General features: G+C 41.0%; 2 protein-coding genes across 2 annotated transcripts; both read left to right on the forward strand.

Moving 5' to 3' along the window:
• Window positions 1-28364: 28364 nt before the first annotated feature.
• si:dkey-65j6.2 (uncharacterized protein KIAA1755 homolog) lies at window positions 28365-70320 on the forward strand. The gene is made up of 24 exons (XM_049462964.1): window positions 28365-28377; window positions 29025-29086; window positions 34120-34317; window positions 37014-38358; window positions 39127-39318; window positions 41741-41864; window positions 42434-42527; window positions 44208-44294; window positions 44409-44522; window positions 46461-46559; window positions 46717-46868; window positions 47025-47163; window positions 52247-52369; window positions 54076-54267; window positions 55064-56076; window positions 59463-59712; window positions 59846-59929; window positions 61635-61859; window positions 63369-63539; window positions 65549-65726; window positions 65822-65938; window positions 67619-67870; window positions 68224-68418; window positions 69764-70320. The coding sequence occupies exons 1-23, from the start codon at window positions 28365-28367 to the stop codon at window positions 68376-68378; spliced, it is 5379 nt and encodes a 1792-aa protein (XP_049318921.1). The 3' UTR covers window positions 68379-68418; window positions 69764-70320.
• A 3995-nt stretch (window positions 70321-74315) lies between these two features.
• Window positions 74316-95531, forward strand: LOC103022793 (protein-glutamine gamma-glutamyltransferase 2). The gene is made up of 14 exons (XM_049463233.1): window positions 74316-74459; window positions 77738-77914; window positions 78799-78974; window positions 79867-79921; window positions 81456-81574; window positions 81914-82042; window positions 84467-84644; window positions 86565-86691; window positions 87640-87743; window positions 89830-90069; window positions 91225-91473; window positions 91834-91994; window positions 93954-94090; window positions 94926-95531. The coding sequence occupies exons 1-14, from the start codon at window positions 74447-74449 to the stop codon at window positions 95071-95073; spliced, it is 2013 nt and encodes a 670-aa protein (XP_049319190.1). The 5' UTR covers window positions 74316-74446; the 3' UTR covers window positions 95074-95531.
• The last annotated feature ends 22174 nt before the right edge of the window (window positions 95532-117705 follow it).

The following is a 117705-nucleotide window of genomic DNA, read 5'->3' on the forward strand; positions in this document are numbered from 1 at the left end:
CCAACGTTCGCGAGAACTGCGACCTGCTTTCCGACCTTTAGTTCTAACAGTTCTACAAGGACTACTGGTTTATTCTTTACAAACAGACAATCTGGCAGAAGCTGGAAAGAGACCGAATATGTCTGTGAAAGCCAGGAAACGAGAAAGAGAAACTAATCCACGTAAAAGATTTATTACACTCTACAACTGTAGGGGGAGCCCGCGAAATCTCAGTCCTACCTAGTGGAGCTTTAAGAAACAAAAAGACAAGATAATATTCCCTAAAAGGCTATGGTAACTTATGTAAACAGGCTGATCTTCTTCTAAATTATTTTGAACTCTTTTCAGTTTTAAATAAGCATGACTAAAGTAAAAAAAATAGGATTTTGACAAATGTTAAATGTTTAATTATTTTAGAAGCTATAGGAACCCTGAAAAAAATGTAGTGCCATTTTTTGCATTGTAAAGTACAGGTGTATCTCAAAAAATTAGAATATAATTGAAAAGTTACTTTATTTCAGTAATTCAGTTAAAAATGTGAAGCTAATATATTCTATAGATGTATTACACACAGAGTGATCTATTTTAAGCATTTATTTCTTTTATTGTTGATGATTATGGCTTAGTCCAAAGTGTATACTGCCTTCGCCCTATGCCAGCTGGGATAGACTTCAGAATTACTGAAATAAAGTAACTTTTCAATGATATTCTAAGTATATATGTATGTAGATGAGTGTTGTATCTGAAAAAGAGACTCACTGTGTGCTGTTTTCCTCATATGACATCTCTCTACCCTGGGGAGCGGGAGGTGGGGGGTGGGAGCGGGAGGTGGGGGGTGGGAGCGGGGTGTTTTAATAGTATGTGGGGCAGAAATACGCAGTGAAACGTGAATGGCATGGAGAAGGACACAGCTGAATGAGACATCACCGCTGTGAGACTCAATTAATTTAGACTGGAACCTGCCAGCCGTGCAGCCTCACACACCAGACTCACTGCAAGCTGTGGATTTCTCTGTCTCATGTAAACAAGTTTAGTACAACAGTGCAAAAAAGCAACAAATCCTGCAAATGCAGAAGTCAGGTGTTTTTTTTTTAATTCAGGTACCAATAAATTAGCATTTAGACATTTTTGTCCACTCTTTCTTTGCAGAATTGTTTTAAATCAGAAACATGGGATTGTTTTCAAGCATGAACCACCTGTTTAAGATCATGCCTCAGCATCTTAATCAGACTTTGAATAGGCCACTCAAAACCTTCATTTATTTTTTTTAAGCCATTCAGAGGAGGACTTGTTTGTGTGCTTTGGGTCATTGTCCTGCTGCAGAACCCAAGTATACCTGAGCTTGAGGTCCCAAACAGATGGCCAGATATTCTCCTTCTGGATTGTCTGGTAAGCAGCAGAATTCCTGATTCCATCTATTACAACAAGTTGTCTGGACCCTGAAGCAGCAAAGCAGCTCCAGACCATCACACTACAACCACCATGTGTTTCGTTCAGTACGATGTTCTTTTTCTGAAATTCTGTGTTAGTTTTTCCAATATTCCAAAGTTCCAATATTTACCCATTTAAGTCCTGGGGATCATCAAGAATTTTTTTGGTAAATGTGAAAAGGACTGTTGTTTTCTTTTTGGTCAGCAGTGTTGTTTTGCATTGGAACTGTGGATATCACTTTTTGACCAGTCTCTATCTTATTATTAAATCATTAACATTGACTTTAACTGAGGCAAGTGAGACCTGCAGTTACTTAAATGTTGTTCTGGGTTATTTTGTGATCTCCTGGATGAGTTGTTCATGCCCTTTTGGAGTAATTTAGGTTCAACCTTGGTTGAATGGTTCACCAGTGTTGCATGTTTTCTCCGTTTGGGAATAATAGCTCACACTGTGGTCCGCTGGAGTCCCAAAGCTTTAGAAATGACTTTGTAACCTTTTCCAGATTAATAGATGATCATTTTTTTTTTCTTATCTGTTTTGAACTTCTTCAGATTGGGGCATAATGTGTTGCTTTTTTACATATTTTAGCTGCTTCATGTTGTCAGGGGTTCTATTAAAATGATCTATTGATTCTACAGACCTGGCAGTAATCAGGCCTGGTTGTGGTTAGTAATGAAACAAAAACTTTCTAAAAAGTGTGATTAATTACAGTTACATTTTGGGAGGGGCAAATACTTTTTTTTTCACAAATTGCTAGATTGGTTTGGATAGTTTTTTTTTTCCTTAATAAATCATCATCAAAAGTGCTTTTTATATTTACTCAGGTTATACTAGTCTGATGATAATGTTTGTTTAATAATCTAAAAAAAAGTAAGTATGACAGAAATGCAAAAACAAAATAAATCTTTTGTGGAAGGACTAATGGCTGAAAATCATTTCCAACAGTAGCACTGTTTAGTTTAGTCCAATTCTAGTCTTAATCTATGTATGGACCTATACTACAGTCATAAACTCATAAAACTCAACTCGTAAATCTCCCCAGCGAGCCCTTGAGACGCAGCATGTAAACAACATGAATGCAATCAAGCGGAGGCATGTCAGACAGACAGGTGTGGAGGTTTTTAAAAGGTCTCGCTGCCAGGCCGGATTTGAAGCCGCAGCAGCAGAAGCTGCGCGAGTGGACAGTCACACACAACGATGCGCGACAGGCATCAGAGCAGCAACCCTCGGTCAAAATAGCCCTGGAGGAGTATATTTAACAAGCGCATTGCAAAGCCATTGCATGATGCAGATGCATAACAGTCACATTCCTCGCTCGGATTACGTTACTGTGTGCATTATTAATATCCCTCAGCCCACAGAACTATGTTAATGATGAAGTTTTGAAATTACAGTAAGATAGTAATCTTGTTTCGGGGTGTGGTGGATACAGTTGGGTATTAGGCTTCTGTTCATAAAGTGGGGTTTGCACTGTACATTCTGTACACGGATTTGTTAGGTAGTGTGATAAAAAAAATAAACATTTAATTAGGGCTGTCAACAATAAAGCATTAAAGGAGAACTCCAGTGTAAAATGGACTTTTGTTGTAGTGAAACATGATAAAAAGTACTTAACTTTAATGAATAGCACACCTCCGTTCTCCCTCAGCTTTCTGAGATCCAGAAATTGGATCTGGGTGACACAGGGCATAATTTGCCCCGATAAATCTAAACTTTTTCCTCCGTTATCCAGACTCAAAGTAGCTTCACACCTCCTTGCTAGAATCCGGAGAGCCCTGACATTTAAAACGAGGCATTAATAACTTAAAAAGTGAACAAAAAGCTTAATAAAAACCACTGTTTACATTCTATAACACGAGCTTCAGCTCTGAGCGCCGCCGTTACTACTGGCATCGGCTGCTACGCTATGCTGAGTCTACGTTGAGTCTGGATAACGGTGGAAAAAGCGATTTATCGGGGTGAAATTATGCCACGAGTCACCCAGTCTTTGACCAAAGGGGCTTTGGTCAAACTGTTCAAATTTCAAAAGTCTATAAAAATAAAAGTCTATAATGCAAATTAATTATGCCACCAAGTTTGACCCCACCCAATGCTCGGAAATTTGTTCTCGCTCCAGACCCAAACAAAGTCTGGAGTGGTTTGTTTGTGGTGAGAATGTGATCTTTTTAACCGCTGTTAAAACGTAGTTTAATCTGATATATTAGCCAGATAATATACTGCTATGAACAAACACGTCTCTGCTGCTCCATACTGTTTACACACTGAGCGCAGTATGTGCTGTGTTCACAGCTCGCAGCCACGCAGACATCTGCACTGCACCTCCTATTGAAAACACTGTGACGTGTTAGAAGTGTAGTGTCAATAGTATCAGGTGTTTTCATTAAAGGGCTCCTTAATTGACAGTGTACACATAACTCATGTCCCCATTGTGTAGTACCAAACACTTTCTGAGATTTGTATTATTTTACCCAGTAAATTAAGTTCTCAATCAGAAATCATTACAATCAAGCTGAGATGTTTAAAATAAAGTACAAAAAAAATAATTTTTTCCTCTATGCTTTTTTCCAGCACCCCACATTGTTCTAATCCCCCCCTTAAACACATATTGTATATACGCATATATTCTAGTATTTTAATTGACACTACTAACATAAATATAATTGCATTTTGCATTTCTTACATTCATTCTTTTAATCACATTTAAATATCCACCATAAAAACTTGCATCTTAACAAGAACAAGTGCAATTAATCGCAGTTAATCCAGTAAACATGCCCTCTTCATTCACAGCCCCTGCCTTTGTAATCTCTGCAGCATGTATTTTTAAAATGCCTGGAAATTGTCTTAAAGGCAGTGTGTGTTGCTTTAGATCTTAATGTATTTTTCTACATTAATGCTGCATCCCAGAAGTCTACTATCATGCCTCCCAAGTCCGGCAGACCCTGGCTTTTGGACTCATTACTGATAACAGTCTGGATGGTCCTTTTCATCTTTGGTACAAAGGTCATGGCATCCATTCCTCCCCCCACACCCAACCCCCCCCCCCCCAAAAAAAAAAGATCTGGAATATTCATTTTTCTGACCATAATACACGTTTCCACTATGTGATGGTTTATCTGACTGACAGTATTACCTGATGGACACATTTCTAGGTGTTTTATTTTAGATGCCATTTTCTATTGAATATTTTGTCAAATTAAAGGCACAATATTTGGGGGTCTACTAGACCATCGTCTTAGGTTACGTACTAGTCGTTTTAACATTAGTTTATATCTTCTATTTAAGCATTTTTACTCTTTGTTACTGTGGCTTTAGGTTAGGTTTCAGGTTTAGTAAATGGGCTCTGTGACAAGATGCTGTTCTCTATTTGACAGGCCAAAAAAAAGGTCACACACACTAATATTTCGTTGGAGCACCTTTAGCTTTGATTGGGTCACGCATTAACTGTGGCATTTTTTGATAAACTTCTGCAATGTCACAAGATTTATTTCAATCTTGCAGCATTGTTGATGGTAGAGTCTGACCACTGCACAAATCCTTCTTCAGCACATCCCAAAGATTCTCAATGAGGTTAAGATTTGGACTCTGTGGTGAACTCTCTCAATCCATGTGTGAAAATGATGATCTCATGCTCCCTGAATCACTCTTTCACAATTCCAGCCCCATGAATCCTGACAATGTCATCTTGGAATATGCTCGTGTCATCAGGGAAGAAAAAATCCATTGATGGAGTAACCTGGTCTATATATTCAGTATATTCAGGCGGTCAGCTGACCTCATTCTTTCAGCACATACTGTTGCTGAACCTAGACCTGAACAACTGCACGCAAACAGGCAAGCATCTCTGGCAAAATCATGGGACACAGTAATGCTTCCTGAATTTGAATTTGTTTATCATATGAGCTCTTTTTTTAAATCTTCCCCACATGGTGTTTTCCATGCTATCTTTTATCAATTTTCCATGTCTTCCATAAAAATCCACAGATTGCGTAGCATTTTGTGTAAATACATTTTTCTTCAACTTAAAAATAATTTATAGATCCTAGGACTGTGTATTGGCTAGAACTTGGCAATATGATGCACATCACAATACTACAAATTAATCAGTGCTTTTTCACCAAAATAACTCTTATAGTTATTTTGTAATAGTTCTAATAGTTCTTGAACCAGTTCCATTCGGGCTTATAAGAACCACATTGCTTTATAGCAAACCAGCCCGCGTTTCCACCAGTTTTAGTGGAACCATCAAAATGTCACATCATACATCCATTGCACAGCAATGGAGCTCCTGTACAAACTAATTGATGGTGACAGGTCTATATATAAATATATATATATATTGTGGCGTGAGGAGGCGGGGGAGTTGTGGGTCCGCCCCACGCCAGAGCGCAAAGCCATGCCTGTCTCAGCTGGCCCGCATGAGGGCTGATTGAGCCGCCAGTTGAGACAGGCATATATACCCAGCCTCCGCCATCATTTGGAGGACTCTCACTGAGGAGCTGGGGGCTGAGGCTGCGCGGACTCGCGTAATTCTACGGACTCTAGAGCCCCATTGGGCTGAGTTATGTTTTAAGTTTATTTTGGGTGTGGTGGAGGGCGTTAAAAGCCAATAAAGGTATGATTTGAGTTCATTTAATCCCCGTGTGTGTGTATCTCTGTGAGCTTCCTCCTTCCGGGTCACAGTGGTCACGCCCCTAACCCCAGGGGCCTACCACAACAGCTCTGAAAAAAATATGAGACCACTTAAAAATAATGAGTTTCTTTCATTTTACCAAATTGAAAACCTCTGGAATATAATCAAGAGAAAGATGGATGATCACAAGGCAGGAGCGGCATAAAATTATCCAAAAGCAGTGTGTAAGACTGGTGGTGGTTCATGCCAAGATGCATGAAAACTGTGATTAAAAACCAGGGTTATTCCACCAAATATTGATTTCTGACTCTTAAACCTTTATGAATATGAACTTGTTTTTCTTTGCATTATTAGGTCTGAAAGCTCTGCATCTGTTTTACTCAAACATATTCCTATAAATAGCAAAATCAGAGAAACTGATTCAGAACGTGAAGTGGTCTCTTTATTTTTTCCAGAGCTGTATATGATGCATAGTTTATATAATATTCGATTCCCAGGGTGAAGGACAGAGAAAACGTGGAATGAAGTATCAGCAGAAGCTCCTGTGGGTGTGTATCACACAGTCCAGTCCAGTCTAGTCAGAGGTCTCTGATCCCTTCCTGCAGGGGCTCATGGGATTGTTAGAGATTAAGTGTGTGTGTGTGTGTGTGTGTGTGTGTGTGTGTGTATTTGTAAATGCTGGATCTTCAGGGGGGTAAACCATACACCCTACATCCCCCACTTCACTGAACTGTTAGGGTCCGTGGTGCTTAGAGCGATGATCCCACAGGAAACCAGCAGATTATTCCCTTTATCTGCCCTGATCTCTTATTCAATCCAAACATAATCAAGACAATTCACATAGTTAAAGCTGATGTTTTGGGATGTAGGGCCCTCTCTGGTGAGAATGGGTAATTGCACAGAGCATGCGGAAGAGTCATTTTAAACTGCGGTCTCCTTTCAGAGTGGATGAATCCGATTCCAGGTTATGTTCAGTCAGAAAGAGAGAGAGACCGCGCTCAGTCAGAAACTTCACATTTCTTTGTTTTTACTACGGGTGAATAAGATACTGAGCTCTGAGTTTCCTCTTCTGAAGTCTCCATTGCTCCACCAGCCGCTCGCGTTCAGTAAAACTGAGCTGGATCCTGTTTCAGAGGCTGTACGTGTGACTTAAGTACGTAAAGACGTGGCGTGACATGGCCAGAAGAACTATTGTGAAGAGCAACCCGACACCCCAGTTTTCACTTACACTCACCATCAGTGTGTAGTTGTTTCCCATGAGCTAAACATGAACATCCTATGAAATTAATGGCTGTTGGCCTTGTTTCTCTGCTTCTCAGTGTGGCTTTATGTTGGTTGAAGGCCAAAGTGAACACTTATGCATTAATGTAGAATAATGCTATTAAAAAAAGTTAAACAAAAAAAGTTATTAAAAAAGTTGACAAAAAAAGTGGTTAATGTTTGAGTCATTATCTTACATTACCATCATCTTACATAACCTTAATGCACACTATATAAGTGGCAAAAAGTTGTACACATTACGCTGAACAGCTGAAAACCCTTTGTTTTTTAATAAATGCAAACTTATTGTAAAAAAAATATATATATATATTTCGTAAACAGCTGGCAAGCCAGCTCAGTCAATATTTTACTTTATGTATTAATTATAAAACTATATTTTAAACCCTTCTGTCAGTATTTTCTATATTTTATATATATACATTAAAATTCACCATATTTAAATGTTTTTAAATAAATGTAAGAAATTGTAAAAAAAAAAAAAAAAAAAGGGGGGGGGGGGGGATGGGAACCCTGCTATTAGCATTATACTGTTTTTATTCAAATACAGCATATTTTAACAGGTGAAAATAAAAAAAATAAAAAAAGACATTATGGTAAACAAGCTGAAAATCTAGGCAATCATATATTTTTTTTTATTCATAATATGTTTGTTTTCAAATAAACAGTAAGAAATTTGGAAAGAAATGCTAAGCAGCTGGAAACACTGCTGTCAGCATGTTACTGTTTTTTTTATTTAAAATTAATTAAAAGTTTACAATATGTTTGTTTTTTAGTTAATGGTAAGAAATTGTAAAAAAAAAAAATATTGTAATGTTCTTTCTTCTTTTGCTGTAAGTATTTGATTTATTAGAAATCACTATATTTTTATATATTTTTTTATAAACAGTGAAAAATTTTATTAAATTATTTGTATTTGTATTATTGCTAAAATTCGGGATCAATAAAGTATCTATCTATCTATCTATCTATCTATCTATCTATCTATCTATCTATCTATCTATCTATCTATCTATCTATCTATCTATCTATCTATCTATCTATCTATCTATCTATCTAAATTATTTGTATTAAACAGCTGGAAAGCCTGCTGCTAGTATTTAAATATATTGATTACCATTCACAGACTTTGAAAGGTTTAAATTAATAGTAAGAATTTGTAAAACAAATAAACAAATAAAAAACATGGTATATGTGCTATGTGGTATATGTGCTCAATTAAGCACATTATTAGAATATTAGAATGATTGTTAATTAAAAGTCAACAAATTTGAATGTTTTAAAGTAATAGTAAAATTTCGTAAAAAAAAATAATAATAACAAAATTGTAAAAATAAAAGAATATATATATTTTTTATATATATATTTTTACAGTGTAGCTCAGTGTAGAACATGCAGTTGAGCTTCTGAGTCTAATCTGAGACACTGTGATTTATTTGGATGCCACTAGCTTTGATAAGAGTCTCTTGAAAAGCAGTCTAAACTGAAGGCTCATAAAGACTGTGTAAAAGTGGGAGGAAGGAAGACCCCTCAGAGCAGGACAGAGCGACAGGGCGGCTAATCGCTGCTATCTTTGACTGCTGTTGCTCTAATGAGTCTACAGAGATCAGTCATTTCTCACTCAGCACACAGAGGAATTAGACACGGGGCATCTCGGGTTAAAGGCATTTCACGACCCCTCTCTGCACTCTTTCTATCCGGCTCATTTTCTCTCTCACTCCTTCTCTGCTTAGCTGCTAATTGTGTGCTAATTATGTGTCGCTAGCTGTTACAAAAGGTCTAGCAGGAATTAAATGTTCACAGTTTCCTTCTTACCTCAAAATATGTTGTTTAGAAAAAGTCACATCTGGTGTCTGAAGTAGATTTTTGTAGGTTTACAGTGGAGATCTTATCGTTAGCAATTTACTGCTAACTGCATACCAAAACACATTGCATACAGGCCATTCCACCGAATCTGTGCCATTTCTGTACCCAGGAAATTACATATACATATAAATGTGCACACAAAATAAGTATAAGATACATTTTATTATTAAACATAGTGTCTTGTACATTGAACTAATTGCAAAAGTAAGATTTGTAATTAAAAAAAGAATATGAACTACTTAAACCACAGAAAAAATAGCATTAGTTACCTGTCCCAACTCTCTAACTATAAACTTTACCATGAAATATAATTATTTAAATCCTTTAGAGTCCAAATTCCATAATAATTTTCCATAGTAAATCTATACTATTTAAGTTAAAATACACATTTTAGTTGTGTCCCTGAGTTTCACTTATTCCTGTTATTGTAACACATTATCCCATCTAAGACATCTGCAACACTCTACAATATATTGTATACTGTATATTTGATCCTATTGTAACTAAACCTAGGGAGGTCAATCTCAACACTCATTCCTGTTACCTAAATTAATTCTTAGATTTTTTTTTTTTTAAATACAAATTTTAAGAAAATCACTAGAATGTGCTCAGTGTCCCTATGCTATTAGCATAGCCACCATTGAGCTATATTTTATGTTTTTGCTAATTCTATGCTTAAAACTCATTTCTGTTACTTTCAGTCCTGTTACTCATAGCATAAAAAGTAACAGGAGTGAGTTCCAGTAACAGGAATGAGTGGCATTAACAGGAGTGTTTTTTTTTTATTGTCATAAATATTAATTATTTGAACATGCAGTCAACCATTTCTTTAAAATAAAGACTTTCTTGAAAGAAAATCAAAGGAATTAGTGGACTTGCTTTTAAACATGCTTTTTAAATGTCACATAAGTTTTATAACCAATTTGCACTTTGGACTTCATGTTGCTGCTACTTCCCTACTCCTTATATTATTCTGTGTATTTATTTTATCTATTTTATTATTATGTTTTTTAATCTATTTTGTTTTGTCTTATATTTATCTATTTTAAATTGATCTTGGGTGTAAACCGGACTGTGAGAATACAATGTCTTTCCACCTTATGTACCACATGTGATGTGAATGACAATAAAGTCTCCTTAAATCCTTGAACCAACTTCGGATTAGAAACCTTGTAAAAAATTAAGTAAATTTATAAATTGATTTTGACCAGTAACTGTTTTAAATAATTAAACATTTTATTAGGTGAAAAAAAGATTAAAAAACAAGATTAATTTGGAAGAGTTACCAACAAACAAATGTCACCCATTCAGGGGAATAACCCAGCAACAAATAGTCTTGAATCAAGAAGTCTTTTGTCAGTATATCATATAATGTAAGAAACCACAACAGCTATTAGCGATGGCTAAAAGCAAATTTTATAAGTTTAGGCAGGTGTGTGATGATTTATTTAAGCTTAGGTTAGGCTACCACAATGCTAACCTAACATCAGTGACATAAAAGAAGTTACATTTGGTGTAGGCAACATGTTTAAGGTTTTCTTTGGTGAAGGCTGTTTGCAGTCAACTTAGATTAACTTCCTTTCATTCACATTCTTTTAATAGTGAAATAGGTGAAATTTTAATAGGTAAAATGGTACAATCTTGATACATTATCTCTATGTGCTCTTTTGGATTAGCCATGATAGCAAATTAACAACTAAGCAAAGCAGCAGAAATGGGCAAATTTAGTCTTTTCAAAACCACAGTCCAAATTCTGCTTTACATTAGAACATTTTAAGGTGTAGGTTTGTTTCCTGATGGAAAAAAAGATTAATTAAGTTTATGTCTTAAGCTTTCTTTATATAGTAATTAAACTGTTAAGAAATAAACTTGTGGCTCCGAGTGGTCCAGTGGATAAAGGTGCTGCCACTATGCCAGGGAGATCGCTGTTCGAATCCCGGTCATGCAGCTCGCTATCAGCTGCTGGAGAGCACAATTGGCATGGCTCTCTCTGAGTGGGTAGACGGCACTCTTTCCTCTCATTACTCCAAAGGGTGATGGCGATCAGCACAAAGCTGCGTCTGTGAGCTGATGTATCGAAACCGAGTCGCTGCACTTTCCTCCGAGTGCACTGTGATAATTTTGCAGTAGCCCTGAATTGTTTTGCTCGGCTCAGCTGTATTATTAATGAAGGGACCACTGTGTGCATGGAAAATCTATTAACGCTAATCACGGTGCCGGATCAAGGATAAAGTTCCGCCTTTCCGAAGAAACAGCCAATCAGCTTGCTGGTTTTCCGGGGCCTGGTGGGCTAGTAGGGAAGGCCACATGTATCAGAGGAGGAGAAGGAGGAGGCGTGTGCTAGTCTTCACCTTCCTGGTGTTGGGGCATCACTAGTCATATGGAGAGTACAACTGAGTGGTTGGGTGCAATCAGCATAGCTTAATTGGCTCGTAGAAGCAGAATAAAAAAAAGATTTAAACTAGTTAAGTAGCTTAAAATATAATGCTTAGAAACATTTACATTAAATAGCTGTCTTCATGTTGTAGCCATGGTGTCACCTATCTCCATTCACCCACACTGTAAAGAAATCCAAGTGAGCAAATTTCTCTACAGTAAACTGCAATTTAACACCAAACCCCCACTCTGAATGATATTGTTTACATTTTAAACACTAAATTAAGCTGTCACACTGAGCACAGTATGCGCTGCGCTCACCGCTCACGTCCGCACAAGCTGCTGTCAGCAGCGGTGTGCGGTATGTGCGGCGCTTGCTGGTCGGGCATAAAAGTGAGAGGCACTCTTTGTAGCGTGGCAGTGTCGGCATATATGTATGGGCTAGTTATAGACAGCAAGTTAGCATGTAATTTTAGCTGGAGTAAGTGCTGCTACCTACAGACCTGCAAGACCAACTAGGGCTGAGAAACGTGTTTATGCTCAACATTTTCTTTATAGGTCACCATGGCAGAATTACCGTATTTTATCGTATTTTCAGGTGCTATGTTAATGTATAAGGTGCACCGTATTATAAGTCGCAATTTAAGTGGCACTTATTAGGAACAGGGGTGTGGCCATGCTTCCCTTCTAATTTGGTAAAGCTAAGATAAATTAAGTAAACAAAACAGTAATTCTTAAAAAAATCTTTTCAGATGAATCAGACAAGTCAAACCACTGCTGGATGTTAAATTTACACAGATTTCTCTCCTGAAAACGGTTTATTTGGGTGAGTGAAGTGCGTCCGTTTATTTACAGTAAGCTTAGATTTCCAGATTTCCACTATGGCTGGAGCATTAGTGGCTAACTGCAAAATGGACCAGTCTGGATATATGATGCATGATATTTACCCCTCATTTGGTAGATAGATTATCACAATAGAATATAGCCAGAATACCAACAGAGATATGCCACCATCATCAAAACCGAAGTTAGGAATGTAAGGCTCTTGCAATGTCCTGTTATTAAATACGATAAACAGGGAATCTGAATAGGTCTGCATTTTCCTTATCCTGTTATTATTACAGATTACAGTGTGTAGCCAACTAGCCATATTATCAGCCTATCAGCCTGTGCTGACCAACATCACACTGGAACTGATGCAGTTAGTAGCGTCATGTACCCATCCAGAGAGAGAAAATGTCCAATTGCGCTCTCTCTCTGACTCTGGCTGCTGAGTGTAAAAACTGCATGAATTTAAACAATTTGGCTTTAATACAGATCTACACCTTCAAATGTACACCTTCAAAGAAATCAGCCAGTAGGGGTGTCCAATTATATCCACACAGGGCTGGTGTGGCTGCATGTTTTCATTCTCAAAAACCAGCAGCACATCTGATTCCACTTGTTTAATCAATTAGTGACCAATGGTGGCTTAGTGGTTAGGGCACCAGGCCATCGACAACAAGGTTCTGGATTCAATACATGGGTTTGGTAACCCTAGCTATTCTGTGGGCACTGCAGCACTGGGTGCCCACCATTCAGGGCACGTGTGCTCAATGCTTCACTTTTGTGATGTCTGAGTGTACTTACTAGTGTGTATATGTGTGTGTGTTCACTGCATGGCCAAATTTCATATTCCCAGTACAAGTATGGTATATAACAGAGGTCTCTAATAGGCGGACCACGTTGTCCAATCCGGACTCAAACCAATAAACTACTGAGAAGGATTTAATTCTGACAAAGTTCATTTAAAGTAGTGGAGCTTTTCTTGTCTTCACAGTATACATGCTTTGCTGCGCAGTGAACTCACAGACCAATCACATGTACTGTAAGATCACCAATTGCTCTCATCAGCCAATCAGATCTGTGCAGATGCAGAAGCGGAGCCACACAGGCAAAGCAGGCAGTGAGAAGCAGCAGTCGGACAATAAAGCGAGAAAAGCTAATACAGATGGTGCGCACCAGAAAAATAAATTAAAATACTACATTTATAAAACATACTAATAATAATAATCTTAAATATAAATAAAACTGCTGTTTTTAAACAAAGCTGATATTCAGGTCAAGTTCAGTAAACATTTCTCTATACATTGTATATAGAGATTTGTCACGACAGACAGGTCTAAATCTAATATAAATACAATCAAATAGAATAAATATAGCATTTAGAAACAAATTTGACATACAGATTCACTTTAATAGACTCAATAAGTTAAATTATTGAGGGTGTTTCTATTTATTGTATGAGAAGTTGATCATAAGTTGATCAGGCCTATTATATACTAGAAATATACTGAATAGTATTAGTGATTTGTTTTGTCTTTCAGTTGTTGATGACATAAAACACTGACAGAACTACTAGGCTTCTTCAGTAAACAGGATACAGCACTGAATCATAACACAAGTTAAAAATGATGACGGTCTGGACCTTGGCCTGACAAAATTTTCTCTAACTGGACCCTCCTGAATTCTTTTTAAATACCACTAGTATATATGATGAATTATCCAACAGTTGTGGCATAAGATGTATTTTCCCCATAAACGTTCTTCTCTCTTTATATGCCCCCCCCTTTATTCTGTCTTTCACATGATTGGTCAGTTCATGTTAGCCTCTTGCAAAGTCAGGGCAGACAAACGTAGCTGTAGAGACTGAGTGTGTGAGAGAGACAGAGAGTAAGAGAGACAGAGCGAGTGTGTGTGTGAGTGTGAGTGTGTGAGAAAGAGAGAGAGAGTGCAGTGAGCAGAATGAGGCAGTGTAGACGTGGGAGAGGAGAGAGGACTGGTGGGAAATGGTGCTGCAGACGGATTTTTATATGAACTTGAGCTCTGAAGACAGACAGTTCACTCACTCTGGTCAAAATGGTAAAGCTCATTTTTTTTGTTTCTCTCCTGCTGTTCTGCTGTTTGGATGATGTTAAATCTAAAGGACTATTGTGTGTGTTTTGTCTGCAGACATTAGCAGTGATCTGAAATATATATACAAGTATTATATTGATGTAATTGCAAAGTTCATTATGGGAGGTATGTACACATTAGAATGCAGTATAGAATTGTATAGTTTCTAGTGATTTTGCATGGAAGTCTTTGGTAGTTTCTTGCCCTTTTATTCTTGAGAAGACCTTTGCTTTTCTTGATCACTTTAATTCTTGAACTCTTGAAGTTTGGGGCAGTTTCCCAGGCAGGATTAAACCTAGTCTTGGACTACACAGCATTTTGAATGGGTATTTAATTTCCAGGAAACTGACCCTTTATTTCTTGAAGACTTAAATCTTGATCAAGTTAATTCTTTAATGATTTAATTCTTTAATTCTTGAACTTTGGGACAGTTTCCCTGACAGGGCTTAAACCTGTTTCAATTGGTATTTCCAGGAAACTGAGCATATAAATTCTTTAATTATTTAATTCTTGAGCACTTTTTAAAATAACAAAAAAATTAAAACTTCACTTTGGAACACTCGATTCTTGAACACTTGAACAATTTTTTCAAGATTTGAATTCCTGAAAAGTTTTTTTTCTTGAATACTTTAATTATTTAATTATTTTAGTTTTATTCATTTCTTTTCATACGCATAAATGTTTTAACGTTTGATTCTTGCACGCTTCAGTTGAATTGAATTCTTTCATTCTTGAGCACAATTTTCTGAAAACCTCTTAACAGAAATTTTTTATCACTTTATTTATTTATTTATTTTTTTGAACACCTGTCTGGAACTATTGAACACTAGATACAGGTGTTTTTTTGTTGACAATGTCTTAAATAAGGTTAAGACATCACTTACAGTGCAGAGGGCCTGTGAGAGAATGAGTGGGAGAGAGAGAGAGAGAGAGAGAGAGAGAGAGAGAGAGAGAGAGAGAGAGAGAGAGAGAGAGAGAGAGAGAAATATTTATTGGAATTTAAAACACAAACACACACACACACACACACAAACACACACTGCAAGGCATCCCTCATAGACACTCCCAGGGGAAGGTCTAGCCTCTTAGCTTGTACAGTTCTGTATCATCAGTCACTGCAAGTATTTCTCTCTCTCTCTTAAGCACACACACACACACACACACATCACACACACACACACTCACATAAACACTAATGCTACTTTCCCATGATGTCAAGCTGCATCTTCTTAAGGAAGACACTGCAGACAATGACACTATCACCCCTCACACACAAATAATACTTTAGTTTCACATGTATTTTAACCCTAATCAGGACAAAATAGTGTCAGATGTGTGTTTATTGTGTATATTAAATTTGTTGTTATCTCTGATGTTATTTGTTTGGGCAGGTGTAAAAACAGTATTTGCATTCAAATTTGGAGACCAAGGCTCAGAGTGGACCAGCGGACTAAGGTCGCTGGCAGCCATCAGCTGCCAGAGCCCTGAGAGAGCACAATTGGCCTTGTTCCCTCTGGGTGGGTAGATGGCGCTCTTGTCTCACATCACTCCAAAGGGTGATGCCGATCAGCACAAGGCTGCGTCTGTGAGCTGATGTATCAGAACCGCGTCGCTGCGCTTTCCTCTGAGTGTGCTGTGATGCTACTCAGCAATTCTTCATCAGCAGCAGTTGGAAAAGAGACGGTGGATGACTTGTGTAGCACATGTATCAGAGAAGGCATGTGTTAGTCTTCACTCTTCTGGTGTTGGGGCATCACTAGTGATAATAGGAGTCCTAATGTGTGGGTTGGGTAAATGGCCTTGTAAATTGGTATATTACCCAGATAATTACTAAAACTATGAACAAATGCCATCTCTCTCCAATGAAAAGCATCTCCATTTTTATATTTGAACCCTGTAGCTCCTCTGAACACTGTAATTTTGGATAAGTATAGCAATACAAATACTCTTGATTTAGACAAATAGGAATAACTTGGAATGAATTCTTAGTTTACATTGACTTTTAACTGACAATATGTGCTTAACCTCAATTAATTTTACCGACTTCAATGGTAACCCTTCAGTTTACTGTGTAAATGTGTTATTATGCTGTAATATTAAAATCATATCAGTGGCAAAAAAATGGTCAATAATATATGACAAAAATAATATAGTTGATCAAAATAATACTGTCCAAAAAAGCACTACCGCCATTTATTTAAATTGTACAGAAATATGCACTAGTCCAGAACAGAGAACCTTTTCCTGTATTTATTTTCTTTATGTTTCTGTCCCAGAGAGCTCTGGTGTGTTTAGATTTTCCCCTGTGTGAACAAAGTCCAAACCAAGAGGAGAAAACCACAAAATACCCACTTAAGCATCTCATCTGGGTTTGTCGTTCTCTAGAGGAAGCTTCTGAATCCAAAATGAATGAGTTTATATGGAGCAACTGACCAAAAGAAATATTTGCTCATTTTTATATTTAAAAATTCTCCAAAAAAAAAAAAAAAACATCAAATGTTTTAGCACTAAAGGCTTTTACACTACATCTATAAACCTTTTAAACATAATCTGACTGTAATTCTAGCATTGACTCACCAACCAATCAGTTCACAGTAGCAGTAATGCTAGCATCTTTACTGTCTAAAACCTGTTTACTGTAGAAAAAAGGAAATATACCTATATTTCTCTTTGAACAAAATTGTTCCTTCTACCTTAAAAAATGAAAAGACTATCCTGCACAAAAAATTAACCCCATAATCACCCCATTTACTGAGAACTCACTCGCAGGCTCCCTCTAGCAATTCGCAGTGATTATGTAATAGAATGTTTTAGCATTAAATATGCTCCGAAATGGTCAAAATGTACTAATTTGTTCAGTGATTTAGTCCAAAATGAACCATAGTTGTAAAATTGCCTTTATGGCGTGAATGCTGGTGCACAAACATCCCAGAGATAATCTGGTAAACATGTTTCCTAGTAATTCCCACAGGATCCCATGAAACCTCTGAATGAAGTCGTTTAGTATTCAAAACACACACATGCTAACATTCCTGAGCCTTTAGCTGATATCACTAAGGTACGTGAATGTAGAGCTGGAGCTATAACTGTACATCAACCCAGTTATATAACAGCAGTCAATCACTGTACTCTACTGCTGCTTAGCAACCCAACTGACATGCTCCACCACGCTAGCTAGCATGTTTGTTTGCGTAGGGTATTCTGATGGTGAGGTTGCCGGTCATGGTGGTCATGGTGTCGACTGGCATCTACAGTGGCATGTGTGCGGCAGGATTTCTTCTTTTTAACATTTTAATTTCCTCACCAGAAATAATTTATTCTGCAGATTGTACTCATGTGAAATAACTAGATTGGAGGCAGAGTAAGGATAGAGTGAGGCAGCTTGAGGTAGAGAGATTTCGAGCAAGGTAGAGTGAGTCAGGGTGAGAAAGAGGAATTTAGAGCAAGTTAGGCAGAGTGATTTAGATAGATAGATAGATAGATAGATAGATAGATAGATAGATAGATAGATACTTTATTGATCCCCGGGGGGAAATTCTTGGCATCCAGCAGCAGGTTACACAATACACAAAGTTAAAAAAGATAAAATATAAAATATAAAGATACATATAAATACAATCAAATAAGAAATAGAATATACAGTGTAAATGTACAGTCTTCGTGTGTGTGTGTGTAATGGAGATTGGAGGTAGTGCAGTTGAACACAATAGACAGTGAACACCAGTTGATGTGCATAATGTGAGGATAACTGATGTCAGCCAAACAGAAAGTGCAAATACACAGTTATATAATAATTTAAATTAAATTAAGCAGTGCAAAAGATACGTAAACAGTGCAAAAGATACGTAAACAGTAGATGAATTAACTAGTGAATGAACTACTAGTGCAAAGTATGGTAGAACTATAAAAAGTGTTCTAGGCATCAGCAAGTCTGAGAGTGTGTCCATAGCTGGGGGTGTGTCCATGGTGTGGCCAGAGTGGCCGGAATGAAAAAGTTTCACAGAGTCTTTAGTTTGCTGTGCTGAGAGGAGTTGAACAGTCTTATGGCCTGAGGAACAAAAGACTTTCGGAGTCTGTCTGTGGAGCAGGACTGGGACAGCAGTCTGCCGCTGAATGAGCTCCTCTGCCTGGTGATGGTGCTGTGCAGAGGGTGGTGAACATTGTCCATGAGTGCAGAGGGTGGTGAACATTGTCCATGAAGAGTGAGGCAGGGTGAGGTAGAGGGATTTAGAGGGACGCAGGCTGATTTTGGGAGATTTAGAGTGAGGCAGAGCATGGTAGAGTGAGGCAGAGCAATGTAGAGTGAGGCAGGGCGAGGTTGAGAGATTTAGATGGAGGTAGAGCAAGGTAGATTAAGGCAGGGAGAGGTTAAGAGATTTAGAGTGAGGCAAAGCAAGATAGAGTGAGGCAGGGTGAGATAGAGAGGTTTAGAGCAATGTAGAGTGAGGTAGGGTAAGATAGAGATATTTTGAGAAAGATAGAGTGAGGCAGGGTGACTTAGAGAGATCTAGAGTGAAGTAAAGCAAGGTAGAGTATAAGGCAGGGTGAGGTAGAGAGATTTAGAGCGAGGCAGAGCAAGGTAGAGTGAGGCAGGGTGAGGTAGTGAGATTTAGAGCAATGTAGAGTGAGGTAGGGTAAGATAGAGATATTTTGAGAAAGATAGAGGGAGGCAGGGTGAGGTAGTGAGATGTAGAGTGAGGTAGGGTAAGATAGAGATATTTTGAGAAAGATAGAGGGATGCAGGGTGAGGTAGAGAGATTTAGGGTCAGGCAGAGCAAGGTTGAGTATAAGGCAGGGTGAGGTAGAGAGAATTAGATTGAGGTAGAGCAATGTAGACTGAGGCAGGATGAGGCAGAGAGATTTAGAGGGAGGTAGACCAAGGCAGAGTGAGGAAGTGTGAGGCAGGGTGATGTAGAGCGATTTAAAGCAAGGTAGTGCAAGGCAGAGTGAGGCAAGGTGATGTAGAGTGATTTAGAGCAAGGTAGCGCAAGGCAGGGTGAGGCAAGGTGATGTAGACTGTTTTAAAATTATTTAGAGCGAGGTAGAGTGAAGCAGGGTGAGATAGAGAGATTTAGAGTGAGGCAGGGTGAGGTAGAGATATGTAGAGTGAGGCAAAGCAAGGTAGAGTGAGACAGGATGAGGAAGATAGATTCATAGTGAGGTAGAGTGAAGTAGAGTGAGGCAGGGTGATGTAGAGTGATTTAGAGTGAGGTATAGCAAGGTAAAGTAAGGCAGGGTGAGGTAGAGAGGTTTATAGCGAGGTAGAGCAAGATAGAGTGAGGCAAGGTGAGAGATTTAGAGGGAGGTAGACCAAGGCAGAGTGAGGAAGTGTGAGGCAGGGTGATGTAGAGTGATTTAGAGCAAGGTAGCGCAAGGCAAAGTCAGGCAAGGTGATGTAGAGTGTTTAAATGATTTACAGTGAGAGAGATTGAGGCAGGTTAAGATAAAGAGATTTAGAGTGAGGCAGGGTGAGGTAGAGATATGTAGAGTGAGGCAAAGCAAGGTAGACCGAGGCAGGGTGAGGAAGAGAGATTTAGAGCGAGGTAGAGTGAAGCTGAGTGAAGCAGGGTGACATAGAGTGAGTTAGAGCAATGTAGAGTAAGGCAGGGTGAGGTAGAGAGATTTAGAGTGAGGCAGAGTGAAGCAAGGTTAGTTCGAAAGATTTAAAGTGTGGCAGGGTGAGATAGAGAGAGGCAGAGTAAACTATATTTTCTTTTACTTTACTTTACAGATGTGACCCTGTGGATAGGGATTGTTCAATATGATTCCCACTATTAGTCCTAACATGCCTTGCCATGAGCACACTGGCCACTGGCCTGTGTAGCTTTGCTTACAAGATAACACCTCACAACTTATACAGGTGAGGGCATTCCCAAAACGTCCTGCGAGGTACCACTTCATGATCAGTTTACATGACGCTATAGAAGCGATATTCATTATCAAGTTAGCAGCATACCGTGCTAAGCTTAGCTTAAGCTGATAGGAGCTCAGGAGCTGGAAAACCCACCTGCTTCTCTAAACAGCAGGGGGCTTTTTAGGGAGCTTCTTTAGATGTAGAAGTCTTGTCTGTGTCCCAATCTTCTCTCTCTACCCACAATCCTCTGAAGCTTTGTGGTGATCTAAGATTACTGTCTGTAACACTCATGCACTCAGGAATAAGACCAGTAGACGTGAAGGTGCCGGTCTGTCATGTGATTTGACTGATTGGGTATGAGGGTCAAAGGTGACCAGAGCACAACTGTGAGTGTTTCATCATGTCCTTCAGAGGGTGAGGAGAGCACACCGGGTGAGTGAGACAGCTGCGGGAAGGAATTAGCCTTAAATCAGGACATGCAGACAAATGATTTAACACCCTTGTCTTTCTTCTCAAAGAAAAACCAAACAGCTAAAGCTGCTGCTGCTCTGAGAACAATGATCTAACCACACCAGAGTCCAGACCTTTACATCATTAAATGTGTTTACATGCATCAATCAGATTTTTGAATTGCAACCAGCCAATAAACTCACGAAATAAGATGTGATACCAATATTATACAACCCAAACTTCACTTCACTGTAAAAATGAAAAAGTTGAGAAAACTTCAAATTTCAAGGCAACTTACTGCACTAGAGAATGTTTTAAGAATGTTTAAGAATACCACCACCAATGTTGTGCCTTATACTAAAAATATTTAGTTCAGATAATTATTTTTTCTAATGTATAAAGCAAATCTAAAATTTAGTGTCACCAACTTAAAAAATGAAAATTCCTGAATTATATCAGACCCTGAAATATCGTGCCATGTCTCCCACCCCTAATTATCACATTAGGCTACTACGTTTTTGCTGTTTTCAGCAAAAAAAATAAATAAATCACACTGTTCTCATATCCCACTATATATATATATATATATATATATATATATATATATATATATATATACTAGAAACAGATTTATTATTTGTTGACCAGTATTATTTATTTTACTTTAATCCTGGGTATATGGAGATATTTTTGAGTGCATTATTAGTATCATGACATTCTGGATCATTGACTTCTGTTACAAATCTGATAAAATTATTTTATTTTTTAATATCTCAGTTAAGGGGTGTGCCATATCACTTTTTATGTAATAATCAAATTTAATTTCAATTTTGTTGGAGTACAGTAGTGTATTCTTGAAATCTTTTTTTTAAATTGAATGTTATGTCATATCATCTAGAGTATCGTTATTGTGAAAGTACCATGAAATATCGTGATATTATACCACAGTTAGTTCCGACCCTGCAGCGTGATTGGCTGAGAGACCATTAGTAACCGGTAATGCTCTGTAGCTCTTTATGTATTGCTCCGCCCCATACAGGTAACCTAGCAACGATGTAGCGAAACAGTGTAGCTACAAACAGAGCAGCAATGGAACTATTTTAACTCGCTGAGTTTTTATAACCAAACTGATTATATTTTCTCATCCCATTTTACTCAAAATCATTCAATAAACAGCGACAATGGAACTGTGGTATAATCACAATAATTCACAAAAATAATTATTGCTTAATTATTTTAGCGCCATATCGCCCCGCCCTTCTATGAAATGTGTTTTGTAAGTCAAGCTAACTTTAGGATCAACTAAACAAATTGATTTGCCTCAATGACATGTTTTACATTATTTAAATTCATGCTACGCTAAATATTTCAGGTGAAAATGAATTTCTCAGTAAACCCAATTAAAAAGAGTTCAAATGTGCAAAGCAGTTGTGTTGACCTAAACTAGGGTTCAAATACAATTAGTAAATTTTTTCAACACAGATTATTCAGTTAGACCAACATTTAACAAGAAACGTAATAATAATAGTTGAAAAATAAAAAAAAGTTGAGTTTAGTTTTTACAGTGTTCATGTGTCAGCTTTTTTAAACAAACTGAGTCAAAACATAAACCTCCATCAGCTAGAAGATGAACAATAATTACATCTTTCAGTTTCAGCTTTCAGTTTCAAAAGTGTTTTGTCACCATCTTGTGGTTGCTGTGTTAAACACTGCTTGTTTTTTTTGCCACCACGGTCTGTTTTCACACATGCACATACTAAGATATACGAGAATATTGTGGCGGCTCTGGGTTGTGTGTGTGGCTGCCTGTAGGCATGTTTCTGTTCTCCTGTGTGCGAGGATGTCAGAGGTGGGGCATCTCCCTTGGGAGGGGTTATGCAGAGAGGGTGGGCACCACTCTGGATCTGCCATCTGGGAGACACACAGCTGGGTTGGTGGCCTTTGGGCTATTTGAGCTCTGTGGGGTGATGGTTTTTAGCTCTCCTAGTCTTGTTAAAGACTGTAAGTGAGTGGCAAGCCTGTTTAATAAAAGAGCTTATGAGCGTTCATCATGAATCTCACGGGTCTTCTTTCCTCTTCCACGCCACATTTGGTGTCAGAAGTGACCCTGCTGGAAGATATTGAGCTGCTGGCAGGGGAAATCGAACGGATGAGGAGGAAGACAGCGGACCAACGGACTAGAGGCAAGGCTCTCCAGCGGAGTGGACTCAGACTTGACGGCGCCAGCGGGCTGTTCGGAGGTCGTGGCCGGGGAGAGGACGACGCGAGCACGGCGGCGCTGGCTCCCATAGCGGATGGCGCGAGGACGGCGGCGCTGACTCGCAGAGCGGATGGCGCGAGGACGGCGGTGCCGACTCGCGGAACGGACGGCGCGATGATGGCGGCGCAAGCCTCCGGGATGGCGGAGGCGGCCGCCAAAATGCTAGTGGTGGACAGACGCCGACGGCAGGGAGAGACACTGGGCGTGCTGGCATCGGAGATGGCCCTGCTAACCCGCCAAGCTTACCCAACGTTTCCGCGAGCGGCCCAGAGGAGCCTCCTCTGGGCCGCTCGCGGAAACGTTGGGTAAGCTTTTGAATAGAGTGACGGACTGGTGGAACATTTTAACCGCACGCTGACGGCGCAGTTGGCCATGGTGTCGGACAAGAACCAGCGTGACTGGGAACAGGCACCTGCCGGTAGTGCTGCTTGCCTGTCGCTCCGCTGTGCAGGAGACGACGGGATTCACGCCGGCTCTGCTTATGTTCGGGCGCGAACTGAGGACGCCGGTCTCCCTGGCTTTTGGGGCGCCTCCTGACGGGGGCGGGTACGCTCCGGACATGCCCACTTTCGTCTCGGACCTTATGTCTTCGCTGGAATTAGCGCACCGTCTAGCGCGCTCCAACCAGTCTGCTGCCGGGCAGAAGCAGAAGCGTGCGTACGACACGCGCTGCTTTGGGGACCTGTTGGTGGTGGGGGCGAGGGTTTGGCTATATAACCCTCAGCGGAAGAAGGGACTGTGCCCGAAGCTCCAGTCGGCCTGGGTGGGTCCGTGCTTGGTGTTGTCCAGGCTGGGGGAGGTGGTGTATAAGATCCGGTGGGGCAGACGAGCTATGATTGTGCACCGTGATAGGCTGGCCCCCTATAGGCCGAGACTGTAGGACACTGTGGACGGTGGGGCGGAACCTGCCGGCCTTGCACTCGTGCCTGACCTGAACTCTGGCTCTTCGGAGCCGCTGGCAGGCGCCCGCCCGCCTTAATGACTTTGTTTGCGACTGATTGTAAAAAAAATTTAAAAAAATAAAATGTTCTGTTGTACACGGGGTTTGTGTTGGGTTGGTGGGGTCGCTGGGACGGCTGACCCTTGGGAGGGGGGCTATGTGGCGGCTCTGGGTTGTGTGTGTGGCTGCCTGTAGATAGATAGATAGATAGATAGATAGATAGATAGATAGATAGATAGATAGATAGATAGATAGATAGATAGATAGATAGATAGATAGATAGATAGATAGATAGATAGATAGATAGATAGATAGATAGATAGATAGATAGATAGATAGATAGATAGATACTTTATTGATCCCCGGGGGGAAATTCTTGGCATCCAGCAGCAGTTTACACAATACACAAAGTTAAAAAAGATAAAATATAAAGATACATATAAATACAATCAAATAAGAAATAGAATATACAGTGTAAATGTACAGTCTTTGTGTGTGTGAAATGGAGATGGAGAATGGAGGTAGTGCAGTTGAACACAATAGACAGTGAACACCAGTTGATGTGCATAATGTGAGGATAACTGATGTCAGCCAAACAGAAAGTGCAAATACACAGTTATATAATAATTTAAATTAAATTAAGCAGTGCAAAAGATACGTAAACAGTGCAAAAGATACGTAAACAGTAGATGAATTAACTAGTGAATGAACTACTAGTGCAAAATATGGTAGAACTATAAAAAGTGTTCTAGGCATCAGCAAGTCTGAGAGTGTGTCCATAGCTGGGGGTGTGTCCATGGTGTGGCCAGAGTGGCCGGAATGAAAAAGTTTCACAGAGTCTTTAGTTTGCTGTGCTGAGAGGAGTTGAACAGTCTTATGGCCTGAGGAACAAAAGACTTTCGGAGTCTGTCTGTGGAGCAGGACTGGGACAGCAGTCTGCCGCTGAATGAGCTCCTCTGCCTGGTGATGGTGCTGTGCAGAGGGTGGTGAACATTGTCCATGATGTTCAGCAGCTTGCTGGGGGCTCTCCTCTCTGCCAGTGGTGTTAAGGACTCCAGCTCTAGTCCCAACACAGAACCAGCTTTCCTCACCAGCCTGTCCAGTCGTCCAGCATCCCTCTTGCTGATGCTGCCTCCCCAACACACAACAGTGTAAAAGAGGACGCTGGCTACCACAGACTGGTAGAACATCAGGAGGAGTTTCTGGCAGATGTTGAAAGCCCTGAGCCTTCTGAGGAAATACAGTCTGCTCTGAGCCTTCCTGTAGAGGGAGTCAGTGTTCACTGACCTGTCCAGCCTGTCGTCCAGGTGCACACCAAGGTATTTGTAGGATTTGACCACCTCCACGTCGACCCCCTCGATGGAGATTGGCCGCTGAGCAGAGGGCCTGGACCTCCTGAAGTCTATGCACATCTCCTTGGTTTTGGAGATGTTCAGCTGCAGATGGTTCATCTTGCACCACATCACAAATTCCTCAACCAGGCTTCTGTACTCCCTCTCATCATCATTACGCACACACCCCACAATTGCAGTGTCGTCAGAGAACTTCTGCATGTGGCATGACTCCGAGTGGTATTTGAAGTCTGATGTGTACAGTGTGAACAGGACTGGAGAGAGAACAGTCCCCTGTGGTGCTCCTGTGCTGCTGATCACTGTATCAGAGGAGCAGTCCCTGATCCTGACATGTTGTGGTCTCCCAGTAAGGTAGTCAGTGATCCAGGTGACCAGGTGCATATCCACCTCCATCTCCATCAGCTTGTCTCTCAGTAGTAGGGGCTGGATGGTGTTGAAGGCACTGGAGAAGTCGAAGAACATGACCCTCACAGCACCTCCCCCCTTGTCCAGATGAGAGTGAGCTCTGTGCAGGAGATAGAGGATGGCATCTTCCACTCCCACCTTTTCCCGGTACGCAAACTGCAGTGGGTCCTCAGCATGGTGGACCTGAGGTCTGAGTTGGTCCAGCAGCAGTCGCTCCATGGTCTTCATCACATGAGATGTCAAAGCAACAGGCCTTTAGTCATTCAGCTCCTTCGGGTGTGCCTTCTTGGGAACAGGAATGAGACAGGTTGTCTTCCACGTGGCAGGAACTCTCCCTATACGCAGACTCAGGTTAAAAACATGTTGGAGGGGCTCACCCAGTTGAACAGCACATGCCTTGAGCATTCTGGGGCACACTCTGTCCGGGCCAGCTGCCTTCCTGGGGTGAAGTCTCTTCAGCTGTCTCCTGACCTGGTCAGCAGTAAAGGTTGGTGGACTGGAGGAGATGATTTGTCTGCCAGTTGATAGTGTTGATGGTGGTGATGATGAAGATGGTGGAGGTGAGGGTGATGATGGTGCTGATGAAGATGGTGGAGGTGAGGGTGATTGTGCTGATGGTGATGAAGATGATGATGGAGGTGAGGGTGGTGGTGGTGGTGATGATGACGGTGATGATGTTGATGAAGATGGAGGTGAGGGTAATGGTGGTGGTGATGAAGATGGTGGAGTTGGAGTTGAAGGTGATGGAGATGGTGGTGATGATGGTAGAGATGGAGAAGATGTTGGTGATGCTGCAGGAGGGTAGGAGGAGGGGGCAGCAGGAGCAGGACAGTCAAACCTGTTGTAAAAGTTGTTGAACTGGTTTGCTCTGTCCACACCGCCATCTACTGGGTTGCCGTTGTTGTTCTTGCACCCAGTGATGGTTTTCATTGCACCCCAGACTTCCTTCATGTTGTTGTCTTGCAGCTTTCTTTCCACCTTCTTCCTGTAAGACTCCTTGGCCTCTTTAAGACGTACCTTGAGTTCCCCCTGTACGCGCTTCAGCTCTACCAAGTTTCCGTCTTTGAACGCCCTCTTCTTTTGGTTGAGGAGGTCCTTGACGGTGCTGGTAATCCAAGGTTTGTTGTTTGGAAAGCAGCGTACAGTCTTTGTGGGAACAGCAACATCCATACAGAAATTCAAGTAGTCCGTATCACAGTGAGTCACCCCCTCAATGTCCTCACCATGTGGGTGCAGCAGCACGCTCCAGTCAGTGGTGTAATAGCAGTCCCTTAGGGCTTCTTCTGCTTCAGGAGACCAGACTCTGAATGAGCGTGTGGTAGTGGGCTGCCTCAGTACCAGTGGTTTGTACTGAGGCTGCAGGAACACCAGATTGTGATCTGATTTCCCCAGCGGTGGTAGTGGAATAGCCCTGTATGCATCCTTCACATTAGCATACAGCAAGTCTATGGTCCTGTTTTTCCTGGTGGGACAGTCCACAAACTGGAAAAAGGCAGGCAGTGTAGAGTCCAGCGTTACGTGATTAAAGTCACCAGTGATCACATAGAAGGCGTCAGGGTGCTGTGTCTGCAGCGCTGCGACGGTGGAGTGGATGACGTCACACGCCGCCTGCACGTCCGCTCTCGGCTGGATGTAAACACACACGAGGATCGCGTGAGAGAGCTCCCGCGGCATGTAATAAGGTCGGAGACTCACCGCTAACAGTTCAATATCCCGACAGCAGATCACCTCCTTCACGTACACATGTCCAGGGTTGCACCATCTGTTGTTAATAAACAGCGCGATTCCTCCACCTTTCCGCTTCCCGCAAAGCACCGGGTCCCGATCCGCCCTCACTGAAGAAAAGCCGGGTAGCTGCACTTTAGCATCCGGCGTGTCGGGGGTGAGCCAGGTCTCGGTGAAACACAGCATGCTACACTCCCTGTAGAGCTTCTGATTCTTCACCAGACAGGCTAGCTCGTCAGTTTTGTTGGTCAGTGAGTTAACATTCCCCATAACCACCGACGGAACTGAGGGTTTGTACCTCCAGCGCTGCTCCGACTTCTTAGCCTTTAGCTTAGCCTTTAGCATAGCGCCGGCCCTGCAACCTCGGTACCTCCTTCTCAGATCATCCGGTATTGTGTGGACAATGCCCCCACGTCCCGCGGGTCGGAGGGCTAGCAGTTCTTCCCGGGAATAAACACGGTATTCCTCGCTGCCCCGCATATTTACACCAAAAATATCCTTAGGATATAAATAAGATGCACACTAGACGTGTGTAGTAGCACAGAGACGATAAATAAACGTAAAAAACTCAGAAAAACACACAAAGAGACGGAGCTACTGGAACAGGCAGCCACTTGCGTCGGCGCCGGAAGTAGAGTCGTAGGCATGTTTCTGTTCTCCTGTGTGCGAGGATGTCAGGGGTGGGGCATCTCCCTTGGGAGGGGTTATGCAGAGAGGGTGGGCACCACTCTGGATCTGCCATCTGGGAGACACACAGCTGGGTTGGTGGCCTTTGGGCTATTTGAGCTCTGTGGGGTGATGGTTTTTAGCTCTCCTAGTCTTGTTAAAGACTGTAAGTGAGTGGCAAGCCTGTTTAATAAAAGAGCTTATGAGCGTTCATCATGAATCTCACGGGTTTTCCTTCCTCTTCCACGCCACAATATTCTGCTTAAGAGTTTACATGCACTGAGCTAAAATCCAGCTTTGTTTTACTTTCTTAATTACTCTGATCAAAGAAATTGGAGTATGATGTTTACGTGCCTAATTACCATATTTTTCACACTATAAGGTGCACTTAAAATTCTTTAATTTTCCAAAAAAATCGTCAGTGCGCCTTGTGATTCGGTGTACTAGCCAGTTTACTAGTGCTAATCACTAGCGGTTAGCCGCTAATGCTAATGCTCCAGCTTTAGTGTAAATCTATAAATCTAAGTTTACTGTAAATAAACAGAAGGGCTTTACTCACCCAAATAAACAGAGAAATCTGTGTAGATTAACATACAGTGCTCTTTTGACTCATCTGAAATCATGTTTTTTTAAGAATAACAGTTTTGTTTACTTAACTTAGCTTAGCAGAGACTAAATATAGAAGGAAAACATTGCGACACCCCTGTTCTTACTATTAGTTACTAGTCACTAGGGGTGAAACGATTACTCGAGAATTTCTTGTTACTCGATTGAAAAAATTGATTGATTAATTTTCTGTGCCTCGAGTAATCGTTTAATTAATTTTAAAACAGAGCAGAGCACGGAATTTAGCGGGGACTTTTAATGTGAAACAGCGCTTAGCGTTACATCAGCCAGGCACAGGAGGCAGGTGGTGGAGGCAGAGGTTTTTGAAGCGGTGAGCAGATAAATTTAAGTTATAACAAATCAATGAGATTAACATTAATGTACCTTCATAACAGAACGTCTGTGCTGTGAAGTGCTGATTATTAGGATTACTGTCTAATGTGTGTGGTTAGTTTATTAGCTGGCCATGAACTTACTGTATTGTCATTTAGCTAAGATGCACAACATAAAGGCAATGTTTTATTAAATATATTTTTTTAATAATTTACCTGAATTTATTAAATTATTCATTATTAAAATATGGTCATTCATTATTAAGTAAAATTTCTTATTTTATGAAATCTTTTTATTTCTTTTTTTGATTACTCGATTAATCAAATTGATTGTTTAGTAGAGTACTTGATTACTTGATCGTTATTATAAATAGACGAATAACCGCAGAATTCTATTCATAATCCAATAAATGAAGTGTTTGTATGCAAATGCCTCCTGAAAAGGTCCGAAGTTTTAAAGTATTAAATGTCAGATGAAACCTTTAATTAAAGTGTTTGAATGGTTAAATAGTTGGAACAGACCTGTAGAAGACAAAATATATATTTTTAAATGAGTTATTTTTATCTCCAGCACTAACCCACACTAACATTTTGGGTAAAGTTGTAAAAACATAAACCACAAGTAAAAAAATAAATAAATAAAAACTAAGATTGTTTCAAAATAATAAAGAAAACAGACCACCGCTGCATTAAAAGGTAAGCAAAGTTGTCTTAGTGGTTAAATATCAAACATTTGAGTAGAATGATCCTGCGAGCCTCCGTTAAGCTCCAGATCTCCCGTGCCTGTGACGGAGTGGTTGAGCTAAATCCAGTCGATTCTAAAAGAGGAGCTTGTGGGTCAGGAAACAGTGGGAATGTGAAACTGCAGACTCCTCCGGGAGACTAACTGCCTCTTTACGACCTCTTTCAAACCGCACAGAAGAACATAATCAATCTTCCATGCCAAGCTCTTTCTGAGTCAGTCTTCCAGACCACTTAAAAATAAAGATGCTAAAAAGGGATCTTTGGAGGGATGCCAGAGAAGAACTATGTTTAGATTCCTGAAGAACTTTTCAATGGATTATTTAGACATTTTGAACTTTATGGGCCTGTTTAAAGATTTTTTATCTGGATAGTAGGGCTGGGCGATATTGTAAAAACAAATAAAATCTCAGGATTGTTAGTTCTTACATAATAACTGACAATTTGAAACTTTTCTTTAACATTTAAATAACTTGAATGAAACTAATGTAAAACAGAAGTTTCATTCACATTACAAGCCGCTTTTATATTAAACAATGTGCAAAAAATAACCTCCTTATATCTTAGTTAAGGAAAAGTGCAAAATATGAAACATACTGCAACATAAAACATGTTTACATGTTTCTGACAGAGAAGTATTTTGATTAATTAAATTAATTATATGAGGCAGCAAAAAATGTGACATCCGTTGGATGTTTGTTGAATGTTCAAGATCAGTTTCCTTTTTTATTGTCTGACTTGGGCATTGTTGGACGTCTGTGGATGTGCAACATGGGTTTACTTTCTAAACATCTGTCTTGGACCTCTGTTGGGCGTCTGTTGAGCGTGCAAGATGTGTTCACTATATTAACACTCTGATTTGGACCTCAGTTGGACGTCTGTTGAAAGTGTAAATTTGATTCAGCATCAGAACTTCTGACTTGGGTGTATGTTGGATGTCTGTTGAATGTTCAAGATCAGGTTACTTTCTAAACATCTGACTCTGAACTTTGTTGGACATCTGTGGATATTCAAGATCGGTTCACTTTCTAAACATCTGACTCTGAACTTTGTTGGACATCTGTTGAACGTGCAAGATGGGTTCACTATCTTAACATCTGATTGGGACCTCAGTTAGATGTCTGTTAAAGTGTAAATTTGATTCACCATTAGAACTTCTGACTTGGGTGTATGTTGGATGTCTGTTGAATGTTCAAGATCGGTTCACTTTCTAAACATCTGATTCTGAACTTTGTTGGACATCTGTTGAACGTGCAAGATGGGTTCACTATCTTAACATCTGATTGGGACCTCAGTTAGATGTCTGTTAAAGTGTAAATTTGATTCACCATTAGAACTTCTGACTTGGGTGTATGTTGGATGTCTGTTGAATGTTCAAGATCGGTTCACTTTCTAAACATCTGATTTGAACCTCTGTTGGATGTCTGTTAAAAATGTCAAATGGATTCACCATTACAACTTTTGACTTCGGTGTATGTTGAATGTTCTAAACGTCTGACTTTGGTTGGAGACCTCCGTTGGATGTCTGTGGATGTGCAAGATTCGTTCACTTTTTTGATATTTGATAACAGAATAATGAGCTGGTGCAATAGGGCTAGTTCTGCTGTTTTAAATGTGTATCATATCAGTACATTACTCAGGTCTTTATTAATGAAGGTCAGCATGTCAACTTAATGCAGACTTTCAGCAGTTCATTTAGCAGAATATATCTACACTGATGGGCGTGGAGGTCTTCAAATGAGATGCGTTCAGGTAAATTTCTGGCGTATTGCTATCTTGGCAACAGAAAAGACCGGTGCGCGACTGACTGAATGTTATAGATCGCTAAAATAGAGCCCTCTATGTGAACGTGAATAACCTGATTCAAAATTTTATTAAACTTCACAAACATTGTTGTTAATCAATATAGCTTTTTTCTGGTCACAACTGTGAAGCTATTTCTGCTCATATTGCATTATCTTACACGAAGATGACCTGTGTGTCAAATTGACTGATGTGGTCCTCTGCAATGTCTATGTTATTCCACATTGCAGGCCACTGCATTACAATTAATGGTCCATCAATGAACCACTGAGCAATTTTATTCTTCCTAAACGATTCATGGTGGAGTTCATGTGTTCCTGAGGTCTTGCCCAGAATTACGTCAAGAAGCTTATCATAGCCAAGACATCAGATCTCACACTGGCTGCTTGAATGTGTTGACAGATAGTTTAGTGGTCAGGTCTTTGTTGGGGCCTTTGACCTCAACCTGATCAGGATTCACAGGCCTCAGGGCGATCCACTTCACTAAACACGTGAAACTGAAGAACTGACATGTCCTACAGGCACCTGAACAACAGATCACTTCACTAATAATGCAAATGATGCAACTAGGTGTGGACAACCATGATGGATGAGCCTTTTTTAAAAACACAAAATAGAGCCACTGAATACTGTGGTTTTCTGTTACTAGCATTTGATGGAGACAGGGACAGTGTCCTGAAATTATGTTGGAATTTTGTATGGTTAAGCACTTTACTTAAAGCAACAATTATTAGGAGAACTCTCTGCTCAGAATGTGTAATGTCACAGAGCATAAGGAATAGTACATTGATAATTGGTAATTTAATTGCTGTGTGCAATTTTGTGTTTTTAGTATGTTGTTTTATTCATTTTGTTCATTTATGAAACACTGTCCGAATGTAGACAATCCAAAAACCTCAGACCATTGTAGAATGAGTGTAACAGTGTTTAATCAATGTGGTAATTAATCATGAAGCATGACCCTAGGGGACAGCTTGGGAATGCCCACTTTGGTATAAGCTGTGAGGTGTTATCTTGTGAGTAAGGTAAAAAAAAAGAAAAAAAGGCCAGTGTGCTCATGACAAAAGGACAGGACAGTGACAAGATAGTGACTGATAGTTTGTGCCAGATAGAAAATTTATTCCATTTCCAAAGATGACGACTAACATTCCTCGATCCACAGTGACAGAGAAAGCATAACCGGTACCACTTTAAAATAAGGCTCCTTTATAAAGTGTTTATAAATAGTTTACAAAGGAGCTTAATAATACTTTTTAATTAGCTTATGAATTATTAATAAGCAGTTACAACACAGCAAATAGAAAAGGCAACAGCAGTGTACCAAAAAGGGATCCCACATTAATTTATACTGTTAAACTTCAGATCTCACTAGATACTTTATCTTATATTGTCTTTTCTATCAGTCATCATTAACATTTATGTTAAAAAGTTAATTTATTGAAATATAATAACATATTAAATGACATACTAAACTGACTTTCTATATTATTTTATTAGATATGCTAAAAAGGTTTATTAATATTAATTTCTTAATTTCTTAATATGAATGTTTTTAAAGTATTTGTAACTTAATTTATAACCATTAATAAACTCCTTTATAAATAATGTATTAACCCTTTATTAAGGAGCCTTATTTTAAAGTGGTACAGCATTACCATTAACAGTAGACATACGTGGTCAGTGCAGCATTCTTAAGATTCTATGGGACATGGCAAAAGTCATGGGACATTTTACTAGTTCCTGTTCTATGGAATGGGGAAAGTCAAAAGTTCACACAGTGTTCTCACTGCATTTACTGAAGTTATTGAACTCTTCACTTAGGACTGTTGGCTTTGTTTCAAATCAGAAGAGACAGACATGTAGACTCTTTATCTACAGTACTCAAATTTTCCTGTAGAAGTTTCCCTCTGTTCCCCGCACCATTGTGTTGCTGTGACTCATCTGAATCCTTCAATTGTCCCTCAACAATGACTCTCAAATGTTTAAATTCAGTTTTGATTCTCTGTCTTGGCAGATGCGCTTGTGCGTGTTTATTCACACATTAATGTTTTCCAGAAAAGCAAAAATAACCAGTTTCCCTTTTGTTAAGGAAAATACTTGGAAATCTTTGTCTCCAAATGACATTTATAATTTTAAAAGTTGCCTAATCGTACAATAATCAAAAAAAATATGAATACTATGTAATTAGATGAAATTTTTAATGATTTTACTGTCAACACTTACAAGATAAAGCCGAAATTGTAAGTAACTGTACAATGGTATGCCAAAAGTCATAGGATAGCACAGCAGATCATGAACAAGGTAATGAAATGTTACTGCATGGAATGATTTGGAAATGCCCACACTTTAAGCTTAGTTATTTATATTATTTAAGTTAAGTTATTAGGTGTTATTTTCTAAGTGGAGGTTAAACACTGGACAGCATGCTCATGACAAGGCGATATGAATTTTGCTGTGTCAAGACGTAATTTTATGCTTTATTGTACAGAACCCAGAATCCCTGGATTCGACCATCCAGAGCTGTCTCTCTGCTCTCTATCCTCCGTTTGAAGCCACAGCTCCTACAGTCCTCAGCCAGCTCTTCCAGATCATTGATGAGCTCTACCACGGAGACACCAGTCTGTGCCTGACGGAATTCCTCACCCCAGCCAGGCGACTTCTGGAGAGCCTGCAGCAGGAAGCTTGTGTGAGTGTGAAGATGATATTAGCCATATACAATGAGATTTCTAAATGCTACAGTAAAACTGTGTATTCCTAAAAAACATTTAAAGGTTTATGTGATGTTGCTTTTAGAACACAGAGCATTTTTTTACTTGCAATTTCACATTATCGACCAATCAGTAAACTTTTATTTAAAAAAGGACCAACATTTGGCAGACCAAAAGACGACATCTGACACAACACCACCCCACTGCATTATGATATACAGTATCAGTCAAAAGTTTGGACACATCTTCTCATTAAATGTTTTTTTTTTTTTATTTATTTGTTTATGTTTTTTTACATTGTAAATAAATACTGAAGTCATCCAGGCTATAGCTAATAAGATTACAAATATAGAAGGATCGGAGACACTATACGTACAATATAACAAGGACACATATAGACACACGTGGGACGAAAGACACACGACAATAGTGCAATAAGTGTGATAAGGGGATTAAAGAGGGAATGACAGTACATTTATAAACAGAACCTGGATAACAGTAGTGCAAATATAGAGGTGATAGAGGTGTAAAGGTATAAAACTTAAGGCTGGGCAAATCTGACTCTCTAGTACACATGCATTACACAGCAGTATGGGTCCAACAGATAATGCTGCGGATTCCTGTATCTATTGTAACTGTAGATTAACTCTTACAGTAGATACAGAAATAAAAGGAATCCAAGAGGAATCTGTTATTCTCATTCTGCTGCTGGACGCATCTGCATATAAAGGAGAATCAGAGGATTTAGTGCATTATTATTACATATTAAAATATTACCTTGTTTTATCTGAGTGTTTTATTAAACACTTTTGACCTTTTCTGAAAAGAAAAATGGCACCTGGATCAAATACTGGAGGTTATGATGTTTATCTGCTCAGCTATTTGAGTAATGCTCGACTCCTGAGGACAAGATCAGAAGCATATGTCAGACATCAAGAGCAATCCATCACATTTTACAGGAATGTGCTGTCTTTCTGATGCTTACATTGGCAACTACACTAAAGTGCACTTTCTGGACTATCAGATATCTCCAAATAACAACATACAGTAAAGACAGAAGTGATATGTTTGAATGTTTTATTATTTCTTGTATAAAGATCATCACATCACTTCATTCCACATGCAGGGATGTGGTTACCTAACCTGCTTTTTTGTTTGTACCTGTAATTACTGGAGAGATTCACTAGAGGGAGCTAAACACCACGGGTCAGTTTTCAGAACAGGGATTGTGTCTAATCCTAGATGAGGAAATCTCCATTCAGAATGCTGTGTAGTCCAAGACTAAGCTTAAAAAACACATTCACATTTTTTCCTGTAGCTGTGTTTTGTCACACTATTTAAATGTCATTAAATAATGCTAAAAGTGATTACATCAACATGAAAAAAAGAAATAGAACATACACTATTTTGTACACACGTATGATTTTTTCCCCCCTAAATTGAAAATAAATACTGAAGGAACACATAAGGAATCATGTAGTAACTTAAAAATGTTAAACAAACCAAAATACTCTAGAAGCTTTTAGGTGCTCTTATCTGGGGAGCTGTTAACTTGTGGTTTCTGAGGCTGGTAACTCTGATGAACTTATCCTTTACAACAGAGTAAACTCTTGCTCTTCCTTTCCTGGGGCGGTCCTGATGAGAGCCAGTTTCATCATAATGGTTTAATGGTGTTTGTGACAGCACTTCATATACTTTCAAAAATCTTGAAATGTTTCAGACTGATTGATCTTCATTTCTTAAAGTATTTTTTCTTTACTTAGTTGAGTAGTTCATGACATAATATGGATTAAAAAATTATTCAAATAGAGCTTTTCACTGTATACCAACTCTACCTCTTCACAACTTTACTCACAACTGATGCTCTCAAACAAGAACAATTCAAGACAAGAAATTCAAGTAATTAACTCCTGACAAGTTCAACACAGCTGTTAACTGAAAGCCTGAATTCCATATGACTCCACCTTATAAAGCTGACTGACAAAATGCAGAGATGCCTACTTTGAAAAATATAAAATGTAAAACATTCTGCTTTGTTAAACACTTTTTATTTTTTACTAAATAATTCCACATGTTTTTTTCTTTATAGTTGGATGATTTAGTATTAATCTGCAATCTTTAGAATTTTGAATAATGAAAAACATTAAATTCAAGGTTTGTCCAAACTTTTGATTGTATATATATATATATATATATATATATATACACAAGTTAAAGTCACACAAATATATTTTTCTAATTTAAAGTTTAGCGTTCACAGGGGCTTGACAGATTTTGTTTTACTTAATTCAATAAGCTACGAGTGAAAAAGTGTAAAATTGAAAATGTACAATATTTTTTTATTTTATCTTTTAGATTTTTATTTAATTATATCATCTTTAATTTTTTACTTTTTGTTGTTCTTATTTATTTATTTATTTATTTCTGTGTGTATCTTAATTTGACTGCTTTAAATTTTAACCCTTCAATTAGCTTTTATATTAAACTTTTTTTAATGATTTTCTATTAGATTCGTTTTCCCCAGCTTAAATAAATCTTAATTATTCGGGGGTTCCCCTAAATGTATTTCTGATTGAAATTAAAGTTTGATTGATTGGTTGGTTAATTGTTATGGTTAGGGAACAGTATACATTATTAACAGTACTGTAAATGTTTTCCTCTGTTTTGTGGACAGGCCTCGTATTCTGACGTGGTCTTCCGCTATGCCGGCTGGCCGCTGTGCCTGCAGGACCATGTTGTAGTCCATCTTGCTCCCATCAGTCCTCTGCTGCTCTGCCCGGGAGACTTCTACCTGCAGGTGGCAGCTGTCGGGGAGCGGGCGGCTGGGATCGTGGTCCGGAGTCTGCTGGACGAGGAGAGGCGTGAGCTGAAGGACACCCTGATCTTGGAGACCTCGTTCTCCACTGTCTTTACTCAGGAGTGGCTGCAGAAGCTGAACGCGGGCGGGCATGGCACTCCGCTCAGCCACTGCCTGCTGGCCACTGAGCAGGGTGTAGTTAAAGTGCCTTGGGAACAGGTGGCCAAACCAGAGTTCGTAGATAAGCCACGACACATGGCTTGTTCTGGTTCTTCAAATCAGCAGGAGTCTTTGAGCAGAGGTTACGATCAGGGTTCATCTGCACCACCTGCCTATTCGGTTGAGACCAGGATCCGTCCAGCTAAGGATGGTATAGCAGTGTCTTTACGCTTGGTAGACAACTCCAAGTTCCAGGTCCAGAGTGAGATGGATCCTTCCAGGTCAGGAAGGAGGCAAATGGGATGGATTTCTCCCAGCGCTTGGGAAAGTCGTAGTAAGAACTCATTTGGGAATGATTACGTTAATCTTAAGGATGTTCCCAAAGGTTCCACAGGGTTCTCCAAGTTTTGGGATCAACCTAGAACTCCTCTCTTACAATGCAGAAAGGTTAGGAATCCTGCACCATCTGATCCTGCGTTATCTTCTCCTACTACGTCCGGTCCAACACTGTCTGCCCCTGCACCTCAAGATCGCTCTACCTGTGTACGAACTGTGAGGTTTGCAGAGCAACCCTGCACACCTTGCATGCGAAGGAAGCACGGACCAGGGACCAAGGTCCAAGAGTGTCGCTACAGAGAGTCTTACACCGAGGCACAGCAAAGTCCTGTCAGGCAACAGGAACCAGAATTCTCCAAAGGAACAATAAGGGTAAAGCCTAAAACCCAGATCAACCGATCTGCTCTGGAACATTCTCAACCGCATCCTCAATCTCGATCAACTGCACGAGACAACTCCAGTCCTGCTGATAGAGTCCTTACTGAAAGCTCCCAGCACACTCCAGTGGACTTAGCAGATGTACGTGAAGGAACCATAACCTGTTTTGCTCCAACTGTGGTGGGAACTTCAGAGAAATGTCACGTGATTGTCCAAGGACAGCCCAGTGAGGGCAGCAGGGACAGTCAGCAAGAGATGATCCCAAGGCTACATGTAGTTCATGGGAAAAAGACCACCACCTTTGGATTAGTTTCTCCGAAACTGAATCGACGAAGACTACCAAAGCCAAGTAAGAACAAAGCTCTTACATATCTCTCAATTGCCTGTACCTTGCGTATAGGATACAGTAATGTATAGGTGTGTGATGAGATCTTGCGAAACTAAAACAAAATATTTCTCGTCAGGTGTTAAATGATTGACATCCATTACAAGATGATTACTTACAGTTTTGTTATCTCATCTGAACTCAATATAGTGTCTCATCTTGTGAGATCTACTGAAAAAAGACTGAATACATTTTTTGCACTTGAAATTTCTTGAAGAAAAAAACTTTAAAATAAGCATTTTCTTATTTTTTTTGCCATTAAATACATTGAGTAGCACTACATATATTTTGTCTCTCTCCCTCTAGGCTGTCTGTTCAGCAGCCGCTGGGGAGGAGGGGCTAGATTGTAAGCTGCAACCCCATTTGGAAAAAATCCTAATGTTAGAGGAAATGCAGCAATATAACTTAATGTAACAAATGAATCATTGTTCAGAAGAAATTATTGAGTATTTTGACTTTTGACTCAGCTGAAAATAGCAAAACGAGAACATTCAGTGTTCAACAACTGAACAATGACTCTTCCATTTTAAGTCATATTGCATTGTTTCCTTTAACGTTAGGACTGTTTAAGCAGTGATATGTGTTGCCAGATATTCATTTAACTTTATACATATATAAATCTAACAAACTAAAAGCAAAAAAGGCCAGAAAATGCACAAAAGTAAAAGTTGTCATTGTTAATAAACATATGTGTAATAATATGTGTTTCTTTTTCTTACCCCTTCTTTGAAGATGACCCTCAGGACCCTAAAACAGTGTCTCCTCTTGCTAATGGGCTCCGGACCAAACCTCATGCATCTACAGGAGCACAGCAGCACACTGCTAATGAAGAAACACCTGCAACTCAATCACCTTTACCACCTTTACCAGCTACATCTAATGTAGAGACTGATCTACTGAGGTCAGGAGTCGCCTGCCTTACAGGTATGCAGAGCAAGATGAGCTGATTTTTTGTGGAACCTACAGTATATTTTTCAGATCATAGGTGTACTTTCATACAGATCATATGAAAGCTTTAGTACATATTTATAAGGTGGTACCCCTTATATTGTCTTGTGTTTGTCATCTGATGCCCATCTGCTTTATAAAAGCTATGCACCACCTAAAGGACCTTCCTAAAGATTTAAATTTTTTTCAGCTTCTAAAAATATAAATGTGAATTAAAAATGACAATCAAATATTTAATTTACCTTAAAATCAATGAATTCTTGTAAATTGGTGGAAAAAACAGAGTCGCTAAAAAAAATCCAGAAAGTTGCCGACTGAGGTCACTGGTGGAAATCAGTGAATAGCACTGAGGTCAAACACTGTTAGCTATAGAGGATTCTGAAGATTCTGAAGATACTGTATCTAGGTGTGCTAACCAAGCATCTAGTTAGCTAACGTATGTTAGCTAACTAATGCTAACTAAGTAATTTAGCTAACTAATGCTAACTAAGTAAATTAGCTAACTAATGCTAACTAAGTAATTTAGCTAACTAATGCTAACTCAGTAAATTAGCTTACTAATGCTAACTAAATAAATTAGCTAACTAATGCTAACTAATTAAATTAGCTAACTAATGCAAAATAAGTAAATTAGCTAACTAATGCTAACTAAGTAAATAATGAAGATAAGAAACTTCACAGTGAGCTAATCAAGACACCTGCTAGCTAGTAAAGTTTAGATTGTGAAAGTCAAATATAAAATAAAATATTATAAAAAGTCTATAAATCCACCTCTATAAATCCAACTACCTGAACTAGTTTTAGCCTAGAAGCAACCAAGCTTTTCACGTCTGTTTTTTGTCCAACTACTGGGTAGGACAGCTCTGAGCACAGTGTATAATTCGCTATATTACTAACTAGCAATGCTAATTAATGCCAGCAAAAAAATAGGTGAAGTAATTCCACCTACTCTGTTTACGTCCATGGCTACGGAGGCTTTAAATGGCCCTTGCAACTTCTTTACATGTCCATATTTTTGGAAAAGCGCCAGTTTTAAGATCCATTCGCCGTGCGAGTCCATTGTTGTGCCAAATTCAGTGCCCCTGCTAGGAAAAGCACATTCTCTCGGGAGCGTGCTTAATTTGGCACAACACTGGCTTTCCACATCCCATAGCCGTGTTAATTTTCAGTTGGGAGTTGAGCACTACAGATAACGGAGTGCACGGACAGTCCTTTCCAGTGTGTCCTTTTAAAGGTTACCAACTTTGTCCACTTTTTGGATTTTGTTGGGTCTTTGGGCCATTTGTGCACGGGTGTCCCACTGTACATCGAATTACTGCAGCCAAAAAAAAATCAACTTTTTTTGGATCAACTTTTTCTACATCATGTATGACAAGTGTATCAGACTCTGAAGACAGTGTGGGTTGCCAAATAAAAGTCTTTTAAGCTGCATTCCTTGCATTTGTGGGAAAAAATGTTTTCTAACCATTGATAATCACTATTTAGGAACTCAGGAATAGGAATACAGCTTAGGCTGTATAAATGTGTTTGAAAATTTCATATTTGCTGGTGCTTAGCCTTCAAAAACATTTTTTTATACCTGAAAGTCTAAATCAAGGCTCATGTGTGTTAGTTACATTGTATACATTTGGCCTGGATAATTTTTGTTTCACTTTGTAGTTATTGAGTGACTTAAAGAACTATCCTACACAACTATCCTACACAACCATCACCATGAGGACTGCATCTCTGAATACTTCACACTGATTGGTTCAAAGAAGGGTGTGCTTTGGATGGTGATATGTTGGCATTTCAGTGAGTTGCTTTTTTAGGTGTTGTGTAGTGGTTGAACAAAATATTAATATTGCCCTATATTGTATTGTTTTCATTTGCAATATATTATTAGTGCATGGCATTGCAGAGATGCCTTGTGATTCCTACCCCTAGTGTTATGCCAAATTGCATCAAAATGCATCCCCATCAAAATGTAACTCCCCTCAAGTTCAGGCATATCCCACAGCAGAATGAGCAGAACAGATTCCCTCAGATTCCTTTTACTTCTGTTTATAAATAGGGGATAATCTACAGTTACAGTAGATACAGAATCATCAGTGTAATCTGTTGCGCCTGTACTCCAGCATAGCTCCACCTTTACGCTAAGTGGAGTCAGATTTTAGCAGATTTCAGTCTCAACTTGCTGTAATTGGCCTGAATTCACACTGCAAACAAACTGAACCACAGATGGCCTTTTGGTTGGACAAAAAATTAGGCCTAGTTAGACCGAGCTGAAAAATTTAAAGCTCTGAAACAGACAATGTAGGTTTGTTTCTGACCCTAAATATTTTTCCCTTCCATGTCCATCACCCCTACTCCTGCCCTGGCACTGCAACCCTGTCTTTAATTTTGGTCTCTTTCTCAGGTGGCAGAGATCGTTCCAGCAGGGCAGTGGTAGAGGTTTATGGAGATGAACAGGACTGGAAGTCTCTTTTGGTCTCCAGCCTGGAGCTTTCTCAGCTACTGCTCTATTTTCACACCGTCACCAGGTATGGGAGTTTTTTTCACAGGCATTACCACAAGAAGAGATCCATTAAAATTATATACACCATATTTTTCACACTGTAAGGTGCACTTAAAATTCTTTAATTTTCCCAAAAATCGTCAATGCGCCTTATGTATGAATTCTACCAGTCAGGTTGTAAGGGGCAGTAAAGTCACTGTGTTATACAGGACTTTCAGTTTAGTTCTCCTAGGCTGGAGCAGTATGAGCATTAGCCACTAACGAGCTAAGCGCTAGCTCTTTTGCTTTACTCACCCAGTGCTTGTTTGACTTTAAAAGAAAATGTTTTTTACAGTTTTGTTTAGCTTAGCTTTGCTTAACATAGTAAGATAGTTAGATGGAAAACATGGCGATACCCATTATTAGTCACCTTACTCATTATACTAGTGTCGCATAAGGAGACTTATGTATGAAAATAGACCAGAAAATAGACGTTTATTGATAGTGTGCCTTATAATCCGCTGTGCCTTATAGTGCAAATAATATGGTATATATATTCAGAAGTAAAATGCCATGATTGTTTCAGCTAAAGCAAATCTATACATATCCTCACAGGAAGGAGGTCCGAGAGCTTGGGCTGACAATTGTGTATGATGCCCGTAAGACACCACCACACTCAAAATTCACTGAAGCTCTGCAGCTGGTGGAGGTAAGTGTTTTTGTGATCCAGTATGAGAAGTGCAGGGTAAAGAATTTTCATGGGGTTAGTAAATATTATACAAGCAGAGTAAATGAATGAGGAAATTAGTGTAAAAATTCACATTGTTACCTAATTTTTAGCAGTAAATCATACTTCAGGAAAGCCATTAAATATTAACTATAATGCACCTTATTTTCAAAAAAGAATTAACTTAAATTAACCCACTTTATTTGGGTAGTGTTCACACACACGTAGATATTACCTACACAAAACAGATCCTGGTATCATTTATTTGCATAATGGGTGTGTCTCCTCAAACCTCATTCAACATCAATGTGTAGTCTTGCCCAACAATGTTAGCTTCCCATGGGTACTGACTTTCCTTTAATGTAAAGTTTACTTCTTGCCCATATTGTTGCAGGTCATAAGAGCAAGTTACCATTTTCATTTCTTCAGGCTGGAAAAATTTTCATCTGACAGAAAGAAGCATGGTTATTTTATTACGTATAAAAAAAAGAAATCAAGCTAATCTCCCCTAAATAAGCAAGCGTTAGTAATACTAAGTGACAGGGCAGAGAATCAGACAAAACATTAAACGTACAACACAGAACCTCCAGTGAGCAACAGAGGCAAGGAAAACCTCCCTCAGAACTGGAAGAGGAAAAACCTTGGGAGGAACCAAGACTCACATGTACTATCAAGGCTAAAATACAGGGGGGGACCCATCATCCTCTGGTCAGACAACTTATAAATGAATGTTAAAAATCTTCATACAGCCAAATAGGTCTAGTATATTGAGGTCAATGTGCACACCAGCAATGGAAACAGTAAGAAAATTCCTAGTTAGAGTTCATATAAACTTTACTGTAGTGGAGGCTGAACAACAATCTTGAGGCCGTTAATCCGTTAAAATGCCTTGTCCCATATACAGGCAAAAGGTGCAGGTGATACAAAACCCTTTTTCTCGGTAGTAAAATAATTTATTTACACTCTGAAAATTTGAGGGCTTTGAAATCTCCTACAAGACACTTTGAGAAGCTGCCTGTTCTTTCTCTACTCCACTTAATAATTCCAGATCAGTAACAGGAATCAACTCAAATTCTACATGTTTAAAAATAGATGTAAAAACGAGATAAATATAATTAATATAAAGGTTTGGAGGACATAACCTGATTGATTTGTGTTTAGGAAAATATTGATTTTAAAATGAAGTTTAGGAAAGAGCCAATTTTATGATTTTATTCATCCCCAAGGCCTGTTAAGGGGACTTCCATCAGTCTGGCTGAACAGGTGTCAAACATCCATTGGTATCAGGCTGGACAGGTGAGCAGTCAATAACTCAGGGTTAAGATGGCAGAAAGATGGAATTATTTTTGGCTGTATTTATGGAGAACAAAGTGTGTGGCTAATGATTTGGCCAGATATAATAAATAAAACTTAATATAGCAGCCTAAATAAGTGTCAGAAGATAACATAGACACGGAGGCTCCCAAAAACACTGGCATCCACCCATTCTACCGTCTACAAGCCTTAGCCTACAAGTCTACAAGTTTCTAACTGAATGCCCCAAGGGAAGGTAGCCCTGGTCTACAACACTACACACTGATGGTGTGGATCCTTAATATGCTGCCTGCTAATTGTATGTGTGATTTTGCAACTAAGTTAAAACTTATTATTTGATGATTACAGGAGCAAAATCCAAATGCTGTGCGTTGTGTACTGATGCTGATTAGTAAAGAAACAAGCAACAGTCTGGAGAAATACTCAGGAGGGATGGTTTGTGCTTCAGCTTTATCTCCATGTCAGAAAAATGTCTTTAAATGTCTTTAAAATATAGCTTTCAAATGAAAAGTCTCTCTAGAAACACACATTTGAATGTTTTCTTGGCAGGAGATTGTACCATCCCTCAAAGCCCTTCATAAATATGTGGAGACCTGCCAGCTGACCCCTGCTCTGGATGGCTCGCTTTCATATAGTCACAGAGACTGGCTGGACCTCCATCAAGTGAGTAAACTCAATGTCACTGACAGTACGTACTGTAAATGATGCGTGTGTGTGTGTGTGTGTGTGTGTAGTTGCAAAAATAGTTATACACAGATGGAAGCGTGGGATTGCAAAGCAATAAAGGTTAACAGAAACAAAACAGTGGTATGCAAAAGTTTGGGTATTAAAATCCTTTTCATGATTTTCCTAAATAAATCTTTGGTTGTTTGGATCAGCAATTTCAGTTAAATATATCATATAACAGACGAACACAGTTATATTTGAGAAGTGAAATCAAGTTTATAGGATTTACAGAAAGTGTAAACAAAATTAGGCAGGTGCATAAATGGTGGTTTTATTGATCTGAATATCTTTAGCACTAATTATTGGAGTTTAAAATTGGTTTGTTAAGCTCATTGATCCTTAACCTACATCCAAAGGTGAATCAAATTATGATAAACATGGGAGCCTTAAAACACAACTCTCAAATGACCTGAAAACAAAGATTGTTTAACATCATGGTTTAGAGGAAGGATATAAAAAGCTATTTCAGAGATTTCAGCTGTCAACAGAACTAAAAAAATCTCAGATAATCAGAGGACAAGGATGGTGAGAACAGTCTTAGTCAACCTACAGACCAGCTCCAAATATCTACAGCATCATCTTGCTGCAGATCTTGCTGTGAATCGTTCAACTATTGAGCGCACTTTACACAAGGAGAGACTGTGTGGGAGAGAAATGCAGAAGAAGCCTTTTTTGAGCACACGCCACAAACAGAGTCGCTTTAGGTATGCTAAAGCTAAAGCACATTTGGAGAAGCCAGCTTCATTCTGGAATAAGGTGGAAGGCGTGACGTAAAAACAACACAGCGTGGTAAAAATTTGGTGGTGGTTCCATCATGCTGTGGGGCTGTGTGGTCAGTGCAGGTACTGGGAATCTTGTTAAAGTTGAGGGTTTCATGGATTCCAGTCAATATCAACAGATTCTTTAGAACAATGTTAAAGAATCAGCGGGAAAGTTGAAGTTGATGCGTTGGGGCTGGATACGACAACGACCCTAAACACTAAACACTGCTCAAAATCTACTAAAGCATTCATGCAGAGGAACAAGAACAACATTCTGGAATGATCATTTCAGACCCCAGACCTGAATATTATTGAAAATCTGTGGTGTGATTTAAAGTGGGCTGCTTATGCTCAGAAACCATCAAACCTGACTGAACTGGAGATGGTTTAAATGTTTTGTAAAGAAGAATGATCCAAAATACCTTCAACCAGAAGCCAGACTCACATTAGAAGCTATAGGAAGCATATTGCACACTTTCTGTAAATCTTATAACTTAATTTCACTTCTCAAATATCACTGTGTTCACCTGCTATATGATATATTTAATTGAACTTGCTGATCCAAACAACCAATGATTTAGGCAAAGTTCAGGTATATACACGAAAATCATGAAAATGATCAGGGGTGCCCAAACTTTTTCATACCCCTGTAAATGATTAAACATTAGACTGTTATGAGTCTTGGTCATATTTATTGAGCTACACATACAAGTGTAGTGTGTAATGCATTTGTAACACAACCTGCCAGACGTCTCAACAAGGAGTTGTAGAGGTTCCTAATGGTGTCCTGCAATAATCCATCCGATGAGGCTGAAGATTCTGAGGTAGCAGCCCCACATCCAAGGGATGGGTCTGGCGATGTGTCTGTAAATTTTATAGTGTCTGTGACTTAAAGGCAAACTCCTAAGATGTCATCATTGTCTTTTTGGAATAGCGCACCAGTCTGAGAGTTTAGAAAAGGTGGTGCCAGTGGTGGCAGGACCTCATTAATGTAATCTTGTGCTGTCAATGTAACAATGCTGTAATAAAAATGGTCCATTTCTTGTGGTTCAAATTATTTATTATGATAAGTATGAATGAGTGCCACAGCTATTAATATTTGTTTTGTTCACAGGAACTGCACCCCTTTGTACTGGACCTAAAAGAAGCAACCCGTTTGCTTCTAGAGGCCATTAAAAAGTTGGAGGGAGTCCATAAAATAGACAGTGTTGAGGTCAGTGTAAACACAAAAACAACATCCATAACTGTGTGGAAAAAATCTGTTTGTCCAGAAGAAAGTCAGATCCTAGATCTGATCCCAACTAATGCTATATTTAGATGTTTTGAATAGGAGTCTGATTATTTGATTTCTCTTTGTATCTGTAACTCAGGACGTTCAGCAGTGCATCAGTGAACAAAGAGCTCTGATGAAGGAGGTGCTGGAAGACACCCGTTTGGTTAACCTGCAGAGGGAGGGCGGGGCCATGCTGGCCAGGTTAAGATGGGAGAGTGATGTAAAATCAGCGTATTCTGAAGAGAGCCGGTAATGCTACAGCGCTAAGTAGGACTGTGCCATGTCATACACCATATACAATAATATCCTTAACATTTTTCAAACAAATAAAAACATCCATAGTGTGATAATATCTTAGCTTACATCTTGTTTTTGTTTTTTTTAATTATTCATTCATTACTCTAGATTGGTCATGGATACAGTGGAGGACCTGTATAACCAGGTGGAGGAACAGGTCCATGTGCTAGCTAGAAGGTCCAACATGTCGCTACAACACCTTCACTTCCTGCTACAGCTCAGGGAGATGGAATCAAGGTTTACCAAGGTACCAAATCATATTCATGGGTCTGGAAACAAGAAATGCACTATAGGCCCTATCGTACACCCTGCGCAAGGTGCATTGTGATGTTGATTGCTATCTTACACCCTGTCAGCCGTCTATTTGCACTCTTTGTACTTCTGCTGTTACAATAGCATCAGAGTTTAGGAATAAGTCTACACTGATGGGCGTGGTGGTCTGGAAGTGAGGTGTGCCTAGGTAAATATCTGTTGTGTTTCTTTGTGCCACTGACTGATTAAAACCCTGACAACAGTCAAGAGTCAGCTGCCCAATCTTATCTTAGCCATCTCAGTTATGTGTGGCTGAGACATTTTAGAGCGTTGGACGAGATTTTAATAAATGAATTAATATATTTATATTTTAATAAATTTGCCCTTGTGATAAGAAACGAACGGTAACATTTCTGTGTATTTCAAATGTTTTAAGTTTTATATAATTGACTGGCAGCACACCAGCGTGCTTTATTTTTCAGATATAAAAAAAAATTTAAAAAGTGAATTTCAGTTAAATGATAGCGAAGTGAAATAAAATAAATGTATGTTCAGTCGAAGTGCTTTATGCTTTTATTTTTTCATTTAAAAAACTCTAGCCTTTGAATGAGTATGAGCATCTCTTAAAATTCTCAAACAGCAGAACGCCTATATCTACTATACTAAGCTACAGTTATTAAGTCTGTGTACTGAACATAAATTTAAATCCTAAAAATGTCACAAATAACTATAACGAATAATAACTAATAGTTACCGTGCAGATTTTTAAATATACTAAATTTTTATAGTTGATTGCTGAAGGCTCTGGGTGAGGTGTTTTTTGCTAAATGTAAAGGTGGTAAAGAAGTGATGGTGTGTGGTATAGTGAATGGGGAGCGCAGTGCTCATTATGATCCTGATCTTGGCTGTGCGGCTGACTGTTGATTTTAGAAGTGGTTTCACCCGATCAGTCGCGCAATGCTATTTTCCGCCGCCAAGATAAAAACACGCCAAAAATTTACCTGAACACACGTCATTTCCAGACCACCACGCCCATCAGCGTTAATATATTCCAAAAGTCCAATGCTATTTTAAGGACATGCGTGTACGATGGCAACGAGCCACGCTACATGCCTTGTGTAGAGTGTACGATAGGGCCCCTTAAGTGTAAATCTGCGTTTTTTATCTTATATATCTTAAAAACCTGGGCTACAATACAGTATCAAATACAGGTGTTCAATAACACTGTGGTAAACTGTATTCTCTTAAATTATATATATATATAAAAAAGGCCAGGCAACTTATTTAGAAAAGGATCTTATGGAACACTTAAGAAAAGTGCTGAAGACCTTTATTTGATTGATCACACACATGTAATCAGGATTGTATCTAATCTGAGATTAGGTTTGTACTCAACTCAACTCAACTCAACTTTATTTATAGAGCACTTTAAAAACAACAACAGCTGCAACAAAGTGCTGTACATAGCAAACTATAAGATAAAAAACAAAACACTAGAAACAATAAGACAAATTAAAATATAGGTATCAATAAAAATAAATTGCATTAGATAAATATATGAGCCAAGTAAAGTAAAAGTTAAACAAAATAAAATAATAAAAACAGAAAAAAATAAAATAAAAATAAATAAATAATGAAATAAAACAAGAACATTTAAGTCTTAAATTAGGTTAAAAGCCAAGGAATAAAAATGAGTCTTTAGCCTGGTTTTAAACGTGGACAGTGACGGGGCTTGTCTGACATAAAGTGGTAGGCCATTCCACAGTTTAGGAGCTGCAACTGAAAAAGCTCTATCCCCTCTAAGCTTGCGCTTTGACCTCGGCACCTCCAGGAGCAGCTGATCAGCTGACCTAAGGTACCGAGCAGGGGCGTGGGGGCAGAGCAGCTCAGTGAGGTAAGGTGGAGCGAGTCCATTTAAAGATTTAAAAGCAAATAAAAGAATCTTAAACTGAACTCTAAAATGCACAGGCAGCCAGTGGAGGGAGGCCAGAATGGGAGTAATGTGCTCTCTCTTGCGTGAACCTGTTAAAAGTCGGGCAGCAGCATTTTACACTAACTGAAGGCGTTTAAGGGAGGACTGATTTACTCCAAAATATAGTGCATTACAGTAGTCCAGCCGGGATGTGATGAAGGCATGGATTACTGTTTCAAAGTGCTCATGTGTAAAAACTGACTTCACTTTTGCCAGCTGCCTAAGGTGGAAGAAGCTGGACTTGACTACTGCACCAATCTGGCGATCCAATTTAAAATCACTGTCCATCTTAAAACCCAGGTTAGAAACTGTTGGTTTTACATACGGCGCCAAGGGGCCCAAATCAACAGGGGAGGCTTCACAAGAACCACTGGGACCAAACACAATCACTTCTGTTTTCTTTTCATTAAAATTCAAAAAGTTTAAAGACATCCAGGCTTTAATGTCATTAAGACATAACAGAAGTGGTTGAATAGAGAAATTGTCTTTCTGCTTTAGTGGCATGTAAATCTGGCTATCATCAGCATAACAATGAAAGGAGACACCATGTTTTCTCAGAATGGAGCCCAGTGGGAGCAGATAGAGTGAAAATAGGAGAGGTCCTAAAATTGAGCCCTGTGGAACCCCATATGACAGTGGAGCTAAGGAGGATTCAGAGCCAGCAAAACGAACACACCAAGTTCTGTCAGACAGATAGGACCTGAACCATTCCAGAGCACTACCACAAATGCCCACTAGGTGCTGCAGACAGGAAACTAAAATGCTATGGTCAATTGTGTCAAATGCTGCAGTTAAATCCAGCAGAATAAGAATAGCATGGTCCCCTGAATCATTGGCCAGGAGGATATCTTTAAAAACCCTAAGCAACGCTGACTCTGTACTATGTAGGGTTTTAAAACCAGATTGAAAAATTTCAAGAGTATTATGCTCATCCAGAAAAGATTTCAGCTGAGCATAAACAATTTTCTCTAAGATTTTCGAAATAAAAGGGAGCTTTGAGATAGGTCTATAGTTTGCCAATATAGTTTGGTCAAGGCCAGGTTTCTTGAGCAGGGGTTGCACTACAGCATGTTTAAAACTCGAAGGCACAACACCAGAGGTCAGACTGCTGTTAATAATGGCCAGAACCTGCAGCCCTATACTATGTATAACCTCTTTAAAAAAGTGAGGAGGCACCACATCACAGGGAGAACCTGAAGGCTTTGTATGACCCATCACATCCTTCAAGTATGACAGAGTCAGTCACAGGCTCAAACCTATCAAGCCCAGCCAGGCAGGGGGCAGACACAGAGGAGTCAGAGGCAGGAGCTGTGATAGGAGCTCTTGCAGTGGCAACCTTATCAATAAAAAAGTGCAGAAAGTTGTTGCACATTTCAGGGTCTGCTTCCAAGCAGATGGGCTGAGGGGGCTTAAGAACAGAGTTAATGGTTTTAAATAGCACCCGTGAATTATGACGATTTGCCATAATAATGTTTGATAAGTGCTCCCTTTTAGCTTCTTTGATTGTGTTCTGATAAGTTCGCCAGCTGTCCTTTAAAATGTGAAAAGAGACCTGCAGCTTGTCTTTTTTCCATCTGCGCTCAGCTCTGCGACATTCCCGCCTCGCCTCACGAGCTCGGTCATTAAACCATGGCTCAGGTTTAACTGTAGGCTGTCTGGTTTTTAATGGAGCCACTAAGTCTAGTATGGTTCGGCAGGATTGGTTGAACCAGGAGCTGAACTCCTCCGTATGAACAGGGGCAGAGTCAGGAGTGGGGCAGAACTGATCGAAGGCAGTGGAAAATTGACCGGCAGAGGACGGATTAAAACTCCGACAGAGCCGAGCGGGAGCGCACGATTTAACTGCAGCATGGTATAAAACAACATCAAATAAAACAGGCATGTGATCAGAAACCCCATTATCACAGATCTCAACGTTTGAAACAGACAAGCCGTGAGAAAGAACAAGATCCAGAGTATGGCCATGTTCATGTGTGGGACCCGACACACACTGCACTAGATTAAAAGAGTCAATGATGTTTAAAAAGTCCTTCACCAGAGGTTTATCAGGACAGCAGACATGAATGTTAAAATCCCCGACAATAAGGACACGATCGTAGTTTGGCATAAGTACAGCAAGAAAATCAGAGAAATCGTTCACAAAGTCCTTGTTGTATTTGGGGGGTCGGTAAATAACGCAAAGGACGCAAAGGATCGGGTCAGAGCGACCCACCTCAAATAGAGTGACTTCAAAGCTGGATATTGAAGCGGATACAGAGCGCTGTTTACATTTAAAGTCATTTCTAAATACTGTTGCCGTTCCTCCACCACGACCTGACGCCCGCGGGGAATTAAAATAATTACAGCCAGCCGGTAAAAGTTCATTGAGAGCGCTGTACTCACCGGCACTAATCCAGGTCTCTGTCACACAGAGGAAATCCAGGCAGCGAGAGTAAAATAAGTCCTTCAGGATAAAAGTTTTATTTGCCAGTGATCTGGCGTTCACCAGCCCGATCCTGGCAGGAGCTGAGGAGTGGGGTTCGGCGTGTCTGGGAGCCCGGCGCAGCGTCCTCAAGTTGCGGGGATTCACCCCGCGCTGGCGAAGCCGAGGAGAGCAGGAGTGGCGGGGCCGGAAATCTTCGCCCAAGCCGGCGACAGGTATCAGGCAGGTGTTGATGGGTTCCAGAAAACGCCAGGACACGACGAATGGAATAATTAATCCAGGTCTTATCTGAGAGATGAAAGAGGTGTGTGCCAGGCAGAACTTTAGCCTCACCTGTTGACCGCCACGTTTACCGCGACGGCGGCGACGCTTACGCCGGGGCGTTTGAGTCGAGGCCCGATACAGGTGGATTGGTATCCCCGCCAGGAGCGGGGGCAGAGTATTTTGTCCTCCTTGGCAAAACGCACGTATATCACTGACATTTTGACTGGCGGTCATACACCAACAGAGACTCAATAAGTGATGTTCCAAAGCTTAATAGCACTAACACCGCCAAACAGAGAGAGAGTAGACGGCCAGCCACGCACACCGGCGCCATCTTGGAAAAAGATGGCGCCGGTAGGTTTTACCTCTAGGAGCAGAGTTTGGGTCTCAAAGTTTAGATCTAGTGTCTTCTCTTCCCAGATAAAGGAGTGGTTTGATGTGGAGGGAGAGAGACGGCTGCTGGAGGCTGAGGCTGTGGAGGCATCCAGTGGGACAGTTCAAGAGACTCTTCAGAGCTTTACCACATTCCTCTCTGAAGCCAACGTGAGGATTCTTGCTCTCTTTTTATAATGAAGGATGCATCCATGTGTTAATCTGTATGTCAATTTCAGTTCATTACACACTAGTCAAAGTACTAGTGGCACCTAAATGGCAGCGTAGGATTGCAGTGCTATTTGAAAGGAAGGTACACATACAGAATTAATGTGTAATGCAGTTGTAATACAACATGCCAGACATCTCAGCATGCCATTCCTTGCAGCATGAATATTCTCAGGCAGTTCCTGCAGATGTGTGGGGTAGGGGTGGAGTGTTGTTAGTGCACTAGTGTTGTCACAATACCAAAAGTATGAATTTTGATACGATACCTGCCTAAGTATCTCAATAATGATACTGAAACAATACCATGGCAAACACCCTTAAACATCAGAAATTAATGGAATAATAGAAGATACACCATGGAATTAAAAAGTATTTGGTTTTTTTTTATAATAAAAAGCAGAAAAGATTAACAATATGATAATCTTTATTCCTAATTTCAAGTGAGAACATAATAGATTTATGGAATTTCGTTGATGTGTTTTTTAATCCGGTGTACCTCATGTAAAAATGGTACCAGTCAGGTTATAAAGAACAAGACAAAAAATGCTAAAGTACAGAGCTGTAAATAAGTTTCACTGAAGTTTGTCCAGCACAAGAGTGAAGCAGCATTAGCATTAGCTGCTAGCCACAGCTCTAGTTTTTCGACGTTCAGAGGTGAGTATATTGGACTGTAGTCTGCCTGTTTACTGTGTTAAAACATGGCTGGCTAGTGCTGCTGACTGTGGTTGGCTAGTACTGCTAACTGGGGTTGGCTAGCGCTGCTAAACACAGCTAGCTAGAGCTGTTAAACGGGGCTGGCTAAGCACTTGTTAATCATGGCTGGCTAGCATTGCTAACTGTGGATGGCTAGCGCTGCTAACCGTGGCTAGCTAGAGCTGCTAACCGTGGCTAGCTAGAGCTGCTAACCGTGGCTATAGCTAGAGCTGCTAAACGGTGCTGGCCAAGTGCTCGCTAATCCCAGCTGGCTAGTGCTGCTAACCATGGCTGGCTAATGCTGCTAACTGTGGCTAGCTAGCACTACAATCCAGGGCTAACTAAATGCTTACTAACCGTGGCTAGTTAGAGCTGTTAACTGTGGATGACTAAGTACTTGCTAACTGCAGCTGGTTAGCACTGCTAACCATGGCTGGCTACCGCTGCTAACCGTGACCAGCTAGCGCTGCTATCTAGGGCTGGCTAAGCACTTGTTAATCACGGCTAGTTCTCACCCTTGGACAAAATACTGGAATTCTAACCTTACTGTAAATAAACTGTAGAGCTTTACTCACCCAAATAAACAGTTTTCAAGAGAGAAATCTGTGCAGATTAACATCCAGTGCTCATTTGACTGTAAAAGAAAGTTTTTTTTTTTTTTAAGAATTACAGTTTTGTCCTGAGTGCATTGTCGTGTTGTAATAGTGCACTGCAGTGTGTATTCAGAAAAGGTATGGTCACCAGTTTAAAGACCTTATTAGCGTAAAATTCCCAAGTAAGAGTGTCTGCAATAAAGACCAAAGGTGATCTGGCAACCCACACCATGACACCAGGTCACAGGCCAAACTGTTGATGTTGAAACCAAGTCAATTTATATGTTCTGGCTACAACTATTTTGACAAGAAGTATATATTTTATTACTCATGGATGATTCGTTCTTGATTTATTTATTGCAGGAACAAAGGCTTCAGGCAATGACGTTAGTAACAGAAGCAGAAAGCATTCAGGGGCCAAACTACCCTGAGACAGTAGTGTTCCACACAATGGTATCTGCCTTCAAATCCAGTTTATCAGACTTTCTGTCTCGAGCAGAGCAGTGCTGTGGTGAATTGGAGGCTATGGTGAATTTATGCCACTTCTGTGAGAAGGTTAGTTTTTATTTTTTCATTTTCAGGTCAATATCAGTATACATGCCAATTATGTCTACATTATAGCTGTTTATATTTCATACAAACACTGTGTAACAATGCAATTTTCAAAATGTACTCTTAATCAACCCATTATTACAAATATAGAGCAATTGTTAATCTTCATTTTGAATAACTTTTTGTAGATTTTATGTAATTTCACTGCCTTGTTTAATTGAATAATTATTTTAAGAGGTTAAATAGCATATTTTTTTAAAGAATATGTATTTATAAAGTTATGCAGATAATTTTTAACAATTGTGACAAGCTATTTAAACACGTTTTATTTTAAAGGGACTAAAGATGCTGCTGCATGTTCAGCAATTAATAATATTAATTTCACTTAATATTTTTAATATTGTCTTCATATGTAAATTAAGCCATCCACCATGTCATGGTAAAATGAGCTGATGTACTGGAACCGAGTCGCTGCACTTTCCTCCAAGCGCGCTGGCTGCTCGGCAATGCTGCATCAGCAGCAGCTCAAAAAGAAGCGGTGGCTGACTTCACATGTATCGGAGGAAGGGGGAGTCCTAATGAGTTGGTTGGGTAATTGGCCGTGTAATTTAGGGGGGAAATGGGAAAAAAATGAAAGTATAAACTGACTAAGCAAGAAAATAGGATTTATGTGTAGCCCAAGCTTTCAGGAATATGATGAATAATTAAAAAGCATTAAAAATGAAAAAAAAGGACAAGTAGTGTGTAATTTTTTTTTATCCAACCTTTTATGTAGTATATTCCTTTTTTATGATCACAGGCAACTGAAGTGGCGAAGGATTGCTCACAACATTTGGAACAAGAAAGACTGCAGTGCATGACACTTCAAGAGAAGCAGATGACTCTTCAGAGATGCCACGAGGTAATGAGTGAGTTCTCTCCTGAATGCTTTCAGGAGGCAAAGGCCCAAGCTTGCTCTCTGAAGATGTCCCAGGCAGTGCAAGTTTGGAACGTGGCTTGGGTAACGTGTCAGGAGGTCAGTCGGCAACTGGAGGAGTGCCTGCAGGATCTGGAGCAAGCTCAGTATCCCTCGGTTCCTGTGCCTTCACCTTATGGATGGTATGGTAGTGGAGTAGATGCAAGCCATTCGGAGGTTTCAACCGATGTAACTTCAGATCCTCCACATGGAATCCTGCGCAGGAGACCGCACGACAGTTCTGAGGTCCAGCTCTGCCAAGAACGTGACCGAGACAGCATCTACGGCACTGTGTCCTGCTTCAACATCAACTTCAAGCAATCCCGCAAAGGTCGTAAAGGGTCCAGGGAAACTGCAGCCTCAGACCATGATCCTGCCGACTACGCCAAAAACGCCCCTAGAAAGACATCCCAAGACCACAGGCAGAAATCCATTGAAGGCTCAGGCACGGTTGGTTGCCAGTGGTTCCCCTGGCAGAACAACTCCAAGAGGAACATTGCTGAGTACTCCAGTTCTCCAAAATCTCATACTCTCATACCATCCACCTGTGTTGAACCTAATACCCCAAAACTTGGTTCTGAATCTCAATTACCAGATGTTACATATCACGGAAACCAAACCACAGACTACCCAGTAGTGCCCTCCTGCTCCCAGACCCTACCCACCTTCCAGACTCTGGAGATATCTCAGGATTATCAACGTCCTACCCAGCGTCCTTACCCTGGCCACTTCATCTCAGAGAGATCATACATTGAACCAGCGCCCCATGGACGTACCTTCCACTCTGAGGAGGCTTTCACCTGGCGAAATGATGGCACAAATTCTTTGAATGGTTCTGGCACTGCAAGCAACACTATGTGAGTTATTACATTCTAACACTGTCACATCAATTTATTTTCAGTGTAGTATACGACAAAAGCAAGTACACCCCTCATATTCACCTAATGCCAGGGCTGCTAACGCAAATTACTGAGCTAGAGTCTCACTACTCATTCCATATAGTGTATATATAGTGTCCAAAAGAATCCAGACATCTGCTGCCCTCATAATGCAAAAATTTTCAAAGAGACTTTGTTCCACTTTTGCTGTTGTATGAGTTGTTATTCTTTTGCAGTAGATTATGGAAGATTACTGTGAGTATTTGATTGATGTGATTTGTTTGCTTAACAAGGTTAGGTAGAAATCCAACTATACTTAAGATGGTTTAGGATTATGTCAGCAGTGGGGACTTTTGGACACAGTATATTTACAAGAGAATGGTTGAGATGATGTAATCACCATGGTCAATGGTCATGGACTAATTTATGGAAGCAAATTAGACTAATTACTATTGCTGCAAACCAAATTCATTACTAACTTGTCTTTCTCTTTGTCTTAAAGCTAACACTGATGTCATCTAAGGTACATCTGCAGGTTTAATGTTTAGTTTAACTATATTAGAAATATACGGTAAATCGTTTGCATGTTATAAGTCTGTGAATTTGTAATCTCTCGTCATTTGTTTTTAAATGATGTGAAATGTGAAATGTAAAGAAACTATGAATAAAAGAACACCATGATTTGCAAATCTCAGACTTAAAGTTACAATACAATATTTGCAGAAATGTGATGAGATTTTGGGACAGAGGACATTTATTTACATTTTACATGTTTTTTTCTTTTTGGAATTGGGTTTGGCCTGTGTAGTAAAACCACTTCAGAAGATCCAGAATGCAGCAGCACGTCTGGTCTTCAACCAGCCAAAACAGGCACGTCACCCCACTGCTCATTGAGCTCCATTGGCTACTAGTTGCTGCTCATATCAAATTCAAAGCTCTTACAAACGCCTACAAGGTGATGACAGAACAGCTCCTTCCTACCTGCACTCACTTCTGAAGGTTTACGCTACCTCCCGGCCGCTGCGCTCCTCCAGTGAACGTCGCCTCGCTTTACCAAACAAACATTCACACAAAGCAATCCAGACTGTTCTCATACAGAGTTCCACAATGGTGGAACAAACTACCTTCCACTACCAGATCAGGAGCGTCCCTCGCTTTCTTTAAGAAACTCCTGAAGACAGAGCTCTTCAAAGAGCACTTACTCTCTTAACACCTCTAACTAACTAACTACTCTAACCTAATTTCCTTCTTCCCCTCCTTCACTCCTCTATCCCATTATTTCCCTTTAGGCCCTATCTAAAGCCAGGCGGACACTGTGCGATTTTTTTAATCGGATGCGTTCTGGAGAGCTCACACTGCACGTTTGAATCGTTTGTCAGGTCCGACTGACCTGCTGCGATGGGGGAGCTTACACTGCACGTCTAAACGCAGCCCGTAGGCGGAGCTTTCTTTGCGTACAAACTCTCGCTTCAACACAACATGTCGCCTTGCAAAAGAAAGCGCTTCTTTGCTTATTTGTGCCCTGTTGTGCGCTGAAAGTCCACGGAAGAGACGTACATGGACTCGCAGGTGGCTGAGGCGACGTGGACTCTACGTGGTCCGTTTTACAGACGGAGAGCGCATAGAAAAATGACTGCGCGTCAGGCTGCGAAAGAAACACCAGCAGCTTAAATAAAATAAAATAATTTTATTTTTTATTCTGTTTATTGTTTATGTAAAAACTGGTTTTTTAACACTGAATATTAAACAAGCAATCGATTATTCACACTGGATAGGGACCCTCATGTACAGTGCCGCTGAGCATTAACAGTTTAAAAGGGATTAAAAAAATATATAAAAAATAGAAATAAAAACTGACATTTATTATAGACGAATAAAATCTATACGTAAAAAAGGAAAAATAGGACCTTTTAAAAAGATCATAAAAATTGACATAAAAGGTAAAAAAATTATATCTTATGAAGATATATATTTAATGATTTGATTAATAAAAGAAGAAAAAAAATTTAAATGAATAAATATAAAATATAAACTCATTAAACATTCGTTTAAAATAACCCAGGCTTTCTGCAGAATATTCAAAGTTTCAGTTAGTTTCAGTTTCAAATCATGAAAACAGCTCACCAAAACCTCAAACTATTCTTTATATTTGACAATATTTACTACAGGTCCTTTGCTTGTACTTACAGGCCCTTACTTATTTTTATTCAACTGAACTGAGTTTCATATTATCTGTAGCCTCGCGCTGAATTCAGCTCCGCGCTGCGAAAGAGAGCGAGAGAGAGGCGCAGCGCATTTTGTCCGATTTATCTTTATTAATTATCAGTACATTTATTAGCTTTAGTAAGTTTAATAGCACTAATTTTACTACACTTCTCCGACCTTATTTATTAAAACGTTTATTTTAGCAGACAGAGGTTATTCTGCGCGCAATGCCACGGGCTGCGCTAAGCTGGCTTTGCGTGGCTAATATTCTGGAGCACTGGACGAGATTTTAATTAATAAATTAATATATTTATAATTTTAATAAATTTGCCCTGGCGAAAAGAAACGAATTATAAAATATAGTTTTATATTTCTGTGCATGTTTTAAGTTTTATATAATTGACGCGGGCAGCACCAGAGGCTGACAATGTGCTTTATTTTTCAGATGTAATAGCAAAGTGAAATAAAATAAATGTATGTTTGTCAAAGTTATTTTCTCTTTTAATTTTTCTTTTCAAAAACTCCAGCTATTGACTGAGAATAAGCATCTGTTGAAATTCTTAAACAGCAGAATGCCTGTGTCTGCTATATTAAGCTATAAGTCTGTGTACCGAACATAAATATAAATCCTTATAACTGACAGAAATAAATATGACTAATAATAATTTATAGTTACTGTGCATATTTTTGGGAAAACAGGTCGTGACGTTAAGAAATCGGCCCGCAAAACAGCTCACACTGTGAGACAAGCGACCAAAATTTCTGGCATGTCAGAAATCCCTGGTCGCGTCCGACTGCCCATTCGCAGCTCGTATGGGCAATAAATCGGACATCGCTTCCCCTCTCACACTGCACGACAAACGACGCACGATCAAGCTAAAATTCGGCCCAATCATGAAATTCAGTCGCATCCGACCAGATCGGGCTTAAAATCGGGCTAAAATCGCACCGTGTCCGCCTGGCTTAAAGATGTTTTTTTACCTTTAACTTCTATTACTTTTGTACTTCACTATTGTAAGTCGCTTCGGACAAAAGCATCTGTTAAATGTAATGTAATGTTTAAAGTCACTATGTTTAATGGAAATCTGTAGATAAATTAAATCTATTGATAAATACCTATTTATGAGAGTATGTGCTGAAGTCTCTGTTTCCTCTGCCAGAAAGCTGCAGCGTATCATGGAGGAGTTGTTGTTGACGGAGCTGGAATACGTACGCTCTCTGGGTTACATTCTGACTCACTACGTCCCCCTGCTGACCAGACCAGACGTTCCTCCAGACCTGAGAGGCCAGAGAGGACGAATCTTCGGAAACCTGGAGAAACTGCACGACTTCCACTGCCGCTACTTTCTGCAGGAGCTGGAGTCATGCCGGGGGGAGCCGCTGAGGGTGGGCCGCTGCTTCCTCAGACATGTGAGTCCTTCTTAGCTTCCTCCACATAATCACTATCCATTACAACGCTGCTGAATGTCCTCTACAGTTATGTTGATGTGATAATACACTAAAGCCGTGTTCTTGTATCATTTTGCTTGTGTTTTGGATGCAGAGAGAGAATTTTGGGTTATATGCGCTCTACAGCAAGAACAAGCCCCAGTCAGATGCTCTGGTCCAACAGCATAAATTCTTCAAGGTGAGGAAATTTTGTAAGAAAAGAGAGAGAAAACTGGCTATATCTTATATGACACAACTGAGGAAATGAGAAACAAGTTTTGTTATATTAACTTAAGTTTAGCTTATAGAAGCACCTTTCTTTTACTTACATTTACTGGACACTTTAATAGAAACACCCCCCCCCCCCCCCCTTGTGCATCCCCAGATTTCTTTTTCATTAGAAACACCCCCTAGTGCTTCGTTTCCCTGGTCACTTTACTAGAATGAACCCATTGAACATCCATTCAGTGGCCAATATATTAGAAACACCCCCTAGTGCTTACACTTAATGGCAACTTAAAAAAACCTCCCATGTGCTTCTACTTATTGGTCACTTTATTAGAAAAACGCCATTAAGAAATTCATTCACTGGCCAATTTATTAGAAACACCTACCTTGTACTTCCACTCACTGGTCACTTTATTAGAAACACCTACGTTGTGCTTCCCCTCACTGGTCACTTTATTAGAAACACCTACGTTGTGCTTCCCCTCACTGGTCACTTTATTAGAAACACCCACTTGTTTTCTACATACCGGCCGCTTTATTAGAAACACCCCCTTGATTCCTACTTGCTGGTCACTTTCTTAGAAACACCCCTTTGTGTTTCCACACACTGGCCACTTTATTAGAAACACCTACCTTATGTTTATGCTCACTGGCCACTTTATTAGAAATACCTCCCATGTGCCCCCCACTCACTAAACACTTTATTAGAAACACCTTCTTGTATTTCTACTCACTGGTCCCTTAGAAACACCTACATTGAATTTCCACTCACTGGCCACTTTATTAGAAACACCCCTTGTTTTTCACTCACTGGCCACTTTATTAGAAACACCCCCTTGTATTTCCACTCACTGGACACTTTATTAGAAACATCTCCTTGTGTTTTCACTTACCGGCCACTTTATTAGAAACACACCTTTGTGTTTCCACTCACTGGCCACTTTATTAGAAACAACCCTAGTACTTCCACTCACTGGCCACTTTATTAGAAACACCTCCTTGTGTTTCCACTCACTGGCCACTTTATTAGAAACAACCCTTGTACTTCCACTCACTGGCCACTTTATTAGAAACACCTACCTTGTTTTTCCACTCACTGGCCACTTTATTAGAAACACCTGGCATGCGCCTCCACTTACTGGCCACTTTATTAGAAACATCTACCTTGTGTTTCCATTCACTGGCAACTTTATTAGTAACACCCCTTGTGTTTTCACTTACTGGCCACTTTGTTAGAAACACCCCCTTGGGTTTTCACTCACTGGCCACTTTATTAGAAACACCCCCTTATGTTTTCACTCACTGGCCACTTTATTAGAAACACCCCCTTATGTTTTCACTCACCGGCCACTTTATTAGAAAACCCTTTCCATGTGCTTCCACTCACTGGCCACTTTATTAGAAACATCTACCTTGTGTTTTCACGTACTGGCCACTTTATTAGAAACACTCCTTGTGTTTTTACTCACTGGCCACTTTATTAGAGACACCCCCTTGTATTTCCACTCACTGGCCACTTTATTAGAAACACCACCTTGTACTTCCAGTCACTAAATACTTTATTAGAAATACCTTCTTGTGTTTCTACTCACTGGCCACTTTATTAGAAACACCTACCTTGTGTTTCCACTGCGTGGCCACTTTATTAGAAACAGCTGTTCTGTTCTTGTGTGCAGCGTAAGCAGCTGGAGCTGAGGGACAGTATGGATCTGTCCTCCTACCTGCTGAAGCCGGTTCAGAGGATCAGTAAGTACAGTCTGCTGCTGCAGGAGATGGTGGGGGAGTGTGGACCAGGACAGGACTCAGAGCGTCAGGAGATACAGGCCGCTGCCGAGGTCATCCGCTTTCAGCTACGCCACGGCAATGACCTGCTCACCATGGACGCCATCCGCAACTGTGACGTGAGTCAGACGCTCCTCAGCTCTGTTAACACCCACACTGTAAACCTTATGAGTTAAGAGAAAACTGATTGCCTGGAACCATTTAAGTTGTAACTTAAAACACTTAAGCTGAAATTATATACAGAACTGGGCACTTCTAAAGTGAATTAAATGAACTGTTCTTATTCTAATTAAGTTGACATTACTCAAACAGCAGTCTTTAAATATGGACCTTAAATCCAGTATCCAGTCCTGGACTTCCTTGAAATCAATGGACTTCCTCAAAATCAACAAAATCCAGGGCCGGAAACTGAATTTTAGGTCCAGATTAAAAAAATTCCACATTTTAATAAAACAAAAACTGAAAAGGATGACGGCCAAAAAGTATTCAGCCCCCTTTACTTATATTCCCCTAAGAAAAAATCCAGTCCAATTAATTGCCTTTAGAAGTCACTTAATTAGTTAATAGAGTCCAGCTGTGTGCAATTTAGTCTCAGTATGAGGCCATTCATCTGTGAAGACCTCAGTGGTTTGTTAGAAAAGACTAGTGAACAAACAGCACCATGAAGACCAAGGAACTCACAAGACTGGACAGAGATAAAATTGCGGAGAAAAATGGAAAAAGTATTCTACAACTGCAAACCTAACAAGACATGGCTGTCCCCCTAAACTGACAAATCAAGCAAGCAGAGCACTGGCCAGATAAGCAGCCAAGAGGCCCACGGTCACTCTGGAGGAGCTGCAGAAATCCACAGCTCCGGTGAGAGAATCTTTTCACAGGACAACTACAACTCATGCCATCCACAAATCTGGCCTTTATGGAAGAAAAGTGTTAAAATAATTTGCCACAAGCCATGTTGGGGACCCAGAAACGAAGAAGAAGAAGGACAAAGTTTAACATTTTGGCCTAAATGCAAATCGCAATGTGGGGCAGAAAAGTAACCCTGAACAATCCACTGTGAAACATGTTGGTGGCAGCATCATTCTGTGGGGATGTTTTTCTTTAGTAGAGAAAGGGAAGCTGTTCAGAGTTGATGGGAAGATGGATGGACCTGTTGGAAGCTGCACAAGACCTGAGACTGAGAAGGAGATTGACCTTCCAGCAAGACAATGACCCTAAACATACAGCCAGAGCTACAGTGGAATGGTATATATGAAAAAAATGCCCATTGAGCATCTGTGCAAGACTTCCAACCTGGCAGGGTTGAGGCATATGTCAAAAGACTTGTTCTACTAAGTATTGGTATAGGGGTGCTGAATACTTTTTTTAATATAAAACAATACATTTAAATTTGTGGTTTTAAGGTGACAAAATGAGAAAAAGTTCAAGGAATACTTTTGCAAGCAACTCTATACAAAGTCTTTAGTCCTCTCTAAAATGAGCTTTTTATAGTCAGTCTTTGCTCCTGTTTTTGTATTTGTATTTTTCATATATTTCTAACTCTTTCTCATTTGGGGCTGTACCTTATACTGTAAGGTCAGTTGTGTTCCTGCTTGGTTGATGAGTAACTCCTGCATTTCTTTTTGTAGGTGAACTTGAAGGAGCAAGGCCAGTTAATTCGTCAGGATGAGTTTTATGTGATTTTCCGTAAGAAAAGAGCTTTGCGCAGAGTGTTCCTGTTCCAGGACCTTATCCTCTTCACTAAGATGAAGAAAACTCTTCGTGGAGATGAGGTTTACGTCTACAAACAGTCTTTCAAGGTGAGCCAAACAAGACCTTTTGGCTTCTTTGGAGATTTTCTGCTTAATTGCAAACCGGTGACTAGAGATTATTTTACACCAATAGTTTAGAGAAAAGTTACACATACACTAGCATACACTGCCATGCCAAAACTCGAAAGGTGTTACTTTAGGGGATGGCCACTGGTCACTGTGCTCATGGCAAGGTAAAGTAAATAAGGGTAGTTGGAAAGAATAATACATTTCATTTCCAAAGTTGTAGGGGCATTTAACATTCCTCGATCCACAGTGTCACATGTTTACAGGAATACATCATAGAAAAGATTACCACCCACAGTGGACAGTGCAGTGGGTGGTAATTATCGTGCCTGGTGGTGTCTGTCTACAACTGTCTGTGCGACAGAGAAGAAACTCAAGCAGCATTCTATGGCTTTCATGGGAGATGGCAAAAATCACGTGACATGATGTTAGTTCCTGTCACATGACATGTAGCATGTCATAGCATGTCAGTGTAATTTTATCTCACTCCAAATGCAAAGTGTGTATGGTATATAAATCTTTAAAATTCTTTAAATTGTTTTTAAAAAATGTGATGCATTGTAAAAATTAAAAAAATTGTAAAATACTGTGTTTTATAGAAATGTACTCAGTTTTTTCACAGTAGTGGTGAATGGAACCTGACATTTAAAGGTCAAAAGGTAATAAATAGTTGAATTTTTTTTTTCTAAATAAATACACAAATTAAATATAGGCGGAAATATGGTTAAACCAACAAGACCAACAAATATTGAGCTTTTGTAAAAATGTAATATAATACTGAAGCGTAAGGTTTGCTAATTACAAATTGCAATTTCTGTGGCCCAACGGCTGTGCGAACCCAATGCCAGGTTCACATGATTCATGATTCATGATTTTAGCCCAGTTTTTCAGTCGCCAACGGTTTTTCGTTGATCGCCGACAAAAACTTGCTCTGAGGCAAATCGATAATCACTCAATGTTCGCGCTCACTCAGTCGTGTAGTGTGAACTACTGAAAGACGTTTGCAGAGCTGTAGCTGACTGATCTCTGACCAGTCGCAGACGCCCAGCAAATATTCAACATGTTTAATATCTGACTCAGTCGGTGACTGGGAGGCAGGAGCAGCAGAGAACCAATGGTCCAATACACATCATAGCCGTTTTTGGAGATTCTGACCACTTTCTGTCTCCTCTGTTATACCATTGTTTGTGAGTCCTCTATGAATGGGGGTAAATGCTAAAAAAAAAAAAGCTAAAAAAAGCTAAAAACTTAAAAAAAATAAGAAATACAAGTAGTTCATTATTAATTTTAATTTAATTTTAGAAAGTAGAATAATGCTTATATATTTCCTGTATATTTCAGTTTATCTACAGACAACACAGGTTTTACACTTTAAAGCACTAGCATTACTGCTACTATGAGCTGATTGGTTGGCGAGCTGATCCTGGAGAGGCTTATAAGGCTTATAACTGGAGTTTAAAACGATAGAAAATGATGTCTGCAGTACTGAAACACTGAAACTTTTAATATAGTTCTGTATTAAGGACATGAGTACACAATTCAGTATAAAAATGACCAGACATTTTTTTTTTGTTATTTGATTAATGTGAACCCATGTCATGTTTGACTCACTGCAACTGCTTAATGTGCTTCTGGAGAGCAGCCAGGTGAGTCGGCAATTTCCCACAGTGAAAAAATTGTGTAATTTGTGACCCTGTGTTGCTTATCAGTCATGTAGTGTGAAAGTCTCAGCAACTGAAGAACTTTTAGGCGATTACAACACAACCAGTCGTGTAGAGTGAATTTTTTAAGCAGTTTTTAGCTGACAATAACCATAAAATAAAATGTAAAATTTTCTGCAATTTCAGAAATGTTTGTTATACAGATATATCACTGTTAAATACAGTTATTACAGTTTTTTATAACTGTAAAAGAAACACATAAACACAAGTGATATTTTGTAATAGTGCAGCACCTAATACTAAATGTCATTTATTCCATTTGAAATGCAGACGTGTGATGTAGGACTGACGCAGAGCTGTGGGCAGAGCGGCCTGTGCTTTGAGATTTGGTTCAGGAGGAGGAGAGCCCAGGACACCTACGTACTTCAGGCCGAGAGGCAGGACATCAAACAGGCCTGGACTGAAGACCTGGAGCAGATCCTGTGGGAACAGGCCCTGAAGAACAGAGGTGACACAGAGAGGGAGACATCTCCTGAGTTTGGCTGCTATTATCAGAACCAGAAGAGAGTGTAAATCTGACTCAGTAGGACATTTGCTTCACAGAGTTGCGGAGACAGGAGCGCGTGTTCATGGGAGTGGCTAGCAAAGCTTTCATGGACATCCAGCCCAGCGAGGGAGCGATTCAGGACAGAGCCATCACCGGCTTTCTGCCAGGAAGAGGTAACATAAGCCAAATGCAAGGGTTGGACAATGAAACTGAAACATCTGGTTTTAGAGCACAATAATTTATTGTGGTGACGGACAGTTCTGGAGGAAACAGGAGAGTTGAGGTGCACATTGAATTCTGCGTGATTTGGGCAGCCGTGGTTTTATGTTTTTTGGATACAATCCGGGTTAGCACCCGAACATCATTTTAGGACAGCTTCCTCTTACAGCGTCCACAGTTAATCCTGTTGGATGTGGTTCGCCCTTTTTGGTGGTATGCTGACATTACCCTGGATACTGTGGATGCTCTTGATGCATGAGAAAGACTTGCTGTCTTGGTCACAGATGCGCCAGCAAGACGTGCACCAACAATTTGTCCTCTTTTGTCACCCATAATGTTGTGTGCATGGCAATATTTTGAGCAAAACTGTGCTCTTACCCTGCTAATTGAACCTTCACACTCTGCTCTTACTGGAGCAATAATGTGCAATTAATGAAGATTGACCACCAGGCTGCTCCAATTTAGCCATGAAACCTCCCACACTAAAATGACAGGTGTTTCAGTTTCACTGTCCAACCCCTGTATATTACTACTTTTTCTGAGACCTCTCCCAGAATGTGATTCGTTCTAATAACCACCTTGTTTATTCTGACCCCTTTCCGTTACTGTGATTGGCTCTAACCACCACCACATTTATTTAGAGATTTTCCTTGACTGTGTATTGATGTGATCACTCTGGTGCTTGCTCTAAGACCTACCTCTGTCTGTTATTGCTTCTAATCATATTGGTATTTATTTTGAGACAGTTTTTGGTTTTAATTTTACTGTTGCTTGTTGTGACATCCTCTCTTATAATTATTGGTTTAAATAATCACCTTTGTTTAAATTCTGACACTTATTCCTGACTGCGACTGGAGGTTCTAATTACAAATTTTTGGAGACCTCCCCCAGACTGTCACTGGTTCTAATTACAACTTTTTCTTCTGAGACTTACCCTAAACTGTGATTTGTTCAAATCAGCACTGCATTTTTGAGTATATTTAGTTTAATCACCACTTTGTTAGTTCTGATTACTAATTAATTGTAATCAAACTGTTGTTTTTGCTGAGACTTCTTTCTGTATGTGGTTGTTTGTTCTAAAAAGATTTTCTCTAATTACCACTGCGTTTATTTTACTGTTTGTTCTAAGGGCTCCCTCTGACTGTAATTTTTTCTCAGACCTCAGTTTAAATCACACTGTTCTGAAACCTCTGTCTGACTGTGATTGGTTCTAATCACACTTTTGTTAATTTTACTCCTCCATTTGCCTGTGATTGGTTCTAACCACCCTATTGTTTGTTCTAAAACCTCTCTCTAAATGTGATTGGTTCTAATCACACGTTTTTTTTTGTTCTGAAACCTCTCCCTAACTGTTCTATTGTATTATTTAGGTTAATATTGTACAAGTTGCTAACATACTTAGAAAATACGCTTTTGGGAAATGCACCCGACTGTGATTGGTTCTAATTACACTGTTATTAGTTAGTTAGTTAGTTAGTTAGTTATTTTATTAGTTAGTTAGTTAGTTAGTTAGTTAGTTGTAGAATTGAAACCCTATTATTCCTTTGCTCTCTCAACATATTAAAGTTTCGGAATTGTGAAAATTGTTTTATTTATGTATTATTAAATCCATAAATTCATTTCTTGTTTTACAGAAATCGAAGGATTGGTGAAAACACCAAATCTACTGGTGTCCAGCCTTCATAAAAACACTGCACTGCCAAGGCCTGAGTCGATAGTCTCCGGCAGCAGCGCCTCAACCTCAGGCAGCCAATCGTCTTCCTCCTCTGGCCGAGGATCACTCTCCCCCAGCGCGTTCCACGGAAACCATGTTCACGGCAGCAGCCACGGTTTATTCTTACCTTCAGAAGCCCTGAGAGAAGATGATCATCAGAGCCACCTGACTGGTGCGTGTGTACAAGTCTCTAGCATATATGCTTGAACATATTAAAAATGTACCTGAAGGTGTTTGTCAGGAACTGCTGGTTTGGAGGATCATTTCCTACCGTTCTGCACAACATTCAAAATAAGTGTCCCCTTTGTCCAACATAAGGTGACTCCACTTCATAAAGCTGACTGAGATAACTTTGAAGGATCTAAAATATAAAACATATTACAGTTTAACACCTTTTTGTTTGCTAAAAAATTCCAGATGTTTTTTTTCATAGTTAGTTTGATTTTTCATTGAATTAATCCTTTAAGCTCTTAACTAAATAGAACACCTGCATCTCTCTCACCCTCTGTCCGTCTGTTTTCACAGTCAGTACTGAATATTCAGGAGAGTGTTCTGGAGTGTGCAGCAACCGGGGTGCGTTCTTCACTGCCCCAGACTCTGCTGCTACCCAGCCAGCACCACCCATGACCCACCTGCACTGCAGAACACCTGCCCTGCCCAGAAAAACCCTTCAGTACTGACTAACCACCAGCCATTCCCTCATAACTCAACCCCACAAAGGTCAGAACACAGGCATACACAGATAACCACCTCCTGGTTTCTACACCTATTGTTCTTTTTTTTAAGCTCCACACTTTGTAGTTCTAAAATTACAGATTGTAGTCCTGTAGCTGTTTCTCTGCACACTTTATAATCTTTCTTTCACCCTGTACTTCAATGTTCAGGACCCCACAGAAAAGAAAACCACCACAGAGCAGGGTGCCTATCTCGTTGTGATGCTCATTGCTATCTTACACCTCGTAAACAGTCTAATTTCAAGACTTAGGTCTGCGTATTTTAAATAGCAAAGACGCTTGTGAATACATCTAAACTGATGGGTAAATTTCTGGCATATTGCTATCTTGGCAACGGAAAACACAGGTGCGCCACTGACTGATTTGAACCCTGACAACAGTTAAGCGTCAGACGTTCACTGCCATCTTGGCAAAGCAGGTGGGCTGAACAACTGGCAGGCGGGTGCATGCACCCCTACTCATTACACACACACAACTTTGACATCAAAAACAAACAGAATACAGAATAAAATAGAATTGTTTTCCTGTAAATTACCTGCTTGTGCACCTTCACAGCGTGAACGCGATGGTCAGTTTCATCTGCTGAGAAGCACATAAGCACTGCGCCATTAAAATAGCAATCCGCTAAAGTCAGTGCATACCTGAAAAAATAAGAGACCACTTAAAAAATGATGAGTTTCTTTGATTTTACCAAATTAAAAAACCTCTGGAATATAATCAAGAGGAAGATGGATGATCACAAGCCATCACACTGCTTGATTTTTTTTGCACCAGAAGTGGCATAAAGTTATCCAAAAGCAGTGTGTAAGACTGGTGGAGGAGAACATGCAAAGATGCATGAAAACTGTGATTAAAAACCAGGGATATTCCACCAAATATTGATTTCTGGACTCTTAAAACTGTATGAATATGAACTTGTTTTCTTTGCAATATTTGAGGTCCTAAAGTTCTGCATCTTTTTTTATTTTAGCCGTTTCCAAAAACACACCCATGATTAATTAAGAGAATTAGTACATGCCTTTTGCGCTTTTTGAGTTGCGTAAGGAGCTGCACTGTGCCTGGTTGACAGACAGCTCGCCTATAGATGGTTAAAATAGCGCCCCCAGTGTTTAAAAACACTGCAGCACTACTGTGTTTCATCCCCTCATACCATTTCTTAACAAAAACCAAGGCACTGAAAATTCTTATTTTAATTTAATTTTAAGGTCAGGTACATTTAAGTCATTAAGTTATTAAGATAGAGCCTTTGGTGTTTATATATTATGTAATTATTGTACCAAATAAAAATTATATGCAAAGTTTAATTGCTAATCTCTACTTGTGTATTTCAGGTGAACTTCTGCTTTACAGCCATATGACTCCAGAGATGAGATGATAAAGCCGTTCACACGAGAACTGACACAACCAACAACAGCGTGCAGGAAAGAGATAAGACTGATTCAGCTAACTCATCTTCAAACTCAGTGACTCATAATTGCAGAGCAGCTCTAGAGAATCTGCAGTGCCACTGAGAACCTGGCTGGGAAATGGGGAAATGTTCATATTTCGTTAAATATATTAATATATGTGAAAATATATTTATTTCTGAAGTTTTTCCTTAAAGGTGAATATTAAAGGTGAAGTATTTTCTGTGCCTTGGTTTTCAAGAAAAAATGATTAAGTATATGCAATTATGTTTTTTTTTTATTTTTATGTTTTATTGATGTTTTTTAATGTTACATGTTTAATGATTGATGTTATACGTGACTCTGTATACAGTATTATTAATGCATGCCTAAAGCATTGCATGGACTGAGTTAATGCAGTATTATTATTTAAGATGTTCAGACTAATAATAATAGTTATAATAAAAATGTGAAAGTGAAAATAAAAAATGCAACTGTGAAAATGAGTGAGTTGCCATTTCCTCATAACTGAAATCAAGTTCACAAAGGTCAGAGAACAGACGTACACAGACAAAGCATAACAATATGACTACTTTCTTGTTTTATCATCTATTATCCAGTTGTTTTAGCTCCACTGAACTTTTGATGTACTAGTGAATCTCCAAAAAATTGAATATCATTAAAAAGTAAAACTTTATTTCCATAATTCAGTTCAAAATGTGAAATCCATATATTATATAGATGCATTACATAAAGCGTGATCTATTTTAAGCTTTTATTTCTTTTATTGTTTATGATTATAGCTTACAGCCAGTAAAAATCCAACAGTCAGTATGTTAGAAAATGAGAGTATTATATAATATAGAGACCAATTGGTACTTTTGGCAGTGTGGGCAGTGTTCCAAGTAATGCTGGAAAATGAAATATGAAAGATGAAAGATTTTGTGGGAAAACACTGCACTGACTTTAGACTTAAAAACTTAAAACACAGTGGATCAACACCAGCAGATGACATGTCTCTCCAAACCATCACTGATTGGTGGAAACTTCACACTAGACCTCAAGTAGTTTGGACTGTGTGTCTCTCCACTCTTCCTCCAGACTCTGATCCCTTGATTTTCAAAATGAAATGCTAAATTTACTGATGATCAGTGTTGGTTTGGAGAGACATGTCATCTGCTGGTGTTGATCCACTGTGTTTTATTATCAAGTCTAAAGTCAGTGCAGTGTTTTCCCACAAAATCTTACAGCACTTCATGCTTCCCTCTGCTGACAACTTTTATGGAGATGTGGATTTCATTTTCCAGCAGGACGTGGCACACTTCCAACACTGTAGAAAGTACCAATTGGTCTTATGTAATACTCTAATTTTCTGATATATTAACTGTTGGGTTTTTACTGGCTGTAAGCCAAAATCATCAACAATAAAAGAAATAAACACTTTATGTAATGCATCTATATAACATACAAGTTTCACATTCTGAGCTGAATTACTGACATAAAGTAACTTTTCAATGTTATAATACATATTTTTTAAATGCACTAATAGTACACTTCATAGATCTATAATCACAGCCTGTTGTTCTTCTGTTTCTGTGCATATTTTACCATCCTTTTTTACCCAGTTCTTCAAGAGTCAGGACCCCACAGACCAAATGCTGGTATCAGAGGATGACGCACATCAATCAACCATGTACCATGCAGCTTGATTTAGCTTGATTTACCTTTTTTTTTTTGAGTTACTAACTGAGTTACTTCACTATAAAAGTTACTAGTTACCAGGATAAGTAACTATTGCATTACTTTTGTGTTACTCGCCCCCACACTGCAGCGCTGCAGCGTGTTGCTGAAATCTGACCCCTGCAAAATCTGGCTCTCCTTTGCACAAAACCACCGACTGTTAAACTGCTGTAGTGGAAACAGTGCGTATAAATAAATTAACAAACACGAAAATGAGGGTATTCAATGTGTAATTTCAGTTTGTTTTTGTTTTTTCTTTTAATTACTGTTTTTATTAGTTTTTAGTTAAGGAGAACTTTCACTTTCAGTTTTCGTTATTTCGTTCCTGTTCGTAAACAACAATAATACTTGGTTACCTATGGTAATTATCATGCCATAGCTTTATATAAAATACAAATAGTATTAAAAAACAGATGATTACATCACAGACTGTTCCCTGGAGACCCTGGTCTGGCCAGAGAAATAAAAGTCAAAGTATCCTGCTATTTAAAAGAATGGAGAATTAATAACAATAATAATCTGCATACTAGAGTTTAGATTGTCTGCCCGAACCCGAGACTGAAAGCGAATTTGGGCCGGCGAGAATTTTTACCGCTTTCCTGGCTTCAGCTGAAGAAAATGGTCTGTGGCGTAACATAGAACTATGTTCAATGTAACAAATCACACTGTGAGTTTTGTGCCGATCCAAAAGTTACAGCTCATCCGCGCGTTTATTTCAACAGGGTTTTCTTTATAATTCGTAATTTTGATTGAAGTTTCGTAAAGTTTTCGGAGTCAATCATTCAGATTCAGACACCTGGAGAGATGTCTGGAGGGGCGCGGGCGTAGCGGGGGACATGCAGCACGCTTCACTAAAAAAAAAAAAAAAAAAAAAAAAAGAAAGAAAAGTGCAGTACACGACCGGGTGGCGCTTCAGCCGACTTGCAGAGACCCAAGAGGAGTTTGAAGATGCCTTGGACAGTGTTGTTCCAGTTCACAGCTTTTCTGAACTAGTTCAAGTTCAGTTCATACATGCTGAAAGTGAACAGTTCACGTTCAAAGTTCACAATTTTAATTCTGAACTAGTTCAAAGTTCAGTTCATTTTACTTTTTTCGTGAGATATTCAAATAAATATTTTTTTCACACTACAAGCTAGAAATCATTATACGTTCTTTGAAACTGCTCATTGTAGACATTTGCTGATGACACTGCAATTGTGGGTTTCATACCAGGTGATGAATCTATCTCTCTCTCTCTCTCTCTCTCTCTTGCGCGCGCTCTCTCTCCAGCCCTCCGCGCTCTTTTGCGCACACAATGTCAAAACCATTTCTGTCTGGTGATACATAATTTAAGCGGCACCAGCGAGAATACAGGAGGTAGGAACTTTCTCTCGTTGCGTTTCAAAAGAGAAAGCAGGTGTCACTTAGTTTTCAATGGAAAACAAATTCCAACGTTCATTTACAGGGATGTCTGCCATTCATGACACATAATGTGAACTAATTCACGTTCAAGTTCTTTATTAAAAAATGTGTTGCGTTCAGTAACGTTCACGAAAAAATGAGCGTGTTCAATGAACGCGTTCTTTTAAACTCGTTCACGCACACCAACCGTGGGAGTACAGCGTGAGAGTGAGCTTGAAAAGTTGCTTTCACAGTATTACAACACATGATCACAATCAACTTCTCTAAAATCCGATGTCGTCGAGTTTAGGACGTTTAGTGATCCTAAATAATCTGACAGCCACCTACTGTGCCACGTTTAGGTAGTAGCAAAAAAAAAAACCGACAGCCAGCGAACTTGTCAACGTTTTACATGGCTCAGGTTGTTTTGTGGGAGGCTAACCAAACTAAGTTACATGCAGCTGATAACATTTCATTTTATCAAGCAAGATGAATGATGAAGGACATAAAGCACTATTCGAATCGTGTTAATGCAGAAAATTCGAAATGCCCACGGAAAAGAGACGAATACAGGAGAGAGAGAGACTCTTTTTTTAGGGGGGTGCACCTGTGCACGTCCCTGCGCAGGTGGATTAATGGGTGCGCGGCTTGCGGGGATTTGGCGCTTCTTCTACTGCTTCTACGGCCGCATGAAGTGCAGTCTCTCAGCCTGCCAGTCAGACTACAGTGTCAGCCATATAATCTGACGACAGGATGAAAAACTTCAATACCGCCCAACCCTAGCACACACACACACACTCACACACACACACACACACACACACACACACACTTGTGCCTTTGTCTGCACGAAGTTAAAAAAAAAAGTTAGTTGAGCGGCTAAAGTAACGTGCAGTAACGGGTGTCGGAAATGGTAACTGCGTTATAGTTACAGTCAGAGTAATTAGTTAGATTACCCCTTACTGAAAAAAGTAACGGCGTTAGTAACGCCATTTATTTCAACGCCGTTATTCCCATCATTGGTCTTTGCTATCATAACGATGGGAAAAGTACACCTTGCACCTTGTTTTGAATTTTTCACTTGTTATCTATTCTTCTTAATAATAATAATAATCTAACATATTACATGTTTAATGTTATACTGTACATGGCCCTGTATACATCACTATCACAGTATGCCTAAAGCATTGTGTGGATTGAGTTTTAATTTAATTTAATTTATTTAAAAATTTTCAAACCTAATAATAGTAAGAATATAGCAATGTAAAGGTGAAAATAAAAAATGCAACTGTGAAAATGAATGAGGAGTCTTGTCCCACCCATCACAAAATAACACCTTCCCTGCTGACAAAAGCATGAAGTCACAGCAGCTGCAAAACTACAAGAAGGGAAGTCAGTGTTTTTATCTGCAGCAGTGAGAGAGATTAGTGTTAGCGTGTAATCGAAAAGCTTGCAGGACGGACTGTTTTTGAACTTGACGTGTAACAGGATCCTATCATCTGAGACAGAATGGGCAATCATGGTAATTTTTACTTCTTCTTATGCACTAGGCCTGTCAATTTTTTATGTTTTTTGTTCCAGAAAAATAGGTATTAATGATGTTATTGTCATTTTAAGACTGATATGTCACTGATATAATTCAAATTTAATTCAGATTTTAATGATCAAGGATTTTAAGACACTGGAATTGGAATATTCTATGTTTTTTATGTATTAGGTTTTATAATAGGCTGTGTTGTGTTATGTTTTTTGTTTATGTTTTTTCATATAACATTACAATATTACATTAAATAAATGCAAGGCATGGGTCAACAGTACATCTTAATTATATTTACCTAAATGTATTTAAATGCTTCTGTACTGCTAGCACACTGATATTTCATTAATGTGTATAATAAGAAGAAATAAAGAATTTACAAAGAACAACTTAGAATTAAAGTATTACTAATGCTTTGAGGTTATGCGGAAAACAAATCTGAGCTTGTCCCAATTTGTATTTTTTCCATCAACTTTGGACAATGCACTAGTTTCACTGCCAGTAAAACAGCCTTAAATAATGGCATTACCACCACCATGCTTAACAGTTGGTCTCATATTCTTGGGATTCGATGCTTCACCTTTATTCTTAATATATATTAATGGTCATTTCCACATATTAGAAGAAATTTGGGTCCACCCCACTTTGCAGATCATCTCTAAATAATTAAGATTTTAAAGCTGTCACGTGGTAACTCGTAGCTTTAGCTCCCTCCATAAGTTTTCTATGGGATTAAGGTCTGAAGACTAGCTAGACCACTCTATGATCTTAATGTGCTTCTTTTTGAGCCACTTATTTGTTGCCTTGGCTGTATGTTTTGGGTCATTGTCCTGCTGGAAGACACAACCACAACCCATTTCCAATATCCTGGAGGAGGGAAGGAGGTTGTCATTCAGGATTTTACAGTACATGGCTCCATTCATTCTCCCATTGATGTAGTAAAGTTGTCCTGTGCCCTTAGCAGAAAAACACCCTCAAAACATAATGTTCCCACCTCCATGCTTGACAATGGGGATGGTGTTATTTGCGTCATAGTCAGCATTTCTCTTCCTCCAAACATGGAGAGTTAAGTTAATACCAAAGAGCTAAATTTTTGTCTCATCTGACCACATCACCTTCTTCCAATCACTGCACGGGCCTGCACATGTGCTCTCTGTGTCACGTTAGCCACACCCCTATCCCTAAGGGTACTGTCACAATATACAGTTGCAAAAAAAAAGTATGTGAAGCCTTTGGGATTACTTGGATTTCTGCATAAATTGGTCATTAAATGTGTTCTGATCTTCATCTAAGTCACAACAATAGACAAACACAATCTGCTTACACTAATTTCATACATAAATTGTATGTTTGCATGGTTTTATTGAACACAACACATTAATATTTACAGTGAGGTAGAAAAAATATGTGAACCTTTGGATTTAATAACTGGTTGATCCTCCTTTGGCAGCAAAAACCTCAACCAAACGTATTTCTGTAGTTGCAAAACAGTCAGGAGGAATTTTGGATCATTCCTCTTCACAAAACTGCTTCAGTTCAGCAATATTCTTGGGATATCTGGTGTGAATCGCTTTTTTGAGGTCTTGAGGCCACAGCATCTCAATTAGGTTTAGGTCAGGACTCTCCAGAAGGCGTATTTTCTTCTGTTGAAGCCATTCGGTTGTTGATTTAATTCTATGTTTTGGGTCGTTGTCCTGTTGCATCATCCATCCTCTGTTGAGCTTCAGTTGGCTGACAGATGGTCTTAAGTTTTCCTGCAAAATGTCTTGGTTAACTTAGGAATTCATTTTTCCATTGATGACAGCAATCCGCCAAGCCCAGAGGCAGCAAAGCAACCCCAAACCATAATGCCCCCTCCACCATGTTTCACAGTTGGGATGAGGTTTTGATGATGGTGTGCTGTGCCTTTTTTCTCCACACATAGCTTTGTGTGTTCCTTCCAAACAACTTAATTTTGGTTTCATCTGTCTACAGTATATTTAGCCAGTTCTGCTGTGGAACATCCAGGTGCTCTTCAAATGCAAACTTCAAATGTGCAGCATTTATTTTTTGGGACAGCAGTGGATTCTTCTGTGGTGTCTTCTCATGAACTCCATTCTTGTTTAATGTTTTTTTTTCATTATTATAGATTTGTCAACAAAAATGTTAACATGTGCCAGAGATTTCTGTAAGTCTTTAGCTGACACACTAGGATTCTTCCTCACCTCATTGATCATTCTGCGCTGTGCTCTTGCAGTCACTTTTATAGGACGACAACACTTAGAGAGAGTAGCAACAGTGCTGAACTTTCTCCATTTGTAGACCGTCTGTCTCACTGTAGACACATGAACATCAAGGCTTTTAGAGATACTTTTGGAACCCTTTACCAGCTTCAGGCAAGTCAACAGTTCTTGAACGTAGGTCTTCTGAGAGCTCTTTTGTGCGAGGCATGATTCACATCAAGCAATGCTTCAGCAAACTCAAAACTGTCTCCATTTAGCTCTTAGAAAAGTCCTTAGCCTAGCGGTTCACATACCAACCCCCCCCCCCCCCCCCTCACTGTGAATGTTAACATGTTGTGTTCAATAAATCCATGCAAACATATAATTTTTCGTGTGGTATTAGTTTAAGCAGACTGTGTTTGTCTATTGTTGTGCCTTAGATGAAGATCACAACACATTTAATGACCAATTTGTGCAGAAATCCAAGTAATCCAAGTAAAGGGTTCACATACTTTTTCTTGCAACTGTATATATCGTTAAAGAAACAGTTCCACCTAGAGGGTATATCAATTTATATCAGACAAAAGATAAAGGTTCACAGGAAAAATAAATGATTAAACAGGCCATGGTGTAACGAAACATGTCATGCCAACACCTCAGGATATTACTGTAGAGGTTCCTGTAGATTTTACGGTAATGGGGGGAGTGTTGATAGCGCATGTAATAAGGTAGGCCTACTGGTAACAGGACCTTATGAATGTAACTTTGGGCTCTGAAAGTCTGCCTGTAATGAAGATCGAAGGTGATCTGTCATTGTACAAAACTGCACCCCACATCATAACACCAGGTTTTTTGGATGTGCCTCCACACACGGATTCCATGGTTGCCTTAGACAAGACTAAAGTGCACCTTATCCACATTCTGCATCACTCAACTCCAGTCTAGCAACTAGCGACTACCAACCATGTTTAATTTCTGTTGGAGTGCAACATATTTTTTTACATTGAATGTAATATTTACTGGTGCTTCTACATTTCTACAGCAGTCTATTTTGATTTCCAGCTTCACTTGTTGTGGACCTCCAGTGGGAGAAGAATAACATGGATCACCACACTGAAGTGTTTCGTGAGGACGGTCTGATTGTGAGGCGTGGGCAGCCCTTCATCATCACTCTGGACCTGACGTCTACCACAAACCTCCAGCAAAAGCTCAACAAGAGCAAACTGAGTGCTCAGACAGGTGCAGAACCAATCAACAGACTATTCACTCTAACTTCATATTTATTTAGCTGCCATTTGTAATTTAATGTAGGCAGCTTTTGAAAAGATCTAGCTAGCTAACCTAATGCTAGCAAAGTTAGCTTAGCCTGGAAGGTGTGCATTGCTCTCTGTACAATATATATGGTAGGCCTGAGTGAAAGTAGCCACTCTGTGTGTGTGTGTGTGTGTGTGCCCAAAAGTGTTTTTTTTTTTTTTTTTTACAAAATGATACCTCCTGCATTGTGCACGTCTAATAAAAGTTAGCTGGGTATCGTTAGCTCTGGGCTTATAGCTACCTTTAGCTAACCTAGCTAAAACATTCCCCACTAAAATAAAGTAGTTAACATAAGCTAACCTCGCTAACTAGCTAGGCAACAACTTTTTTTTCCACTGTGGAACATCTGTCAGTTTAAATTATAGCTTGCTAGCTACCATTATCTAGCGCTCACCGTTTAGTATGTGGTGCTCACCACTTACTATCTGGTGCTCACCACATAGTATGTGGTGCTCACCACTTTTTACGTAAAAAAAAAAATACACCATATATTTTCAGGGGCTCCGTTGATGTGCGTTTTGGGTCTTCAGCATTCTGGATATGGATGCAATTTTTCTGCCAGAGTAGCTTGTTAATTCACACTGACAATTCCAGCCAGATGTAGATGTTTGCATTCTACCATTTATGCTAAACGATTTTGGCAAGCTGCATGAACTGGATTTGAACCAGTGATCTCCCAGTGATCTCATAGTGGCAGTGCTGTAGACACTAGTTCAGTACAGTTTCTTAGCGATGTTAGCCTAGCATTTCCTATAATAAACTGAACATGTCTTGTCGTTAACTCATTCTGTGTTTAACTGTTTTAAAAGGACCCTCTCCAGCCGCATCCTCTGGAACCAAAATCTCCATGGAACTAAATGGAGAGAAGGAGGATTCTGGATGGAGCGCTGCAGCGTCTCTGAAGGGAAACACCATCTCACTGAAAGTCTGTCCCTCTCCCAGTGCTCCCATTGGGAAATACAGCCTTGTCCTTTCTGATCCCTCGGTACGGTCAAGATATATCAAATATATATATTAAAGATTCCTCTACAGGAGGAGGGGCAGATGCTCAAAGTCAAAAGGGGGCACATCAAGCACACATTTAAAAACACCATACAGAAATATACCTTACAATATAACCGGTTGATTTGTGGTGTTACTGTGAACTACAAATAAACAGAAGTCAGGTTAGATTAGTGTTTCTTAACCCTGTTCCTGAATATCTACTGATATTGCCTCTATAATGAATTTTCTAGAGTTTTCTCTGCTTTAAATGCACTTAATAAAGTAAGTGGTGGTATGATGTGTCTAATACACTGCTGGATATACATAATGATTGATTTATGATTCATAGGGGGGCTAAGAGATTTTAAGAGGTAAACTTAAGAGGTAAAAGACTGTTAATTAGTTGTTCAGTTGGATCTGGTGGAAAAAACACAATTTTAGGGCAGAAACCAGGGTTAAGAAACTGCTTTAAACTACCAACATTACCCAGTGTTGTATTAAATTCTAGCTATCCTCTACATCCGGCAATTTTACATTCTAGCAAACTTGTTAGCTAAATTGATTTTCATTGATTAAAGCTTACAAGTCCTGCAATCCTAAATTAATAAACACAATTTAAAAATGAAATAGTTATTAGCTGATCAGGCACATCAGGGCAAGTTAAACATAACATTTATATATTTTCTTTCTCAAACCTTGACTATCTATCTATCTATCTATCTATCTATCTATCTATCTATCTGTCTGTCTGTCTGTCTGTCTGTCTGTCTGTCTGTCTATCTATCTATCTATCTATCTATCTATCCAAAGTTAAGCTAACTGACTAGACACAAGCTGCATTTTATTAAGCACCCCCCCCCCCCCCAACACTCTTTTCTGCTTTCCCTCTACAGAAACAGGAGGCTGATTTGGGTAAATTTGTTCTGCTGTTCAACCCCTGGTGTCCAGGTAGGTCATAAGTATGACCCAAATTTCTCTGATATCTGATACACCTATCTGAGTATGCTTTTTTTTATACAGTCTCTACCCTCTCTTTTGCCTCTACTGACTACATTTCCCATAATCCACCATCTTCTGAATCTTCTGTCATGTGTCCGCTATTACCCAATAATGAATAATTACCGCACTCTTTGTAAGGGTGCTTTCATGAAGACCTTGTTTGGTTGGGAGTTTCTAACTTTTAATGTTAGTCCAAGCCAAAAGACCAAAGTTTGCATCGACCAAAGGAGGACTTTCAGACTCATTCATTTACCTTATGTCAATAAATATGTGTTTACATATCTGCTTGCACTAGTGCTTTGCGAAGTATTGCCAACCCCTCGTTGCATAGCAATCGTTTTTTCCTGTTTCTCTCTGGTTTAAGATCCTTATCTATTCTACTTTTCTTCCATTTGGTCAGTTTATTGTTTACAATTCTGGTTTTGCCAGAGCAGTGGTGGCGAAAAATTAAAAGTGGCACATACTGCTGGACCAACCCACACCTACACTGTTAATAAAAGGTGTAAATCACCAGAGATCACCAGAAAATGTCTGTAAAAAAAACAGAAAAATACTGTCACATTTAAAACAGATATAAGCCGTAAAAAATTGTATTTATTGTTATTGTATTTACTATGATTTACAACTATTACTGTCATTTTACAAGAACCTATCCTATAATTACATGAAATCTTTTACTGTTAACATGTTTTAATTCTTAAAAAAGCGTCATATGCTCCTTATAAAACAGAATACTTATTAATTTTACAAGAAACTGCCCTATAATTACATGAAATATTTCACTTTTTACATATTTTAATTCTTGAAAAAGTTTCATACACTCCTTATAAAATGGAGTAATCAGTCACTTTACAAGAACTTGTCCTATAATTACATGAAATCTTTCACTTTTAACATATTTTAATTCTTTAAAAAGCGTCATACGCTCCTTATAAAACAGAATACTTATTAATTTTACAAGAAACTGCCCTATAATTACATGAAATATTTCACTTTTTACATATTTTAATTCTTGAAAAAGTTTCATACACTCCTTATAAAATGGAGTAATCAGTCATTTTACAAGAACTTGTCCTATAATTACATGAAATCTTTCACTTACACATACATGGGCACTTATTTAGACACTTTACCAAAATGTGCAGATTTTTCTTGAAGGGCGTCATCATCATCATTTATTGCAAGAATTGTCACAATAGCTGGCACTTCAACACTTCTTCCACATAAAAGGTGCTGCCAAACAAGCATTAATGTTAGAGGGGACTGTAGCAATGCCTTATTAACCATGGGAGCACATGGATGGCAGTTGCCTCCCCTGCCACCCCCTGAGTCTGCCAGTGACTATTAAAACCAGGTTTACTTCTGTTTGTGCCTTATTATTTTTTGGTTTTAAGATGTGATGTTACTCGGTGTGCACAAATTTAAGATTCAGATTGGGCAAACACTTATACACACCTCTGCATATCAATACTGTGTGTGGCAGATGATACTGTGTACATGGAGAAGAAGGAGGAGAGAGAGGAATATGTTTTGTCTCAAGACGGAATTATCTACGGCGGAGATGCCAAGAACATCACGCACTGGGCATGGAATTTTGGACAGGTATGTTATATATTAATAAATGTACTGGGTCACCTGCTCATTCATGAGGAGGATTTGATTGTTTTTAATGTACAGTATTTGGTGACAAATGGTGCTGAAAGTTGCATGATCACTACCCCACCTCTTCCCCGAACACCATCATTCCAGAGAACGCGGTTCCACTCAATGCTTTTTTACCCTAGTGGATCATTCCCAGCACGGCAGTGACACTGTCATGGTGGTTGCGTTAGTAGAGTGTGTTGTGCTGGTACGGGTAAATCAGATACAGCAGTGCTGCTGGAGTTTTTAAACACCTCAGTGTCACTTTTTATGAAATATCAATTTCTTTGTTGTTTGCAGTTTGAATCTGGGGTTCTAAAGGCCTCCTTAAAGATTCTGAATGAAAGCCTCCAGCATAAAAAGAATGCAGACAAGGACTGCAGTAAGAGGAATGACCCCATCTATGTGACCAGGGTGCTGAGTGCCATGGTGAGTGCAGTCACTGCTCAATATTATTGTTTCTAAACAAAATGAACAGCTATAATGCTGGTCTTTAGGAAGTTGCCAATGAAGGATTGAAAAAGGACATCAATTAAATGTGGAGAAAGATTACAGCGTATTACTGTATAGCGTATTTACTATAAGTATATACTATAAGGTGCACTTAAAACCCTTTAATTTTCCCAAAAATCGACAGTGCGCCTCGTGTATGAATTTTATCAGTCAGGTATTAAGGCGTAGTAAAGCCACTCCGCTGAAGTACAGTGATATAAGGGTAAGTTTTCAGTGAAGTTTCTCCAGCACTAAGGCTGGGTGCAGAAGCATTAGCATTAGACGCTAACTACAGCACTAGCTCTTTCACCGCTCAGAGGCGAGTAGCGTTGCCAACCGTCCCGTAAAATACGGAATCGTCCCATATTTGGGCAGTAAAGTATGCATTCCGTATTGAATTGTTCCGGGACGCGATTTGCCCCGTATTTTTAAGGTTAGTTATTAAGGCGGGTGATTTGTTTCAGAGACATGCTGCAGCGCTGCCCCTCCCCCGCTGGAGAACAGCCACTCCTTCTAAACAGAGTCTGTGACTCTCATTGGTCCAGACACGGAGACCCACAGCCAATCAGAAGCGCAGACTCCAAGCAGAGGGGGGCAGCGCGGTGTCTGTATCTGCGTTCAAAATCACTCCCTCCCTATCACAGAAACAGTGCACTATTTACCACTGGTTAACACACAATATAGTGCACTATTCCTGTGATAGGATGTGATTTAGAACGGAGAGTCCCCTGCTAACGTACGACGTTTAACAGCACGCGGCGGCAGAGAAACCAGAGGCTGAGGAGGAGAAAACAGGGAGAGGGAGCAGTGTACAGGTTCCCTGTGCGACAGGCGTCTCCAGAAGCTGATCTGGTATTAAATTCACATTAATAACGAAGCTCATTTTAAAGCATATATTATGCTAATTATATTATTATGCCAAAAATATTTCTGTTATGAACAACATATTTCTGAACGCAACATACAGTACTATGCAAAAGTTTTAGTCACCTGTGGGAATTTCAGTAAAGAAAAAGCTTCTTATCTGTGAAGTAAGTGTTTATTAGCTCAGTAAACGGCAATTTTACAAAAAGCAGAGCTTTTACAGCCATGTTTTCCTTAAAACATCTCCTAATCTCTCCTCATCTGAGATTAATAGAGTTATTTCTAGTTCTCATCATATCAATCAACACTTGGTTTGGTAAATTACTGGTAAATTTGGTAAATGAGGTGAGCTGCTCACGGAACTGGATATAATATGCACATGCTGGCTGAGGAGCATCCAGGAGAAATCTGGAACTACACTTTACTCTTCTGCTCGGCTCACAGAATATAACATACTTAGTATTTATGTTTATTTGCATCTGTTCAAATCATATGTGTATGTGGTGCTTTTTTCCACACTCATATTGCTGAGATAAATGGATTAGTGTAATTTACTTTGGTGCCTAAAACGTTTGCACAGTACTGTGTATTATACATGCAGTTCGAATTAATCTGTTACTAAAAGTGTCTGCCAAAACACATTTTTTTCAACAAACATATATTACTTAGGAGTTATATTATATAATTCATAGACTTATATATATATATATATATATATATATATATAGAATCATAGCCCCCCCTCGGCCCCTATTTCGTTTTCGAAAAGTTGGCAACCCTAGAGGCGGGTATATCGGACTGTAGTTTTCTGTGTTAAACAAGCTGTGTGGGACGAATCGCTAGCTGATAGCATCCTGGGTTACCGGAACACTCAGGGTTTCTCAGTCTAGGGATAGCGGGCGGCATTTACATCCACTACCGCTGCAGTTAGCAGCTAATTGTTCTGTACTGTAACCATATGAAATTTCAATGTTTAGGGTCTTCAGTTGCAAACATAAACTAAGTATTGATAAAACATTATTAATACATTATTATACCACAGTTAGTTCCAACCCTGCAATGTGATTGGCTGAGAGATGTTCTATGAGTGCCGGTAATGCACTGTAACCAGAGCTTTCCATGTATTACCACATACAGGTAACCTAGCAATGATACAGCGTTTACAAGCCAAACAGCGCCGCTACAAACAGAGCAGCAATGGAACTATTTTACCTTGCGGAGTGTTTATAACCAAACATTATGCAAATAAAGATTGTCAGGGGCAAATAGGACGATGTCATTTTTGTGCAACATAGTAAACATGTGGTGTTTTAGTGTCCAATGTAAGTACTATTAGAGCAAATTAAACAATATTAAATAGTTATTTATGGTATGATTTTACTGTAAAAAAAAAAAAACAGCAATTGGTTACAGTGTAGACTGTATGCACTGATAAGGACTTATTTTTTTTGGTTGATTAATCACTTGTGACTGGACTGAATCGTGTTTACTTGTCAGGTTAATACAAATGATGACAGTGGAGTGCTTAGCGGGAGATGGTCTGGAAACTATGATGGTGGAGTGGACCCCTCGAAGTGGACAGGCAGTGTGGAGATCCTGCGCCAGTGGCACGACAGCAACTGTAAATCTGTGCGCTATGGCCAGTGTTGGGTGTTTGCAGGAGTGGGCTGCACAGGTAACCAGTTTCAATAATGTAAAGTAAGGCTCTATTCTGGTAATATCCAATTAGGGGTTGTCAGTACACACAGTACAGTACCTGTCAAAAGTCTAGACTTATCTTCACATTCAATGTTTTTATTTGTTTAAATTTTTTTTGTACATTGTAAATTAATCCTGAATTCATCCAGACTATGAATGTATCCAGTGTAACAGAGGAAATTCTTGAGGCCCTATTTTAACGATCTATAGCGCACTAGGTAATTGCGCTTTGCGCAGCTGCATTTAGGGGCGTGTCCTGTCTCTTTGGTATCTTGAGGGCACTTATTATATATAATATTATATATTATAATTATTCATGGGTGTGTTTTGGCATAACGTGAAATAAACCAATCAGTGTGTCTGAAGTCATTACTTTTAAGACACAGGAGCACGCTGACTTCAGTTCATTCCTATTTTAAGAGCGCGAAGATAAACCAGCAGCTTAGGGAGGGGTAAAGTTATTTTATTCTTTATTCTGTTTATTGTTTATGTAAAAACTGGGTTTGCAACATTGAATATTAATCAAGCACTCGATTATTTACACTGGATAGGGACCTTCATTTACAATGCCACTGAGCATTTACAGTTTAAAAGGAATTAAAAATATAAATAAATAAATAAATAAATAAATAAAAACTGACATTTACTATAGACAAATAAAATATATACGTAAAAAAGGAAAAATAGAACATGTTAAAAAAATCCTAAAAATTTACATAAAAAGTAAAGAATTTATATCTTATGAAGAAAATAATAATAGCAGTGAACTTAAAGTAAAATAATAAGAATTATAAGAAATGATCAAATTTATATAAATAAACTAAGAACATGGAAATCATGGGAAAATACATATATATAATCATTTGATTAATTTAAAAAATAATAATAAAAATGAATAAAAAATAAATAATTAAAAAAATAAACTCATTAAAAACTCTTGATTTCTCTTGATTAATTAACAGTACATTTGTTGGCTTTAGTGAATTTAATAACATGAATTTTACTACTACTACTAATTTTACTTGTTCGACCTTATTTATTAAAATGTTTTTTTTAGAAGCCAGAGGTTATTCTGCGCACAATGCCGGGCACGCTGCAAGCTCCGGGGTATTTTGGAGCGCAGGGCGATGTGATTCAGTTCTGGGTGCTCCAGTGACTGTTAAATTTAGACGTCCTTTCTGGGGATCAATTGCACAATGTTTTTTTCCGCCGTCAAGATAGAAACACGCCATTTACCTGAACACACATCATTTCCAGACCACCACACCCATCGGCGTTAATATATTCCAAAATTCCATTGCTATTTTAAGGACGCGTGCGCAAATAGGCGTAAAAATAGACTGTTGACAGGGTGTACGATGGCAACGCGCCACGCTACACGCCTTGCGCGGGGTGTACGATAGGGCCAAGTCTTTCATCATAACATTTTTTCAAAATGTAACGTTTTTTTATTTCAAATTTCAAATTACTTATATAAGTAAACTGGGTTAAGGTTAGGATTTAGTAAGTCTGGCATATAGTAACTGTAATATAGCTAAATATATTTATTTACACAGTGGCTAGCACACTAAGCAACATACTTTGCAGCGTAAATAGTTAAGAGCTTAGTAGCTAAACTAGAAAATAATAATAGCAGTGAAAGTAAAGTAAAATGATAAGAGTTATAAGCGGTATGATGGCTGCACATTCCCAGCTTGTTTGTACTTGCGTATAATTGTTTGTACAGATGAACGAGGCATCTGAAAATTTTACCCAAGGATGTACCACACTTGTGCAAGCCCACAATTCTCTTCCTGATATTTTGGCTGAGTTCTTTAGACTTTCCCATGATGTTACACAAAGAAACATTGTGTTTCAGGTGTGACTTAAAATATGTCCACACATTTTCTTCCACTAGTTGCCAGAGCTCTCGGAATTCCTTGTCGGCTGATCACTAATTTTGAATCAGCTCACGACACCAACGGTGACTTGAAGATCGAAACTTATGTTAGAGAGGATGGAAGGATGGTGAAAGAAATTGTGTGGTAAGCCAGTGCACTCTTTATCATGGTTGCTGTTTTTCAATTTGTTTGCTTTTGCAAATTTAAATTCTCTGTAACTATAATTTAATCCAGTGCGTCTTATGTATGAATATTAGCAGTCAGGTTGTAAGGAGCAGTAAAGCTAAATTGCAGTGCTATTCAGGAGTTTCAGCTTAGTTCTCTTGCACTGGGGCTGGAGTAGCATTAGCATTAGCTGCTAACCGCTATTTCCCCGTTCAGAGGTGAGTATTATTGGCCTGTAGCCTGCTTCTAACCCCGGCTAGCACTGCTGGAGTAGCATTAGCATTACCTGCTAACCGCACTCGCTGTTTCCCCAGCCTGTAGCCTGCTTCTAACCCCTGGTAGCACTGCTGGAGCAGTTAGCCGCTAACATAATGAAATTCGGTAAAGCTTACTGTAAATAAATGGTAGCGCTTTATTTACCCAAATAAACAGTTTCCAATAGAGAAATCTGTGTAGATTAACATCTAGAGCTCGTTTGATTTTTGAGAATTACAGTATTGTTTACTTAACTTTACATAACTTAGTTAGTTATCACCACCCAGTAGCAAGGTCCACTGACTTAGAAGGTCCTTATAGTGTCTCTTAAAATGTGCCTTATAATCCAGTGTGCCTTATGTATGAAAATAGACCAGAAAATAGACGTTCATTAATAGTGTGCCTTATAATGTATGGCCACAGTGTTATAGAACAAGTTACCATTCCAGAAAAGTTAATTACAGTATACTATACTTTACTGTTAATCTGCAGTGAAATTCTTTACAGCGCACTACTGTGACAATATAGCCTAATACTGTTGCCAGTTATTTATTGTAGTCATACAGGCCTTTTTTATTTTATTTTTTATTTTTTGGATTCCATATCATTAACAAATAAACAAGACCTGACTTACAGGGTGTAACATTTATTCCAAACTAAATATCCCAACAGGAATTTCCACTGTTGGTTGGAGAGCTGGATGAAGCGCCCTGATCTCAAACCTGGTTATGACGGCTGGCAAGTCAGTGACCCAACCCCTCAAGAACCAAGTGAAGGTATTGTCTAACTAAATAAAGATTAAAAGATGTTTAACTAGGTAATGTCCAATCAGTAGATATTTAGGTAGGTAATATCCAAACAGTAGATGTTCAGTTATGTAATGAATGTCCAAACAGTAGATGTTCAATTATGGAATGAATGTTCAAACAGGAGATGCAAACTACTGTAGGTAATGAATGTCCAATCAGACAATGTTCAACTAGGTAAGTGTCTGATCACTAGATATTTTGCTAGGTTATGTATAAGCCATAGATGTTCAAATAGTAATAGATATTCAGCTTGGTAATGTCCAAACAGTAGATGTTCAACCAGGTATTGTCCCAATAGTATATGTCCAACTAGGTTATGTCCAGTCAGTAGATAATTAGCAAGGTAATGTCCAAATGGTAGATTTTCAACTAGGTAATGTCTGATCAATAGATACACAACTTGGTAATGTCCAATCAGTAGATATTCAACTTGGTAATGTCTGATCAGTAGATATTCAACTTGGTAATGTCCGATCAGTAGATATTCAACTAGGTAATGTCCGATCAGTAGATGTTCAACTAGGTAATGGTCAAATAGTAGATGTTCAACTTGGTAATGTCCGATCAGTAGATATTCAACTTGGTAATGTCCGATCAGTAGATATTCAACTTGGTAATGTCCGAGCAGTAGATATTCAACTAGGTAATGTCCGATCAGTAGATGTTCAACTAGGTAATGGTCAAATAGTAGATGTTCAACTAGGTAATGTCTGATCAGTAGATATTCAACTTGGTAATGTCCGATCAGTAGATATTCAACTAGGTAATGGTCAAATAGTAGATGTTCAACTAGATAATGTCTGATCAGTAGATACTCAACTTGGTAATGTCCGATCAGTAGATATTCAACTAGGTAATGGTCAAATAGTAGATCTTCAACTAGGTAATGTCTGATCAGTAGATACTCAACTTGGTAATGTCCGATCAGTAGATATTTAACTAGGTAATGTCCGATCAGTAGATATTCAACTTGGTAATGTCCGATCAGTAGATATTCAACTAGGTAATGTCCGATCTGTAGATGTTCAACTAGGTAATGGTCAAATAGTAGATGTTCAACTAGGTAATGTCTGATCAGTAGATATTCAACTAGGTAATGTCCGATCTGTAGATGTTCAACTAGGTAATGGTCAAATAGTAGATGTTCAACTTGGTAATGTCCGATCAGTAGATATTCAACTTGGTAATGTCCGATCAGTAGATATTCAACTTGGTAATGTCCGATCAGTAGATATTCAACTTGGTAATGTCCGATCAGTAGATATTCAACTAGGTAATGTCCGATCAGTAGATGTTCAACTAGGTAATGGTCAAATAGTAGATGTTCAACTAGGTAATGTCTGATCAGCAGATATTCAACTTGGTAATGTCCGATCAGTAGATATTCAACTTGATAATGTCCGATCAGTAGATATTCAACTAGGTAATGGTCAAATAGTAGATGTTCAACTAGGTAATGTCTGATCAGTAGATATTCAACTAGGTAATGGTCAAATAGTAGATCTTCAACTTGGTAATGTCCGATCAGTAGATATTCAACTAGGTAATGGTCAAATAGTAGATGTTCAACTAGGTAATGTCTGATCAGTAGATGTTCAACTAGGTAATGGTCAAATAGTAGATGTTCAACTAGGTAATGTCTGATCAGTAGATACTCAACTAGGTAATGTCTGATCAGTAGATACTCAACTAGGTAATGTCCGATCAGTAGATACTCAACTTGGTAATGTCCGATCAGTAGATATTTAACTAGGTAATGTCCAAACAGTAGATGTTTGACTAGTCAATGTCCAAACAGTGATGTTCAACTAGTCAATGTCCAAACAGCTGATGTTTAAATAGTCAATGTCCAAACAGTAGATGTTTAACTATGTTATGTCCAAATACTATATGTCCAACTAGGTAATGTCCAAACAGTAGATGTTCAGATTGGTAATGTCCAATCAGTAGATGTCTAAGAATGCGTTATACAGTAATTTCTTCTTTTTTTTCTTCTTCTTCTTCTTCTTCTTCTTCTTCTTCTTCTTCTGTTTTTTTTCTGGCTCATGAACAGGTGTGATGTGTTGTGGTCCTGTGCCGGTAAAAGCCATTAAAATAGGTGACCTCACCTGTCAGTATGATGCAGCATTCGTGTACGCAGAGGTCAATGCTGACATCATCACAACATTTAAACTGTATGATGGACTTGAGAGGAATGTGGTGAATAAAATCACGGTAGGCCAGAACATCAGCACCAAGAGCATCGGCAAGGACGCACGAGAGGACGTCACACATCTGTATAAATACGAGGAAGGTAAGCTGCTGTAGGCCTCAGGTCTTATTGTCTCCGCTCAGTCAATTAATTGTTTATTAATTCTATCACCCATCCAGCTGTATATACCTCATGCCTCCTCCAATACATGTGCTTTGCCATGTAGCATCACAGCTCGCTCGAAGGAAAGCGGAGCGACTCGGTTTCGATACCTGAGCTCACAGACACCTTGTGCTGATTGACATCACCCTTTGGAGTGATGAGGGGAAAGAGTGTCATCTACCCACCCAGAGAGAACAAAGCCCTTTGTGCTCTCTCTCAGGGCAAGCTGCATGACCAGGATTTGGACCAGCGATGTCCCGATCATAGTGGCAGTGTCCAGCCCGCTGGACCACTCGGTGCCTATTAACTAAGGTTCAACTTAGACATGGATTCGGGTGGTCCAGATGTCTACAAAAATGGAGGATCACAGCTTTAATTTCCATCTTTAAGCTTTATGATTTCTAACCCTCTGTCATATACTTTTAAATGTGTTCCTGCTCTGGCACACTACCTTTTAACTGTAAAATTAATTGTTAGGTGCCTCCAGACATAGGTTTTGGAAGAACTTTGTAAACACTATTTGGACCAGATAAAAATAACCTCACGTTACATATGTTGTGTGCAAATGAACACAAATTACCTTTATATCCTGTGGAAAACTTGTTTTTTTGCAATTTTTCTCAAGTTTTTCTTAAGGTGGTGTTTAGTTGAATTGCACATACCACAAAATCGGGGTCTTTTTAAGTCTGTGGCAAACTTCAAGTGTTAAACAATGTACAAACCTCAAAAAAGAAGGCGAACTTAGAGAGATTGATTATTGTCAAGTTTTCTGGAGGTGACAGGAGTGCAAAAATCGAGTAGCCACTCCCATCTCATTTAGTCATTTAGGCTAAAATTTCTAATTCTGTTCAAACCATTCATAAATTTGACAGATGACCTGTAGTAAATGTACATAACAAAACAGGCTTTTAACTGACTTAAGAGACCTGGCAGGTAGTGTTCTCCTCCAAGTGTGTTGAGCTACAACGATGCTGAGTTTGCAGAAATTCGTTAAGAGAAGCAGAAACAAGTCCTAGGCAGTTAGTAGGAACACTTGAAGTTCATACTTTGTTTGATAAGTTTCCTTCTGTGTATCTCTTATTTTTGTACACTCAGGCTTGGCACTAGAGAGACAGTCCTACATGCATGCTCAGGTCTGCCAGGAGTTGGATCTGTGCTTTGAAGACCATGGAGAGATAATGAAAGGCTCAGACTTTGTGCTGAATGTCACTGTCACCAACAAAACCAGTGCTGTTAAGAGCATTAAGCTTCAGTTCACTTCTGGAGGCATGTTTTACAATGGTAAACCTGACAATGAAACCATCCAAGTCTACGCAGGAGAGCATTCAATCAGCCCTGGGAAAGGTCAGTACAAGTTCTGTAAAATCTAACTTTTTATGTCAAGACCATTGTTTTGGAATATTTTGAGTTAAGGCGAATTTATTCGACTATACTGACTGCAGTGATCCGAGTCGATTCATTAATATATGTAATACGCCTTTCCCATTTTTGTTTATACTTACTGTGCCTTTCCCCCACTTTGCTCAACATCAGAGTGTAGTCATTCCCTCTAAGCTACCGTTCTCTATGTTTCATTCATTTGCAGTACATCCTGTAGTTTAGCTGCCTGGCCTCAGTGTTGTAGGCTATAAGAGCAAGTTTCTCTAAATACTTTCTTTGCTGCTGAGAGTGACTTTACGTTGGTTGTGTCTTGTGCTTTGTCAGTGCTAAAGATCCCATTGAAACATCGCTACCTCAAATACGCTCCACTGCTCTCCACTGGCAGCCAGCTACAGGTCTGGGCACTGCTCACGGACATGGACACTGATGCCAGGCTGTTAGAGAAGCACTATGTCAGCTTTAAAGACCCCAAGATCAACATTAAGGTACTCTTATGCTTCTACTCAAGGCAGTAATTCTGTATAGAATCATTCAATCTGATTTTGCTGCACCACTGACAAGGACAGGCAGCAAGTGCAATTATATCCCTTTATGCATGAAGTGAAAAAGGTGGGAAACAAAGGAAATGTCACATGACATGGCTCAATCAAACTTGAAAAAGAAACTTAAAAATGACTTGATGTAAGCAGTATGGCTGGGTATGGAAATTCGCTACCAAAAAGGTACCAATCGTAGTGGGAGACAAGTGAGCGAGACATAGAGCGAGAGAGACATAGAGCGAGAGACAGAGCAGGAGAGAGACAGAGCAAGAGAAAGCAAATGAGAGGGAGACTGAGCGAGTAAGAGACATAGAGAGAGAGACATAGAGAGAGAGAGACATAGAGAGACTGAGCAAGAGAAAGATGGGGCAAGTGAGAGGAAGACTGAGCAACGGAGAGAGATGCTGTTTCCCTCTCTCTCATTCTATGTTTCTCTTGCTATGTCTCTCTCACTTTCTGTCTCTCTCTCTCTATGTCTCTCTCTATGTCTTTCTCGCTCTGTCTCTCACTCACTCTGTCTCTCTGTCTCTCACTTGCACTTTCTCCGTCTCTCTCCCACTCATACTGTTTCCCTCTGTCTCATTTGCGCTTTCTCTCGCTCATTCATTTTCTCTCTCTCTGTCTCTCTATCTCTCACTCAATTTGTCTCTCCATCTATCCATCTCTCTCTCTCTCTCTCTCTCTCTCTCTCTATCTCGCCATCTCTCTCCCACTCAGACTGTTTCCCTCTCTCACTCTATCTTTCTCTTGCTATGTCTCTCTCCCACTCTGTCTCTCTCTCTATGTCTCTCTCGCTCTGTCTCTCTCCCACTCTGTCTCTGTCTCTCTCTATGTCTCTCTCGCTCTGTCTCTCACTCGCTCTGTCTCTCTCGCACTAGTAGCACTAATCACCTCTTGGAATTCTGGGATTTGGAGTTCCTTTGGGTGACAGTGCCTTTTTGTCTATGTCCTTCGAACATAAATATCACCCATTCTTTAATTACTTTAATCACAGAAAAGAAGGGTATAAATATTATGATTTAAGATCTAGTTTGTTTGGGTCCTTAAGTGTACATCTATTAATAGTGTGATCTTAGAAGCCTCTCTGCTCTCAGTCAGTGGAAGGTGTAGGCAGTGGGTGTGTGCTGGGTGTGAAACTGTGCTTTCTCACGTTGGGGTTGCTGAGTAGGTCACTGACAGCACAAATATAGCAGTGTCTTCATTGCTCCCCAAGAGTGAATTCTCACACACACACACACACACTCACACACACACACACACACACCCACACTCACACACACACACACACACACACACACACACACACACACACACACACAAGGGTAGCATGTGAGGGTCTACTGACACAGGTAGTGCTCAGTTAATATCTCTTAACTAATAGAGGGTATACACATGACACAACAGTTGGGTGTCACTGGGTGTGCTCACCAGTGATGTCAGTAACGCATTACTTAGTTACGTTACTTTTTAGTAACAAGTATTCTAAAGCGTTACTATTTCCAATCCAGTAATCAGATTAAATTTACTTTTCCAAGTCACTGTATGTTACTTTTTTGTCATTTTCCTTAATAAAAATATATTGTAGCGTCTGGCTGGACGAGAAAGATGTTGACAGTCGATGCTTAGTTGTGGAAACTGTCGGCCGCAACCACGCCAAAATAACAACAGGCTAGTGAGCTAACAAGCTATCAGGCTAAAGCTAAAGCTTGTGCAGAATGCTATTTTGATGAAACCAGCCTAATTTACAAAATTGTGTTTTAGCAATTGGAAAAAAAACTGTAATCTGGTTTGGTTGAGTATTTAATCTACATCCTCTATATATTCTAATGTTTTCTACATTTAAAAAAGATTGAATGATTCAATGCAAATATATCATTAGCATTAGCGTTGTATATTTATGTGCAGGTGACTGGGAATCAGCGAGTAGGACACGCGAGCTTGGTGAAGCTCTCAGTGGAGAACCCGCTGCCGGAGACCCTGCCGGAATGCTGGTTTTGTATAGAGGGAGCAAATCTGACTCACGGAGAAAAGCCAACGCGTAGGTAAGTGTTAGCGGTTGCTTACACTTGGGTGTTTGCATTTTATATATTCAGTATCTCTCAGGCCTCATGGTGTGTGTCCACAGGCACATATGCCTCGGCGCATTATATTAATTTCAGTGGAAATAACAGTACATGCTGGGTTGCTTTGCGCGTAGCTTCGCCCTCCGGTGAAAAAGCTCAGCAGAGCTATTTTTTTTTCAAATGAATTCGGCTGCCACGCTGCGTCCAGCCAATCAGGGAAAAGCAGATTGTGACTCCACACACTTACGAGCCTCACACACACAGAGCCAGAAGAGAAGTGAAGCTGAAAATGGCAGAATATGGATTTATACAGTTGTAAGAAAAAAAAGTATGTAAACCCTTTGGAATTATTTGAATTTCTGCATAAATTGGTCATTAAATGTGAACACATTTAATGACCAATTTATGCAGGAATCCAAGTAATCCCAAAAAGATTCACATACAGGGGGTGTTTTGCTCAAAATATTGCAATGCACACAACATTATGGGTGACATACCAGAGTTCAAAAGAGGAACAATTGTTGATGCACGTCTTGCTGGTGCACCTGTGACCAAGACAGCAAGTCTTTGTGATGTATCAAGAGCCACGGTATCCAGGGTAATATCAGCATACCACCAAGAAGGACGAACCACATCCAACAGGATTAACTGTGGACGCAAGAGGAAGCTGTCTGAAAGGGATGTTCGGGTGCTAACCCGGATTGTATCCAAAAAAAAAAACATAAAACCACGGCAATATTTGAAAAAACAAGTTAGGTTTTAGTAACATTGTAAGATGGCGGTCTAATCAAATGTGTTTTTTCTCCAAATGCAGGATCCTGAATGTGGGTCCCAAAGAAACAGCCACCGCGAAGTTTTACTTCACCCCCACTCAGAGTGGCCTACGCAAGCTGCTGGTGATTTTCTCCAGTACGAAGCTGGGTCACATTAAATCGTATGTGAACCTGTCAATCAGCAAGTAGATCCACACTTTAAAAATAACATTAAGGCCTTCAAATTTTCTTTAAATCACACAAACATTTATGTGAAAGCCTTCTAGCCCTACTACTGAGTACTGAACCCTGATATTACATTGTCTGATCTATCTAATCTGAAATGTTAAAAAAATGAAAAATGCAACACTTATTTTTATTCATTCAATGTGTGTTCCATTATATTAATTTACAATCAATAATAATGAAAAAAAAATTGGGGTAATTAAGTAGAATAGTAATGTTATTAAAATTGCTGTAGTAAGAATTGCACGTGTCAGGTCCTGTGCTGTGATTATCTCTATCAGTAATGCTTTGTTCTATACTAATAGGAGGGTGGCAGTGCATTTGGAATTGTAATTAATGATATGCATTACTGTATCAATACAGTATATAATTCAGTAGGTGCTAATTGGTCAAAATAAAATCTAAAACTATTTTCACATGAAGATCTTTTGGTGTATTTTCTTTGTATTATTTTATTTGCTGTTTAAATAGTTCTTACAGGTATAGTAAAGCTACAGGTACAGTTAAGCTACAGGTAGGCCTGGACAATAATTCGATATCGGTATTTATCGCGATAAGAAGTGTTTCAATAACGGTGATATCATTTTTGTGGTATATCGATATGTATTATTTACACGGACAGACATTTTTTACTGGTGTAAGCTTGCCCCAGAGCTGAACACAATCAACCTCCGTAGCTGGGCTATGTCTGTGCGTGATGACGTAATCACACAGGCACGTAGCCAGATAGGCTAGGCTAGGCTAGGTTAGATTTGGCTAGGCTAGGCTAGGCTCGGGTCCGCTCCGCTACGCATCTAAAATGCCTCGTGCTGGAGCCAAACGGAAATGTTCCGCGCTGAAGCAGCGGTCAGCCACGGGTCTGCTCAGTTAGCCGGGGGTCCGCTCGTTAAGCGTTCAGCCGCGGTTCCGCTCGGATTTGTAATTTAAAGCTATTTTTAGTTAGTTAGTTATATAGGCTTATGTTTGACAGGGATGTCATGTTTTTATTTTGCTATATGCAAATAAAATTGACCATTGATTTATTTTGATTTTTTTGAAGTATTATAAAGTTTTTGTGAAAGGAGGTTTCAAAGACTTAAATTAAATTTTCAGACAGTATTGTACATATTTCCATTGCAGGGATTCTCAGCAGTTTTCTGAGGCCTTCAAAGTATTTATATCGATATCGAAATTATATCGCATCGACCGAAATTAAGGAATATATCGTGATATAAATTTTGCCCATATCGTCCAGCACTAGCTACAGGTTTAGTAAAGCTACAGGTACAGTAAAACTACAGGTATAACTAGATTGCAGTTCCTACAGAAACTGCGAGTGTGATTGCAGTGCTGGCTGGTACCTGCTATGGTGTTGCTAAGGTGTTGCTAAGTGGTTGCTAAGGCGTTGCTATGGTATCCGGGGTGGTTGCTAAGGTGTTGCTAGGTGGTTGCTAGGTGGTTGCTAGGCGGTTGCTAAGGTATTGCTATGGTATCCGGGGTGGTTGCTAAGGTGTTGCTAGGTGGTTGCTAGGTGGTTGCTAAGGTGTTGCTAGGCGGTTGCTAAGGTGTTGCTAGGCGGTTGCTAAGGTGTTGCTATGGTATTTGGGGTGGTTGCTAAGGTGTTGCTAGGTGGTTGCTAGGTGGTTGCTAAGGTGTTGCTAGGCGGTTGCTAAGGTGTTGCTATGGTATCCGGGGTGGTTGCTAAGGTGTTGCTAGGTGGTTGCTAGGTGGTTGCTAAGGTGTTGCTAGGCGGTTGCTAAGGTGTTGCTATGGTATCCGGGGTGGTTGCTAAGGTGTTGCTAGGTGGTTGCTAGGTGGTTGCTAAGGTGTTGCTAGGCGGTTGCTAAGGTGTTGCTATGGTATCCGGGGTGGTTGCTAAGGTGTTGCTAGGTGGTTGCTAGGGTGTTGCTATGGTATCCGGGGTGGTTGCTAAGGTGTTGCTAGGTGGTTGCTAGGTGGTTGCTAGGGTGTTGCTAGGCGGTTGCTAAGGTGTTGCTATGGTATCCGGGGTGGTTGCTAAGGTGTTGCTAGGTGGTTGCTAAGGTGTTGCTAGGCGGTTGCTAAGGTGTTGCTATGGTATCCGGGGTGGTTGCTAAGGTGTTGCTAGGCGGTTGCTAAGGTGTTGCTATGGTATCCGGGGTGGTTGCTAAGGTGTTGCTAGGTGGTTGCTAGGGTGTTGCTAGGCGGTTGCTAAGGTGTTGCTATGGTATCCGGGGTGGTTGCTAAGGTGTTGCTAGGTGGTTGCTAGGGTGTTGCTAGGCGGTTGCTAAGGTGTTGCTATGGTATCCGGGGTGGTTGCTAAGGTGTTGCTAGGTGGTTGCTAGGTGGTTGCTAGGGTGTTGCTAGGCGGTTGCTAAGGTGTTGCTATGGTATCCGGGGTGGTTGCTAAGGTGTTGCTAGGTGGTTGCTAGGTGGTTGCTAGGGTGTTGCTAGGCGGTTGCTAAGGTGTTGCTATGGTATCCGGGGTGTTTGCTAAGGTGTTGCTAGGTGGTTGCTAGGTGGTTGCTAGGGTGTTGCTAGGCGGTTGCTAAGGTGTTGCTATGGTATCCGGGGTGGTTGCTAAGGTGTTGCTAGGTGGTTGCTAGGTGGTTGCTAGGGTGTTGCTAGGGGGTTGCTAAGGTGTTGCTATGGTATCTGGGGTGGTTGCTAAGGTGTTGCTAGATGGTTGCTAGGTGGTTGCTATGGTGTTGCTAGGCGGTTGCTAAGGTGTTGCTATGGTATCCGGGGTGGTTGCTATGGTGTTTCTAGGTGGTTGCTAGGTGATGTATATGCATAAATTTGATTAAATGGTGTTTGCACGTTGCTACGCAACGTGCAAATACATCAATCAGCTATGCACGCTAGGTTGCTCTGGCCGTTCGGGGGTGTCCAAACTTTTGACCCGTGGCTCCATTACACACAGTACTGGGGGGCCGGGGTGTCCAAACTTTTGACCTAACGCTGATTTATCCCATAGCTGCTCCATTACACACAGTACTGGAGTTCTAGCTACCTGTCCTTCGATCTAGCTGCCGTCCTCCGATTGGCCCCATTCATTCCAATGGGGCCACTTCGTACGACATTCGTACGAAATCCGTACGTCGTAACTTTTCGTAACGCATATTTTCGGAAAGAGCTCAATAAGTTCTACAGGTCCTCAATTGGTTTCATCTTCGTATTTCAAAAATTGCGACGTCCACGGGCGTGCAAAGTTCTGCCCATTCATTTTCAATGGTCAAAAAAACGCGTACTTACGAAGTTTTTACGAAAAACGTAAGTCCGATCGGAAAGCTGTATACAAGCCCACCATTCCCGATATGGACGCACGTTTTCTCTTTTGAACGAAGTCGATATTTCGAAAACTGCGGCACTAGTTAACCGGACAAAAAACAGGTGGAATAATAATAATAATAACTAGATTGCAGTTCCTACAGAAACTGCGAGTGTGATTGCAGTGCTGGCTGGTATCTGCTATGGTGTTGCTAAGGTGTTGCTAAGTGGTTGCTAAGGTGTGGCTATGGTATCCGGGGTGGTTGCTAAGGTGTTGCTAAGTGGTTGCTAGGTGGTTGCTAAGGTGTTGCTAGGCGGTTGCTAAGGTGTTGCTATGGTATCTGGGGTGGTTGCTAAGGTGTTGCTAGGTGGTTGCTAAGGTGTTGCTAGGCGGTTGCTAAGGTGTTGCTATGGTATCCAGGGTGGTTGCTAAGGTGTTGCTAGGTGGTTGCTAAGGTGTTGCTAGGCGGTTGCTAAGGTGTTGCTATGGTATCCGGGGTGGTTGCTAAGGTGTTGCTAGGTGGTTGCTAGGTGGTTGCTAAGGTGTTGCTAGGCGGTTGCTAAGGTGTTGTTATGGTATCCGGGGTGGTTGCTAAGGTGTTGCTAGGTGGTTGCTAGGGTGTTGCTATGGTATCCGGGGTGGTTGCTAAGGTGTTGCTAGGTGGTTGCTAGGTGGTTGCTAGGGTGTTGCTAGGCGGTTGCTAAGGTGTTGCTATGGTATCCGGGGTGGTTGCTAAGGTGTTGCTAGGTGGTTGCTAAGGTGTTGCTAGGCGGTTGCTAAGGTGTTGCTATGGTATCCGGGGTGGTTGCTAAGGTGTTGCTAGGTGGTTGCTAAGGTGTTGCTAGGCGGTTGCTAAGGTGTTGCTATGGTATCCGGGGTGGTTGCTAAGGTGTTGCTAGGTGGTTGCTAGGGTGTTGCTAGGCGGTTGCTAAGGTGTTGCTATGGTATCCGGGGTGGTTGCTAAGGTGTTGCTAGGTGGTTGCTAGGGTGTTGCTAGGCGGTTGCTAAGGTGTTGCTATGGTATCTGGGGTGGTTAATAAGGTGTTGCTAGGTGGTTGCTAGGTGGTTGCTAAGGTGTTGCCAGGCGGTTGCTAAGGTGTTGCTATGGTATCTGGGGTGGTTGCTAAGGTGTTGCTAGGTGGTTGCTAGGTGGTTGCTAGGGTGTTGCTAGGCGGTTGCTAAGGTGTTGCTATGGTATCCGGGATTGTTGCCAAGGTGTTGCTAGGCGGTTGCTAGGTGGTTGCTAGGGTGTTGCTAGGCGGTTGCTAAGGTGTTGCTATGGTATCCGGGGTGGTTGCTATGGTGTTTCTAGGTGGTTGCTAGGTGATGTATATGCATCAATTAGATTAAATGGTGTTTGCACGTTGCTACGCAACGTGCAAATACATCAATCAGCTATGCACGCTAGGTTGCTCTGGCCGTTCGGGGGTGTCCAAACTTTTGACCCGTGGCTCCATTACACACAGTACTGGGGGGGGGCCGGGGTGTCCAAACTTTTGACCTAACGCTGATTTATCCCATAGCTGCTCCATACACTCACAGTACTGGAGTTCTAGCTACCTGTCCTTCGATCTAGCTGCCGTCCTCCGATTGGCCCCATTCATTCCAATGGGGCCACTTCGTACGACATTCGTACGAAATCCGTACGTCGTAACTTTTCGTAACGCATATTTTCGGAAAGAGCTCAATAAGTTCTGCAGGTCCTCAATTGGTTTCATCTTCGTATTTCAAAAATTGCGACGTCCACGGGCGTGCAAAGTTCTGCCCATTCATTTTCAATGGTCAAAAAAACGCGTACTTACGAAGTTTTTACGAAAAACGTAAGTCCGATCGGAAAGCTGTATACAAGCCCACCATTCCCGATATGGACGCACGTTTTCTCTTTTGAACGAAGTCGATATTTCGAAAACTGCGGCACTAGTTAACCGGACAAAAAACAGGTGGAATAATAATAATAACTAGATTGCAGTTCCTACAGAAACTGCGAGTGTGATTGCAGTGCTGGCTGGTATCTGCTGTGGTGTTGCTAAGGTGTTGCTAAGTGTTTGCTAAGGTGTGGCTATGGTATCCGGGGTGGTTGCTAAGGTGTTGCTAAGTGGTTGCTAGGTGGTTGCTAAGGTGATGCTAGGCGGTTGCTAAGGTGTTGCTATGGTATCTGGGGTGGTTGCTAAGGTGTTGCTAGGTGGTTGCTAAGGTGTTGCTAGGCGGTTGCTAAGGTGTTGCTATGGTATCCGGGGTGGTTGCTAAGGTGTTGCTAGGTGGTTGCTAGGTGGTTGCTAAGGTGTTGCTAGGCGGTTGCTAAGGTGTTGCTATGGTATCCGGGGTGGTTGCTAAGGTGTTGCTAGGTGGTTGCTAGGTGGTTGCTAAGGTGTTGCTAGGCGGTTGCTAAGGTGTTGCTATGGTATCCGGGGTGGTTGCTAAGGTGTTGCTAGGTGGTTGCTAGGGTGTTGCTAGGCGGTTGCTAAGGTGTTGCTATGGTATACGGGGTGGTTGCTAAGGTGTTGCTAGGTGGTTGCTAGGTGGTTGCTAGGGTGTTGCTAGGCGGTTGCTAAGGTGTTGCTATGGTATCCGGGGTGGTTGCTAAGGTGTTGCTAGGTGGTTGCTAGGTGGTTGCTAAGGTGTTGCTAGGCGGTTGCTAAGGTGTTGCTATGGTATCCGGGGTGGTTGCTAAGGTGTTGCTAGGTGGTTGCTAGGTGGTTGCTAGGGTGTTGCTAGGCGGTTGCTAAGGTGTTGCTATGGTATCCGGGGTGGTTGCTAAGGTGTTGCTAGGTGGTTGCTAAGGTGTTGCTAGCCGGTTGCTAAGGTGTTGCTATGGTATCCGGGGTGGTTGCTAAGGTGTTGCTAGGTGGTTGCTAGGGTGTTGCTAGGCGGTGGCTAAGGTGTTGCTATGGTATCCGGGGTGGTTGCTAAGGTGTTGCTAGGTGGTTGCTAGGTGGTTGCTAGGGTGTTGCTAGGCGGTTGCTAAGGTGTTGCTATGGTATCCGGGGTGGTTGCTAAGGTGTTGCTAGGTGGTTGCTAGGTGGTTGCTAGGGTGTTGCTAGGCGGTTGCTAAGGTGTTGCTATGGTATCCGGGGTGGTTGCTAAGGTGTTGCTAGGTGGTTGCTAGGTGGTTGCTAGGTGGTTGCTAAGGTGTTGCTAGGCGATTGCTAAGGTGTTGCTATGGTATCCGGGGTGGTTGCTAAGGTGTTGCTAGGTGGTTGCTAGGTGGTTGCTAAGGTGTTGCTAGGCGGTTGCTTAGGTGTTGCTATGGTATCCGGGGTGGTTGCTATGGTGTTTCTAGGTGGTTGCTAGGTGATGTATATGCATAAATTTGATTAAATGGTGTTTGCACGTTGCTACGCAACGTGCAAATACATCAATCAGCTATGCACGCTAGGTTGCTCTGGCCGTTCGGGGGTGTCCAAACTTTTGACCCGTGGCTCCATTACACACAGTACTGGGGGGCCGGGGTGTCCAAACTTTTGACCAGTGGCTCCATTACACACAGTACTGGGGGGCCGGGGTGTCCAAACTTTTGACCTAATGCTGTTTTATCCCATAGCTGCTCCATACACTCACAGTACTGGAGTTCTAGCTACCTGTCCTTCGATCTAGCTGCCGTCCTCCGATTGGCCCCATTCATTCCAATGGGGCCACTTCGTACGACAATCGTACGAAATCCGTACGACGTAACTTTTCGTAACGCATATTTTCGGAAAGAGCTCAATAAGTTCTACAGGTCCTCAATTGGTTTCATCTTCGTATTTCAAAAATTGCGAAGTCCACGGGCGTGCAAAGTTCTGCCCATTCATTTTCAATGGTCAAAAAAACGCGTACTTACGAAGTTTTTACGAAAAACGTAAGTCCGATCGGAAAGCTGTATACAAGCCCACCATTCCCGATATGGACGCACGTTTTCTCTTTTGAACGAAGTCGATATTTCGAAAACTGCGGCACTAGTTAACCGGACAAAAAACAGGTGGAATAATAATAATAACTAGATTGCAGTTCCTACAGAAACTGCGAGTGTGATTGCAGAGCTGACCGGGGTACCCAAACTTTTGACCAGTTGCTCCATTACACACAGTACTGGGGCACTGGGGTGTCCAAACTTTTGACCCGTGGCTCCATTACACAGTACTGGGGCTCTGGGGTGTCCAAACTTTTGACCCGTGGCTCCATTACACACAGTGCTGGGGCTCTGGGGTGTCCAAACTTTTGACCCGTGACTCCATTACACACAGTGCTGGGGCTCTGGGGTGTCCAAACTTTTGACCCGCAGCTCCATTACACACAGTGCTGGGGCTCTGGGGTGTCCAAACTTTTGACCCGTGGCTCCATTACACACAGTACTGGGCTCTGGGGTGTCCAAACTTTTGACCCGTGGCTCCATTACACACAGTGCTGGGGCTCTGGGGTGTCCAAACTTTTGACCCGTGGCTCCATTACACACAGTGCTGGGGCTCTGGGGTGTCCAAACTTTTGACCCGTGGCTCCATTACACACAGTACTGGGGGGCCGGGGTGTCCAAACTTTTGACCTAATGCTGTTTTATCCCATAGCTGCTCCATTACACACAGTACTGGAGTTCTAGCTACCTGTCCTTCGATCTAGCTGCCGTCCTCCGATTTGCCCCATTCATTCCAATGGGGCCACTTCGTACGACAATCGTACGAAATCCGTACGACGTAACTTTTCGTAACGCATATTTTCGGAAAGAGCTCAATAAGTTCTACAGGTCCTCAATTGGTTTCATCTTCGTATTTCAAAAATTGCGACGTCCACGGGCGTGCAAAGTTCTGCCCATTCATTTTCAATGGGCAAAAAAACGCGTACTTACGAAGTTTTTACGAAAAACGTAAGTCCGATCGGAAAGCTGTATACAAGCCCACCATTCCCGATATGGACGCACGTTTTCTCTTTTGAACGAAGTCGATATTTCGAAAACTGCGGCACTAGTTAACCGGACAAAAAACAGGTGGAATAATAATAATAATAATAATAAGAATAAGACTTAAGAAGATCAATACTGTGATTGCATTACTGCAATCACACTAATAATAATAAGAAGAAGAAGAATAAGACTTAAGAAGATCAATACTGTGATTGCATTACTGCAATCACACTAATAATAATAATAACTAGATTGCAGTTCCTACAGAAACTGCGAGTGTGATTGCAGAGCTGACCGGGGTACCCAAACTTTTGACCCTTGGCTCCATTACACACAGTACTGGGGCTCTGGGGTGTCCAAACTTTTGACCCGTGGCTCCATTACACAGTACTGGGGCTCTGGGGTGTCCAAACTTTTGACCCGTGACTCCATTACACACAGTACTGGGGCTCTGGGGTGTCCAAACTTTTGACCCGTGGCTCCATTACACACAGTACTGGGGCTCTGGGGTGTCCAAACTTTTGACCCGTGGCTCCATTACACACAGTACTGGGGCACTGGGGTGTCCAAACTTTTGACCCGTGGCTCCATTACACACAGTACTGGGGCTCTGGGGTGTCCAAACTTTTGACCCGTGGCTCCATTACACACAGTACTGGGGGGCTGGGGTGTCCAAACTTTTGACCCGTGGCTCCATTACACACAGTACTGGGGGGCCGGGGTGTCCAAACTTTTGACCTAATGCTGTTTTATCCCATAGCTGCTCCATTACACACAGTACTGGAGTTCTAGCTACCTGTCCTTCGATCTAGCTGCCGGCCTCCGATTTGCCCCATTCATTCCAATGGGGCCACTTCGTACGACAATCGTACGAAATCCGTACGTCGTAACTTTTCGTAACGCATATTTTCGGAAAGAGCTCAATAAGTTCTACAGGTCCTCAATTGGTTTCATCTTCATATTTCAAAAATTGCGACGTCCACGGGCGTGCAAAGTTCTGCCCATTCATTTTCAATGGGCAAAAAAACGCGTACTTACGAAGTTTTTACGAAAAACGTAAGTCCGATCGGAAAGCTGTATACAAGCCCACCATTCCCGATATGGACGCACGTTTTCTATTTTGAACGAAGTCGATATTTCGAAAACTGCGGCACTAGTTAACCGGACAAAAAACAGGTGGAATAATAATAATAACTAGATTGCAGTTCCTACAGAAACTGCGAGTGTGATTGCAGTGCTGGCTGGTATCTGCTATGGTGTTGCTAGGTGGTTGCTAAGATGTTGCTAGGTGGTTGCTAAGGTGTTGCTATGGTATCCGGGGTGGTTGCTAAGGTGTTGCTAGGTGGTTGCTAGGTGGTTGCTAGGCGGTTGCTAAGGTGTTGCTATGGTATCCGTGGTGGTTGCTAAGGTGTTGCTAGGTGGTTGCTAGGTGGTTGCTAAGGTGTTGCTAGGCGGTTGCTAAGGTGTTGCTAGGCGGTTGCTAAGGTGTTGCTATGGTATCTGGGGTGGTTGCTAAGGTGTTGCTAGGTGGTTACTAGGTGGTTGCTAGGTGGTTGCTAAGGTGTTGCTAGGCGGTTGCTAAGGTGTTGCTAGGCGGTTGCTAAGGTGTTGCTAGGCGGTTGCTAAGGTGTTGCTATGGTATCCGGGGTGGTTGCTAAGGTGTTGCTAGGTGGTTGCTAGGTGGTTGCTAGGTGGTAACTAAGGTGTTGCTAGGCGGTTGCTAGGGTGTTGCTAGGCGGTTGCTAAGGTGTTGCTATGGTATCTTGGGTGGTTGCTAAGGTGTTGCTAGGTGGTTGCTAGGTGGTTGCTAGGGTGTTGCTAGGCGGTTGCTAAGGTGTTGCTATGGTATCCGTGGTGGTTGCTAAGGTGTTGCTAGGTGGTTGCTAGGCGGTTGCTAAGGTGTTGCTATGGTATCTTGGGTGGTTGCTAAGGTGTTGCTAGGTGGTTGCTAGGGTGTTGCTAGGCGGTTGCTAAGGTGTTGCTATGGTATCCGGGGTGGTTGCTAAGGTGTTGCTAGGTGGTTGCTAGGTGGTTGCTAGGGTGTTGCTAGGCGGTTGCTAAGGTGTTGCTATGGTATCCGGGGTGGTTGCTAAGGTGTTGCTAGGTGGTTGCTAGGGTGTTGCTAGGCGGTTGCTAAGGTGTTGCTATGGTATCCGGGGTGGTTGCTAAGGTGTTGCTAGGTGGTTGCTAGGTGGTTGCTAAGTTGTTGCTAGGCGGTTGCTAAGGTGTTGCTATGGTATCCGGGGTGGTTGCTAAGGTGTTGCTAGGTGGTTGCTAGGTGGTTGCTAGGGTGTTGCTAGGCGGTTGCTAAGGTGTTGCTATGGTATCCGGGGTGGTTGCTAAGGTGTTGCTAGGTGTTTGCTAGGTGGTTGCTAAGGTGTTGCTAGGCGGTTGCTAAGGTGTTGCTATGGTATCCGGGGTGGTTGCTAAGGTGTTGCTAGGTGGTTGCTAGGTGGTTGCTAGGTGGTTGCTAAGGTGTTACTAGGTGGTTGCTAGGTGATGTATATGCATAAATTAGATTAAATGGTGTTTGCACGTTGCTACACAACGTGCAAATACATCAATCAGCTATGCACGCTAGGTTGCTTTGGCCGTTCGGGGGTGTCCAAACTTTTGACCCGTGGCTCCATTACACACAGTACTGGGGGGCCGGGGTGTCCAAACTTTTGACCCGTGGCTCTATTACACACAGTACTGGGGGGCCGGGGTGTCCAAACTTTTGACCTAATGCTGTTTTATCCCATAGCTGCTCCATACACTCACAGTACTGGAGTTCTAGCTACCTGTCCTTCGATCTAGCTGCCGTCCTCCGATTGGCCCCATTCATTCCAATGGGGCCACTTCGTATGACAATCGTACGAAATCCGTACGTCGTAACTTTTCGTAACGCATATTTTCGGAAAGAGCTCAATAAGTTCTACAGGTCCTCAATTGGTTTCATCTTCGTATTTCAAAAATTGCGACGTCCACGGGCGTGCAAAGTTCTGCCCATTCATTTTCAATGGTCAAAAAAACGCGTACTTACGAAGTTTTTACGAAAAACGTAAGTCCGATCGGAAAGCTGTATACAAGCCCACCATTCCCGATATGTACGCACGTTTTCTCTTTTGGACGAAGTCGATATTTCGAAAACTGCGGCACTAGTTAACCGGACAAAAAACAGGTGGAACTAGATTGCAGTTCCTACAGAAACTGCGAGTGTGATTGCAGTGCTGGCTGGTATCTGCTATGGTGTTGCTAAGGTGTTGCTATGGTATCCGGGGTGGTTGCTAAGGTGTTGCTAGGTGGTTGCTAGGGTGTTGCTAGGCGGTTGCTAAGGTGTTGCTATGGTATCCGGGGTGGTTGCTAAGGTGTTGCTAGGTGGTTGCTAGGTGGTTGCTAAGGTGTTGCTAGGCGGTTGCTAAGGTGTTGCTATGGTATCCGGGGTGGTTGCTAAGGTGTTGCTAGGTGGTTGCTAGGTGGTTGCTAGGGTGTTGCTAGGCGGTTGCTAAGGTGTTGCTAGGTGGTTGCTAGGTGGTTGCTAGGGTGTTGCTAGGCGGTTGCTAAGGTGTTGCTATGGTATCCGGGGTAGTTGCTAAGCTGTTGCTAGGTGGTTGCTAGGTGGTTGCTAGGGTGTTGCTAGGCGGTTGCTAAGGTGTTGCTATGGTATCCGGGGTGGTTGCTAAGGTGTTGCTAGGTGGTTGCTAGGGTGTTGCTAGGCGGTTGCTAAGGTGTTGCTATGGTATCTTGGGTGGTTGCTAAGGTGTTGCTAGGTGGTTGCTAGGTGGTTGCTAGGGTGTTGCTAGGCGGTTGCTAAGGTGTTGCTATGGTATCCGGGGTGGTTGCTAAGGTGTTGCTAGGTGGTTGCTAGGTGGTTGCTAGGGTGTTGCTAGGCGGTTGCTAAGGTGTTGCTATGGTATCCGGAGTGGTTGCTAAGGTGTTGCTAGGTGGTTGCTAGGTGGTTGCTAAGGTGTTGCTAGGCGGTTGCTAAGGTGTTGCTATGGTATCCGGGGTGGTTGCTAAGGTGTTGCTAGGTGGTTGCTAGGTGGTTGCTAAGGTGTTGCTAGGCGGTTGCTAAGGTGTTGCTATGGTATCCGGGGTGGTTGCTAAGGTGTTGCTAGGTGTTTGCTAGGTGGTTGCTAAGGTGTTGCTAGGCGGTTGCTAAGGTGTTGCTATGGTATCCGGGGTGGTTGCTAAGGTGTTGCTAGGTGGTTGCTAAGGTGTTGCTATGGTATCTGTGGTGGTTGCTATGGTGTTGCTAGGTGGTTGCTAGGTGATGTATATGCATAAATTAGATTAAATGGTGTTTGCACGTTGCTACGCAACGTGCAAATACATCAATCAGCTATGCACGCTAGGTTGCTCTGGCCGTTCGGGGGTGTCCAAACTTTTGACCCGTGGCTCCATTACACACAGTACTGGGGGGCCGGGGTGTCCAAACTTTTGACCCGTGGCTCCATTACACACAGTACTGGGGGGCCGGGGTGTCCAAACTTTTGACCTAATGCTGTTTTATCCCATAGCTGCTCCATACACTCACAGTACTGGAGTTCTAGCTACCTGTCCTTCGATCTAGCTGCCGTCCTCCGATTGGCCCCATTCATTCCAATGGGGCCACTTCGTACGACAATCGTACGAAATCCGTACGTCGTAACTTTTCGTAACGCATATTTTCGGAAAGAGCTCAATAAGTTCTACAGGTCCTCAATTGGTTTCATCTTCGTATTTCAAAAATTGCGACGTCCACGGGCGTGCAAAGTTCTGCCCATTCATTTTCAATGGTCAAAAAAACGCGTACTTACGAAGTTTTTACGAAAAACGTAAGTCCGATCGGAAAGCTGTATACAAGCCCACCTTTCCCGATATGGACGCACGTTTTCTCTTTTGAACGAAGTCGATATTTCGAAAACTGCGGCACTAGTTAACCGGACAAAAAACAGGTGGAATAATAATAATAACTAGATTGCAGTTCCTACAGAAACTGCGAGTGTGATTGCAGTGCTGGCTGGTATCTGCTATCGTGTTGCTAAGGTGTTGCTAAGTGGTTGCTAAGGTGTTGCTATCGTATCCAGGGTGGTTGCTAAGGTGTTGCTAAGTGGTTGCTAAGGTGTTGCTAAGTGGTTGCTAGGTGGTTGCTAAGGTGTTGCTAGGTGGTTGCTAAGGTGTTGCAATGGTATCCGGGGTGGTTGCTAAGGTGTTGCTAGGTGGTTGCTAGGCGGTTGCTAAGGTGTTGCTATGGTATCCGGGGTGGTTGCTAAGGTGTTGCTAGGTGGTTGCTAAGGTGTTGCTATGGTATATGGGATGGTTGCTAAGGTGTTGCTAGGTGGTTGCTAGGGTGTTGCTAGGCGGTTGCTAAGGTGTTGCTATGGTATCCGGGGTGGTTGCTAAGGTGTTGCTAGGTGGTTGCTAGGTGGTTGCTAAGGTGTTGCTAGGCGGTTGCTAAGGTGTTGCTATGGTATCCTGGGTGGTTGCTAAGGTGTTGCTAGGTGGTTGCTAGGTGGTTGCTAGGGTGTTGCTAGGCGGTTGCTAAGGTGTTGCTATGGTATCCGGGGTGGTTGCTAAGGTGTTGCTAGGTGGTTGCTAGGTGGTTGCTAGGGTGTTGCTAGGCGGTTGCTAAGGTGTTGCTATGGTATCCGGGGTGGTTGCTAAGGTGTTGCTAGGTGGTTGCTAGGTTGTTGCTAGGATGTTGCTAGGCGGTTGCTAAGGTGTTGCTATGGTATCCGGGGTGGTTGCTAAGGTGTTGCTAGGTGGTTGCTAGGTGGTTGCTAGGGTGTTCCTAGGCGGTTGCTAAGGTGTTGCTATGGTATCCGGGGTGGTTGCTAAGGTGTTGCTAGGTGGTTGCTAGGTGGTTGCTAAGGTGTTGCTAGGCGGTTGCTAAGGTGTTGCTATGGTATCCGGGGTGGTTGCTAAGGTGTTGCTAGGTGGTTGCTAGGTGGTTGCTAAGGTGTTGCTAGGCGGTTGCTAAGGTGTTGCTATGGTATCCGGGGTGGTTGCTAAGGTGTTGCTAGGTGGTTGCTAGGTGGTTGCTAAGGTGTTGCTAGGCGGTTGCTAAGGTGTTGCTATGGTATCCGGGTTGGTTGCTAAGGTGTTTCTAGGTGGTTGCTAGGTGGTTGCTAAGGTGTTGCCAGGCGGTTGCTAAGGTGTTGCTATGGTATCCGGGGTGGTTGCTAAGGTGTTGCTAGGTGGTTGCTAGGTGGTTGCTAGGGTGTTGCTAGGCGGTTGCTAAGGTGTTGCTATGGTATCCGGGATGGTTGCTAAGGTGTTGCTAGGTGGTTGCTAGGTGGTTGCTAGGGTGTTGCTAGGCGGTTGCTAAGGTGTTGCTATGGTATCTGTGGTGGTTGCTATGGTGTTTTTAGGTGGTTGCTAGGTGATTTATATGCATAAATTAGATTAAATGGTGTTTGCACGTTGCTACGCAACGTGCAAATACATCAATCAGCTATGCACGCTAGGTTGCTCTGGCCGTTCGGGGGTGTCCAAACTTTTGACCCGTGGCTCCATTACACACAGTACTGGGGGGCCGGGGTGTCCAAACTTTTGACCCGTGGCTCCATTACACACAGTACTGGGGGGCCGGGGTGTCCAAACTTTTGACCTAATGCTGTTTTATCCCATAGCTGCTCCATACACTCACAGTACTGGAGTTCTAGCTACCTGTCCTTCGATCTAGCTGCCGTCCTCCGATTGGCCCCATTCATTCCAATGGGGCCACTTCGTACGACAATCGTACGAAATCCGTACGTCGTAACTTTTCGTAACGCATATTTTCGGAAAGAGCTCAATAAGTTCTACAGGTCCTCAATTGGTTTCATCTTCGTATTTCAAAAATTGCGATGTCCACGGGCGTGCAAAGTTCTGCCCATTCATTTTCAATGGGCAAAAAAACGCGTACTTACGAAGTTTTTACGAAAAACGTAAGTCCGATCGGAAAGCTGTATACAAGCCCACCATTCCCGATATGGACGCACGTTTTCTCTTTTGAACGAAGTCGATATTTCGAAAACTGCGGCACTAGTTAACCGGACAAAAAACAGGTGGAATAATAATAATAACTAGATTGCAGTTCCTACAGAAACTGCGAGTGTGATTGCAGAGCTGACCGGGGTACCCAAACTTTTGACCAGTTGCTCCATTACACACAGTACTGGGGCCCTGGGGTGTCCAAACTTTTGACCCGTGGCTCCATTACACAGTACTGGGGCTCTGGGGTGTCCAAACTTTTGACCCGTGACTCCATTACACACAGTACTGGGGCTCTGGGGTGTCCAAACTTTTGACCCGTGGCTCCATTACACACAGTACTGGGGCTCTGGGGTGTCCAAACTTTTGACCCGTGGCTCCATTACACACAGTACTGGGGCTCTGGGGTGTCCAAACTTTTGACCCGTGGCTCCATTACACACAGTACTGGGGGGCTGGGGTGTCCAAACTTTTGACCCGTGGCTCCATTACACACAGTACTGGGGGGCTGGGGTGTCCAAACTTTTGACCCGTGGCTCCATTACACACAGTACTGGGGCTCTGGGGTGTCCAAACTTTTGACCCGTGGCTCCATTACACACAGTACTGGGGGGCCGGGGTGTCCAAACTTTTGACCTAATGCTGTTTTATCCCATAGCTGCTCCATTACACACAGTACTGGAGTTCTAGCTACCTGTCCTTCGATCTAGCTGCCGTCCTCCGATTGGCCCCATTCATTCCAATGGGGCCACTTCGTACGACATTCGTACGAAATCCGTACGTCGTAACTTTTCGTAACGCATATTTTCGGAAAGAGCTCAATAAGTTCTACAGGTCCTCAATTGGTTTCATCTTCGTATTTCAAAAATTGCGACGTCCACGGGCGTGCAAAGTTCTGCCCATTCATTGTCAATGGGCAAAAAAACGCGTACTTACGAAGTTTTTACGAAAAACGTAAGTCCGATCGGAAAGCTGTATACAAGCCCACCATTCCCGATATGGACGCACGTTTTCTCTTTTGAACGAAGTCGATATTTCGAAAACTGCGGCACTAGTTAACCGGACAAAAAACAGGTGGAATAATAATAATAACTAGATTGCAGTTCCTGCAGAAACTGCGAGTGTGATTGCAGTGCTGGCTGGTATCTGCTAAGGTGTTGCTAAGGTGTTGCTATGGTATCCGGGGTGGTTGCTAAGATGTTGCTAGGTGGTTGCTAAGCTGTTGCTAGGCGGTTGCTAAGGTGTTGCTATGGTATCTGGGGTGGTTGCTAAGGTGTTGCTAGGTGGTTACTAGGTGGTTGCGAAGGTGTTGCTAGGTGGTTGCTAAGGTGTTGCTAGGCGGTTGCTAAGGTGTTGCTATGGTATTTGGGGTGGTTGCTAAGGTGTTGCTAGGTGGTTGCTAGATGGTTGCTAGGTGGTTGCTAGGTGGTTGCTAAGGTGTTGCTAGGCGGTTGCTAAGGTGTTGCTATGGTATCCGGGGTGGTTGCTAAGGTGTTGCTAGGTGGTTGCTAGGTGGTTGCTAGGGTGTTGCTAGGCGGTTGCTAAGGTGTTGCTATGGTATCCGGGGTGGTTGCTAAGGTGTTGCTAGGTGGTTGCTAGGTGGTTGCTAGGGTGTTGCTAGGCGGTTGCTAAGGTGTTGCTATGGTATCCGGGGTGGTTGCTAAGGTGTTGCTAGTTGTTTGCTAGGTGGTTGCTAAGGTGTTGCTAGGCGGTTGCTAAGGTGTTGCTATGGTATCCGGGGTGGTTGCTAAGGTGTTGCTAGGTGGTTGCTAGGTGGTTGCTAAGGTGTTGCTAGGCGGTTGCTAAGGTGTTGCTATGGTATCCGGGGTGGTTGCTAGGGTGTTGCTAGGTGGTTGCTAGGTGGTTGCTAAGGTGTTGCTAGGCGGTTGCTAAGGTGTTGCTATGGTATCCTGGGTGGTTGCTAAGGTGTTGCTAGGTGGTTGCTAGGTGGTTGCTAGGGTGTTGCTAGGCGGTTGCTAAGGTGTTGCTATGGTATCCGGGGTGGTTGCTAAGGTGTTGCTAGGTGGTTGCTAGGTGGTTGCTAGGGTGTTGCTAGGTGGTTGCTAAGGTGTTGCTATGGTATCCGGGGTGGTTGCTAAGGTGTTGCTAGGTGGTTGCTAGGTGGTTGCTAAGGTGTTGCTAGGCGGTTGCTAAGGTGTTGCTATGGTATCCGGGGTGGTTGCTAAGGTGTTGCTAGGTGGTTGCTAGGTGGTTGCTAAGGTGTTGCTAGGCGGTTGCTAAGGTGTTGCTATGGTATCCAGGGTGGTTGCTAAGGTGTTGCTAGGTGTTTGCTAGGTGGTTGCTAAGGTGTTGCTAGGCGGTTGCTAAGGTGTTGCTATGGTATCCTGGGTGGTTGCTAAGGTGTTGCTAGGTGGTTGCTAAGGTGTTGCTAGGCGGTTGCTAAGGTGTTGCTATGGTATCCGGGGTGGTTGCTAAGGTGTTGCTAGGTGGTTGCTAGGTGGTTGCTAGGGTGTTGCTAGGCGGTTGCTAAGGTGTTGCTATGGTATCCGGGGTGGTTGCTAAGGTGTTGCTAGGTGGTTGCTAGGTGGTTGCTAGGGTGTTGCTAGGTGGTTGCTAAGGTGTTGCTATGGTATCCGGGGTGGTTGCTAAGGTGTTGCTAGGTGGTTGCTAGGTGGTTGCTAAGGTGTTGCTAGGCGGTTGCTAAGGTGTTGCTATGGTATCCGGGGTGGTTGCTAAGGTGTTGCTAGGTGGTTGCTAGGTGGTTGCTAAGGTGTTGCTAGGCGGTTGCTAAGGTGTTGCTATGGTATCCAGGGTGGTTGCTAAGGTGTTGCTAGGTGTTTGCTAGGTGGTTGCTAAGGTGTTGCTAGGCGGTTGCTAAGGTGTTGCTATGGTATCCTGGGTGGTTGCTAAGGTGTTGCTAGGTGGTTGCTAAGGTGTTGCTAGGTGGTTGCTAGGTGATGTATATGCATAAATTAGATTAAATGGTGTTTGCACGTTGCTACGCAACGTGCAAATACATCAATCAGCTATGCACGCTAGGTTGCTTTGGCCGTTCGGGGGTGTCCAAACTTTTGACCCGTGGCTCCATTACACACAGTACTGGGGGGGGCGGGGTGTCCAAACTTTTGATCCGTGGCTCCATTACACACAGTACTGGGGGGCCGGGGTGTCCAAACTTTTGACCTAATGCTGTTTTATCCCATAGCTGCTCCATACACTCACAGTACTGGAGTTCTAGCTACCTGTCCTTCGATCTAGCTGCCGTCCTCCGATTGGCCCCATTCATTCCAATGGGGCCACTTCGTACGACAATCGTACGAAATCCGTACGTCGTAACTTTTCGTAACGCATATTTTCGGAAAGAGCTCAATAAGTTCTACAGGTCCTCAATTGGTTTCATCTTCGTATTTCAAAAGTTGCGACGTCCACGGGCGTGCAAAGTTCTGGCCATTCATTTTCAATGGGCAAAAAAACGCGTACTTACGAAGTTTTTACGAAAAACGTAAGTCCGATCGGAAAGCTGTATACAAGCCCACCATTCCCGATAAGGACGCACGTTTTCTCTTTTGGACGAAGTCGATATTTCGAAAACTGCGGCACTAGTTAACCGGACAAAAAACAGGTGGAATAATAATAATAACTAGATTGCAGTTCCTGCAGAAACTGCGAGTGTGATTGCAGTGCTGGCTGGTATCTCCTAAGGTGTTGCTAGGTGGTTGCTAAGGTGTTGCTAGGCGGTTGCTAAGGTGTTGCTATGGTATCCGGGGTGGTTGCTAAGGTGTTGCTAGGTGGTTGCTAGGTGGTTGCTAGGGTGTTGCTAGGCGGTTGCTAAGGTGTTGCTATGGTATCCGGGATGGTTGCTAAGGTGTTGCTAGGTGGTTGCTAGGGTGTTGCTAGGCGGTTGCTAAGGTGTTGCTATGGTATCCGGGGTGGTTGCTAAGGTGTTGCTAGGTGGTTGCTAAGGTGTTGCTATGGTATCCGGGGTGGTTGCTAAGGTGTTGCTAAGTGGTTGCTAGGTGTTGCTAGGCGGTTGCGAAGGTGTTGCTACGGTATCCAGGGTGGTTGCTAAGGTGTTGCTAGGTGGTTGCTAGGGTGTTGCTAGGCGGTTGCTAAGGTGTTGCTATGGTATCCGGGGTGGTTGCTAAGGTGTTGCTAGGTGGTTGCTAGGTGTTGCTAGGGTGTTGCTAGGCGGTTGCTAAGGTGTTGCTATGGTATCTGGGGTGGTTGCTAAGGTGTTGCTAGATGGTTGCTAGGTGGTTGCTAGAGTGTTGCTAGGCGGTTGCTAAGGTGTTGCTATGGTATCCGGGGTGGTTGCTAAGGTGTTGCTAGGTGGTTGCTAGGTGGTTGGTAAGGTGTTGCTAGGCGGTTGCTAAGGTGTTGCTATGGTATCTTGGGTGGTTGCTAAGGTGTTGCTAGGTGGTTGCTAGGTGGTTGCTAGGGTGTTGCTAGGCGTTGCTAAGGTGTTGCTATGGTATCCGGGGTGGTTGCTAAGGTGTTGCTAGGTGGTTGCTAGGTGGTTGCTAAGGTGTTGCTAGGTGGTTGCTAAGGTGTTGCTATGGTATCCGGGGTGGTTGCTAAGGTGTTGCTAGGTGGTTGCTAGGTGGTTGCTCAGGTGTTGCTAGGCGGTTGCTAAGGTGTTGCTATGGTATCCGGGGTGGTTGCTAAGGTGTTGCTAGGTGGTTGCTAGGTGGTTGCTAGGGTGTTGCTAGGCGGTTGCTAAGGTGTTGCTATGGTATCTGGGGTGGTTGCTAAGGTGTTGCTAGGTGGTTGCTAGGTGGTTGCTAGGGTGTTGCTAGGCGGTTGCTAAGGTGTTGCTATGGTATCCGGGGTGGTTGCTAAGGTGTTGCTAGGTGGTTGCTAGGTGGTTGCTAAGGTGTTGCTAGGTGGTTGCTAAGGTGTTGCTATGGTATCCGGGGTGGTTGCTAAGGTGTTGCTAGGTGGTTGCTAGGTGGTTGCTCAGGTGTTGCTAGGAGGTTGCTAAGGTGTTGCTATGGTATCCGGGGTGGTTGCTAAGGTGTTGCTAGGTGTTTGCTAGGTGGTTGCTAAGGTGTTGCTAGGCGGTTGCTAAGGTGTTGCTATGGTATCCGGGGTGGTTGCTAAGGTGTTGCTAGGTGGTTGCTAGGTGGTTGCTAAGGTGTTGCTAGGCGGTTGCTAAGGTGTTGCTATGGTATCCGGGGTGGTTGCTAAGGTGTTGCTAGGTGGTTGCTAGGTGGTTGCTAGGTGATGTATATGCATAAATTAGATTAAATGGTGTTTGCACGTTGCTACGCAACGTGCAAATACATCAATCAGCTATGCACGCTAGGTTGCTCTGGCCGTTCGGGGGTGTCCAAACTTTTGACCCGTGGCTCCATTACACACAGTACTGGGGGGCCGGGGTGTCCAAACTTTTGACCCATGGCTCCATTACACACAGTACTGGGGGGGGCCGGGGTGTCCAAACTTTTGACCTAATGCTGTTTTATCCCATAGCTGCTCCATACACTCACAGTACTGGAGTTCTAGCTACCTGTCCTTCGATCTAGCTGCCGTCCTCCGATTGGCCCCATTCATTCCAATGGGGCCACTTCGTACGACATTCGTACGAAATCCGTACGTCGTAACTTTTCGTAACGCATATTTTCGGAAAGAGCTCAATAAGTTCTACAGGTCCTCAATTGGTTTCATCTTCGTATTTCAAAAATTGCGACGTCCACGGGCGTGCAAAGTTCTGCCCATTCATTTTCAATGGGCAAAAAAACGCGTACTTACGAAGTTTTTACGAAAAACGTAAGTCCGATCGGAAAGCTGTATACAAGCCCACCATTCCCGATATGGACGCACGTTTTCTCTTTTGAACGAAGTCGATATTTCAAAAACTGCGGCACTAGTTAACCGGACAAAAAACAGGTGGAATAATAATAATAAGAAGAAGAAGAATAAGACTTAAGAAGAACAATACTGTGATTGCATTACTGCAATCACACTAATAATAAGAAGAAGAAGAATAAGACTTAAGAAGAACAATACTGTGATTGCATTACTGCAATCACACTAATAATAATAAGAAGAAGAAGAAGAAGAATAAGACTTAAGAAGAACAATACTGTGATTGCATTACTGCAATCACACTAATAAGAATAAGACTTAAGAAGAACAATACTGTGATTGCATTACTGCAATCACACTAATAATAATAAGAATAAGACTTAAGAAGAACAATACTGTGATTGCATTACTGCAATCACACTAATAATAATAAGAAGAAGAAGAAGAATAAGACTTAAGAAGAACAATACTGTGATTGCATTACTGCAATCACACTAATAAAGCTACAAGTACAGCAAAGCTTTAGGTACAGTAAAGCTACAGGTATAGTACAGCTACAGGTTTAGTAAAGCTACAAGTACAGTAAAGCTACAGGTATAGTAAAGCTACAAGTGTAGTAAAGCTACAGGTATAGTACAGCTACAAGTACAGTAAAGCTTTAGGTATAGTACAGCTACAGGTTTAGTAAAGCTACAAGTACAGTAAAGCTGCAGATACAGTAAAGCTGCAGGTATAGTAAAGCTACAGGTATACTAAAGCTGCAGATACAGTAAAGCTACAAGTACAGTAAAGCTGCAGGTATAGTAAAGCTACAGGTATAGTAAAGCTGCAAGTACAGTAAAGCTGCAGGTATAGTAAAGCTACTGGTATAGTTAAGCTACAAGTACAGTAAAGCTGCAGATTCAGTAAAGCTATAGGTACAGTAAAGCTACAGGTACAGTGAAGCTACAGGTACAGTAAAGCTGCAGGTATAGTAAAGCTACAGGTATAGTAAAGCTACAAGTACAGTAAAGCTGCAGGTATAGTAAAGCTACAAGTACAGTAAAGCTGCAGGTATAGTAAAGCTACAAGTACAGTAAAGCTACAGGTATAGTAAAGCTACAAGTACAGTAAAGCTACAGGTACAGTAAAGCTACATGTATAGTAAAGCTGCAGATACAGTAAAGCTGCAGGTATATTAAAGCTACAGGTATAGTAAAGCTGCAGATACAGTAAAGCTACCAGTACAGTAAAGTTGCAGTTATAGTAAAGCTGCAGATACAGTAAAGCTACAAGTACAGTAAAGCTACAGGTATAGTAAAGCTGCAGATACAGTAAAGCTGCAGGTATAGTAAAGCTACAGGTATAGTAAAGCTGCAGATACAGTAAAGCTACCAGTACAGCAAAGTTGCAGTTAAAGTAAAGCTGCAGATACAGTAAAGCTACAAGTACAGTAAAGCTGCAGGTATAGTAAAGCTGCAGGTACAGTAAAGCTACAGGTATAGTAAAGCTACAAGTACAGTAAAGCTACAGATATAGTAAAGCTACAAGTACAGTAAAGCTGCAGGTATAGTAAAGCTAGAAGTACAGTAAAGCTACAGGTATAGTAAAGCTACAAGTACAGTAAAGCTACAGGTACAGTAAAGCTACATGTATAGTAAAGCTGCAGATACAGTAAAGCTGCAGGTATATTAAAGCTACAGGAATAGTAAAGCTGCAGATACAGTAAAGCTACCAGTACAGTAAAGTTGCAGTTATAGTAAAGCTGCAGATACAGTAAAGCTACAAGTACAGTAAAGCTGCAGGT

This window comes from Astyanax mexicanus, chromosome 13 (genome assembly GCF_023375975.1).
Source record: "Astyanax mexicanus isolate ESR-SI-001 chromosome 13, AstMex3_surface, whole genome shotgun sequence".
NCBI classification, from domain to species: Eukaryota; Metazoa; Chordata; class Actinopteri; order Characiformes; family Acestrorhamphidae; genus Astyanax; species Astyanax mexicanus.

Excerpts from the sequence above, each read along its gene's own strand:
- LOC103022793 (XM_049463233.1), top strand. Across the intron at positions 81,575-81,913 it reads GGGCATGGAATTTTGGACAG|TTTGAATCTGGGGTTCTAAA; the intron begins GTATGTTATATA and ends TGTTGTTTGCAG. Across the intron at positions 82,043-84,466 it reads CCAGGGTGCTGAGTGCCATG|GTTAATACAAATGATGACAG; the intron begins GTGAGTGCAGTC and ends TTTACTTGTCAG.
- si:dkey-65j6.2 (XM_049462964.1), top strand. Across the intron at positions 41,865-42,433 it reads TATTTTCACACCGTCACCAG|GAAGGAGGTCCGAGAGCTTG; the intron begins GTATGGGAGTTT and ends ATATCCTCACAG. Across the intron at positions 54,268-55,063 it reads TATGCCACTTCTGTGAGAAG|GCAACTGAAGTGGCGAAGGA; the intron begins GTTAGTTTTTAT and ends TTATGATCACAG.